General features: G+C 39.3%; 5 protein-coding genes and 2 long non-coding RNA genes across 9 annotated transcripts; 2 read left to right on the top strand and 5 right to left on the bottom strand.

Annotated features, from left to right (window-relative positions):
* Positions 1 to 1,604: 1,604 nt before the first annotated feature.
* Positions 1,605 to 14,312, bottom strand: LOC130181840 (bifunctional 3'-phosphoadenosine 5'-phosphosulfate synthase 2-like). Its single transcript, XM_056396296.1, has 12 exons — positions 13,797 to 14,312; positions 11,082 to 11,196; positions 10,699 to 10,934; positions 10,447 to 10,585; positions 10,149 to 10,267; positions 7,876 to 7,989; positions 6,785 to 6,896; positions 5,639 to 5,844; positions 5,326 to 5,461; positions 3,486 to 3,754; positions 3,147 to 3,376; positions 1,605 to 2,608 (listed from the first exon to the last, which is right to left on the bottom strand). The coding sequence occupies exons 1-12, from the start codon at positions 13,866 to 13,868 to the stop codon at positions 2,467 to 2,469; spliced, it is 1,890 nt and encodes a 629-aa protein (XP_056252271.1). The 5' UTR covers positions 13,869 to 14,312; the 3' UTR covers positions 1,605 to 2,466.
* Positions 14,313 to 15,713: 1,401 nt separating this feature from the next.
* LOC130181616 (multiple inositol polyphosphate phosphatase 1-like) lies at positions 15,714 to 20,692 on the bottom strand. Its single transcript, XM_056395949.1, has 5 exons — positions 20,017 to 20,692; positions 19,743 to 19,937; positions 18,642 to 18,739; positions 17,546 to 17,676; positions 15,714 to 16,466 (listed from the first exon to the last, which is right to left on the bottom strand). Exons 1-5 carry the CDS (start codon positions 20,603 to 20,605, stop codon positions 16,082 to 16,084), a joined length of 1,398 nt encoding a protein of 465 aa, XP_056251924.1. The 5' UTR covers positions 20,606 to 20,692; the 3' UTR covers positions 15,714 to 16,081.
* Positions 20,693 to 21,016: 324 nt separating this feature from the next.
* Positions 21,017 to 24,695, bottom strand: LOC130181617 (multiple inositol polyphosphate phosphatase 1-like). Its single transcript, XM_056395950.1, has 5 exons — positions 24,071 to 24,695; positions 23,797 to 23,991; positions 23,115 to 23,212; positions 22,005 to 22,135; positions 21,017 to 21,645 (listed from the first exon to the last, which is right to left on the bottom strand). The coding sequence occupies exons 1-5, from the start codon at positions 24,633 to 24,635 to the stop codon at positions 21,261 to 21,263; spliced, it is 1,374 nt and encodes a 457-aa protein (XP_056251925.1). The 5' UTR covers positions 24,636 to 24,695; the 3' UTR covers positions 21,017 to 21,260.
* A 2,621-nt stretch (positions 24,696 to 27,316) lies between these two features.
* sgms1a (sphingomyelin synthase 1a) lies at positions 27,317 to 47,659 on the top strand. 2 transcript variants are annotated; one of them, XM_056395787.1, is made up of 7 exons: positions 27,317 to 27,439; positions 38,613 to 38,734; positions 40,724 to 41,617; positions 41,737 to 41,854; positions 43,212 to 43,365; positions 44,080 to 44,246; positions 45,202 to 47,659. In XM_056395787.1, exons 3-7 carry the CDS (start codon positions 41,004 to 41,006, stop codon positions 45,376 to 45,378), a joined length of 1,230 nt encoding a protein of 409 aa, XP_056251762.1. In that variant the 5' UTR covers positions 27,317 to 27,439; positions 38,613 to 38,734; positions 40,724 to 41,003; the 3' UTR covers positions 45,379 to 47,659. The 2 variants fall into 2 exon arrangements, with proteins under 2 accessions (XP_056251762.1, XP_056251763.1); XM_056395788.1 differs by lacking the exon at positions 38,613 to 38,734 and having other exon boundaries at positions 27,344 to 27,439.
* A 17,799-nt stretch (positions 47,660 to 65,458) lies between these two features.
* Positions 65,459 to 142,846, top strand: LOC130181391 (cGMP-dependent protein kinase 1). 2 transcript variants are annotated; one of them, XM_056395587.1, is made up of 18 exons: positions 65,459 to 66,232; positions 74,677 to 74,843; positions 92,452 to 92,565; positions 111,291 to 111,396; positions 114,975 to 115,038; positions 121,077 to 121,154; positions 122,695 to 122,789; positions 130,191 to 130,256; positions 132,314 to 132,388; positions 136,772 to 136,868; positions 137,018 to 137,157; positions 137,976 to 138,065; positions 138,554 to 138,695; positions 139,177 to 139,340; positions 139,527 to 139,649; positions 139,736 to 139,798; positions 139,914 to 139,980; positions 140,121 to 142,846. In XM_056395587.1, exons 1-18 carry the CDS (start codon positions 65,976 to 65,978, stop codon positions 140,217 to 140,219), a joined length of 2,007 nt encoding a protein of 668 aa, XP_056251562.1. In that variant the 5' UTR covers positions 65,459 to 65,975; the 3' UTR covers positions 140,220 to 142,846. The 2 variants fall into 2 exon arrangements, with proteins under 2 accessions (XP_056251562.1, XP_056251560.1); XM_056395585.1 differs by lacking the exon at positions 65,459 to 66,232 and adding an exon at positions 69,114 to 69,743.
* Positions 73,245 to 74,750, bottom strand: LOC130181393 (uncharacterized). The gene is made up of 3 exons (XR_008829566.1): positions 74,666 to 74,750; positions 73,948 to 74,070; positions 73,245 to 73,661 (listed from the first exon to the last, which is right to left on the bottom strand). It is a non-coding gene; the product is annotated as an uncharacterized LOC130181393 (long non-coding RNA).
* LOC130181392 (uncharacterized) lies at positions 113,841 to 117,971 on the bottom strand. Its single transcript, XR_008829565.1, has 3 exons — positions 116,828 to 117,971; positions 116,547 to 116,694; positions 113,841 to 114,467 (listed from the first exon to the last, which is right to left on the bottom strand). It is a non-coding gene; the product is annotated as an uncharacterized LOC130181392 (long non-coding RNA).
* Positions 142,847 to 144,082: the final 1,236 nt, after the last annotated feature.

Below are 144,082 nucleotides of genomic sequence, written 5' to 3'. Positions count from 1 at the left end.
TGTTCCAAGTTTTACTTTCTCTGCCAAAATTTCACTGGTTCCAGCTGCTGAAATGTCAATATTTATTGGTTTTCTTATTTCTTTATGATAATAAAATGAAGCAAGCAATGTGAAGGTGTCACTTTGGATTGGAAGATCCTTATTTTCTGACATATTTGACATAATCAGTTAAGTGATTATTTGAGAAACAGAATGGCAAATTAATCAACAGCAAAAAAATAATTTAGTTTTTGGATGCAATTCCACCACACCAAAAGTCATTACATGTGACTATGTTCTGCCTTTCAGAAAATAGTCCTGGAGACCTATTATTGATATTACCTAACAGAACCAGCCACATAACGAGAAGGGCATCACATCCATGATCTTCACACCCATAATGCAAAATAACCGAGGACACAATCTCTCCTTATGATCTGTGTGGAAATATTGGCCTACATCTGGAACTAAGGAAGCCCAAATCATCCCACATCCATGTAACATGACTGCTGTGCAAACCACTCCAGATAAACTCCGATAACTAATTTACATTTTCATATTTAAATAAGCAGCCTTTCACATCAGCCTTCATGCCAGCAGAGATGTGACTTGTGTGCTTCTGTAAGTTGTACATCTCATTTTGGGGTGTAAAAATCAGGTTAGCCAATATTCAAGAATAATAGGCATGTAGAGCATAAGCGATTAACACCTGTGGCCGTCCTGGTCATTTCTGTGTGACATGACATATTGGATGTACAGTAGTTGGAGATTTTATAAAGCACTGAGGGTGCAGTTCAGCAGATTTAAATGGGGTTACCTGGAACATCGCAGATTAAATGATCTGATCACACGTAAGGCTAATTAGGAATCTGCTTCTTACAGGGGAGACTGGTTCTCCTCATAGAAGAACACTCATCTCATAGCAATGTAAGCCCTTAAAGCTTAATGACTGGCAAAATTAATCAGTCCTTCAAGTTCACTCGACCATCTCTTAAGTGTAATTTGAAAGCGTCTCAGGATCTCCTTAATCTGTTATAAAAGATCTAGTTGGCAAAGCCAGTCCAGAGCCAAACCATGTGTTTGTGCACAAGATTTTAGATAATTTTAAAGAACATCACCATTGTTGACTGCTGCTAGTCCAAGTTCACTCCATTAAACATGAAATCTGACTGTTTTTTGACAACAGTGAGAAACACAGGATTATCTTTGGGTCTGGTCTCAGTGAGTGAAGTTATCATGATTAGTGCAGTTATTAAGCCAACCTCCTGTCAGACACCAAAGTGACTGTGCACGTTCACACGCACTTACAGTAGTTTCTCCTGCAGTTATTCTTGTGTTTTCCTTTACCAGTTCTTGCCAGCAGAGAGCAGCATTGTACCATTGGCTTTGCAGCCCCAGAATACCACACCGCCCTATCCTTACAACTTTAACCTTAAACTGATAAGTGTGCACCTTGTTCTGACAGATGGAAATGTAAGGTATGTTGCACAACCAGTGGCACACAGACAACATCAGGACAGAGATATCACAGAAAAGAAAACCTTTAAATCCATTTCATTTAAAGGTATCTGGTTAAGGGTTACAGTACATAATGTCCATGTTAAGCACTCACCAATGACTCATAATAACAAATAATTTCCTTTTATTACTGCATTTTACATACTCACTTTCATCTTCCTAAAACTGCAGGCCTTTATTACACGAATGCACTTCCCCACTTTATAAAGTCACACAAATCTCAGATGCATTTCAGGCAAATGCCGACAAGATATTTAAACAATTTCTCTTTTTTATGAATGTTGACATTTGAGAGAAAGGCACTTTCACATTATAAAAAAAAAAAAATCTATGTTGTGGTTCACAATAATATGACACATTAACATGATGAATTAATTAACATCCATACATGTGAAACAACAGGCACTGTAGGTAGTGATAAAACTGCATGTAACTTTCATTGAGGTCATACAAGTAACTTGACAGACTGTGACAAAACTGCCTTAAAATGCTACGAAAAGTGAAATCTACATGTTTATGTCATGCATTCCTTTAGATATTACATGTAAATATCCAAAATCATTTCCCTGTCTTGGGACGTGCTCCTAAACTTAAAATATAAAATTTAAAAAAGAATCTCAAGTTACTTTTAATTTATTAAAATACATAGCTTAAGTTAATATGTATATAAACATACAATGGATTTATAAATCACATAGTTTTATAGGAATGTAAAAATGTAATGCTTAAACTGCTTAAGACAAGTCATTTTGATTTGGCGAAGACAAAACACCCACCCCTGCCAGAATTACTCATTATTTATAGCAATCTAAGTTCATCAATCTAAATACCATTTTTTGTATAAGATAAAAGAAGAATCTATCTAAAAACTCCTGGAGGGATGGATGTGATGTATATGTAACCCCCTTTAAGAACTAACTATATTATTTTATATTATACTGCTGACTGGTGATCTGAGCATTGTGTTGATTACTCGTCCTTTTGAAGAGACATGTAGTATTCGACCAACACCTTCCAGGCCTTGGGGGCCATGAAACCATCGGGAGGGTACTCTTTACTCCGAGCCAAGTTCCTCATCTTGGTTCCAGAGATGAACTCAAACTCAGTATGTCTAAGAAACAGGGCAGTATAGAGAAAGAGGGTCAGAGAGTGAGGATAGGTCATTACAAGTGTTATCTAGTCTTACAAAATTACAATATTTACAAATTATACAGTATGATGAGGCCATGATCACAACAGCAGAAAAATACCAAATGGTACTGAATCGAGGATGAGCCACATTGTCAGAATTTTGGGAGCTGTTTTAAGATTTATACTATAATCTGCTGGCAGTGTCAACAGGATAGGACACGGGGTCATTGATGGTTCACATTTTCATGAAAATCATGTTTTCGTTTAAAAGATTTGGGTGTACAAATGTGTGTAGGAGGATGTTATGTAATGCTACATCAGAATTTCACAGCAAGTCTAAAAATAATGTTATGACACATTCTAATTTAAGAACATTACACCTTAAGTAAAATAGCAGCACTTATAATCTACAGCACTTTGTCCCTTTCATTTGCTCTAGTTTTTGTTCTCACAAAGTGCATCAGTCCCAATACATTCAAGCTTCCACACTACCAATCTGCAAATCTTTCTCAACTCACCGCTCTGGGTCATAAAAGTCCATAGCCTTCTTAGTCTTGTTGTAGGCGGCTACCCTGAAGGGGATGATCTCCACAGAGGTGAGGCCCGGGGCCATGGTGAGGACCTTGCCTCCATGGGTGGGTTCATACAGGTCCTGCTTAGTCTCTGGGTGAGGCATGCCTGCTGGGTCTCGGCCAACAATGTAAAAATTTGCTCCAGCAATCATTCTGGCTCTACAATGCCACTGCACCTGTTGAGAAATTGGACGACATGCAGGTTAATATTCAATCATACACATATATAATAGGTTACTGATCATAACCGCCGACTTAATAAGTTACTGCAACACTGCTCCTCACCTCTGTGGGTCCAGCATACATCATAGGTGAGGGGAAGATGGCAACAATGGTGCTTGCTGGGTCGAGGATACCCTCCTCCAAGACAGCAGCATGCTGCTTCATCCGCCAGTCCAGAGGCACATCATCATCTTTAGTCCAGCCGCCAAGTGGGTGCAACAGGAGGACTGGATTCTTGTATCCTCGCTCTAGCAGACGGCGCTTGGTGTCCTGCATCAGCAGGGCGTGACCATTGTGGACTGGGTTACGCAGCTGGAATGCAAATACTGCGTCTAAGGAGGACAACATGGAAGAGCACAAAATAAAGTTCACTTAACAATAGTGTTTGCAGCAATAGCAGCAGAATTAAAGTATTTGAGTTGCTGAACTTCATGATTTGTGCAGTCCAAAATGTGAGGCTCATATTGTGCATTTTAACATCTGTCACAGCAAACATGCTCATCATGCCTTTTACAAAACTCAAATGGACTTTCTGTCATAAATTTGGCAATTCAATTTCCTTTCCTAATTTCCTTTAAAGGACAAATCTGTTGATAGTCTATATTTTTCTTACTGTCAACAAATCATATCGTCACCTTCCTAAAATAATGGCCTAAGTCATGTTTTGACAAAAATGTTTTTTTTGCCTAAATCACCCCCTCATGATGCTGGCCACCTCTGGTAAAATCGCCTGAATCCTCAGTTGAGGGGAACATGCAATTCTACCCCCGGTTGTATAATGGCCTATGTCAAAAGTGTGACTCTTTTGTTGAGTTTTTTGTGTTTCCTGAAAAACCTGAAAAAATGACTTAGGCCATTATTTTAAGAGGGTGTCGATATGATAAATCAAAAACCAACAATGAATTGATCTTACCAACAAGCATTGTCAGTTTAGCCAAAGCCCAACATAGATTATTTATCTGTGCCACTTAGCTCCATTGTATCCAAAAACTATTAAAAACTCATCAGCGTTGCACTGGGTGACACAACAACCACAAACATGAGCATTATTTTGTGTCAATCTCACATATACCATCATAAATACTCACAAGTATACCTGCAGCAGAAAACAATCCCCAACAAATGCACTTCCTTGTTTAAGTAATGTTAAACTACAGTCCCTACCTATTGTAGAAATTCAGCCTATTTATACAATGAACGTATGCATTTTTGAACCGTTTCAAAAGGTTTAATTCCTTAGTAAGTACAAATGCACTTGGGTCTGAGAGATAGGCTTGGGAAGTTGGAAAGTACAGAGGGATGGATATTGTTGGTTTTGGACTTTTCATAGGGTTTGTTAAGAATAGGAAAACATAGATTATTGTCAGCCTCATCTGTTCTGTGGACATCACAACATGCTTGCACTAGTACCAAAACTCAGACAAGCATCACGGAGCAGCAAAGAATAGAGAAAAACAAAAATGACCAAAATAAATACTGCATTTCGGTGCAGATAAATAAAGGACACAATCTTGAGCACAGCATTAATTTCAAAGTGAACGGGTGAGAGACAATTAAAATAAAAGGTGATCACATTTCATTGTTCATTACTTTTCAGACAGATACCGCCCTGTGTGTCTGCACTGAACACAAATCACAATCATTGCCATGCAGCTTTAAATTTACCATTTTATTTTTTCATCTGGTCCTTTGTCAAGTTTTTCTGAAAGACAAATGGTGCACTGCTAAATACATTGCTTTAATGTTTCATTTACTTTTTCCCTCACTGTGATGGATATATTATTTATAGAATGGTATTTTTAAGACACTTCTGAAATCACATCAGAAGCTACTTACAACAATTCATATTCCATTTTGTGTTCTCTAATTGTGACTTTTTTGTGAGCAACTCAAACCAACTAACCCGCTTTCATGTCTTTGAACCTCTGCTTGAGCTCCTGTGGAGTAAGGCGGTACTGGTCAAGTCCATCATTCCATTTGATTCGCTCCAGCACCTCCAGGTCGCCACCCACCAGCCAATCACCTCCCTCCATAACCATCTGCACAAGGTGATAATCAGAGAATACCAGTTAGGCTATGTTTTACTGACTCAAATGTTTACCTGTAGCTGCAATTAGTATTAATCTTCATTGCATTTTAACTGACATTAATAATATGATATTTTTCTGGGGTTTGATTTATGTTCTGTTTTATTCAATATATATAGGCCTTATTACCTTAATGTAAGGGTGCTGTGGACAAGTGGTGCCCCACTGTCTGGCACAGCGTTCCTCCTTGCGGTGTACATAGAACTCTGGGTTCCTGAGAATAGCCACTCGTGAACCCTGGTGCTCCAGAGCTACAGCCGCACAGCCATCCAGCTCCTGCTTGGCCTCATTGCTAACAGCCAGGACAATGGGAACAGACAAGTTGATGGCCCCACCTGAGACAGAGCAGGGTTCAGTGATTTCAACCGCTCAGCGAAGGCAAATATCATTTCAGATATGTTATTTACATTAAGGAAACAAATACAACGCATGTCAAACTTATTACAACAAATTATTAAAAGTGTTGATTTCCAAACAGGTGTATTTGTATTACAAGTACAGTTGCTGCCAGCAGGTATGTGGTAAAATTGTTGAGAGGCGCAATTAATTTGAAAAACTACAAAGTGTGATTTGGTTTAAAAATATCTTTACACATATTGAGTGACTGTAATAGCTGTATACCACATGTTGCATTGAAATTAGTCTTACATCAGTGATAAAATGAGTTATCAAAAATATATAAGTAATGAATAAACAGTTCAAATAGTTAATAAAGGTAAAGGTAATAGATGACAGTTGAAATGATTTGATAAAAGTAATGATCAAATAGTTGAAATAGATCAGTTTTATAGCACTTGGCTTCAGTGCTAACAGGCAGGACGATGGCAACAGACAACTTGATTCATTATCTCAATAATGTATAATTATAAGATAAATAGCTAAAAGTAATGGACAAATGGTTGAAATGTCATCATGTCCATCATCTGCTACTCCAACTGGTAGTTGTACAAATGCAAACCACACTAAATATTGACAGTTCCATTGTATTAAAAAATAGCCCATTTTATGTAATTAACATTGTTAAACACCACCAGTTTTATATCAAATGAACACATTTGGAAAATGACGGGTGATGTTGATGGGAACTAACTTAGAGGATATAGATCCATAAAAATATCTTGTTTTTTATTGTAATGAATATATAAATTCTGTAAAAAAAACCACGCATCTGAGTCCTCTAGAAGGGCTTTAAGTGCAGCATTTATGTGTTGGACTACACTGCTGGGGTGTAAGGGTTTAAAGCTTACAAGGAACGTGAGTGCAGTCATCTCTTACCATCCAGCAGGTTGCCAAAATGTAAGACCTGGAGGAACTCTCTCTCTCTCATGAAACCCTTAAGAGGGCTAGCCCAGCCCTCTGCCAAAACCTGCACCCACTGTAGATCCAACTGTGGACAAAGAATATTCACTCATTATCAACAGCCTGAAAGGAAGATGTTACTAAAGTTGAACAGCATTTAACATGCAGTATGTTTCAACCTCAGGAAAGCCACAGATTTAACTACGCTGATGGTATTCAGTGTATTGTAAATGTTGATACACTAATAAACAACTCTATGATTACTCTATGAATGAAAGACTCAATGCATTGTGGTAGTAAGAATGCTGGAGGGTTGGAAAACAGGCACAGCAAATCTGTGCTTTCTTTTAAACTCACATATTGGCTCTAACCTTTTGACCTCCAGTGCCAAACCTTATAAAGGCCTCATTGTGCTGTGTTTGATTGAGACGTTGCTGCTGCCTTATTTATGAACAGTATATTAATTTACTCACTAAACCATAGTGAGATGTTCTGAGATAACATGTTGTGCACACAGCTTTGGATGAGTAACAGACTGAAGACATATTTCACAAATGTTCAACATGATTATTACTGGTTTATTTTCTGGCCAAAAACAAATCAGATGACTTATACTGAAAGGAAGTTAGTGGCTTGCCATATTCAGGACATTGACTAGAAAGCAGTCATATGTAGCGTACTGACTTACAGTCATATTGTCATTATACATTAACTGCCATAAATTATTTTACTAGAGATATTAAGGTGGCATATTGCCCTAAATTCTGGAAAAAATAAAATGCTTATGGTGGTAAGCATCCATTCACCTCCAGAGAACTGACCTGAATGGTGATTTGATAAGACAATCCTATTAGTGTGCGTTTCAGTGCTTCTGCCCTATGCCTGGTAGGGTTTTATGTCTTTATTAGTACCCCGGGAAGTCAGAGTGGTCATTAGTACACAGGGTCCAAACAGAGGAAAATGTTTATGGGCTCATCATGAGCAGCTCTCCGCCATGCCCAGCATTGACCCCCTTGTCCATTTGCTGTGTGATAAAAAGAAACCTATATACTGGAGCGCCGGGTTACCTTGGTGATGCTGATGGTGGGAAGCGTGTTTGCGTCAGCCACAGCAAGAGTCAGCTTGTTCTCCGGAACAAAGAGTTCATTCACCTCCTCCATGATCTCGCCTGGTACAATATTCTACATACAAGCAGAAAAAGGGAATATGACGATTGATTTCTCGACTCATCAATTAATTGTTTGGTCTATAAAATGTCAGAAAAAGTGAAATATGCCCATCACAATTTCCCAGAGCGTAAAGTGATGTCATCAAATTGCTTGTTTTATCCGACCAGCAGTTCAGAATCTAAAGATATACGATTTAGTGTCATATGTGACAAAGAAAAGCAGCAAATCTTCACATTTGAGAAGCTAGAACCAGAAAATGTTTCACAATTTTTGCTTTAAAAAAACTGAAATTCTTAATCAATTATCAAAATGCTTGCTGATTCATTTTCTTTTGTCAACTAATCAATCTATTGACAAATTGTTGCAGCTCTATAGTAATGTATTAACTTACAGGGTGTGCCTGTGAGTTTGGTCTTTAATTGCAGATCTGACGGTTGTAGTTGTAAATATTTTTTATGCAATTTGTGTGGCTCTATTGTAAATAGTCAAATGTTCAATATAATTTTATGTATATTTTATGTATTGTGTTGTGTTAAAAGCAAGGGTGAAATAATTGTAAAACCTTCATGTCACACCTGTGTCGCTACATTAGTTTAGTTAGTTAATTTGTCCTTGTGGGTATTATTAGTTTCCTATACTAGCGAATAGTTTATTGCATAAACCAGTTGTCTCAGGTCACTATTAAAAGACGAGAATGAAAAAACAGCTTAGAGTTGTCTTAGAGGCCTCTGGAGAAAAGTACTGATAACTGCTGCCCTCCTTCCACAAATCGAACTTTTTTCTTTACTTGATACATTTTCAAAAACACAAAAATCCAGCACCTAGTTTATGTACAGGGAAGCATGAACAGTTAGGTTTAACATCTGTAACTTTCTGTGGTTGTTTTGATGTGTAATTGTGTATTGCATACGAGTTTGCATCCTAGCTCTGTGTTACCGAGAGAACATGAACGTGGCAACTCTTTGTTTCGCTCAAACCCTTTTCATACCAGTTCCCACTAAATTACTGGCACCGGATTTGAGCAGATGAAAAAGGTGCCATACTTTAGTAAATTTACACTGCTCTATTGTTTTTGGAAGTGCAGTTTCCAAATAATGAAAGGAATCAGTCACAACTTGAAATGTGGTAATGACCCAACTTCATGGAAGTGTATTGTGACGCAGACTGCTACAAAAATTGCCTCAAGACATTTAATATGCAATGCACGTACATGCGTGTAAATGCAACTACTTACTACATTTTATCTTCCATTCCTTCAGTGTGACTTGAGTGCTACAATCACAATCCTCAATTTCCTCTCTCAACAGCTGTTTTTAAATATAATTAATTTACTGTATTTATCAATTACAGGGAACACAGCATTGTTTAAATCAGCTGTACCTCAGAGACAGAGCTGGGAAAACCTTATGTGCTTAACTTTAAAAAAAATTTTTTACACAGCATGATCCTTGGCAGCAGATGTTCAAATGTATGTTCATTGCTTGCATCTAAGTCTATTAATAGTACTTTCATTTCATAAGACATGGGCTGGGTCACACTTGTCTTTCCAGTTTAACTTATAAAGTTAGGGTGTGACAGAAACTGGAAATTGTTATGTAAACTTTATATCTGTACGTCAGCTGACAAATCTGCAGCAATGATGTTATGTAATCATGTCAGCGTGGAACAGAACCTCAAAAGAGTGTTTCCAGCATTTTGTGGTATCCATGCCATGAAGAACTGAGGCGGTTTTGAGAGCAAAGGGAGGCCCTAACCAGCAATAAGTATGGTGTTCCTAATAAAGTGCTCGGTGAGTGTATGTGGTAGCTACTTTTTTTTCAACTGAATCATTATTCTTGCTGCAAAAACCTACCTTGTTGTTTGGTTTTAGCACAGCACATCATGGACTATAATGAAGTTTCTTTGTGACATAAGCTGCTTGTTTAAATGGGGATATATTATTCTCTGTCACTGACAATCTAATAGGTATTAGTATTTGACATTTACATCACTTACACAATGGTTCCTTAGCCCACAGCTGAAACCTGTGTGTGCATGTCGCTTGTACATTGTCATTGCTTTACAGATTATTTTCTTCCTGTTTGTAATGTTAATTGTTTTGTGAGAATATGTGCAGTACAGTGAGTCATTTGTTCAACTGTGAAACCAAAATTCTTGTCGGTCGCCCCCACCTGGTCTCTGAGCAGCTCCAGCACTTGGTGGAGGCATTCGTTCACTGAGAGTTCTCCCGTTTTCAGTACAAGCTCTGGCACCTCAGGACGCTCATAATCGGAATCAATCCCAGTGAAACCTGACGACAAATGTAAAACCATTAAAATAAATGTCATTGAAATCCTGTAGCCATTGAGAGTCCATTTTTAGATATATGTATAACCACACGCCCTGTGGTTGTAAAAAGGATTTGGTATTACTTGAATAACTCAAAGGGTGGTAGCGTGCTAAACAGGGAAAGTTCATTGTCTCACAGACCTTTAATCTCGCCAGCCCGAGCCTTCTTGTAAAGTCCTTTTACATCTCTGCTCTCACACACCTCAAGAGGAGCATGGATGAACACTTCGAAAAATGGTAGCCCGGCGCTCGCATGGATCTTCCTCGCCTCAACACGATCCTGTAAAGAAAAACGATAGATATATTTCATTTAAGCCTTCATCAGATAATGGTTTTCTAGCAACTTAAATGAACAGATATGCACCATCCCATGAAAACAGAATGTTTCCTGACCTTGGCGAAGGGGGAGATGAAACTGGTGATGCAAACCAGCCCAGCATCTGCAAACAGTTTGGCCACCTCAGCAACGCGACGGATGTTTTCCTCACGGTCTTCGGCGGAGAAGCCCAGATTCTTGTTCAGGCCATGGCGAATGTTGTCTCCGTCCAGTGAGTAGCAAGGGATGGCATGGGACACGAGATACTCTTCCAGGGCAAAACTGATGGTAGTCTTCCCAGCACCAGACAAACCTGGGACAATGTAGTAAGACGTGTAAACAGTGTGTTTAAAATAGTCCATATCAGTTTAATCCTTATGCAATGTATGCTTCCTGTATGGCTGAGGAATGAGCCACTTCATGACTAATAAGTGGATATCATACGAGTATAAAGATTTACCGGTGAGCCAGATGGTACAGCCTCTGAAGCCTCCTCTGGTACCCACGACCTGCCCTCTCTTGCTCCGGCTGACATGGTGGGCCTGGTACACCACATTGGTTGACCTGTTGAGGTCCTGAAATAGAAGAACACGGGTTCAGATAGAGGCAAACTGAAGTGATTCTGTGGGAGATACTAATGATACAGATAGCCTGATGTAGAAAAAAGGCAAACAGTAATTGAGTAGTTGCAATAAGCCATCTTACTGGGGTATATCTAAATGTGAACAGCTCAGATCATGTTAATGTTGTTATGTTATGTTGTTACACGTCACACCTCCTCTTTGTTTATTCTGATCAGTTTGTCAAGTCTGGTAACATATGTAAGCTAATGGTTAGCATGGCCTTCAGAAAAAAATGTAGACACAATGACTTCAGACCTGAACAGACTTGCTGTGTCGTGCCAATAACATGTCATGGAACTTTACAGAGAAATCAGAGCCAAGTTTAGCATAGTACCACTTGTTCTAGATGCCCTGCCCAAAGTGACTATGTGGACCAAGCTGTGGATAAATGGGGCTGTATTGACTTCTAGAGGGGAGGGGTAGAGGAGGGAGGCAGGGAAGGGATGGAGGGAGGGAGAGGACTGACACAATGTGTCCAGTGTGCTGCCTGCAGCCCAGCGATGATGTGGCAGTGCTCGTGCCCACACGTTTGCCCTCTGCACCCACTCTCCCTTCTTCCATACATCCACCCCACAGCTTCACTTTTTTTACCCCCCCCATCACTATTACCTTTTGCCTACAACCTGTCTTCCACATTTCAACCCAGTGTTACAGCAGTTTAACATGCTATTTGATCTGACAGGGTTTCATTTTAAAACCAACCATCTGCATTTAAAGAGCTCTTTCTCACACACACACACACACACGCACACATACACACACACACACACACACACACACACACAGCAGTGACTGTGAAAATTGGTGACCTCAACAAACAAAGGTGTGCTTCAGTCAAGAATGTGGGAAAAGCACAGCATAAAGTTTTTCTTTATGGCTGTCTTCCAAGTGGATGAGGTGCTGCAGTTTATAGATAATCAATCTTGCCAGTGCTGGTATTAAAAAATAGAAATCACACGAAATATGACTTATTACTTCTTGAATTTCTCCTAGGGGATCAATAAAGTATCTATCTATCTGTCTATCTATCTATCTGACCTTGATTTTAAGGGCGTTCATTACCTGGTACATAGCGCTGTATATACCGGGTATTATGTTGTTGAGCTAGACAAACAGCATTATTACAGTGTTATTATTAAACACAGGAGACACCTTCGCACCTTTCATCACACTCCCAATGTCAACACATTGCTCCTTATTCTCTCTCTCTTCCATTCAACAGTTGAGGAACCATTCAACAGTGGGAACATTATGTATTTTTTGGCACATCATAACTGTGAGTTTAGTTAAGGGAAAACTTGAAGACCAAAACCCAATTTTGAAGACATGCCTTTATCGTAAAAAACATTACTTCACTTCATATTATTATTCTTATTTCATTTTAATAATTTTTTCTTTGCATTTCAAATGCTTTTATGTTTAACCAGCATGCTGATAAGCACTTCCCAGCTGAATTCCTGTGTAAGAAACATAATATAAAGTATTGTTATTGTTCATTCAGAAGACCTTATGTAACTCCTTTCTCTTGCTCCCAGTTCAGCCTACATCCTCTTTCTAAGGAAATAGCAGCAGATGAGACGATGATAAGCGCTCTGAAATTTCTCAACGGAACGCATACATTTAATAATGAAGATAGTCAAGGTATTCTGTCAAAATTTGGGTGACTAAACAACTCAAACAACAGTATGCATTAAATTACACTTGATTTTTAGGGCTGCAACTAATGATTATTCCCATCAGATACTGTATAATAATAAATATCTATTGAAAAAAATAAGTTTAGGTTAGATATTTAAATTGATCCTTGTCAAAAAAAATCTGTTCATAACGCAAGGATATTCAAAATACTCTAATTTAAGAAGCTGGTTTCACCTTTCTGATTAAAAATAGCTGCTAATACTCAGCTCTGTAATTAATATGGTGGAATCAGTGTCACACACTGTGTGCAATGTTGAACACTATAAAATACAGGGTTTTTTGGACAAAATTCTCCTGGTCGTGTCTGATTTCTTGCTATTCTCATTTTTTTTAGGATAAATCCGCATACGCTCTCCAAGTTAGCAGTATTCCTGTACAGCATCAGCCTGCCATCTCACAGTGGCTTCTTTCTCCCCACCCTCACAAGACACTCTATGTTATGAATGGACCAAACAGACATGGATACGTTACTACAACAACCAGCCTATTCAGAGTCAAGGCATGTCTGTAACCATCACACCTGGTAGTGCAGTAAAGAGGCACAAAAGTGAACATGGCATTGAAGAAAACAAGCTTTAAAGCAACGATCCAGAGCTACTTTGAAGGAAAAAGTCATCTATTGTGTCAACTTTGTGCTGCCTTTTCTGTGTGAGCGCACCAGACCTCAGTGGAAAGAGTCTCGTCAACAACTTGAACGTATACGTTGAGTTGTGATATTCACACTATCATTGTTGTGTATTAATAAGACACCCACTTGACACATGTTCATGTTTAACCACATCTCAAGCGCTCACACACACTTTTTTGCACTTTTGACACTTCTTCCCCTCCCCGATATCTCCACATCTACTTACCGTTCTTAGCTTTTTCACTCCGGACATTTCGCAAGAGTCTAACACCGCCGACGGACCGGGCTTCACACACATACACACACACACACACACACACACACACACGGGCCTGGGTGGTGACAAGGTCTGCCGCTCGCTCGAGTCGTAACAAACTTTTGGCTACGGTAATCGAAGAAGACGACGGGCTTTTAAAAGGGACTACCGAGACACGTAGCATTCCGCTGGCCCAGCCTCAAGCCCTCCTCCTCCTCCAGAAATCTGCATAATTTGCCGGATAGCAGCCAATACTCAAGCATAACGACATGACGGGGCCGAGCACCGTTACCGGCAGGACTTGTCGGAGGCTGGGCGTGATATTCCTTTACAGCAGAACTAAATTAACCCTAATACTTTCAACTTACACCAGACAGTGCCAGTGTATCCTTTGGCGGTGACTAGACAATGTCACACCCAACTCAGATTCCAGTAAAAATCTTGAGTGCAGCTGTAGCGACTCAACTATAGACCGAACCGTTAAAACACATTCGCTAGCCTCTAAGTCACAGCTGTACGTCAGGAGGCAACAGTTAAGCGTAATTTAAAAGCGAGCACATATCAGTTAACGACGGTTGAGTTGTATCGAAGCAAAATGGCAGTAAGTTTTTGTTACTGTCTTCTGTCTGAATTTATTCACACTTAATTGATGTTATTCAGCCAAAGTTACTAAACCCTTGAAGAAACTGAGCACTATAGTGCACAAGTTAATATTTGGGTGGGAGAACATGCTAATAAAACCCACCAAAACTAATGAAGCGTTAGATACTCTGCGTTTGCAGTTTAAGGTTCTACGTGTATATTTTAACCTCCTGTTACAGTTGATTATCCATGATTGAAATGAGCTAATGCGTCTTGTGAAGTCATAATTAACTTTAGTAACGATGAGTTTTTGGGTCTCAAACACCGTCGTTTTGGGGAATATTTCACTGTCCTTTTACAGGTGGAAAAGTGTTCAAGTGCTAGTGATTATTTTGTTGGTCATCCAAACCTTGCAGTCAGAACAGATCCACACCAACATAATCTCTCTATGTAAATTATTGCCAAAAGAGTAATATTTATTAATAAGTTATTAGTATAGTTGTATAGTTAGGATAGAAAATCATTGGCTTTATGCAGTAGATGTAAGCCATTCATAAGAATAACTTTGAGATTGCCTGGTTTTGAAATAGTCCTTTAAAAAGTATTTATCTTTTCATAACCAGGCAGTTACACCTTACCAAATACACTTTACTCACTTCTAATAAGCCACCTGCAGTTATAAATGTGAGTAAGTCATCAATAAAGGGTTTTAATCTATCTGGTCTGCAGTTGTAAAGGTTTAATAAATGGATTCATTAATAAATTGATTTTGGACAACCTGGAAAAGTAAATGTTCTTATTGGCACAGACAATCAGAAACCTGGATGATGTTAAAATCATACAGGGCTATGAATATCCACTTTTGTTATATATACCGAATAAAACCGGGATAAGGGACATAGGGACATAAGGTACACAGCTGTGTACCCTTAAAGGTGTAAAGGTACTATGTGCGGTTGATGATGGTATGTTGCATGTTGCATGTTGCATGCATGTTGAATTAAACCAAAATGTCATGTGATTTCAGAGTAGTCACTGACTTGTTTGGCCCATGGCACCAGAAACAGCTGCCAAATTCAGTATATATATATAAAAAGGTTAAATGACTTGTGAGGCATGTATAATGTAATAAACACCACCAATTTTCTTGATATACATACTGACCACACAATATTCTATCTAGCAGCCACAAATGGCAGCGCACTTCAGTTCAGGAAATGCTTCAAGTGCTTCTTGAAAAACAGGAAAAGAGCAGAATGATGAATACAGATACATAAATTTCATACGCAGAACATATAAAATGTGTACACTGCAAAAATAAATTCTTTAATTTCTGCAAGTTATGCAACAATGGAAAGAATCCTTGTAAAATAAGCGATATAGCAGTAGCAATACTGTGATGGTACAGATAAACTTGAAATTCAATTCTAAGGCTGGGATTGTGGTGCGTTTCAGAGCCAACAAATCTGCCTTTTCTCAGGCCTAAGACAAAGGGAGTGAAAATGCTTCTTAGTTGATTCATTCAAGTCAAAAAGTAATATGTTCATGATTCACATAAGAGAAACATTCAGACTAAGCTGCGCCAATTAGCAACACAAGATTCACTCCATTTTGCAAAGAAAAGACAATACATCCATTATAATATGTTCTTTTCCAGAATCCACCCTGTCAGCTTAAACCTGAGCAGGATGCTTGAACAGCTCACACTCAGTCTCAAAGTCACAGCCCTGGAGCAGTTCTCTGTAGTGCTCTTTGACGTCTTGATAGAGCGGCATGGAGGCCTGCTGGCCAGTTAAACCAGAGAAAGCCACAGGCTTCTCGTTGAGCAGTGGCTGCAGTCTCAGGTCACTTCCCCCACAGTCGTACAGAACCAGGACTAAGTTAGCTGCATAGGGCAACATGTGGCTGGTGCGGAAGGAACGCTCGGTCTGTGTGGCGTAGTTGGTCGATGTCAGGGCTTCACTGTCCTTGAAGAAGCCCAGCAGGGTAAGCAGTGGCAGGAGGGTCTCTGCATGGCCGACCTGGACTGTCACAGCTTCAGTCACCTGCTGGCCTGACCTAACATATAGCATATGTCAGACAGTATTAAAAAATGTCCATTACATGGTCCCAGAGTTGAAGATGAGTCTTGTTTTGTCCAACCAACAATCAAAAACCCAAAGATATTCAATGTATAATGATATTAAACAGAGAAAAACACCACATCCTCACATTAAAGAAGCTGGAATCAGAGATTCAATGTTTTTTCTCAATAAATTACAAAAATACAATTACAAATGTTTATGTTGAGCAACTATTCATTTCAGCTCCACTTCTGAAAAATTGAGTAGAGCAAGACATGCAGTGCCTCAATCTTTTACTGTGTCTTACCGTGCAGTGATTTAAAGGATATAACTGGTGATATTGTATATTTTTCTTTTTGTCAACACATCTCATAAAAAGACAAAAAACAAGTGTTATACTAAGCTAGTGTTATACTTTCCTCATCTGCGAGTAGGCCTATGTGAGGGTCCGCTAGGGTCTCCGTGATGTAAATTTCGTTATCAGACAATGTATGCAAGGCTCTGCACAGATGTTTGTGTACCCACCAATTTCTTGTGTCCCCGCAGACTTGTCCCTGCCAGCCTGTGCAGCCACTATGCTACAAGGGCACCAACTGTGCATGCACTCCTCCAAGCTGACTAGAATAAAGTGTAAAAACAACAACTATGCGTCCGTGGTGTCTGCAGCTGTCACTGTGCACATCTGCAAGGAAGTGTAATTGAGGCCTTATTCCATAGACGTCCATTGTGAAAAGCTCATCAGTGCACCACATCGCTGCACTGGATTACATGTTCCTTCATTACAATGAACCTTTCCACTGTAGTTTATCTTATACTAGTACTGACTATCACACAAAATGTGTATTAATCCACAGCTGAAAATAATCCCCAACAAACACTCAGCAAGTTTTACATATTTTGTAGGAACGAATGGTCTTGGGGCTGAGAGACAAAGACAAGGTAAGGTTATTGAGAAATAATTAGAGACATGCTAATGCATTGTTGGTTTTGGTCTTTTCATGGGATTGACAAAAACAAAAACATCAAACGACAACACTCTTCACTTTTATGTGCTCAAAAACATGTTTTACTCACTTGTTCTCATCGGCTGCTTTGTCCAGTCGGCTGAACACATCATGGAAAAGAATGCAGCTTGACTTACTGTTGATATCATGACCATAGCTTCTTTTCCAGAATTGCTTCAGGTCATTTGCATACTCCATAACCTGATGAAGCAAATAGTACAAACAGTTGGTAGTTTGGATGTGAAGTGGGCTTTGTGTGAAGACTACAAAAGATACAAATCTGTCCTTATTCAAGGTAACATTTACCTGAGTGTTAGGTCAGGGAGTAACACAAGACACAAAACACTCTTTGTGACATGGATAATACCAAATAGTTTCTCAGGGAATGAATACTGGGGCAAGGCAGAGAATACCTGATACTACTTGTTTTTAAAACAAGTTGTAAATAAGGCAGAAGGCTCTCTCTAACTTAGTAATACAACAGATGAAATACTGTATAGGGCATATAGCTGAAGTTAATTTGTAGCCACCTGTCCGGCTTTGACTTTTAAATTCAGGTTTACAAAACTTCACAAACAAATAAATGGGACATATTCAACATTTTGCCCCATTAAGGTGTCTTTAGTGGCATGTTTCCTCACAATATTTGAGGGTCTAAGAATGATTGTCCCAGGTACTTCAGACAGAATTAGATAGGTCTGTTAGTTTGCTCTATTGTTTTTGAACCCTCCTTAAATCTTGTTACTTTTCCTTTCTGTTCCTATCTAGGTTTTCTATTACTTGCAGATGTGCTACTGATAAATTTAAGGAAAGTTTTAGGAAATCATTGTACACATTTTGATTTAAAAAAAAAAACCTGTGAAAAAATCAACTTGACACATTAACAACCAAAAACAACAAAACACAAATTCACTGACATTTTTGCATTCTGAAATTCAGGGCAGTTTTGGCAAAGTCTCTGCTTGTGTAGCAGAGCATCTTATTTGTCCATGTTGTGATAAATGATTAACAATGAATGAATTAACTGAAAACAAGCAGTTCAGGTTATTGACCCACAAACATCTCCTTTAATTCTTGTGATGGAATCTTAGCTGAAGATGAATTAACAGGTATTTGATGAGACTCCAACATTAAATACACAAACATTAAATAGCTGAGGCACATACCTGTGCATCGACCTCATCAAAGAGCCGACACCAGGGGGAATTCACGGTCTTGATGGCAAACTCATAAGCACATAAATAAAAAGCAGCTTCAGCCATATCTGTAAGAGGAAGGTTGCAATAAAACGTTAATGAGTAGTGAAATCAGACAGGACATGCTGCCTTTAAAACAAACACAAAGGGGAGCACTAGGAAATCACCCATTTTATCCTAAAACCGAAACACCATGATGTACTGCACTGAGTGAACACTTGACTAAAGTTCAATAAATTACTAACTTGGGTGTAGGAGCTTGGATATTTTCAGAGTAGAAAACAGCTCCACCTACTGTGTACATAATCACTGTGAAATATTGTATGACCAATGAGATGTTCTGCAGACTGTTGACCCTTCATTTTCTATCATTTCCTTGAAAGGAACTGACATGTGACCGTAAATTCACTGGGAGGATCTGGAGAGGATGATATAATTTTGTATTAATACTGGGAAACTGTAGACAGCATTCAATTGGTACATTTTCAATTAATTATGTTCAGTTAAGTGTGAGTGTAACCTTGGGATTTTTTTAGCAAGTGCAAATCAGATCAGCTGCATATGCAAAAATTTGATATTTTCTTAGAGGCAAGCATGAAGATAAAGTTTGCAATAATCAATGAATAAAGAATAGATTTAAATGGGGAAGTTTCTAAGGAAATATCTATAAACTCAACACATCTAACTATATATTCAATAAGCTTTTCTCTACTGCCACAAACTAAGTAGTACTTTTACCATTACCATTTTACACTTTCTGCTTCCACTCCATCCCACTTATTCAACAGTTGCAGTTACCTGTAGTTGTGCTCACGTAAAGTTGTGTTCATGTGTTTCAAACTGAAACATGCAGAAAACCTGTGGTCAGGTAACATACCAGTGTAGGAGTTTTGCTGGGGCTCTGTGCAAACTATAATGAAGCTCCGATCTATAGTATGCTGTGCTTTGTCCAGTGTACTTGATTGGAGCTTGAAGGAAACTGGGCGCAACAGTAAATGTTTACCCAGAGCCCCCAATGCATGTGCGTGCATTTATTTAAATAAAAGATCTGAGGATTCCTCTGCAACTGACCATCTGTGATGGTATTGTATTGTACTTTAAGACGATCCGCGATCTTCTCCTGGACCCTCCTCATCTCTGGCCCCTCCTTGAACTTGTCCACCTCTGTCAAAGCTGAGGGGTTTTTGTCAATTTCCTGCACAAACCTGGTGCATTTGTCAAAAAACCTCATCAGAGCATCGTTCACTGCATGGTCAAACTCCTTATCTGGGTGGAGAAATGGGAACAGGTTATTGCAAATGCATCTAAGTGGTGGACAGTGATAGTATAATCATCATGGCCATACCTTTAATAGCCCACAGCTCAGTCAGTCCTGCTTTAAAGGACAGTGTGCTGTTCACACACCTGTGCTTTGAGCTGGTTATGAATTTGATGAGTCCACCTCGAAGCTTCTCCTCTGAAATCAGTGAGGGGAACAGCTTCGACAGCCTGACGGCCAGATGCTTTTGATCATTCACTCCTTTCTGGACGAGTCGGCCGTCCATGTCCTCAGTGTACCACATCGTCCACTGCGTCTGGAGTTCACGCAGCCACTTCTCTTCGGCAGAGGCATTGCTCTTGACGAGGTCGTAAAGTTTCCGCATCTTCTTGATGTTTTTGGTCGTCGGGTATCTTGTGCCGTGTCTTATTATGGCAGTCAGATGAATTTCGCGACATTGTGCTGACGGGGGCTGTAAAATAGATCTGTTAACAGCAAGTATGTCCTCTATGAGATACGGGTTCACTTCCTCATACCTCCCTTTCGTGCTGAAATATTTGGCGATCGCTGGTATAACTGGATTGTCCTCAAGACTCACGTCATTACGAAAACAACAGGAAAAGCCAATTGTGGTGGTGAGATGAACAACAATGATTTTCCATAAAATGATCGGCATGATTCAGCCAAATAGCTTGTTATGTATGGCCGTGTGTACCTCCACCTACCAGACCCAAAACGGAGTGACGTCGTCCACGTGGGACTGTCCAGCCAACCCGTTACACAGAGCCTGTGTAACGGTTACACAGAGCCTGTGTTACAGAGTGACACAGGCTATAATGGACTTTGAACATTGACCAAGGCTGGATTACCAAAGTGGGCAACTGCCCAGCCTCAGATTTACTCCATATCCCTTTGCTCAACAAATCTCATTAATCCAATGGCCCTGGTCTTAAAACCTGGCAAAAATGAATAATGTTTTCAACTAGTATTTTGACTAAAAGAAAAGAATATATATATTCTTATCTATATGTATATATATATGTGTGTGTATGTGTGTGTGTGAGAAATATGAAACTGGCCAAACTAATAAGTGATTAAAGGAGCTTTATATAATATAGTTTTTTCAACACATTTGTCATAACTATGAAAACAAAAACAATTTAGTCATATCTTAATTTTAAAATGTTGATTGAATTAAAGCAACAAAGATTCAATGTATAAAAAACAGAGCACTTTAGAAGAAACTTCTTCAACCGGTGACATTTTCAGGATAGGAGCATAATGTTTATTCCATTTTACAAATAAAAGAGAATAAAATGCACCCCATTTACCTAAACCTCAGCAGGATGCTTGAACAGCTGACACTCAGTCTCAAAGTCACAGCCGTGGAGCAGTTCTCTGTAGTGCTCTTTGACGTCTTGATAGAGCGGCATGGAGGCCTGCTGGCCAGTTAAACCAGAGAAAGTCACAGGCTTCTCGTTGAGCAGTGGCTGCAGTCTCAGGTCACTTCCCCCACAGTCGTACAGAACCAGGACTAAGTTAGCTGCATAGGGCAACATGTGGCTGGTGCGGAAGGAACGCTTGGTCTGTGTGGCGTAGTTGGTCGATGTCAGGGCTTCACTGTCCTTGAAGAAGCCCAGCAGGGTAAGCAGTGGCAGGATGGTGTCTGCATGGCCGACCTGGACTGTCACAGCTTCAGTCACCTGCTGGCCTGACCTAACATATACAGGAAAAATGGGGTTCAGAATTAAACATAGCTTCTGCTGTAACATTGAAAGAGCTTTATTTCATAAGTTTTACTAATACAAATCAGAACATGCGATGTGTACCAAGTAATATCTGGGTAATTAGATCCAAGTGTTTATACCAGTTATTTTTCAGTCAGTATATGTGTACATTTTAAACCTCCATACTTCTAACTTAGGGATAGGACACAAACTAAGATGGAGGGACAAACAGATAAAACCAAAGATACCACTAATTATTTAATCTATTCCACTGAAGGTTTTCATCAAGGTCTTCAGTTAGTATAACCCCACATTTGTATGGACTGCAGTCCTTCAAACATGACTTACTTTATCTCATTGGCTGCCTTGTCCAGTCGGCTAAACAGATCATGAAAGAGAATGCAGCTCGATTTGCTGTTGATATCATGGCCGTAGCCTCTTTTCCAGAATTCCCTCAGGTCACTTGCATACTCCATAACCTGTTGGTGCAGAGAGTTCAATGGTAGCCTGTATGTTGTTTATAGCAATCTGCTAGTTTTGCATTATATGAGGTTACATTTCAGGCTGTCTGAGTTTTAGGTCAGCCTGTAACACAAGACACAAAACACTCTTTCTTGTGTGACTAATGCGTCCTTCCCTCCTTAGAGACAAGCAATGGCATATCTAGATGACTTAGTGCTATTTGTTAGCTTTGTCCTGTTTGTATTAGATTCAGCAGTTGGTTTAGTTCCTGTACTTTCTGTACTTTGTGTCCCTGGTCGACCTAAATGCCCATCTGATCAGCTGAAGTGTGTCTCTGGGTAACTCAAGTGCCACTTTGTTGTGACCGTAGGGCAAAATAACCCAAACCTAAATATAACCCTTACACTAACACTGTGGCCGATAGAGGTGCTGCCTCTGTAAAGTCCTCACATGCGATAAATTGGAACAATATTTGCTTATGTAAAGAAACATCCTGTTCTCTATGAATAAATGAACTTGTGACAGTGGAATAGAACATAAATTTGCTGCCAAAGCTGCAGAGTACGAGCATTTTTGTATTTTGAAATTTAGGGCTGTTTCAGAAATGGCTAATACAGGTGTAAATAACAAATGAACTGTGGCTGAATTCCATTTAGCTGCTTCAGTTTCAAGGTCCTGGTATTGTTCATGCTGTCTGTCTGTCACACTGTCATGGCTTACTGGGACACTTGAATAGAACAGAGTCACCATTAATTTTATTTGTAATACCTGTACTTTTTCTGCTATGACAAGAATATGTGAAAAAGTATGGCTTTTTTCTCTGTGATAAAAAACCCAATATAATAAACAAACTTGAAAAAGGCAGCTCACCTTTTCCACAAATATTTCCTAACTAAATGTAATAAGACTTATGAACTCCATAGCTGAATTAAGCGAAGCATTTGATGCTACTGCCACATTAACTGTACATACTGTTGAACACTGAAGCTCCTTTACCTTTGCGTCATCCTCATCAAAGAGCTGACACCACGGGGAGTTCACTGCGTTGATGGCAAATTCATAAGCACATGCGTAAAATGCAGCTTCAGTCATGTCTGCAGGAGATAAAATGTTGAGTGGTGAAGTTACAGGAAAGCTGAAATGCCAGAAAAGTGACATCCTCTCGAAATAAACTGGAAAGCACTTAGAGAGTGCATACTCCCACTTCAAGCACCAAAAACTATTTTACTATCTAGTAGCATTACAGTTGCTCAGAGAGTAGTTTATCTTGATTTTAAAACTGAATCCTCTATGTAGGCATTGCTTGCTTAAGCAAACTGGTGCAGAGGCCTCACTACATCCACATCTGAAACAGCTCCACCTAGTGTCAGATATGATCACTGGGTTGTTCTGCATGTTATCCTCCTCAACTCTTGACTACTTTACAATTCCTACATTTAATCTGATGTATACTGGCTTATATATACGTATATATAAATATAATCAATATGCACTGACTCTATGGTCTGTTTCAGACTGTTTGTTTACTATGCTTGGATTAAACTTTAATCCAGGAAAACACACTCACCACTGAAAGCATGGATTCTTAAAAGTTTGGATTAAGGTAAATCTTGCATACATGAGTACATGTTAATAACACACTAAAGAGCCAAAAAGGTAGTCTTAGTGCAGATAAAACCGTGTGTGATGAGACAGTACGGGACCCTAAGATGATCTGCGATCTTCTCCTGGACCCTCCTCATCTCTGGTCCCTGCTTGAACTTGTCCACCTCTACCACAGCTGAGGGGTTGTTGTCAACTTCCTGCACAAACCTGGTGCATTTGTCAAAAAACCTCATCAGAGCATCGTTCACTGCATGGTCAAACTCCTTATCTGGGTGGAGAAATGGGAACAGGTTATTACAAATGCATCCAAGTGGTGGACAGTGATAGTATAATCATCATGGCCATACCTTTAATAGCCCACAGCTCAGTCAGTCCTGCTTGAAAGGACAGTGTGCTGTTCACACACCTGTGCTTTGAGCTGGTTATGAATTTGATGAGTCCACCTCGAAGCTTCTCCTCGGAAATCAGTGAGGGGAACAGCTTCGACAGCCTGACGGCCAGATGCTTAAGGTCGTTCACACCTTTTTGGACGAGTCGGCCGTCCATGTCCTCAGTGTACCACATCGTCCACTGGGTCTGGAGTTCACGCAGCCAGTTCTGTTCACCAGAGGCATTGTGCAGGACAATGTTGTAGAGCTGCTGAATCTCCTTGATGTTTTTGGTCGTTGGGTATCTTGTGCCGTGTCTTATTATGGCAGTCAGATGAATTTCGTGACATTGTGCAGATGGAGGCTGTAAAATAGATCTGTTAACAGCAAGTATGTCCTCTATGAGATACGGGTTCACTTCCTCATACCTCCCTTTTGTGTTGAAATATTTGGCAATCGCTGGTATATCTGAGTCATCCTCAAGCTTCACAGGAAGTAAACAGAATGAGATGATAATAGTGAATTTCCAAAAAGAAGCCAGCATGATGCATCCAAGGGGAGGCTTAAAAATCAACTGTCTGCATAACTTTTCCAAACCTCAAACATCAGTGTGAGAGCATCAAAAATTGGACTGGGCAGAGTCCAGTCCTGTTTGTTTACCCCAATTTCATCACAGCATATGCTTACTTCAAAAGTAAACCAGATATTTCAAGCTACTGTCACCCAACTCCTTCCTGTATTATTTTGATTCAATGTTTGCAATGAAGAAAAAAAAGAGTTACAAAGTTCCACTTTAACAAAAAACAAGTCGTTACTGATGTTTTAATATCTTACAATGGCACAGTGAAGTTGTTTTATATGAAGACTGTGTTATTGAAAAGCCATTTGTTTAATCTACTCTATCGCTTTGACCACACATTTCTGGTTTGACAGCACTGTTGCAGATGTACAAATTCTCATTATCACAGCTCCAGTAGTTCCACTTCAACAGCTTTCAGATTAAAGTGGAAATAACAAAACATTCACCACAGAAATGGAAGTTACACAGGTTCATGTACCTCTTGTTTGTGATTTATTTCCCCATCCACTCTACATTAGTCACTATTGCACCTATTTTATCTTCTTGTCTCCCAGTTATATTTTAGTTCACTAGATGCTGTTTGGTAAAAAATTCAGTCTTACAGGATTTTACTGCATTTGGCCTTACACTTCATACTGAACTCACAGTACTCCATTAGTAAAAAGTCAAAAGTATTCACATGATTTTCATACTTAGACCCTATCATGAGGCACTTGTATATCAACATGCATTTAGGTGTTACTACTGTAAACATCAAGATGACATGAAACATATGCAAACTCCACAAATGCGAGACCCATCTTGACATCATGTAGGCCTATAACAAAATTCCTAATAATAAATTCCCAATAATATAATAATTGTAATTGTTGGCTAGAAATAAAATACATCCAGGCTTACAGTATGTCATAAACTGCTAGGCCTATTCCACATTGCATACATAGTTATTAACAGGTCTAAATCACAGGAATTAAGATATTTCAATTTCAGGTTTATTTTCCTAATTTTACTGTTAACATTTTTTAGATAACATCTGTGTGCAGACTCTACTGGGCTTTACAGGAATTCTCATCCAGGGACCAGTCAATTCAAAACTTTTACAAACACCACAAACTCAAAAGTATATTCAAAAGTGAAGGTAAAAGGAAGCAAGTACTGGGGTGATGTCGTCTGTTTTCCAGGAGCCAATCAAAAACAGTCTGCACAAGCTGCAGCTGAGAAAGGGAGGTGACGATTTTAAGAGAATTGTAATCCAGCCTTATTTACACTTGTAATTTTAAGTGTCTCATATCCAGTTTAAATATACATTTTAAATACTTTTGTTTACACTACATCGCATATATACATCCCTGCAGCCAGCATTTACACCTTTTCATAATCTGGCCGTGTCTCTTATTATTATCAATCTCTAATGCTTCTTGGTTGCATTACACTTAAATTACTTTTATGACTTGTCAGGGTCTGGAACAAGGATTAGTGTTTTATCATGTTAGAGGATAATCTGTGCTGTGCAGATCTTTGTGTCATTACGTGTTTTACATTGAAAAGAAGCTATTTCAAATTAAACTGAGAGACACCCTAAGAGATGAGTAAAATGGATCCATTGTTGATCCTTGAAGGAGTCACATATCAGTTAAGGCTGGTTACCTACAGAGACAGTGAATGCTCTGTCAAACTAAACAGAAGAAAATGTACTCAGTGGGTATTCAAGATATGCCAACCCAGTTATCTTATCTGATCAAGGAGTATAAGCTGATCAGTGGTACCAAAGGCAGCATGACTGAAAAGCAGAATTATTGCAAGTGTGCATTAAAATGTCAAATGTAGTTTTAGTGGAGTTATATTGTAGAGGTCAGACTGCAATTTCAACTCAGTTTATTGTACTGCATCCAGTCCTTTTTTAAGACTATGACTATGAATGTTCAGCTTACTACCCTACTGCAGTCAAAAATAATCAGCATTACCAGCAGTGGAACTCTATCATGATGATTTGATCATGTGTGTGTGTGTGTGTGTTTAAGAACCAGTTGTCTAAATTAATGTTTGTAATTTGATGTAATTTCTTTTCTTTATTGCAAAAACTATTTTTTATGAATATTGCAATACTGATACCACATTGCTGCCCTACCCACTAGATTACCTATTACTTCTCCTGAACTTTCTGATACAATGATCTAATTAGCTAAATAATCAGTACATTGAGACTTTATTTTGCTGTAATATATCCTTGTATTATTTTTGTGCAATTAGGGCTATATTTTCAAAGCATAGTTTACTTTCAAATAATATTTGGCGTGCTCAAACCTTCACCAACAGATGGCTTCAGAAAAGTGAGTTGGGTTTGGCTTTTGCTGCTCCAACGCTGGATTTTCTGCGTAGCTGTCACTGATGCTGCATTCAAGTGCTCCTCCGGTGCTCCAAATGGAGCGGTTCAATGGTGAAAACGTGTGTTGTTGAGTATTGTTTTGCTAAATACTTCATTAAATCAATTGTAATTGTTGGTTTGTTTGGAAATTGACTGTGCTGCTGCGACATGTCACACCTTACTCCATCGTTTAATCGCGTGTGCACTGTAAGTGTGGGTATCTTGACCGACATTTATGATGGTACCTGAAGGCATCATAGGTGACGGTATTAAGGGAACTCCCGCTTCTCCAGTCACAAATGCCTACCCACGATAACGCCGGACAGACCCATGGAGCGATCCGTACCACATTGCGGTGATAACCACTATTAGAGGAGAAGTCCTTCAACATTTCGACAGCAAGGTAATCACACCTTTACTACTGTTTTGTCGAAAGCAGACCTAGCCATCCGCGAAGCCCCTTAAGCCCTGTGTGTGATCGGTTAGTTAACACTGTGACTCCAAGTCATGGCAAGACATCTGTTAGTTAATGTGTTACACAAACTCAGATAAACAGCTGTATCGTACCACACGTTAAGCTATGTTACTCTGCTATGCACTATATTTGACGAACCACTCCTGAACGTTATATTTACTGCCAAACGTCCGCTAACTAACGCTGCTCATTGGCCTTGTGTTGAAACATTTTATCAGTTGACGACAAAACATCTACCGTTATCGTTAATCCCGATTCAACGTGATGGGCGGAGAAGCTACACTCTGGAAGCTACAATCCGCGTTGTGTTCAAGTCGACCTAGAGCAGGTTAATATCTTATTTAATAAAAACAAATAAACATTTTGTAGCATTGAAATCCACAGTCATGTAGCTAACCGTTATGCCAAATCTCGCTACGACTACCAGAGCCCAGGGTGGGCTGTTGTAGCTAGTGAGCTAGCTAGCTAAATACTGAAGACGCTAGCTTGCTCATCTATTTTTAGGTTTTCAGACTATAAGCTCTTAAGCCACAGTATACAGAGGCTGCCGAGGTCTTAATGTGAATGAAAGCAGTGTTTTTAGCACGTATAGCCAACTGTGTCAGTCATGGTTTTGACGTAACGTTGTCTCACAGGTGTGTCTACTAACGTTACAGTGGCAGTGAATGTGGCCGAAAATATTCTCAGCTGATTTTCTCAGTAAATATTAACCCAGAGTTTTAACAGCAATCTTGTGTCTGTTCTCTAGTCTCGGCCGGGTCACATTAGGGATCTGTTTTGCCTTGGTTTATTCACCTAAGAACGGGTGACCTGATTTAGCACTGTTTTCCATAAAGTCTTACAGACACGTCCCTTCCTCTTGTGGGGAAAGAGGGGGTAAACTCGATCACAGATGTGTTTGAACAGTTGTGTCGTCGGAAAAACACACGCCCGCCCTGTTAGCAAGACATGCTGTGTGTGGCAGCTAACCCGAGATCCACTAAGGCCACAGAAAGGGACAAATAGTTGAGCCAACAGAGACGGTGATCGAAATAAACAGGGAGACGTCTGTGTAAAGGAACTGGTGAGAAAGCAGCTTTTCACAGACATAAACAGTGTGAATGCAGTCTGTGTGAAGGCTGCATAATGTTTAAGTAAGTCAATGGGATGTATTGTTGTCACTGCATCCAGCCCAGTTGCAGAGAAAACCTCATTGCCAAAGCAAAGCATGTCAGACTATCAACAAGCAAACGGGTACATTTGACAAGCAAGGCACTGGAAACAATGAGTTTTCTGTAGGCACAGCAGCTATGATTCAGCCTTGGAAAACTGTCTGAGCTGACAACAAAACTTACTGACTTAACAATATCCTGTATCACCGACTTCCTCTGAACTGGAAAAAGCACTTTCTTGCCACTGTTTTGTTTAGAGAGTAGGCAAACTCTTTTGTGAGTGATATTTATACAATTTTCTTTATTCAACTAAAAAAAATGTGTATTTATAACTCTGGAAAGCACATAGACTCCTGCCTCTCTATTGAAGCTATTGGTTATTTCCATAGGCTGCAGTTAATTCAATGACATTAGAGCAAGATGTAAATGCTATGAATGAAATCATCATACCTCTACTGGATATCACTGATTACCTAGGCAGAGCATCAGATGTTAGTGATGTTTGCACTTATCTGTAATCCATGTTATTGTCAGGTGCTGCAAATATCTGACCTTTTTGAAGAAAAGATGAAAACAGAGCACTTGGAAATTAGGAAAGATATACAAGGCACAGATGATAATAGGATAGGATGAGGGAGACAGAGGAGACTGATACAGAAAATCAGAGATCAGGGGAGAGAGAGAGAGTGAGAGACAGCAACAGATGAGAGCAGTTGCAGACACACGACGTGGGAAAGGTTAATACACACACTACAGATCTTTAGTTAAATGTGGCCTGTCTATCTAAAGACCTACTGAGTGTTAACAGTGCATATTTGTGGTGTTTAAAAAGGAGAGTAAAAGTCTTATGGTGTTTTGATGAAGTGATCATTCCCATAAACCCCCCAAATACCTGAGTAATCACTTCTCTGCTTGAGCAGAACAGACTTAAGCGATATACTCTTACACCTAACAATTAACAAAGGTTTGTTAAGAAAGTATTACAACTATTATAACCATCAGCTTATAATTCAGTTTACAAAAAGACCGAACACTATCTTTAAAATTATCTTATCAAAGACCCCATTCTATAAAGCTAGGTAAAAATGTGCCAAAACTGAGTCCCCCTCCATCCAGTTGAGACACATAGACTTATATAAAGGTATATACATTCAATGGCCACTTCATTAAGTACATCTGTACAATCTAATGTAATCCAATAAAACAGCAGTGCCATAACATCCATCTTTATTAAGTTTATAATGGTGACTTTTGTTGGAAATTGAAGTTGAATTTAGCCAACAGTATACATGTCACTGCCAGTACAAACGTTGCATTACCTGCCAATTTTTGTTTGCCTGACAAAGCCTGAATAAGATATAGGTGAAATCAAACCATTGCTCCTTTACATTTGGTGGTGCTGTTGATACAGTGTGCAGATCCCTGGTAATTGGCCCAACAATTATTTTGTTGTATTGCTTATCATTTCATCAAAACTGCCTCAGAAGGCTAATGGAAAAATACAGTTTGAGTCTTAATACATTCTAACATTGATATACATTAGACAATGCTTTTTGGACCTTTCTAAAATGATTACACATTTGCAAATGCATGTATCTGCTGCTCTCCAGTGTATTTGAGCCTCAATACTCAAACCACAGCTTAGCTATAATGCTATTACCTGATGGCCTTGGCCTGTTTGTTGTTCTAGCATATGGCACTACAATATTAGTGCCAGCCAAAAGCCATTGATCATTTGATTTCAATCATAGACTTGTCTCCAGAGAAACAATATGTAATGGCTTTAATCTTGTTTCTGCCATAATTAGAAACACATGAAGTTTAACTGCCACTCACATGATGTCCCAGTTTCCTGTGGCCTCCAATTGCTTTTTGGAAATCTAGGCTAGTAGCACTAGCATTTTTATGTCGCCTATTTCGTGTATTTCAGAGAAGAAATTATGTCACAATATGAAATGAAATTTTAATAATCCTCGTGGGACAGAAGGGCAGTGTTTAAGTAGTCTAATGTCATCTCATTTTACTGGTCTTTGTTTGAGTAAATGAAGGAGCCACACAGCTTTAGTGAGTTTGGCACAATTTGAGAAGAAATAATGTGCATGTGGGGTTTTATATTAGACTAGAAGATGCAAGTACATGACAAATGTAATGGCAAATGCATGTGGACAAGGGTGAGGAGCCAGAGAATTGGTCAGGAATTTTAAGTAGTGCAAGCTGCCTGTGTGAAAGCCAGTTTCTTTTCTTCTTTGTGCTATTGTCTAGCCTGCTTACACCTGAGCTGGGTATCCCCCTGTCCTGACTTGTTTCGAGTAACTGACTTCCTCCTGCATTCTACACATATGTTTATGAAGTTTCTCTGGGTGTTTGGTTTACAAACAATCAAAATGACAGTATTTTCATTTTAAGGTATGCTGGTGTGATCATTTTAAACAGTAAACCAGACACCCAAGTAGCCCAACTTCTGTATACCTGCTCCTGCCCTAATTTTTTTGCACATTTTGGCCTTTTCTTTTTTTTTTTTAATGCAACATGATGCTATGCTGAGGGTAGATTGTGTAACTTTTGGCAGTGGCAGGCCAGTTTGCAGCTGTCTTTGAAGGAAAACTCCACATTAATAAACACAGAATTATGTAGGTACAAACTGTGAATGTGAAAAAAAGTCTTGTGAGAGATGGTTTCTTTACTATCCTTTAGTTGCTGGCTCTACAGCAACTTGAAACTCCACCATCTCAGTGTATTTTAATGGTATAGTGTGCATCTTTTGTGCAGAAAAGCTTCTCTGCATTCATCTGTAGTTATAGTAAGTATCTTGTTTCTTCTTTTTTCTCTTGTAATCATTTTTAAAACAGTTGTCATTAGGGAGACACCTAGAATAATTTACTATAAATGCATGTAAGTAGCTGCGTCTGTAAAACCTCTTTTTTGGAAATTGCAGAATTCCAGGCTATATGCTTTCCTGTACATGATAATGTACAGTATGGATAACTTTCTTTGTGGTTATGGGTGTTGCCACTTGACTAACCCTTGACTTAAGCCCAGTTTAAAGTTCATGTGTAAGAATGCAACAGTGTGTACATAATTCGGATATGACTGAGAGAAAACGAAAATTGTAATTGTGTGAATGTAACTACATCCAGGAGCAGATGAACTTCTAGCTGAGTGTTTTTTCCTTTACCTGATAGTGAATGTGCTTTTTCCTTCAATACTAGAGAGTTTTAAAATCATCGGACATGATCATTAAATGGGTATAATGGATGACATCTTCATATGTAAATTGCGTAATACAATATAGCAGCCTCCAAAGTTCCCACAGAGCTTTGTTCAGGCCAGTAGGGAGTTATCAGGTTGTGTTATGTGTCTTAAATTGAAGGCTTACATTCATTTTGAGTTTAAGTCCAAGAAAATCACAAATGTATTAATATGCCACCATGAGTGTATTTAATTTAGTCCATGTTACAGGGTTTCCGTGATCATTCAAGAGTGCTGTTGATAAGAAACATGATTTTTCAGTTTGATAAACTGAATAAAACAGTGTTGCATGTTTCTGCCAAAACATGCAAAGTTATTGCAGGTCTGTTTAACTGTCTCTTGTCATTTGACACAGACCTTTTGAAGTTCAGGTAGTTGATGTTTGAAAAGATGCGCTAAATGCTGTGCTGAACACTAATTACTCCCTGTTGAAAACAAGTCCCCTGTGAGCTATTCTAGTTTTTATTTCTGATGTGTCTGCACCACATATAATTGAACAAAGTCTAGGCAAGTTGTGTGTTGGTCCTCTGGGGCTGTGAGGGCCTGACATCCTAATCAGTGACTCATAAAGCCGCATGTGATTTTCTCATTAGCAGATAGCACCTACCAGTACAGTAGTTGTTGTGCCGTTCAGCTCAGCTCCTCCGAGACTTCTGCAAGAGCCATCCATGTTTCACGGTCTGTCTCATCTCTACCCTTGGCCAAACACCTTGCTCTGTTAATTAACAGACTGGTTGGACATAATAATTGTTCTATGAGAGCAGGGTTGCCAAGGTCTGCGTGAAGAGGCACATTTTGAAGCAGACTTATTTGGCATTATAGACTTTATCCTATCTCTGTGTTTTCTTGATATTAATATCATGTAATGACAGATCAGTATAGTCGATTTGTAACAGGTTAGTAAAGGAAAATGTTGCCCCTGCCATTAACATTTTATCAACATTATTTTAAATGATTTGGAGATAAGGTGATCAAGGTATTTAGTCGCAGGGAAAGGGTGTGGGAATAGAAATTGCTAATTTTAAGGAAAATTATTATATATTATGGAAATTTTGTATGTCAGAACAGCACAAAAATTGATTCAAAACTTTCTGAATGTAGTTTAGTTTAGCAACGCAGATGCAGTCAATCATGGAGATATGACCAGCGCTCGGTAACACTATAAAGTGACCACAGTGGAAAAAATTAAATGGAAAAGTTTTTTTGTTTTACCTCTTATGAAGAATGGATGATGAATAGACATTTTGAAGCTTCTGTTGTCAGCTGTTATAGATCCATTGACCTTTTTTCCAAGACTGTTTGTACATTTCTTGTAAATAGGATGATTTTTTATCTAATACAGGTCTACATACAGTGCTATCCAAAGAAGGTTGGTATTGTCTGGAGGAAGTGTTCTCCTGGAAGTGATTTATGCGTTTATGCATGTTTATCAACATTCCAGATATATTGATCAATTGCTATGAGTCATTGTTTCCTCCTGAGGTGATGAGTAATCTGTTGCTCTGTTGCTATTTCTTGACAATAGAAAACTAAAACTGCAAGCAATATTTTAAGTGTAAGTGTGGTTAAAAAAAAAAAAAAAGATTGCGCAAGCAAAATTGATGCTAGTGCTGATAAGGCCATCTTTTACTCTAACACCCATTTGCATGGTTTTAATACTGATTTGGTATTGCTGACAGCTTGAATTACATAATCTACAGTTGCATTGACCCTGATTGTTCAATATACAAGAATGCAAGAAGAGCATAATCATACAGCCAATCCTTGGCACACAACACTGGAACTATTTGCAGGGATCGTAAGTGGTAACATGTTTGTTATGTGAGCTGACCTTTTAATGTCTAAGACACTGCATATTCCAAGCATTTTGTTATCCTATGTGTTCACTTTTGGCAAACACTGTATGCACATCATTTAGTCTGTTCCTCCCAAATAGATCAATTAAGATGGGCTATGTACTGCTGGTCGCTAAGCATCTTAGAAGTTCACAGTGCATTATCAAAGTTTTCTTTTTAAGGTGTATGAGTAATTTTTCCAAGGGTTTTATGCCTCCCCCCAGGTGACAGCCATATTGCGTGGAGGGAATTTTATCAAATTTGGCACAAACACTCACTTGGACCCAAGGGTGAACTGATGAGATTTTGATGGTCAAAGGTTGCTGTGACCTCACAAATGCATGGTTTTGGTCCTGTGTGTGCAATATCTCAGGAATGCCTTAAGGAAATCCCTTCAAATTTGACTCAGATGTCCACTTGTACTAAAGGATGGAATGATTTAGATTTTGGTGGTCAAAGGTCAACTCACAAATTCATTTGCTAATTATGATGCAATTTGACACAAAAGTGAAAATGCAGTAGGCTAATGACATTTTTTATCCAAATAGTCAAATGTCAACTTCACTTTGACAACATAATGTTCTGCAATAACTTGCTACTATTCAACGATGTAACACAAGAAGGGGAGATTGTGACCGTAATTTCCTTCAACTTGCTTAGTTGGCAGAGGCATACAACCGCAAGGCGGTAATTCTAGTTCTTATTATGAATGTTTTCTGGTCAGTGACTTACAGATAATGCTTGGTGTAAGTATACTAACTCATTCTAATTATAAAGCTGAACTAGGGTGTAATCCATAACATACACAGTTAATTTTTAACCGTCATATCTTTCACTGTAACCAAGCTGGGCCAGTTGTGTAAATATTGGTCTTGCATTGTCTACCTGTTGGGGGTTTGTATTCCAGGTGTAAAGGGATACAGGTGAGAGCCTGTTGTTTCCCCCATTGTTAGTTTGTCTCACAAGATGAAAAACCTGTAAAGGGATGATACTCTTTAAAAAACTTAACAAAGAAAAGGACACCCTTAGGACACAAATTAGGGATATGGCTAACAAAGCATTTAAAGACATGCTTTGTTTGCCATATCCCTAATTTGTGTAATCATGGTGTTGTTGTTTTCTTTGTAAAGAAAATATATATTCCCTCTTTTTTGAGGGGGAATACTATCTTTGTTTGGCTTTTATGTGACTTACATTGTTGGCAGGTTGTGTCATGTTGTGCCTGTTGTAACTGTCCAAAGATTTGACCATTTTGTGCAAATGTATCACACCTGAGATAACCTGGTTAAATGCAACATGAGCTGTAAAAGATGAGAACTATCAGTGAAATCATATACAGTACTGGTTTCTCAGGCTCAGCCCTTATGAATAAAGCAATTTTGATTTCAGATTCGCCCACCACAGGAGTAGGTGCTGTTGCTGGACAGAGGCCCTAGCAGAATGTTTTATGCATTGGCCAACATTTGTCAGTTTAAAAGTTTACCTAATTAGACTTGGATTAACAAACACAGCTTAACAACAATGAAGAATCATGTACTTCATTATTTTCTCAATTAATTGATTAATTTAAGAAATATCAAAAAATGTAGAATAAAAAAATTCTCCAGGCCCCCAGTTTCTTGTTTTGATTGACCCTCCAAAACGCAGTTTACTATCATATATGACAAGGAAAGGCAGAAAAGCCTCACATTTGAGAAGCTGAGAATTTAGCTTGTGAAGTTAATGAAACTTTATTTGCTTGTATACTATTGTAACTTGAGTAAAACCTGTGGTTATTGGTACTTTCATATCCTGTCAAACATAGTTGCTAAAAACAAATATTGAGTGACTCATTGTGCCATCTGCAGTTTTTTTGTTCTGTTGTAGTCACTGTTTTTTATTTGTAATTTTTTGATTTGCTACATCTTTCTAGTTTAGGCTTGTGTACCTTTATATCTTTGCAAATTTGTAGTTGCCTATAAATGAGCTTAGTTTTAAATGATGATGGCACTGTCCTGCATTTGTCATGGATTCCATGGTGGAAACACTGCAATGGTTGCATAGTTGGTTCAGCAACCAGCTCAGGCACAGGCATGCTGTTGAAAAGCCCGTATTATGATAACTTCCTGACCTGAGTGTTCAGTGATTGTTACTGTTACCTAGGAGACAAACTGCATTTGTCAGAAGTTGGCTACATATTCCAGTTGAGGTTGTAATATTGGTAAGACCAATGGTAAAATAGTACTGGAAAATTTTACTCAAGTAAAAGTTCTGTTACTTAATTTTTCTCGAGTAAAAGTAAAATTACTCAAGTAAAAATGTAAGTTAAATGTACTATCAGTTAATAAATACTAATGTAAGAGTTGCTGATTTGAAAAAAAAAAAACAAAAAGTACAAGTTACAAATTCGTTACAGTAATGAGAGTAAAAGTAATTGGTTCCTTACACACTTGTATGCATACATATCTTGTGTGTTGAACCTCTTTACTATATATCTGTGCTTGCATCCAAGAAATATTCATGTATCTGTACTTTTGCCAATTTGACAAAGACCTTTCTTTTCACCAGGAGAAGTTGTAACTGTTTATTTTTTTGAAGGCCAAAAAAAGACATCAAAATGAAATGAACAGCAGGAAAAAATGTGCAGCAATAGAGATAGAGTGGGAGAAAGTACAATCAATAGGCGCTGGTTCCTGATCATGCAGGCAGGGAGGAGGATGAAGGAAGAGGTGGAAACTAAAAGACAGAGAGTGGCGACAGGTCAGAGGAACAAATTTCCTCCCCACTGAGGTCAGTCCTGTTGGAGAGGAGGGAACTTATGACATAGCACAGGTGCCCTTTTATTATGAAGCTCAAATTCACTCAGTCATTTTTAAAAGCTCAAAACTGGAAATTAAATAGGTTACTATTGAGAAAAAAACCACAGAGTTGCTTAGAAATCTCAGAGTACATCTGGTCTGCTTGTCTACATTAAACTTGTAGCCGTTCAAAGCCATTGTGAATGAGTCATTTGGTTCCACTTTGGCTGCCTAAAGATGAGCTATGGATGGTGTGTTTATGTTTGTGTCAGCTTGACATATTGTTGCTCTTGGGTGGGATCTTTTTCTGGTGATGTCACATGCATTGCCTTGTGCTAAACAACCAGCCCCTCCCATCTCCTCCCCCAGTCCCATTACCTTTAAGGGGGGAAAGATTTTCCACATGAAGGAGAAGTTGTGGTACGTCTTGAGCACAGCAAATTTAGCTGTATTGCTACCATTACTGTTGTCATTTTTAGTTTGTTAGAGTGATACTCGGGATCTATGTTAGTTTTTATATCTGTGGTGGCTGTTCCGCTTGATTAAGGTGTACACAGCAAAGACAGATCTGAAAAGTAGAGGAAGCGATTACACGAAACGCATACAAATTAAAACCACCGCCCGTGATGTTTTTACTAGGTTGCATTTATAGCTGCTTAATAAAACATTATCCACTTTTGAATGGAAGAAGCAAGCATTATTATTACTTGGGAATAAGAAATGTCAAATAAAGTGAAAAAATCACAATCCCAACATCACAGAGCTCAAGTTGACATCTTTAAATGTCTTGTTTTGTTTGATCAGAAGTCCAAAACCCAAAGGTAATCAGTATTAGTAGTATTGTTTTATAGAGAAGTTGGAACCTGAGAATGTATTGCATTTTGTCACTATTTTTGCTTGAAATATGACAATTACTTTTCTGTCTAATTGATTAATGGACTAATCATTTCAGCTCTAGAGCAACGGGCAATCGGCTTTGTACTAAAGCAGGCAGGCTCATCGAGCACCACTGTGATGTCCCTGGGGAACCCCATAAAGTTATACCCCACCCAAAACCCTGTTGCTCAACTTCCTCTGTGAAAAACAGAGAAATGTGACTACCTAGTGAACAGGGAGTTGTTGAAAAAGGGATATACTCAGTAAACCTATACTAGGTAAATAATGACTTTACGCAAAACTAGGTGCTGTTAAAATGATATATGTAAACCAATTGGTTAAGTTTATACAGTCCATGGCCCCTAATGCTAAAAATGCAATTGACATTAGTAATTAATTTACACACACAATAGGCATACACAGAGTCAGGGCTTGTTTTTAGCGAAAGCACACATCTGTACTGCACCGAAAGTCATTCAAGTAAAAATGTCATTATTTAAAGCAAGGAAAAATTAGCTTTACATGTGTGAGAAGCATTGGAGAATAAAATAAAAGTAAACCTTGTCAAATCTAGCTCTTAGTGTATGGTCTCTGCATCAAGTCAGTTTCCTTTTGTCTATTGATTTGTGGGGACACCTGGTTGCTTGATTTATCTCTTCACTAAGTGTGAACTCTGTGCTGGCTTATGAGCAGCGTGAATATTAAAAGTTTCGTTTACATAATTCTAAAAACCTTCAAAGATCCCAGTTCTATTATCTTCTGTGTTTGTGTGTGTGTGCTGTGTCTCTTAGTTACAAAAGAAGAAAAAAAAAGGCACTTCCCCTAACACCTTAAACATCCGCAGCTCAATGAACAATGTCAGTGGAGCCTACAATAAGTAAACATATCACAATAGAACTCCCTGCCCAGTAAATATACACCTCAATGCTCAAAATAAAAGTTTTCTGTGCTTCAACAATGTGGCAAGTAACAATCCTGTCCTCTTATGTTGTCATATTCAAATAAGTGCTGGAGGGAAACTGAAGTCTTTCAATTGTGTGTTTAGGGAAGAGCTACACTGTTTTTTTTCCATCTTTATCTCGTATCAAAACTCACAACATCATAAGACTGAAGCATTTCCAGACCTTCCTCTGTTTCTGTAGTTCTCTGCTCTCAAACAATATTGTCCTGAAGTCACGTTTAATCAGATTTCCACTTGTTTTTCTTCTGGCAGAAATATTTTATCAAAGGTGTTGGTTAACCTCTGCACACAAGGATTTGCTTGGGAGAAATGTGAATTTTCCACAACCTCGGGATCTATATGTTCCTGCAGGATCAAGTTACAGCCAGTGAAAAGTAAGTCACTAAATACGTGTGTACTCCAGGTAGACATGTATGCATTGTGTATTCTTTCCATGCTTGAGTAACATAACAGAAATTGATATGCATATTCTCATGCAATTCTAACTTACAAGTCACAAAACACAGCTACAGTAATTTTGAAGTTGATAGCAACCCATATTCAGTATTCCTGAAATCCCTGTATTCCCTGGGTAAATAATGGTTAGTTTATTGGTTTCAGGATTAGTTTGTTTTTCTCACTGCCAGTTCAGTTCAGTGAGATTATTTCTTCACCGAGCACGCTGTAAGCTGATTCACAGACCAAAGGTCCTCAGCACACAGCTGACTCAGTGACAGCTAATCTTTGATCCGTCTCAACTGCACACTGTTAACAGATTGATGTAAGTGCTCTTTGTCTCTATTAACCTTTATCTCCACTAAATCCCATTCTCCTTTGCACTCTTCACACCATGTGAAGACACAGCTGGGTTGTCACATAGGAATGAGGAGTCTCATGCTGTGCCATTTGCATGCTATCATATGCTTATTTTTACACTTCCTCTTTCGTGTTTGTATGTTACATTAGAATCCTGGGGTTATTGGGTCAGATTGTTCTCGGGGCCTCAGCAGGAATAAATATGATGCCAGGTGTTGTTGTAGATGACCCATCTTACAGCCCATTTTATTTGGCCCTGTTTTTCTGGCCTAAATGAGCAGGCCTCTGAGCAGAGCTGAGGTGAGATGAGTTACTGATGTGCAGTGTGTTGTCCTGCCAACTGGCCGGCCTGCCAGTGTATTTAGCTGCTATTGGCCTGTGCTGAGCTGGCTGTGCTGGGGCCTGGCCGCTGGCTGATTGCCTCATTCCAGGGGTGGGGCTGCCTCAATGCTCAGCACTGACCTTCACTCTGATTTATGAGTTCCTCCTTGCAGTCTGTTTCCTTGCCATCCTCCTCCTTTCCCTCCTGTTCATGCTGTAGATTAGAACTTGGTTCCAGCTGTAGCTCATACTCCCCCAAACATAAGCAGGGCCACCCTGTGTCTACCACCGACATCGCAGTCTATAAACAAATGCATGATATGCAGCAGATGTGTGAGTTCATCTGCTTGTTATTGCTAAGCTTTGGCGGTTGCCTGAAGCCTGGATGAGAAACATGCACTATGGAAAAGTTAAATTGGATCAACAGATAATCAATTGGCAGCTTTTTGATGATTTGAATAAATGTAGAGATTTTATTTTTTTAAACCAAAAATGGTAAAAAGTATAGTATATAATATAGTTGGTATATATCTGCTATATTTACAGCGTAGAAGCACCTAAACTTTCATCGTTTTTTTTTTAGTTTGTTTGTTTGTCTTGAGTAATAAATTGGTTAAGTAACCTAAATTACATGGTCAGTCTTGGCAGTCTACGCCTTCAAATTGTGGAAATGTAGATTTATCTGTGTCTGACCCTGTCTGTTCTGCTTATCAAATTTCCTTCAGTTCACCTTGGATCTATTTACACACCGTTGTCAATAATAGTGGTTTTGAACCAGGAACCAGTTCATGTTGGCAGTTGAAAAGTGATAAACACTAGTTATGTTTGCTGACTCTCTTCTCATTGGAAAAGAGGGTTATGTATAAAGGCTAATCGGATGTTGCCACTGATGTACGAAAGGTTCCCCTGCAGTGAGGATCAAAGAGGGGAAACCTGCTGATCGATCAAATCCTTGTACTGTTGTTATTACTGTTGGAAATGCTTTAGAATGATGTGAATTATTCATTTAATGTTTAATGTCTGTAAAACGGAGCTGTGATTTCCATTAATTTAGAGTTGTCCAAACAACTGCTGCTACCTTATTCAGTCACAGTGGGTTTCCTGGTCTGGCCTGGTATCCAGTCCAGGACTACCCCCAACTAGAGTTTGGTAGTCATCAGTGGGATTTTGAATCATGTTCTTGTTTAATGGGAGTGGATAGTTGTCACTACATTCTGATTCACAGCGTTTTATTTCTCCTTTAACAGGGGCGCAGTGTGTGGTGGGAAAAAAGCTGATGAGGTGAAGAAAGTTGAAAGAGGCCACTGGGTTCACCTGCTATCTATTGGACTTAATCCTGAGTGACCCTGCTGCCTACTTTCTCTACATCATTTCTAGAGGAGGCTGGGGGCCCTCTGGGTGCAAGAAACACCATGTGCCAAAACTGGAGAGGACTTCCCACTGCCCCATAAGACTGCCAAACCTCTTGCAAACCTTCCTCTCTAGTCCGAGGAACCTCCTAATCCTCTAAATTGCCCGCTGGCAAAGATGAAGAAGGTGGCAGCATGGTCAGCAGAGGACGTCTCTGACTGGCTGAGCAAAGAGGGGATGCCAGAGTATATAGAGGCCCTCCGTCAGATGGATGGTCACGCCATGCTCAGGCTCACCAAGGCAGATTTCCAGAATCCTCCCCTCTCGTTGGTGTCATCAGATGGCGGGGAGCAGATGATGGAGCGACTGGAGACACTGAGGCTAGAGAACCATATGGAGGCTCACAAAAACGGTCATGCAAACGGGCATGCCGGTGGGCTACCTAATGGGACAAGCAAGCCCCAGAGGAATGGCACACTGGGGAGGAAGGACTTAAGGATGGAGATGGTCCACATCCCCATTCCTACTATGGAAGCTATGCGCTCCTCGTTCCCTGCCGAGTGGAGGAAGACAGGCATAGCGTTCTTCTATGCGGTGGTATGCTTTGTTACCACCACTGTTGTCATTTCAGTGGTCCATGAGAGAGTACCGCCAAAAGAACATACCCCACCACTGCCCGATAAGTTCTTTGACCTCTTTAACAGGGTGGAGTGGGCCTTCTCCATCTGTGAGATTAATGGCATGTTGTTGGTTGGACTGTGGCTTATACAATGGATTCTACTCAAGCACAGGTACACGCAGAAAGCTCTTAGTAAATGACATATAAAACATCACATTCTAATGAGTTCTAATCTGAATTCAAACTAAATTAAAATGTCACATTGTTCATTTTCTTTGTCTTTTTTTCCAGGTCGATTATTGGGAGGCGATTCTTTTTCATTGTGGGCACACTCTATATGTACCGGTGTATTACAATGTACATTACCACTCTGCCTGTTCCTGGGATGCACTTTAAGTGCTCTCCAAAGGTATAATACATACATTTATTTCTCTCAGCACTATGAAGGGTTCCGTCTTACTTAACTGCTTTTGGAAAATATGTGCTGAATGGGCAAATTCAGCAAAATGAAACCTCTTCTGTTCTCGCCACTGACCGCTGATTGCAAGATGTGTGATTCATGAAGATTCAAATTTTTTTTTTTGTTTTTTTTTTTTTTTTTTAAAAGGAAGAGGCCCTTCAAGTGATTGTTTAACTTTTTGTAGTTCCTGTTAAATAGTGCAAATGCTATGAAAGCATCACTATTTTCTTTCATACTGACTTACTGACTGGTCAGAATTTTGAAAATAGATGAAGCACAATCACTGTTAAAAACCTTCATCTGGTAAAGTTAAAAAATTGCATTCACCAAAGAAAAAAAAAAAAGAGAAAAAATTGAGTTTGGGCAACTAAAACTGTTGAAGTTGTTATGGAGGGGGAAGTTGTCATGTTTAAAACAAACCAAATCTTAAGTGTAGGAGAAAGGTAATAGGATGGAACATGAAGCATGTTTTACACTTATTTTACACCGCCTTACTACTTCCTGTGTAAGGATGCGGCACTGCTTCATTATGTGTTATCAAATGCAGACACTAACACGGGTTGTTTAGGTTATGGTTTTTCTGAGGAAGTCAAAGTAAAAAAAGAATACTACTGAATTTACTGTAAATACAGTTGAGATATTTCTACTTGATTTTTTCCCCACTTTGTGTTATGTTTTATTTCAACATTACTACTAATGTTTTAGAGGAAATAGTAGCGGGAAATCATCTTTTTACTCCACCAAATGTGTCTGATGGTTTATTTAAATAATAATGACTTTATTTGCAAATGTAGGATAAGCTCATGTGATACCATCCATTGTTGTATATTTGATTACCCAAATTAGTATTTCCACTTTTGATACTTCAACTACATTTTGCTGATAATACATTTGTTTAAACTGTTTTAACTAAAAACCTTTGAGTGTGGGAGTTTAGCTTGTAACCATGTATTTTACACTGTATTACTATCATTTCTAAGGTGAAGCATCGGGATTCCTTTGATCTCTGTAACTGCTCCTCAAATTATATCACTGTGCAACATTTGTAGCAAAATGAGACAATTTGATGAGTGAGAAGAAAAAAAGTTGTACTTAAATATAGAAGGTGAAAAAAATGCACATGCAATGTAAGATTATCTCAGAAGCAATGGAGAAGTCTTAGAGGTGGCATTACAGGTGATTCAAGACTCAATTTGAAAACTTGATGGTGGCTGTCCTCACCTATGAAGAAAGGCTAGTAGAAGTAGTTCCTTATTATACCTGTTAATAATCCAAAATTGATGTAATGTATGACTGTTTCTTTTAGCTTCTCGGGAACTGGGAGGCACAGATGAGGAGAATAATGAAGATGATTGCTGGTGGGGGCCTATCTATCACAGGTTCCCACACCATGTGTGGAGATTATTTGTACAGTGGCCACACTGTTATGTTAACACTAACATACCTCTTCATCAGGGAGTGTAAGTGATCTCCAAATTTTTATCTTTTTTTTTTTTTTTTAATTGACATTTAGTTGTACTTACAACAACATATACTCAGTTTCATAACTGAAGTTTTAGGTTCACATGCTACAATTTTCCTGTCATCTGTATCTCACTGATAACATTCAGCTCTTTTTGATTTTCACACTTCTCTGCTCTGTCAGGAAATGTGAAAATGTTATGTTACACTATTCACTTACACATCTGCTAACATGTTATTGTGTTAAAATATTGCTCCGTCACAGAACCACATTTTCTGTTCCTCAGCAGACATTTCCATTACCTAACTTTTGGTTTACACACCCAGTTGGTTGAAGACAAAGTCCAAGGGTTGGAAGTTGTCGCATTTTAACTGCTATGTCAAGTTGTAGAAATCATTACATTACTCATGCAAGCTTTGAGTAAAGAGTTGTGTCTTCTGCTACATCACATGGTCCTGCAATGCTTTTCCAACACGTTTGTGTTGACAGACCTGATTGATGCAGCAGCGACATCTAGTGGGGAAAAGGAGAACAGTTACTTCTGCAAAAGAGCCACAATGTCTCTTCTCAACCTTTGAGGCCAGTGTTTTTCCACCAGCTAGATCACATTTACTGCCCCCGATGGCCCATTTAGCTGTGAAAGAATGCAGCCTCTTCTCTAAGGTCAATACTGTTTAGTCTTTGGTATAACTTTTTTTTGTTTGATTGGCAGATTCTCCCAAGCGGTTCTGGTGGTACCACTGGTTTTGCTGGATCTTAAGTGCTGTGGGAATTTTCTGCATCCTTCTGGCCCATGACCACTACACTGTGGATGTAGTGGTGGCATACTTTATCACTACACGTCTCTTCTGGTGGTACCACACTATGGCCAACCAGCAGGTAATCATGTTACCTTGGATTTTGAATTGAAGTAAAAGTGAAATGAGTGAAGTCAATTGGTACACAGGTTTATTCAGTGCATTTGTCCTCTAGTCCTTATTGTTTTTATCTGGTAATAAACAAACTCGTACATTTATTTTAGTACCTAAGAAGTTACATCGAGTTTATACACAGAGAATGGTCAAGGTGGGAAATGTACAGTCAGATTGTTATTCCATATACACTTGTTTTTGTTAAGTGGAACACAAGTTGGAAAGCTGATGCACTTTCCTTGGGCACTAAAGAATATAATGCATCTTGTATACATGGTTGGGCCACATGACAATAGATAATGTGATATCAACTGTCACAGATTTGTACTGTATATTTTACAGAGGCAGCTATAGTTATACGTAGCTTCCTTTTTAAAGGAATAGTTTGATGTTTTGGGAAATATACTTATTCACTTTGTAGCGATAGCTTAAAGACTGGAAATAGTTTGATAAATAACACCCATGTCATTTTTACACGGTGGCTTTTTTTTATGGATTAAATGATTGAAATATGATGTGTTAATTATTGAGCTTTGGAGGTGCTGGTAGGTAGATTTTTGGGCAGAGGAAGGGTAGCTGTCCCAGTTTGTTGGTAATGTAGTATTTTGGTATTAATCTGATGAAGTATCTTGAATTTTAATTCACTGAATTGGCCAAATAAATATATTCTCGTCTGGTTATTTTAGCTATAAATTGTTTCTCAAGTACACCATAGTATCTGATTTCCCTCCTGCCTTTTATCTGTGTGTAAAAGATTACATGTGAAAGACTTTAAGAACAGAAAGTACAGCTGACACAATGTGAAATGACAGTAGTCCCTGAATAATTTGAAGTAATTCGTTCAAAACATAAACTGGTAAGGAAATGTGTATTAGATATTCAATGACCGCACTAATAGCACTTGTGTCTTTGATTTTTTTCAGTCGCTGAAGGAGACATCACAAAGTAACCCGTTCTCGCGGGTGTGGTGGTACAGACCGTTCCAGTACTTTGAAGAGAATGTCAACGGTATGGTCCCTCGTAACTATCAGCTGCCGTTTTCATGGCGAGCGCTGCAGTGGAATCGTGGTCTAAAGTACAGCAGACTGGACATCCAGTGACTCCTCTCATGTCACAGCAGGCAAGGACCGTGAATTCCATAAGTGCTGTTTTTTACCCATGGAAGATGGAACTGTTTAATGTAGCGCTGTCCTTTCACATCTAGTAACAGACACATCATGTCCAAATGGGTAAATGGGAGGCACTGTGACCCACCAAGTATTTTTTTTTTTTTTTTTTTTCCTTGTGTGTATCTATATGTATATTTCTTTTGTTGTTTTTCTCTTCTGGTAGTATTTGTCCATACATAGCACTAATTTATATTTGTTTCATGTCTTTTCCTCTTCACGGGCCACATAAGTTTCTGCTTTTGTAGCAGATCTATGAAGCATTTCAACAAACAAACTCAAACGTTTTTGGCCATAAGGACTCAAATACTTTTTCTTCCTCTCAGCACAAAACCATAGTTCATGTCTTCATGTTCTTATAAGATTTTTAGTGCAGATAGTGTCAATCAAATGCTTATTTGATAACCAAAATGCCATAATGCCATTTTTCGTTTTGATAGCAAATTACTTTTTGTAAACTGTCCTTGCTAAAATGAGTCAAAGGTGCAAAAAATAATTTTTCTAAGTATGTCAAACTTTATTTTTCAAAAAACAAATGATGTCCAACAAAAGATTTTTAGATTTTTACCTTTTTCAAGATGGATAACTGAGAGCATAAGAATCTAATGTGGTATAACATTACTCCAGTGCCTTTCTTAGCTTGATTGTAAAACAGTTCAAGTTCTATTGTGTCTTGTATCTCGCTGCCGCGGGTGTGATCACGCCACGGTACAAGGTGGTACTTAGTTAACAGTCTCGTTCCCATGAATGTAAAAACAACTACGCCAGCCTTACCAAAAGATTGGTCTTCCCAAATTTAAGTGCAGTGAGTGAAATGTCCCGTTTATTTATGATGTCAGTTTGTGCTTAGTTGGTTAATGCTGTTCTAACAGAAAATATGACTGTTAATTGTATTTTTATGTCTGTAACATTTCATTTTTCACCAACCAGTCTTTAACCAGCAATCAATGACACCATCATGTCTGCTAATTTTGTTTTCCACCCCAACTTTATCTGCTAAACATCACTGCCTAATTGGAAATTATATCAGAAAACTCTCCATGGTGCAAGTTGTTATGGACCTGGACATGTCTTGTGCATCATTGCTGCAACTTGCTCGGGAGATAATGAGCCCCAATCTTGTTCCCCACATTGAGTCCCATTTTGAAGAATTATCCTCATTACTGTCTTCTCTTGTAACCTTTTTAGTGATGAGATGTGGAAGAAAATATTCAATGTGACCCTTGTGCTGAGTTTAGGGAATGTCAAAGTTGTAAAAACAGAAACTTCAGGCAAAGTTTCTGAGCATGTCTGTAATGAATCTGTATGTGCTTTGTATAGTTTGTCTTGTACTAAATCAAGCTGCTACCTTTCAGTTTAAAGACTGTATCTTTTACGCCAAAACAAACTTTTTCCTAGAAGTAGCAAACAGTTAACGTGGAACTTAAATGTGGGGAACAAACTGAAGCATGATGCGCAGAGATGGTAATATAATTGGCCATATGTGTGCAAACATTGATTTCCATGAATGTGAAAATGCGTCCTTATTGATGATCCTAATCATGTACATGTTGACTTGTTCAGTTTTCTTTGTGTAACTATGAATGAACTGTAAAGACTGGCTATTACACAAGTTCATCTATAAGCAAAAGATTTAACTCATTATGTGAAACTTTAATTTCAAATCAAACTGATGAGCTTTGTTGAAAGAAAAACTGCACTAAGCTTTAGATTATACAAATTCCAAATAAATAATGGTCACGCGATTATTTCAACATTGTCAAAGGGAGCTGAGAATACACCATTGTTTTCATTGTGACATCATGAAGCCAATAAGAGAAATAATGTTTGAGACTAGTTTGACCCCCTCCTTTCTGTAGCATTGTCAAATCATTTCACTTTTACAGAGAAAAGTTTCTTAGTTTTTAAGAGAACAGTAGATTCATCACGTATGGCCATGTTTTGGTTTCAGATAATATTTGTAGTATTGGTTGAAACATGGCTCTCTAGTGATGTTTGAGTGCTTTGATAAGGATGAAGAGTGGAGTTAATGTTTGTCCTCTAGTTTGCCAATCAAGTTGAAATATTTTTTGTCTCCAAGAAATAAGTTGTTTATTCTGTATGTTTCTCTGTAAACTTCTCACCCACTTTGTTTTTGTGCGTATACCACATGTTTGTAAGATATGATAAAGGATTCCTTGGGACGCTTTTGAATAAATAATTTTACTATAATGTATTTGATTTACTATTACGCTCTTTCTTTATCAGTTTATCACAAGTTGCAGATTGTTGCAGCTCATTGTGCCAGAAGATGACATCATGGCAGATCCATGAACAGCCAGCAGATGGACACATTGAGTTACATAAATAAGATCAGCACACTGAGGGGTGGTCTTTGCTTCCAAAATGTGTTTTTGCTTCCAGTATGTACTTGTGCACTCCACCTACAAGAAGTATGTTGGACATAGTTATTTCCTGCATTCGTTCTGCTCTCTCTAGGCCTCTTATTAACCCTTCAAATGTCCTTTTCTCACGTTTCAAACTTTAGTCATCTTGTAACCTCTCTCATCCACCCAGTTGTTAAAGTCAGTCAGTAAATAGAGAGACACCATGTACTCACCCTTAAACTTACACCTATATAGCCTCCATGACAATCTTTTTAATACACACTATAATAATAATTGATACTTTTATAACAATATAATAAACAACAATGTGAAAAGGGGTTCTGGTAGTGAGGAACTTACAGAATTCTCACCTGAATCTGCAGTTCCCTTGTCTTTACAGAGTTTTAAAGTGAGTTTTAACTTGTTTAGCTGGAACTTTACTGTTTTGGTTCACTCTCACTCCTCTCATAGTGTTTTCCAGTCACAGTAGATTTCAACCAAAAAGCTCTATAAGTCCATGTCCACTACCTGCTCAACACCAAACAGAAAACAGTCACACCTAGTGACTAGCTGGTGAACATAGTGGAGCATTTAGCAGCTAAAGAGAGATATTTCCCTCAGGAGACCAAAAACAAAGCTAAAAAAAAACTGGACTTGCTGTATATTCAACAGATGGTCACAAACACAACTTCATATGAACGATAATGTTGCTCCGTAACTGCTGGATGTGTAAATAAGCAACTGCTTCTCTCTCGTGAAACAAAATCTATCTGTCCAAACTTTATCAGAAAAGTTATTGTGTTAGTGTTCATGTTCGACTGCGTCATTCACAGTAATATGTCCGCTACCAATTTTCAACCAATTTCACACGAGAAATGAAGTTGTGAACGTTCTCTTTGAAGTCTGAATAAACATCTCCATATTTTATCTTGAAAATCATCAAGGGACTGCTCTGGCGCCAATCACTGTGGATTCTTGCCACAGCTTCTAAAGATATGAGAGGTACAAATAAAACTAATTAGATCACGACCTAAATTGCTGATCACGATCTGCGATCACTCTATGTAAAGTAACATGGTCCTGTTGGGGGGTGCTGCTACTGCTCGACTCTGGCAGCCTGTCAGAGTTGGCCTTCAAGGAATGCGGTTCTGTTTTGAGCAAGTTCTTCCCAGTTAGAGCTGTTGATGTGGAAATTTTTTAGGTTTATCCTGATGTCCTTGAGACACTTCATCTGACCTCCCAGTGCTTGTTGGCGAGCAGTTAATTCTGAGTAGAGGACCTGTTTTGGGCGGTGTGTCAGGCATTCGAATTACATGGCCTAAGCTGGTGTTTTAATAATGGTGGTGGTAATGCTATCGATGTGTACTTCCTCGAGAACATTGAAGTCGATCGGATTCTCTTTCCAGTTGATATGCAAGATTTATCTCAGGCATCTCTGGTGGTAGCACTCCAATACCCTTACATGCCTGTTGTAGGTAGTCAGGTATTTGCAGGTATTTGGGCAAGGGAACTACCTTGTAGACCAGGAGCATGGTCTTTGCAAGCAGGTCAGAGTTTTCCAAAACTCTTCTGCAGTGTTTTTTATGTTCATAGACGAACCAAAAAGTGTGTACACCCTGGCAAAAACATCAATGTTATATATATATATATATATATATATTTATTTACTAATGATATTATATTAGATTATTTTTATATATATATATATGTACTAATGATATTTTTGTGTGTGGGTGATGATGTTGCAACCTTGATCTCATCATCCATTTTCAGCATTGTTTGTCTGTCCTTAGAGCAGAAGAGGTTGGATCCTTAGCAGCTGGGACCATAAACAGCTTTAGTGGCATTAAAGAAACACCTTGTGTTACCTGTTTCTACAAGATTTTGAATTTCATAGGCTTTCTCTACCCACCATTTGTTTTTGAGTTCCCTTCCCTGGTGCTGGACAAAGGACTTGGTTCTGGAATAAGCTTCCCTCTTAGCTTGTTAAGTGATGTCCACAAAAGGTCTGTCTTTTTTTTGGGGGGCACCATTGCTTTTTCCTTGGTCTTCATGCGGGCATTAGTCTGAAGGCCATAATTACAAGAATAAGACGATGGTTGGTCCAGCATCCATCTGTACTAGTCATTGCCCTTGTTAGATGCACTTTGCGCCTGTCTCCGGCCTGGACAATGCTATAATCAATTAGATTATGTTGCTAGGGGGTTTGGGTACACCCCTGGAGTTTTCTGCAGTTGCTTGCTAAAAGAGCAAGAGGTCCTCACAATTCCTTGGCTGAAAACGGACATATATTTATTTCAAGCTGGCTCTTCAGCTCGCTAGAGAATTTGCTGGCACCCTGGAGAGACAGTGCTGGCCAGCCAAGCAAAACTCCCACACACTACTACTGTACACAGTCAAATGAGGGAGAGGGAGGAGTGAGTGTGTGTGTGCTCTAAACATCTACTAGTTTCAGCTGACTTCATTAAATAGGCCAGAGTGATGCTCTCAAGATAGTTCACAGTGTAATTTGTCTGAAAATATTTTAATTATGCAGGTGTACAGGCTGTATTGTGTACAGGAAACATGCTGTTCTTAATTACTGTCACTTGATGTGACATTTGATTTGAGTTTTTGCTGTGGTAAAATGTTTTATGTTGAAGTGTTTTTCCACTCAGGTAGTTTCAGTAATTACGTATTTTTTGTATAGTGTGATAGCCAGTGAAAACACAGCCTCTGCTCTATCACTGTCCAATCCAGTCACTCTCTCTGCTCTGTGTTCCATCATCAATCATTTCTCTAAAGAACATTTCTACTGACTATTCCTCAATATATGAAAATGCAAACTTTTACAGTTACATGACTGCCTCAAAACACACCGTCTGTGGCTATAGACTAACCTACCCGCTCTCAAGGCTTTGAAGCCAAGAGAAACAACGCCCTGATTCATGGGTTCACAAGCAAATTCTATTCTATTCTCAGCAGTGCTGCAGTGTTTCACCATAATACCATACTTAGTCTGTGAAGATAATGTTGTTGGAGTGCAAATGGAGTTTTTTCTATTAATGGATGGCTTGGAAAGGGGGTGGTATGAGAAAGAAACATTTGGGTCATAAAACTGCCACGGTGTATACAATCATGTTCTAGACTGTAGTTGTCACTCCCTCCTGTGATTACACTGCTGATAGTTAATGGATATAAAAATACACATGCATTTACATGCATTAAGTGCATTTATTATTAGATGTCTTATAATGATTAATAAGTTATCAGCTTGAACATGAAATCATCCACACATCTGTGTATTTTCATTTGTATTGCTGGAGTGTTTTTGTGGTGCATGTAAAAGAATAAGAATGCATATCTTCCTCTGATTGATTATATAAGGTATAAAAAGGTTATGTTGCTTGCCTGTGTATTCTTCACCCTGCAACAACTGATTTTTTGGCCACTTGGGGGCAGCATAAACTTGTGAGCATAATATTGACATGATCACCATCTAAGTTGATATGTTGAACTTGTTAAGCAAACAGTTGCTTATTTACTCATCCACCAGGTACGGAGCAACATTTTCATTGATTCAGATTTATGTACATGTAAATACAATATTCTCTTTTTCTTTTAGCTCTGTTTTTGGTCTCTCTAAACTTCTAGGGGAAATATCTGGCTCTTTAGCTGCTAAATCCTCCAATATGTTCACCAGCTCGTTGTTAACTGTGTCCGTGTGTCTTTTGTTTCATGCTGAGCAGGTAGTTTACACAGTTTTTTGAGTATTTGCACTGAAAACAGCTGCCTGCAACGTTCTGACTAAACAAAACAAAGCTAAACAATGAGCTCTGTAAAACTAAAGGGAACTGTAGATTCAGATGACAATTTGCTTCACTACCGGAGACCTCTTTCACATTGTCACACTGTTTTCACATTACCATTTGATATATTGTTATTATACAAATATCAGATTTTGCCAAGTAGTAAGTATACAGCAGCTTTTTTTGGTCTACTTTGCTGCAAGCATGGATCTGAAGGACTGCAAAAAGGATAAATGGCGGCATTCAAAAACATTCAAATAAGTTTTTATATCTCTTTTATTGCTAACTACTTTTGAGGTACTGCGAGGTCAGGAGAGAAACAACACTACACAGTTGGACGGCTCTTACACAGGGAGAATTTTCCTCTCAAGAGACTAGATATCAACGAAGCACTTCAGGCCCAGAACGAATGTGGCTGCTGCTGCTGACAGTTCTAATGATTTCATCACACACACCATTATCAGTGTTGGTGAGATGTAATGTCCCCCCCCGCCCTCCACCATCAGGACTCCACACACATCTCAAGAACCATGAAATGACCAGAGCTTAAATATGCGGCTGTGTCATCCCCTCCCTGCAAACCGAGTTTATTCTCGCTTCAGAGCTCGCTCATCTCGCCATGCTCTGTCAGTTGGGCCAACACTCCCTACAGCCTCTGACCACTTGAAATTGTGTTGCAGTTTCAGCCCATCTACCCCTGGAGAGGTGACCCAGTAACTGGCAGTCATAACAGCCAAAATGACAAGGTGGTGATATTCAGTAGTGCAGGTCACCACCAGGCCATGTCGTGCTCTTAGAAGCTCTGAGGCTGTAAGTCAAATTCCACCTCTATCCTGTTAAGTTGGGACACGCTTTGTGACTCTGCTTCCTCTACCTTCTATGATCTTGGATGGTGTCCCAGGCCAAGCTGGAATCATCTCAGAGAATGTCACACTCTGTGATGTAACAAGTCAAACGTCAATTCACAGCAACTGAGGGGATACTGTCATGACTGATGGAAACTGTTTCAGCCATCTGTCGACAGTGTTCACCACCATTGCTGGCACAGCAGACTGAACAAACACAAACATCCTCGGTCATCTCACCGCTCTACCTGGAAGGCCGATTTCGATGCATCATCCTTGAACAGACACTTTTATCTCTGGCTGCTGAGTAGTTTATTTTTGTTGAGAGATTTTGGAAATAGGCCATGATGCCAACATGTTCGGGTGAGCAGATGGCATGCTGATTCCCGTAAGATCATGGTTGTCAAAGTGTCATTGGATGAGACCACACTGCTGAACTGTGGCATCTACTGATCACAGTAATATGGATATAGTTTGTCTGCGTATTTCAGTGACTTACTTTGAACCTGCTTTAAATTATTTTGTTTGGCCTTTTGGGGGCAGTGAAACAGGCTGTAAACACAACACTGACATGTTATCACCTTACAAAGTTAATATTCTGAATGTGTGAGCAAACAGTTACCTAGTAACACATCCAGCAGACACGGAGCAACATTATCATTCATTCAATTCAATTCTCTGTTTTGCTCTTCATTAGCTCCTGATGGAAATATCAGGCTCTTTAGCTGCTAAATACTGTACTATGTTCACCAGCTAGTTTCTAAATTTGTCATTTGGTGCTTGACAGGCAGTGTACTGTGGCTTTTTTCCAGCTGAAAACAGCTGTCTGTTGTGGCCAACAACAACATGCTACGACAGCAGTGAAAGTGAACCAAATGAAAAAAGTCAGGGTGCCCCCCCCCAAGTGACCCCTTTCACATTACGCATAGTTATTTGACCAGTTGTTGATCTAACATTTTTAATTAGGGCAGCTTTAATATAGTAGATCTTTCAGGATCTTAAAAAATACATTGCGGATATTGCTGGCTATTAGTTGGCACAAGGCCACATCTCTTGATGTTATAATCCAGAGCGTCCTGGACTTCAGGCTGGGAGAGATGACAGGTAGTGGCATCACCTACGTGCGTTGCTCTGGGCAACCCAACCACGGCAGCAGTGTGTCCTGCTGTGGGGTTGTGTCCTGTCACCTGTCCTCACACAGGAAGTTAAAATTTGCTGAATGACCTCGTCCCTACAACACACGGCTCTCAAGGCATTATGGGAAACGGAGCATGCCCTTTTTCATGCAGCAAGCTAAGCATTACTTGCTGGTCATTAGAGAAAGTCCTGTAAAAGCCCACAGTGAAAAGTTAATGTGTCTAAATTCCGATAAAGTTCCTTTTTTCCATCAGTATTGAGCCAGAATCCAGACCTGAAGGGGCTTTGAAAGGCCCATCAGCAGGAAGGCAATCAATACAGAATAATTTTGAAATGTAGCAGCCAACTGCAATGTCGACTGAAAGAGGGCCTCCCTCCCCCTTCCTACTATTTTCTGCTCCTCTGATGATTCTCAGTGGGATGGTGAGCAGCACTGATGATGATTCTTGGCAATTGCTGTATTTTCATGCTTTGTATTAAACCCTGCTGTCTGACTGACGACTACACATGGCTCATTTTTCAGACACCAAAAGCACCCCCTCTCAGAAAAAAAAGCCACAGACAGAGATGCCTTTGATCCAAGATGACATTGTGACTTTTTAGCTTTGGGATGGCATTTGGACGCGATGAAAGAAGAACAAAAAATTTGGTCAGCAGACGGGGAAACAGGGAAATGTCAATGATAAGTACAGACTCTAAAAAGTCTTATGTAACGCTGTATGTGACTGTCATGTTAGTTCACTTCTTGAAGAAATTACCCGACACAAAATAATGACCATATATAGAGAGTGTGAAAGCAAGAAAGTATTCACCCTGCACAAAGTGTTCTTTAGCAAAATACTGGAGCACTTCCAGGTTCACAGGATGCTCCTCTGTAGTTCAGTGGAGCACCAAAGCACATGGTTATTTTGAATGTCTTCGTCTGAATCTGTAATCTGATATTTGGAGGGGAGACTGTGTTCAGATGCTCTGTAGCTGCTCGATTCAGGGATTTCAAAAACTCAAAGCAGAGCCTGTAAAAGCTTGTTCAGTCACTGTTTCATCTTTATTGTATTTTTTTTAAAGGCAGATTTATGTACCTGATCCTCCCAAGTCCACTGTGTTGGGCAATCGCGCTGTTTTGGCTGTGGGTACGTTAACTTTTACTCAGAAAAAGAAAAGGGGTTCATGAGCAAATAGGGGAGATCTGAAAAAAATAAACATATGTTTGCTCATCACTGCTTTATAAGCCATGTCAAAGACAGACTGCAGCTGAAATTTAAATCTACATGGGATGATGAGCACGTCAACAGAGTGATGCTGTTTGTCTTGATGGGTATGTACAAAGTTAAAGGGTTGCTATAATGGAGACCTGTATGGCTGATTTACTGCAGCACACGCAAATGAAGAGTGATCACGCCTGGAACATGAAGACGTGGAGTGTTTCCCAGCAGCCAAGCCTGACTTTGAACCAGATTTCTCAAAGTGCTCCTTCAGGCTGAGTCATCCACCAGTTTTCTGTTTTTTTTCTTTTCTCGCAGGGGTGAACAGTGATATGCTCTCATCCAGAAAATATGGTCAGATTTTTACTGCATTTGCAAAGTCAGAAGAGTCCCTCATGACTAAATGCAGGATGAAGATACTGAATGCTGTTATGTAATATAGGCACAGATTCATCCAAGCGTCTATGAAGAATGTCTCTGTTTCTGTTAATATCTCTCACACTAACACTCTGCTGTGATAGCCATGAAAGGGATGGCCACTCAGCTCGTACATATTACATTAGTGAGCAGTTGCCTCTGGAGGCCTGTCCAGTTATTCTGGGTGAGCTCTTCTGGCGCCATGTGATGTCGATTGGAAATGAAGAGGGCGTCGCTGGCTACTAGGCAACTGCAACGCAGCGCAAATCAGCAACAAGCCAACAGGAGCCGCAGATAAGATCTCAATCTCACCTAATATCAATCAGTCTCGTCTTTGTTATGCAAATATGGAAATTGTATTTGCAAGTAATAAGCAGTGAGCCCACTCCTTCTTGCTGAAGGATGGTTTCTTGAATCAGACATCAAAGCAGATTGGTGCATTCAGCTGCCAAAGAAAATTAATGTTGCTTCTTTTATCAGTCACTCAATCTTTTCAACAGGATTACTTTGGAAAACACTCAAAATCCTAATGGCCACACATTGACTCACACCAATCTGAGCGAGACAACGATGACAACAACACAAAGCGATGGAGAAAAACAAAAGAGCGGTTTTATCAAGGTGGTGGGTGGGGTATTTCAGCATGAGGATGTGACTGAGAGGCAGAGTGTGGGCATTTTTCTCACATTTTCCCACCACAGGCTCAGAAGTGACAGCTGAGACAAGAAACGGTGTCTCTCCTTCCCCCACTGCGAGCATGCACAGCCATGGGCAAATGTCAGTCAAAGACATCAGCCTTTTGTTTTCAGCTTTAACTGTATCATCTATATCCTCAGCATCTCTCTTTTGTCTTTTGTCTCTTAATCAGTATAATCTCTTCTCTGCTCCTTGTGTATTGCTGTATATCAAGTTATCATTAAATTTTCTTTTTTTTTTTTTCCCAATTACTCCTCTTTTTGCCTCTGCTGTTTCTATTCTTCACTTATAACTTGACAGCATTCACTAACAAGACCTGTAAGTACTTTTCAGACTCTTTTTCAGATTTTTACAGCACCCTGCAGTTAGGGTGATGGTAAATGGTTTCACAGAGAGAGGGGGATTGTTATCCCTGTGTAGTTTGTTGACATGCTGCAGGTGGTGGCCTGTTGCATGTCCAGCTGAGCCGGGAATGTGGAGGCCCTTTGGGCGCAAAGCAGCCAGATTCAACTGTGAGGGCAGGAGAGGGGAGAGGGTTCTCCTAAATAGCTAATACTAGGAGTATTAGTATATTAAAAGTATGACAAATCTTTAAAGCATTTAAGGCATTAAAGCACCGTAAGAGATTTCAGAGCATCCAACTGCAAAGCAAAACGGTATACAGCCATGTCTTTAGGTCACAGTACACGTGATGGGGGGAGGTTAGTTCAGTGACAGGCGGAAGATAAGCAAAATGGCAGCAAGCTAAGCTACACCATCTGAGGACCCTTTCTCGTCACACCCTGGGGGTCTCCTCTAGTGATTTACTGCAGTCCCTCTGACTGCCTGTGTCTATCTTTAGCGGCGCTGACTTTTATGAGCATGCTGAAGTGAAGACGTGCTCCAGACACTTGGACCGACTTTACATTATGTCCCTCCTCAGGTTGTGTAAAGCTTGTTTAGTGTGCTGGGAACCCTGCAGAGATAGGCATGTGCCAGAGGAATTCAGGGGTGCAATAGTTGTTTTTTTAGACTTCTGCAGCTCACAACTGCAAGTGTGCTACTGTCTATTAGCTATCCATACATAACTAAGTACATTTACTTAATTGTTGTACTTAAATTCCAATTTGAGGGACTTATACTTTGAGTCACACCTTATTCCTCTACTCAGCTATAAATCAAAGTGAAATATTATATATATCAATACGTTTTACCTCTACATTTGTTTGATAGTAAGTGTAGTTTTACAGGTTAACATTTTACATACAAAACAATGATGAGCATATGAAATATGATGCATTATTATATATCAAACTACATATGAGCATATAAAATGAGTGCTGAAATGATTAGATTAGTTTAAAGTAACTATATTGGTAAGTGATTTATCGTTTGTTTTTTTTAATGCAAAAATGCCTAAAAATATCATGGTCCACAAATTGAGGTTTTAATTTGCTGGTTTATGATTGACTGATGTGAACAACAATCAGACGATTAATGGATAATAGAAAAGTTAGTTGCAACCCTACACAAAACAATTAAAAGTCAGCTCCACCTTAGCTACAGCAGTAAATGCTGCTTACACTTCAGTAGGAATAATCTAATGATAGGGGGCATTGAGTACTTTTATTTTGATACTTTTTTCTAATAATACATAATTTTACTTAGTTGCATTTGACTAATAATGACTTCTGCTTGTAATATAGTATTTTTTCAGTGCTATATTGCTTTTTCTTCCACCACTGCAGTTACCGCTTTACTACACATGCTAATCTGAACATAATGCAGGGAGTTATTAACAGCTAATGATGCAATACACTCAGAGAGCTTTGAAGTGAATCAGGAGCATCTTCAGAGCAGGGTGGAGCTATAAGAGCAGATAAAACCTTTTATCTCACTGAGGAGGCATGATGTTATTTCTCAGATGCTGCCATTGGTCACAATGTCTGCACTCCTCCCATTCATTCATAACACACACAGTGTGATGGAGGACAATTTAACCCATGAGTGTTCAATTGTGATTTACCTATAGTACTTGAAAAATCCCTGTTTCAAAGCTGTTTTTAAAGCTACATTTTTTAATAATGCTGCACTGCAGTCCTCTCCAGCTGACATACAGTGCCTCTGTCTACATGTATGAGGTGATATTATCATTAATCAATGTGGAAATGGTTTGAGACTTTGACCATTTAGTATTATTCTTGACCTTTTTTGGCAATCCTTCATAGGGCTATTGTGATGAAGTTCTCTTACCGCCTTTGGTCTGATGATTCACAAACTCTAGAAGAACCTCCCAGAAGATATTCAAACAGCAGATTCAAAGACTTAAACACTAAAAACTAATGTATTAATAATCTGACATTTCCTGTGTGATCAGTTGTTTTAAGATCTGTTCTCATTTATGTCATTATGATCTTTTTATTATTCCAAATTCGTTTTGTTTTTATGTGCTTTCAGTGTTTATTTCTAGTCTCTGAATCCCTGAAACTTTAAATTTAAACTAAGTTTACAATGTCTATTATTCATTTGGTTGAGTGAGAAACTGGATGAGATTAACTATAAACCTCTTGACATTCAGCTTTTAGAGAACATTTGTCCTGCCTCGGCTTCTTGCAGCTATTCTCTCCTCTGCTTAAGAAACCTCCTTAGTTACATAAAACTTTAATCTAAGGTACATATATCATCTCTCCCATCTCATGACAGTTATTCACCTGAAGCAAAGTAAGGAGTAAGGTGCCTTGTAAAAACTTTACAAGAATCTCATTTTTAAGAGGACCTTCTAACCCAGAAAAAAAAAACTGGAAAATAATTGTTCAGAATTTCTCAGGTTTTTGTGCACTAATAAATAAATAACTTAATTTTTGTTTTTCATCTTAGCACAGTTTATTAATTATATACCTCTGCCAAACTATAGAGATGTCCTTGTTCACTAAAAGCAGAATAAACATTGCATATACAACATAAACATAAACAATTTAAATATATAAAATAATAATACTGATTTTAAAAAAAAAGCATATTATCTGTAGTTCAGCTCTTGTAGAACCAGATCAGACTCAAGCTCAATTGTTTATCTGAGCGATGGATCCGCTTTATGTGGTTTTCTACAAGCAATTGCTGACTTATCCTCTTTAATTGTATTTCCTATACTTCAATATATATACTTCTATCTAATACATCCTTTGTGGATGAGTTGCAACCAATGATTAACTAATTTTATAAGCATCACCCTGTTTTTATCTAATTAGTGACTGTGTTTTCAATGAAACGTCTAAGAAAAAAAAAAGAGTAGATAATCAGCAAATATCCAGTGAAATAATGTGAGATTTATCATACTGTCATCAGACTTTTGAGGTTTTAATTTATATCATTCTGTTCAGTAAGCCCTGTAAAACTTTACTAAATCAAAAATATATCATTAATCATGAAAAATATACAATCAATCTACCTACTACAAACAGGCCACAAGCTAAGAATGATTTTGCTTCCTGGAACAAAGGTTTCATTTTGGAAACTGCTGTGCTTTTTTTGGCCTAAAATATTTCATCTGAGTGAAGTGCAACAGATTTTTCAGCACGAAATGTGCTTGAAATGCTTGAAATGTGCTTGACCTAAAGGTTGAGAAGAACATTAAATAGCTAAGAAAACATCCTAAATCTAAGGCTTTTACCAGGATAATCAACTCACTGTATGTGAAAGATTTCTCTCCTGACCCCTGCAGAAGAAAATGGCCTAAAGCCTGACATATAGACTCCATATGGTATGGTTTACACTGGGGGAGGAACGTGCTCTCTCCAACTAGCTTCCATTAAATGCATTCCTTGCAAACAGCCCAATGACGGCATGCTACTGGGTCCCAGCTCTCCAGTTATGTGACTCATTACTCAGGTGTGTTTATAAGTTATTACACAAGAAGAAGAGGATTCTCTGGAGACACTTTGAGACGCTTTGTAACACATTTGGAGCTCCAAGAAAAAGTCACAGCAACTCATCCTCTAAGGCAATTATTCACCTCTAATGTGTCGCAGGTGATGACCTTTTCAAACACATGCACTTACGTTTACACAAACACATAGGAAGAGAGGCAGAGATGGAGAGAGTGAGACAGTGATCATGTATGTATGAGGCCCTGAGGCTTGAGGTAAGCTAGAGTTGTCAACAGGGTCATTTCACTTCACACAGAACCATCAATTACATCCCACCTCTCTACCACTGTATTAGTTTGTTCCTTTAGTGCAGTAGCTGCACGGCCAGCTGGGGAGGAAAAATGGCTATTTGTTGTCTTACAGCCTGAAAGATGAGAGGGATTCTCTGCAGCTTATGTAACATGTCTCTTTTCATTGAATACAGTAAGGGCTTTGTCCATCAGTCTAGATGCCTATCAATAATTTGATGAGTGTAAAATGTTTCTTTTTTTTTTTTGTATAGATGTGGCACCAGATTTGATCCAAAATAAGAACTAGATCAACAAGATCTGATGACCCAGAGCGCCTGAATTAATGATTAAATACCTAAGTATACACTACAAATTAGAGAGGGTAAACAAAGCCAGATCACCACCCTACTTTATTTATTGTTGAGGTTAAATCCTCACATTAACACAACCTGCGTATCTGACCTCTAAACCATCACATGCCACAGTGCAGTTAAAATAAACACACGCAGGAAACAGAAAAGTAAGCAGTCGATTTCTCTGCGATGACAACATCACAGCCGTTTTGTCGTGGCTCCTTGTTGGTATAGTGTCAGACAGCTTGGGACAGGCTTGAAAAGAGACACCTCTGTTACGCCTAAGAATTATTGCAGAAACTAATGCTGTTTCGACTGAATGAGCACAGGGTAGCACAGCCCCCCCAATTTCTCCAGAAAAATGAGCTCATATCCGTCTCATGTCTTTTCCTGTTACCACACATCTCCTCGATGCAAACACTTTCAGAGTTATTTACTTATAATGGCTAAAAAAGATAAACAGACTAAAACAAGTGTTTCTTTTCAACATTTTCTCATGCCACTTCATTTTACATCACCAAAAACACAGGCCATTTATGAGTCATTTGCTTGTTTAAATAGATATGAAATTCCTATTCTGTGTGTGAGAAATTAATATTTCATTTTCCAAATTGTTATTCTCAACTGTTATTCTCTCCTGTCACAAGGTTACTGACCCAATCAGTGGCCCTGGCAGTTCAACACACACAACTAAAAGAAAAACACAGTCAAATAGACAAAACACAAGCAAATAAAGAACATATCTTCTTCAGTTTCACATATATGCAGCATAATGAAATGCCCTGCAAATATAATAAAGAAAAAAACAAAACAAATAGTGAAACATGCAATGAGTACAAATATAAGAAAACAACAGCATAAATAAGCTGAATAAAAGATACAGGCTAGCTCACACTCATAGATGACGGACTGAACGGGCCTACTGGGCGCAGGCACAGAGGTCAGACCCCAAGGGGTCAGGGGTCCCCAGGGCCAGAACCTCTGTTTAAGGCTATATCCACACAATATGTTTTAATTTTAAAATGTTTTTTTAAAACAAAAATGATCTCCGTCCAGATTAGGTAGATTGGAAATCATCACAAAGCAAATACAGCAACATATTAGAGCAGATCATCTTATTTAAAAGTGTTGAATGCAAATATCTGCAATAATATCTGATTCATGCTATGAGTAAACAAAAATAAACTTAAAATATTCATTTTATGAATTTTTTCTAAATGCCACTTATTGTATTGTCAAATTGGGCATCATGTTTTCTTCCTTTTCTTGTGTTGTGGCAGTGGTGTGAGCTCTCAGGGCTGCCGGACATGTTACTGTCATTAAAAACATTACTAACCCAGCACACCTGGAAGAATACAGGAATGTGGACTTCCAGCCAGTGACCCCTGACCTTATGTTCACCTTACAGACACATTTCTTCTCGCTATAAAACCAGACCCAGCACCTTTTCTCACACTCCACACTCCACATTAGTTTGGTCTCTTTTAATTAGACTTTACTACTAAAGCAGTGTTTCAAGACAACAATCAATACAATATTTTATTAATCAACTGATAGTTTAAGTCATTTATCAAGCAAAAAAAACATTTGCTCATTTCAGCTTCTCAAATCTTAAGATAAAATATTAGGGTCTTGGACTGTTGGTCATACAAAACAAGCAATTTAAAGATGTCAACTTGAATGTCGACTTGAATTTTATAGACTTAAATAAATTAAATGATTCAACAACTCATTTAAAACTGGAGGCACTGGGTCAAAGCTAACTGGATTTAAATAAAAAATAATTTTTTTTTTCCACATAGGTCTGTGGAGACAACCTGTAAACGCAATAGACATGAAGAATTATTTCCTTTTAAGTTGACTGTTCAGCAAGAGATTGCCTCATTACAGATTCAACAGATGCGGAACAACATTATAATTTGTATTTGTAGTATGTTTGTGTTCACCTGATGAATCTAAATCCAATATTCACTCCTCCTTTTAGCTCTATTTTTGGTCTCCCCCTTCTCCTGAGGGAAATGTCTGGCTCTTTAGCTGCCAAATGCTCCACTATGTTCACCGACTAATTGCTCACTTTCTTTGCCTGCCATTTGTTGCGGGGCAGGTAGTGCGCTGAAAACTGCCTGGTGTGGCTGGAGACAACGCTGATGAGAGTCACGAGAATGAACCAAAACAGTAAAGTTGTGGCTCGTAAAACCCAAACAACGAGTTAAAAGCTAAAACGCTGAGTGTAAGCACAGAGTCAGTGACAGTTCTCTGTGGGTTTGCGGGCGTCCACCTTCGCATACAAGTAGTCATACTTCTACTGTCGTCGTTTTAAAGATGATTACTCTCTTATTAAAGAACCTACCACAAGTCCAGCTGCCTTTGCCTGAGAATATTCACAGATTAATTGATGTATTAATCAATAGTGCAAATAATCGTCAGTTGGAGCACGAGCTATGTTACAAAAAAAGGTGCAATACACTTTATCCTCACCTATCTGATTTTGACAGTGCTAATGCAGGATGGCAGGAAGGAAGTATCATTATTGCGTTTGCTAAGTCAATTTCCTGAGCTCTGGTTCTATCCATCGCCAGTGTGAGTCGAGTGATCAATCTGCAGCTCTGGACGTGATATCATGTTACAATGTGAGACTACATCGATGAGATATGAAGTCGGCGTATGATACTGCTGCTTAAGTGCAGGATTTGCTGTTTTTTTTATAGGACTGGAGAGGCACGGAAATAGATTGCTCCAGGCTAAGGCATCTCTCCTGTCCTTCTCCTATGATGATGTCTCTCTCTCCTTCTTTCACCTTCTCCCAGCGCTCGTCTCACCTCTCCTGGGACCACAGGCCCAGGCAGGCGGCCAGCTGGTGGTGTCTCACTGGGACTGGCAGCAGAGACACCGAGAGCACAGTCAGATGTAGTATCAAAGACGGTCGGTGCTTAAGGGAGACGATTCTCTTGAGACATAGCAACATACCCTTCCTACCATTGCACTTACAGTAATCCCCTCTTAGGTTTCCATACAGGCTGCTGGCATGACCATGTTTGTGTGTCTGCAGGGATTTTAGCTTTGTGGATGGTTACATAAATCTTTGTATGCGAGAGTGTGCGTGGGTGATAATGATGTGCAAGCATATGTCTGGGTATACCCAAGATACCTCTCTCTATTTCTTGTGTGCGCACGCGCGTGTGTGTGTGTGAGTGTATTACAGGAAAACAGTGACTAATGTCTGCCCTCTTCTCTTCGGTAAGCCGATCTGTCCCTGAGGCGAACGAGAGGGCACCGGCTTTTCTGTGCCCAGAGACTTTTTAAAAACACTGCAAAAGCTGCACATGAAGCCTTTATTACAGCACAGCCAGACTCAGCAATCACAAACTCAGTGATGCCCATGAACAGCCAGTCTTGTGTGCAGTCAGAGCATCTATCTCTAGGTGCCCGGAAGGTTAACTTGCTGTCCATTACCTAACCCACAACATCCAGGGGAGGTGACCCATGTAGCGCTCAGACAACACAAGCTCAAACTGGTAGTGCAGCATAACTCACTCTGTGTAAACATGGAAATAGTGAAGTGTGGAGGAAAAAAACACGTTTTGAGCCAATGATGGTGCCATGGTGATAACGTAATAGTGTGTATAGGTACAGGCACTGACAGCCAATATTGATTTTTGTAACAACATAAGATCAAAGAGACCTGATTGATGATATTCTGCTTCTTTTTGTCCAAATGCATGAATGGTCTTTTCTTGAATGGGATATCTGTAGTGCTTTTCCACTGCAACCATATTCTCTGTGGATATGGATAGGGTCACAGAAGGTGACACTTAATTGACCACTGTCATAATGGGCACAGTGTCTGCTGCATACATAATTAATCAGTCACTGTTTTCCACACTGATAACAGCACAACCCGAGACCTCACCTTGTCTTTGAATGCTGGTTGCATTCACTTTGCTGCGCACAATAACTGTGAAACATGTAACACACTCGTGGAGAGGAGCAGCAGTAAAGAGGCAGATCATATGTGTGAACCATGACGAGAACCACTGCAATCTACACCTGATAGCGTTCAGTGCAATTATCAAGCCAGGTGAACGTTCAGGTGGGTTATCACAAGCACACATGGGAGACGAAGGTTTAAGACCAGTTATAATGGTAATATTCTCCTCCAAGATGCTTTTGGAGAGCTGCAGATTTAAAAAGGAAAGGAAACAATGTGGAATTAAACTCTGCAAATAGATACATATGGCCACGGTTTCCAGCATTCATCTCTCGCCCAACAAGAGGGGAGGTTGGATAATAAGAATTAAGACGAGCATTAGACAAGGGTGAGATATGTTGAACTACACTAGCAAGGGGAAGATCTGTTCTCTCTATTTTTAACCCAGAATGTTAATGAAACATCCCCCTAGCGCCCATGAGCTCCCCTTTTTTCCTCAATGAATTGAGTTGAAATAGATTTAGGCAGCAGAATGAAAAATGACTGGCTGAGTTTGGAGATTAATATTGCAGTGAGAGCAGTGATGATGTATTACTGAAAGACTCTTCAGGCCACACAGCGCACTGAAGATGAAAGTAATGAGCAATGTTGCCAGTGTAAGTAATTACTGATTACTCTAATCAGTAAGATAACACAGTCTGAATCTGTTGTGTAATTGACTTTAATTTTACTTTAATGTTGGATGCATGTTGGTTTATCCCCTGAAACTGGTTGATCTACTTTGTTGTTCACTTTAGACTAGTTTCTGAGTAGATTTTATAATTTCATTGTATGCACCATTTTGTTTGTCAAACAATGTGCCTCAATTTGATACCTCAAATCCATATCCTTTGTTTATTCATTTATTTTTTGTAAACACTTTTTTTATTGTTTAAGATCATATAAGATGAGATCAGATTTGAATAAATCACCATTACAATAGTTTTAACCACCGACCGATAAGCTTCAAGCTGATATAAGGACCATTTGCCTTATAGGGAGATTACATTCACTTCACTGATGTGTGCTTACTCCATATAACGTGACCATTGCAAACACGCTATAGCTCTGTCTTGTTCTATCAAGCGAGTAAGGGTGCGGGAAAATTGATTTTGGCCATAGGCTGGGGGGGGGGTCTGGGTGTTTAACACTGCACTTTTGTCGCTCCAAGAGGGCTGCGCAGATAGACGGTAAACAAATATTTGACAGCAGCAGGACTGGGTTTCCTCTGTGGCGTGTTTGCAGGGTGAGAGGCGGTGAACTACAGGAGTTGTCTCGGCTCTTTAGTGCCCAGTTTGACGGCTTGCCTGCGTCCTCGGAGAGGAAGAGCTGCTGTAATTGGTTTCTCAATGAAGGATCATCAGCAGCTCCCCGGAGGCTTGGTGGACTGTAGTGTAGCGCAGCTCCATCAATCGTCTGCTCCCCGGCTTTAAACACCGCTTTGCTCTTTTCTTCTGAAATAAACAAGTGGGCAGTGAAGGGGGTTATCGGAGCATCATTATTCTGCGCGTATTTAAGGGGTTATTTGTGACCGTTTTCACAACCTGTGCAAGTACTGTTGGGAGTTACTAATCGCTTTGTCCACATCGCGGGGAATCGCGGCAAAGTTTAACGCAGATTTCGACATGAGTGACCTGGAGGACGACTTTGCCAAGATCCTTCTGCTAAAGGAGGAGCGGATACGGGACTTAGAGAGGCGACTGGCGGACAGGGAAGACGAGATTCAAGAACTGAAGAGAAAATTGCACAAATGTCAGTCTGTTCTGCCCAGCGCTCAACTTATTGGACCGAGGACCCGCAGGGCGCAGGGCATCTCCGCGGAGCCTCAGACGCACCAGGACCTGTCAAGGCAGCCGTTTCGGAAATATGCCAAGTCCGACTGGTAAGACTGTTTGAGCAGGCGGTGTTGCTTTACTGTGGCAGCTTTGTGTCCCATCTTAAAATCCCTTTGAGTGTTTTTCTTTACGCTACCTGAATCCAAATGTTTGCCATGAAAGATTTGAATCGATATTGTTCCTACTGTAGGAAGCAAAACTCTTTTTTTTTTTTTTTTTTAAACAGAAATATGGCTGAAAATGAATGTGCAAGTGCTGACCGCCTACCATCTCTACTTTCAAACACACTTCTTGTGGTAGTTTTTTTGTCCTAAGTCTCCACACAGCTTTTTTCTGTCTGTTTTCTACCTTTGGAGATGTTTGCCATGAATGGACGAGCACTTTCATTCTTGGGGGCCGATGACGCAGCTCAAAGGCGAGCTTCATAAAGAGCTCCTAATTGATCAGATCCATCACGGCAGTCCCTGAGGACACAGACAGGAGGAAGTGCGATGCATTATTGGCTTTTAGTAGCTGGACGCTGAGGACCCGAAGTGCATGTCTGAGGATATTTAATACTCCATTAGAAAACGCTTTGTTTGACCATATGCTTCCTTCATCACCTTTAGGTACTCGTTTTAGCTTCACAGTAGCCTATAGCTGAACTGATTTCGAGGGTTTCATGTGAGGCCTGTACTTGAATGGTCATCAGGTAGTATCTTATACTTTCACTTTGTTTCAGTTTACTCAGCTAGATTTATCTATAAGCAAAAAAAATTCTTCTTCATCTTTTAATTTATTTTCTTCTGTTTCTATTATCAGAATCCCATCAGCATAAATTACTTGTTATATTGATATCTCTCTCTCTCTCTCTCTCACACACACACACACACACACACACACACACACACACACACACTTCAATCTTCATTTGCATTAATAAATTGCAGACAGGACAGGTCCTTATTTGCACTAATTAACTGATGCTCGATTGTGCCTTCAAACAAACACTGAAGTCCAGTCGTGAGCCAAGAAGAAAGAAATGAAAATACTTGAAGAGAATGAGGTATAGAGGTCACGAATGACCTATGTTCACAGAGAATAAATGACTAACAAGATATACCAATCATCTATTGTCGACCTTTCTGTGGGACCAGGGTTCATTCTGAAAATAGTCAAATTATGCGCAGCATATATTCTCAGCTGATGAGGCACAAAAAGTGCTTGAATAGTCCTTCAGTGGACACATTGGCTGATTGCATGTGGTCATACACTGCAAAGTGAAACGGAAGTAAATCTGTTTGCGTTTGCAAAAAAAGCAACGGTGGGATGACACGGTTTCTCCTGGTACCAACGGTGTCTGGAGGAGACCTGCGCCCCGCGGGGTCGGAGACACTGTGACCCCCCATTAGAGTCAGGACGTGGCACCAGCCGGCGGCCCGCCCCGCTCATCGGATTACCGCAGCATGGAGCAACGGATCCGGTTTCTATTGATCTGCATAGGAAAAGGGCTGAACTGGATGGTTGGAGAGGTGAAATTTAAAGCGCAGAGGTGCTTTGAAGGGCAGTGGGAGGACCTTTTGATGATGGGAGGATGCGGGGATGCAACACTGGACTGGAGAGAGTCTGAAATCTCCAGGCACCTGCAGTTTCCTGCTGTGAAGTAAACTTTGATACTGCTCAAGCTCTGTGCCCTTCACCCTTCCCTTTTAAGAAAATGATGGTTTTCAGTTAGCAGGAGAAATGCTACCGTGGCTTCGTTTGGAGTTTGAATTTAGAGGAGCACAAGAAAACTTTATTTTAATGGCTTGCTAGACTTATTTATAGTCTCAGTCTTGCTGAAAACAGTTTGGCACTGTTTGTGCTGAGCTGCTGTAGCTTACATGTCAGTCCTTTCAATCTATTTACTTAACACACTGCATAGATATTACACAGCAGTATGGGATGTGTTGGACATGTTTTGACTGAAGCAGAGACATGCCACCGTATCGTTATTTGCCTGAGTTGATCCTACAACCCACCACAAGAGGGCAGCTGTGATCTTTTATTGGGCCAACTGTCTCAGTCTGGGATTATTCACATAGGCTGTGAGGGAAAAGATGCTTTTTTTTTACCAGCACACCAAAAACACCTATCATCACAGGCTACGAAATCTGCCTCCCTCCGTCATCCAGCCTGTGATACACTGCCCCCCCCCAACACAGTACTTGCTGTTTTAGCCTCAGTAACTCCTCAACCTATTTGATTGGCAGTTTATCCCCCTCTGAATTTGCCCAGAGCTCATGAGGCCAAGTTCTGCTCACTGAGCTTCAGATGACTCAATAATGTGGCCAGACACCAACATTAGATGAGGAATGTGGAGCTGCTGTGGAGACTCGTAAGCCTCAGGAGCTTTGGCATTTTCCTCTCTGCTGCTTCTGTTTGACAATCTATAAGATTATCCTTTATTTCCCTTTAGCACCTTTCCTTGCTCCACTTTTTTTAATCTGTCACTAAATAAATAGATGCTGAACAGAGATTCCCAAAGTACCATTAGGGTTCAAATACAGGCTAGCCTTGGAATCCACTAATATTTGCACTTCTGTCCATATTGACAAAATACACTTGAGTAGTCCAACACAGTACAAGCAGCAGAGCGTCCCTTCCCATTAGATTAAAAAACCCGCGTTTGTTTATTTTTACATCGAGGTTCATTAAGTTTCCGTCACCTTCAACTTCCATTAAGGCTCCGGTGCTCATCTATTTGTAACTCAGCAGCCTCAGGGCGAGTTACAGAGGAATGATGACATGGTTCTCCGCGCAGTGGCTTTCTCATTGAGTCCCATTATTCATGTGAGACGAGCGCAGCTCTCTCTAGAGTGGCAGACTGCACTGTGCCACAGATTCCTGTAGGCGCCCTTCTCGCCATGCGCTCTCGCCGGGTCGCAGCCTGACGCACTCGGGGAGGACGGTCCTCCGCTGTCACACCGCCGAGGGAGGGAGCGAGAGGGAGGAGGAGAGAGGGCAAACTTTGCGTGACTGTGGCCGTGACGCTTCGTGGGCTCACCTTGGCAATCGCGGCAACCTCCGAACATACCTTCGCTTAAATTCCAAACATCCGTTTGCGAAGGACAGCGGCGAGGAATCCCCCTCAGGAGAGATAGGGGCTGCATCCTCTGAAGCTGTTCATGCCGGATAAAGTTTATGAGCAGCGTGGTAGAGGAGAGAGGACAAAGACTCGACTGCATACCTTTCGATAAACTTATTGGGAAGTCGCTCGTCGCCGCAAACTGAAATGGGCACCTTGCGCGACCTCCAGTACGCGCTACAGGAGAAGATTGAGGAGCTGCGACAGAGGGACGCGCTCATCGACGAGCTGGAACTGGAGCTCGACCAAAAAGACGAGCTTATACAAAGACTGCAAAACGAACTGGACAAATACCGCTCCGTTATCAAACCTGCGACCCAGCAGGTCCACAAGCAAAATGAGCTGAACGAGCAGCAGCGGACGAAGAGGCAGGCAATTTCAGCCGAACCCACTGCCTTCGACATCCACGATCTCAGCCATGTCACCCTACCTTTCTACCCCAAAAGCCCACAGTAGGTGTCCAAATGATGACTGAATAATATTCACTTTTTAATAATGATAATATGTTTTACATTGGCTGTCGCTCTCCAGTATGAGTTCATTCACCTTTTGTCACCTTTCTGATAACTCTGCGTAATTTTTCGTGTGGCGCAGCAGGTATGGCACCTGTAGCACATATGGATGAGGTGGTGCTCTCTCTAACACACACACACACGCACGCACACACACACACACACACACACACACACACTGGATGTAAGGAAAATGTGCCTTCAACTAGAGAAGGCTGAATATCAATAAGCCTGATCATCACAGACTGACATGAGAGAGAAATCTAAATTCATCCAGTGAAGAGGAATTATAGATTTAGAGAGCTGGTGGTGGCAGCTCTGTGTAATGTACCAGTGCCTGTTTAATACAAGCTGCGATTCTGCGACAGGCAGTCTTACAGGCTCTCTCTCTGTGCATGTTTACCTTATGATTTGTCAAGAGCTACTCTTTCTCTCTCCCTCTTTCTCTCTCTTCCAAGTCTCAAACAAACACCTTTCTCATGCTCAACTTGGTCTGCAACACGAGGTCTGATTCTCAATATGAAAGTGGCACTAAACTAGTTCTCCTTTGTGAAATTATCCATCTGTCTGTTGAGTTTGAACTTTGAGGTTGTTATGAATCAATACACTTACCCCCCTGGTGGACAGGAAGAATATATCTACCCTTCATTTAATCAATACATTTTCAAAACTAAATCCAGCTTTGAAATGAATAGTGGGCCAGTCAACAGTAACACAAGCAGAATTGGACTGTTCAACTTTAAACTGATGATTTTTTTTAAATCTACTTTTAAATCCATTTTAGTATTAAAATTGGATTTTTTTCATGGCTGTGTTTAATGCTCAAGAGGAAAAAAAAAACACCCATCAGACTTTGCAGATGAATCAGATGTGTCAGATATGAATGTCACTATCCTGCTGACATGCAAACAAACAAAGCTCCAAGGATTTCATCAAAGAAGATTCAAAAATCAAGGGGTTATTTATCTTAGCAAGAACAGGTCATTAGTCTTTGTTTTGCCAGTCAGATCTGTGAACACAGAAAGCAGACTCTTGTGTGCTTTTTGGTTTTCTGTGGTAAATAAATGTGAGATCCTGGACGCTGGTTTGGAATTGCAGATGAGGAAAACACAACAGAGCGACCATTTCATTATGATAATCATCCTCATTCTAAACCTTTCGCTGTATGTGTTCATTTCCATTAAGAGATTTCCCGAAGAGGCTTTTACCTTGACAGGAAAATATCAACTCTTTAAAAAACTGGTGGGTTGTTCTGCATTTTGTCCTGTAGTCTAACATTTTTTTCCACCTGAGAATCTGATGTATCTGCCACTAAAGAGTTTCGATGCAATATTTAATCAGTCATGAAAGGAAATAGGTAGTTTTGAATGATTGCATGATTTCTGGCGATAAGCCTCACACGGAAAATTGAAAGGAAAAAATTATGGAACTAAAAATGACTTTTTCTTACAAAGAGGTAATTTAAACTTTAGACTAAAGCCTTTCAACTACAGCTGTATTTTTCTGCAGAGCGTCTGCCACACCGGTTCACACTCTCCATCTGAGAGAGAATGACATTTTGTTCTGTGTCTCTATTTTAATGAGCTTATGTGCATAAAACATTATGATGGAAAAGCAGACAGACATTTGAATGCAAATGAATTAAGCGTGTTTGGACACCGTTCTCTTTTTAGTTCAACATTATTACCATTATTCAATTTGTTTAGACAAATTTGCTATAGAAAAAGCTCATGCTTTTCTCTCGATATGGATCAATCAATTTCTTTTGTTTTTGTGCGACTCTTCTAACTCAGTATTTGTTATTTGTTGCTCACTAGAGAATAGAAAGGTTTTCTTTTTTATAAGACATACAAGTGCTCTCATAGGATAAAAACAGATCCATTACATTATCATTTTATTTGGTTACTGAAGTGTAGAAATAATACCTCTTTGGTTTGGCTAAATGTTTATATTTTGCTTTCATTCTCCCCCACTTTATCTTCTTTACAAGGCCCATACTGCGTTCCTTACTCATTCTCTATCCATCCGTCTCCCTCTGGCTGCCTCGTTTTTTCTCTTAGCCTCTCCCACTTTTCTGCCACCCCTTTCTTTTTTCCTCCTAAACGAGCATATTTTCTCCTTTTAAGGAAGACTGGACTTGCTCAGCCCCAAACATCACTGGTGGATGAAGGCAAATATATCATCCTCACAAAGGGGAGGAAGGCAGATGTTTTTATAAGGGTCTGGTTGGAAGAGGTTGCTCAATGTTGCCATCTGAGGCTTGAGTCGGGGGGTCCCGGTGAGGGTTGAAAAGGCCAGAAATCTCCCGGGTGTAAATGTAACAGAAACAGGGTCAATGAGGCACATTTCCACAGTACTGGAGGTCAGCTCTGGGAAAATAATGGATTTCCAGTTTGTTCCTGTCAGTTCACGACAGACGTTTATTTACATCATGTTCATTTACAACAGAAAACCAAAAAACACACAAGAAAGTAGTCTGCTTGCTCTGCATTACATTAAGCCTATTTTGAAATATAACAAACTTAGTAATGATCATAAAGATCATCACAATCCAAAAAAACCCAAAACAAAACAGGACTTTACACCTTTATTATGGTTTACTCCCTAAAACCTAATTAGAGCTGTTAAGATGAAATCCAAATGATCTTCTCCTGCTGAAAGGGGGAGGAGGGTTTGGGAAGCACAGCGCAAATCTAAACACAGATTAAGGGGTGGGAATTTAAAAATAGGTGCAACACCTCAATCTTCCCCTTTTCAAATCACAGCAGTAGCTTGTTCTGACTTGCAAGGCCAGAACATCTAAAATCTTCTGGATCATCCTGGTTGCTCTGTTCTAGGTTCAAATCAATTAAAGTCCTGTGAATTTGAATGCTTGTTACCTGTCTTGTTCATGTTTTCTTATATCTGTAAATGGTCAAACAAAGGAGAAGTAAGATTCATAAAAAGACAAGTCCGCAAATGAGGGGGGTCTGGGAAAATGATCCACCCTCAGGAAATCAATCTGAGAGGGCTTATACTTGGCCTTTCAAGGCAGAAAATGCAATATAGTAGGATTTCTGACATGAGAGTCGTATATCAATGTACGTGAATAACTGACACAATACAATACTTAAGTAATCAGTGTTTTCGAATAGATAGTGTTATGTACCTAATGTTGGTCTTGAGTAATTTAGTTTCTCATTTTTATCCACCAGTATCACTGTTGTCAGAAATTCACAGGCCGTGAGCCCTAATTGAAAATTCGTCAGACTGTTGAATGCAAAACACACATTATAAGAACCACATTATTGAGATCTTAACATGCTATTTGAGACTCAAGCCAAAACTAATCATTCAGCTGATGGTGTAAAATTGACACACTTGAAATCTGTAGATGCTGGCCAGGGTTGAAATTTGTATTTATGTGACAGTGATAGCTGCTTTTCAGCAGAGATTGGCATCTCTCATGGTTTTGGTAGTTTTTATTCTGAAGTTTTTTACCAAATTAATTGACAAAGTGTGTCAATATTTAATGGAGAGGCATTCATGCAGATAGCAGTAAGCCCTTGAACAGAATTAAGACACTGACTATAGAAAATAACCTCACATACACATGAATGTTCAGAGGAGTTTGTAGTACTAGACATGTGCAGGGTGCTCAGTACATAAATAAACAAAAAAAGTGGTCACTGCTGATATTGAATCATGGCAGACATTGAAGTTTTGTTTGTGTAGGACTTTTCTGCAGGTTGAGAGCAGGACAGAGAAGCCTGTGGGTAGTGGGAGCACTGGTTCATAAAATGCCTCTGCGGTTATTTGCTCTTTTAGCTTTAAGCTCCTCAGGTGATCAGCGTCAACAATGCTCCTTGAAATCAGTTTCTGAAAAGGGCACCAAGCAAAACAAGGCAAGAAGCAGTTTACCAGTGCCTTTGAATCCTCCTACCAGGGGACAGAGAGTGAGTTATTTCTGCCTTTATATGAATTGGAGTATAAAAGCTTCCCTTCTCAGTAGGAGGGGACTCCTTGTTGGATTAACCCTGATACATATTATTAACCTCATTCATCCAGCTGACACTCTGTCTCAAAATGAGCCACACAGCACTCAGACAAGCAACTCAAGACTCTGGTGACGACATGCTTCAATGAATGAGTGATCTTGACTCACCGTTCAGGATCTGGCCCGCCTCAGATTTCTCTCCCGTCTCTTGGTGCTCTGTCGTATCGGAGTAGATCAGACCGACGCTTGCTTTGACGGTTTCAAACATCACTGCATCTGGCCTGCATTCACCTGTTGTCAACACATGGACACCTTTTATGAACAAATGTCTCTCTTTCGTCTGTGGTACATCAACATCTTCAAACGTGTACTCTTTGATTTAATGTCAACTTTCATAATGTTTTCTGATTTTCTAATAATAATTACATTCTCTCCCAGGCTTACATAATCATTGCAGGAAATACTTACCTGTGGAATGTCCAAATGACTCAGCACTCTGAAAGCCAGTTCGGCTTTCAGAGGTGCATCATTGAATGGAAAAATCCTGCTTCCCTTAGACACAGACTTTGCCATTTATTGACTTGTTCAACATTTGGAGGGAAAAAAAGGCTTCACCTTGATATCTTTGAAATTAGGATAGATATTTTTTTTGAAAAGCTACTGTGCAGTTTGAATGAGACTTTTATTGCCTTAGAAATAAACATCCCTGCTTGGTGAACTGGTTCACATCCTTCACTGGATTTTAAATTTTGTGTGATCCATTTAGGCTTTTGTAATAATGTCTCTCTCTTACTCCCCCTCATTATGTTTTTCTACAATAAAAAAACACCAATTGCATATGAGTTTGTGTTTCTACAGGTAAAACAATGGTCTCATTTTGTTTCACCTTGTCTCCAGGTCCAAGGATCTGATCAAGGAAGCCATCTTGGACAATGACTTCATGAAGAACCTGGAGCTGTCACAGATCCAAGAGATTGTTGACTGCATGTACCCTGTGGAGTATGGAAAGGACAGTTGTATCATTAAGGAGGGCGATGTGGGCTCACTGGTTTACGTCATGGAAGGTAAAATCACACATGCACAGTGGTAATATGTTTATCCTGCAGAAGCCCAAATCAATTCAAATGAAAACCTTGGGCAGAAAGAGTCGAATAAGTCTAAAAAGAAGTAAATAATGACTCTTTTTAAAAGTTTTAACTGGATCTGCAGAACAGTGTCTAGAGACCTTTAAAACCTTGTCACGACAATGATGAAAAAAGTGCATTACTAATTGATTTCTGCAGGGGCAATGAAATAAAACTCAAAACTAAAACACTTTGTGATGCTGTAAGATTTACCCACTGATTTTGTTTGGTCTGATGCTGTGTCCTTCATGTTTCATTGTTTTTAGCAGTATTGTTCCAGCATGTGTGTGAGAGCATACAGAGTGTGACAGCTCTGATGACAGTAGTATCAGCACAACATCCACTCTGGTGCTGATAGGATTTGTGAAAAGGAATATTTACTACATGATTTGTGACAAGTGATACTGGGTGAAATGTTCAGTGAGCAATTGTCCCTGACACATCGACACATAGATCTGACTTAGAGAAAAATGGTCCCAGTCAGTGCCTGCACAATATAATTGATCATTATATAGAGATGGATTTGACCATTCACAGACAAAATACAGATTAATTACTATAATGGTTAGGTTTTTATTTATATTCTTTAAATCTGTTGGTTGCTATATAGACAGTGGCATTTAAAGGTTAATATTTTACAAGGAAGAATGCTGATAATGATTGTTGGTCCTATTGTTTCATGTTGACCGCCTACTTTGATTATTGGCAAGACATTTCCTGGATGCCCCATTCAGCCAAATATTTTTTAAAAACAGATCTGTAGCAGAGTACATTTAAAATAATGAAGCAGAAATTTTATCAAACTAATAGAGACTTTTTTAGTTTAATTCTGTCACAAATCTCTACTGTACTTGGCTTTCTTAAAGCAGAGACAGGTAGGATTTATCATATTTAAAAGGACTCCAGAGACAGGCAGTGTATACCATTTGGATGCCAACAAAAATATTATGGCCGCTTTCTGTCTTCATCTGGGCTTTAGTGAGTCATCGGGTCTGAAATCAAAAACATTTTGTAGCCTGTCTAAAAACCGTGACTTTAAAGGTTATTGTATTACGGACATGACTCAGTCTCAGTCAGACGAGTATAATTATATAAAGTATAATATAAACAAAAGTATAGATACATTCCTAGATCAATAAATATGTTGTTAGACTGATCTTTTGAGTCATGCTTGATACATGGCTCCAGGGATGGCAATGCCAGTCGGTCCACCACTTTGGTCCAGATATCTCAACAATTGTGCATAGACATGCATGGTACCCAGAAGATGATTCCTTCCAACTTTATGACCAAATACCTGCAAAACTAATTGCCATTCCCATCGGCCTCAGTTTTACTAATTACTAAAGGTGAGCATACTAACATGCTAAGCCGAAATGGTGCATGGCTGTAGACCCTTACGTTCTGTCCAAATACCCACACTTATTTCAGTGATCCAACAGTAAAATGCTACTCTCTGTTATATAATAATATAAGTGTCAGAGGGCCGTTTTCCTGCAGATGTAAGTAGATTTTGCTGGTAATATCTTTGTACCTTTTTTACCTAAGTAGGATTTAAATGCAGAACTTTCACTTACAATGGATTATTTTTATATTGTGGTATTGCTGCTTTTACTTAAGTAAAGGATCTCAGTACTTCTTCCACCACTATTCACATGCCTATTGCAAGAAGGACGTCACTTGTCATCCTTATCTGCAGAGTGCAGAGAGAAGTCAGATATGTAAAGAGGCTTACATGTAACTGGCATAATGCAAATGAAATGCAAAATACAGCTGTGGACGGTACAACAGTGACCTGAGGTGAAATTTGGAAATTTGGGGAGGTGGTGGACGCTGTGACAAAATCAAGGATTGTATTTGTAATTCACTAAGAACCATACCAGACATTAGAAACCATATCCTTGATTATTGCACCACTGTGTCCTGTTAGAGCTCAAGACTTATGGCTGAAAAAAGGAAAAAGAAACATGAACCTCCAGATGCTGAGCTGATGGTCTAAAAATCTTTGGTCTTTTACTGTACACTCGTCACCCGAATGTTAGGTAGCGAGTAGATTTTAACATCCCCGTCACAAAGGCTGTGAGAAGATGATTGTCCCAGAGGTGACTCGTCACGCTAGGTCACAAATGACCAAGCATCACACTGACATGATTAATAGGGTTCTCTTGACTGCCACAAAAGAAGGGAAACGAAAGATACAAATCTGTAAGAGAAATAATTGTTGAGGGGCTTTGTGATTTCCTCTCTGACTGTGACAGAGGAAAGAATTGCAGTGTAACTGGAAAAGGGGCTTTAATTTAACAGTGGTCATATGCCACTAATATCAAATGTTTGGTTAATTATTCTCCATTTTCAAATCCTTAGGGTAGGCTTAATATATTTATCTTCAATGAACATCATCTAACTCTTTTCTATTCCACGCTCAGTTTGTCTTTTGTCTCTCTCCAATGCCCTAGTGTGTTCCTTGCATGCAGTTTTCACCCTAACTGTCCCTGGCCTTGACTTGTTTTGCATAAAAAACAAATTTTGAAAGCCTTAGTCCAAGGGGCAGTGACTTTGTGCCAAGGTCTGTGGAAGCCCATCACAGTTCACTTTTTAATCCACACTGACAGGATGTCTGACCGTGCTGTGTTATGTCGAACACACAGCTTCGTTAGCTCAACATTGTACATCATTTTCCTAGCAAATGACATGTTCACAGCTCAGGCAGTGTTTTTTTTTTATTTTTTATTGATGCACTGCAGGTGAATCATTAACATGTTGCCATGGGGCTGACATTGTTTATCATGCAACATGTAGGCATGTAAAACACAAGTAAACTACACCAATAATATTAATAAAAATAATAATGATAATAATGATAATAATAATAATAGTAATAATAGTAACATAACGGCACGTTACATCATTGCTCTCACTTCAAACGTTTTTTTTTTTTGCTTTGTTTTTTTTTTTAAAGAGAGCATAGACTTATCAGAGAATATCACAGCCTCCCTTTTTAAACAACCTCAGAGTAGTTAGCCTTTGTTGCTGATGCACCTGATAATTAAAGATCAGACAAAACAGGAGCAGTAGACACAGAGTGGATCCTGGCACCGGCTTGCTGCTCTGATGAGGCCGCCTGCTTGGCCGTGGCTGCTGCAATGAATGTTTGTTGTGTGTTGGTCGCACTAGGCTGTAACTAACATTGGGTCTCTTTAAAATATTGATTGCAGCTGAGACAAAAGCTCACGTTTCCATGGAGATGAGATAGGCTTTTGATTGGCTGCGTCGTCCGCAAGACCCGTACAGGTGGCTAATGATGATAATAGCTTGTGTAATTACATCCAATTGCTATGAAATATTTCACAAACAGTAAAACAAACCCCACAATGTCTTTCATAGTCATCATTCAACTTAATCTAATGAAACTGTGTATGCTAGTATAAACAGGTAGCTCTGGTTCTACCTGTCCTTTAGAAACATGTTGGATTAAAAGCGTTAACGATGGTAAGAGTAAGCTGGTTAAAGGTGTCACACACACACATTCTCTAAACCTTTGCTTTGAGAATAGAGATTTGATGATAAGTCTGGATGGCATAAACACACTGAATACTGGGCCTAGGCCTGTGAAGAACGCATCATCGGTTTAGTTCAATTTTGCAATGAAAATGGCGATTATTGCACCTGTCACCTGGGGAATTTTAAAAATTACTCATGGTAAATGGTTTTGTGTTGTTAACCAGAGTTAACTCATATTTGAAGTTTTTTTTTAATTACTCGAATGATTGAGTATCAAATTTGTTGCAGTTGATTTTTCTATTGATTGACTAATTGTTTATTTGACTAATTCTTTCAGCTATAGTTATGTTATATAAACCTTAAGATGATTAAGTTTAATGGTTTGGTGTTTGGTAAAAGTTATGCTTCTCTTTCTGCACCTAACTACAGTTTGGATAAAAAAAAGGTTTCTTCTGTTTGACCACTTTATCGTGGTGACAGGATGTATTAAGTCTCTCCTGCTTCCAACTTTGCATTTATATTTGATATTATATTCACTTAGATTTCTACTTTGTCTTGTACCTTTCACCTGTATGAGAAAGAAATGTATTCAAAGAAAAGAACAAAAAAAAAAAAACGAAGCCTAGCAATGAGGATGCAGGAATATGTGACACTGATTTTGAAATATGTATTGTTTTTCTATTTGTTATATTTTAGGGACATTTAGCTGTCTGGCCTCACTTTATATTTTATTAGTTGTGCTGTCCTCCCTGTACGAGTGCACAAGTGTTCTTTATGTCCTCCCTGTATAGGTGCCCAGGTAGGACATAAAGCGAAACAAAGAAAGTAAGGAGACACTGGCAATGTTACAGTAGAGTAGGAGTTACAGTACAACCTCAGAACGTGTGCTCACGCAACATTGATGGTTTCTTTGACAGTCTACCATACTCAATGGAACCACTGATGCATTGTAGCCCATTTTTTTCAGGTGGAAATATTCAGGGGATTTGAGAATTCACACAGGATTTGACATCTTCTCAACACAAATTGGACAGAGTCCCAATTATTTTATCTGACCTGCTGTAAAGGAACGGCAAATATAATATTCTGACAGATTTTTCACCACGAAGACTTGAGTTTAAGTTTGGCTTAAATGGTATCCTTCGATGTCTGAATATAACAGAAACAAACAATCCGCTGTTTTGAGGCTTACGCTGAACCACTCCTGACAGTCATTCTTCTTTTGTTGCTGCTTCTACTGAGCTATACCTCTGAATAACAATGAATAACAATGTGTACCCACTGTGGCTCTACACTAGCTTCTCTCTGTAAGGGCAGAATTTGACAGTTTTTGACTCCTTATGATATGACACTCAAGATGCTTGCTAGATATGATTGCACATGTAAGAATCAAACACTGATCTGTTTACATGTATCTCAAATCGAATATAAACAGAATTGGGAAATGAGAGGCACAGGTGTCTGTTTACATTTCATTTCACTGAATATTTTATCTTGCGATAATCCCCTTAAATCTCTACTAGCATCTTATCACCACTCTGTCACATTGTACTCCACCTTACAGCCCGAGTTATTAAAACCTGACATGAAAACAGATCTTGAGAGCTACTCTGTATTCTCTGTTTAATACTTTTTGGGGAACTGTCAGCCGTAGTATAAAATGTATCATATTCTTCAACCTAACAACCACCTTAACTAACACTAGCCACCAGCCAAGTGGCTTATTCATGTCAGGTTTTAATAATTTAGACTACCGGCTGACCATGTATTGAGCTGGCCAGTTTCCTAAATTATCTCTAAGAGACAAAATGAACAAATATCTCTGTCTGAGATTCTGACAGCTGTTACGGTTTAAAGGACTCATCCTCTCACTGTGGTATAGGCTGGATTCTTCAGGGAGCTGCTCTCTGTGCTCACTGGCCAATGAGGCAGAGTAAGGGGAGATGGGCTCCTCTCTCATCTTGAGCAGAGCTTAGAGATGGAATCAACAGGGGCAACTGAGTGTGACTCAGTGTCGTATAGACGGGTGACAAATTAAAGGAAAAACCTGAATGAGTGGAGAAACAGGAGGATAGTGCTCCCATCTATAGGGCACAAGGGGTCACTCAATGGTTTGACAAGTATGAAAATGATGTGAATCATATGCTATGGTCTTCACAGTCACCAACCTGTTAGATAGAGCTCTCCTCCACCATCCTCAAAACACCCAGTGAGGGAATTTGTTCATATCTGTTCATCCCACCAATAGAGTTCAGAGACTTATACAATCAATGTCAAGGTGCAGTGAAGCTGTTCTGGCCGCATGTGGTGCCCCAACACCTTCCTAAGACACTTGATGTTGGTTTTTCCTTTAATTTGTCACCTGTTTGTCTGTAGGTGTGAAAGGACACAATGTGTAAAGGAAATTAGAAGTACTGTCTTGTATTACCATTGCTCCTTCGACTAATACATCTTGCTAGTTATCACTACAACTACTGCAGCTACAGCTATTGACAAACTATCGAGTGATCTTTGTAATTATTGTGATATATTTGCATATTAATAAGGTTATATGAAAAAAGAGAATGCATTGGGTTATGGAAATGTGAGTGCACAAACCCATTGGACTGCATTGTTGCCTGGCAACTTAACTAATGCAGACCATAAGCTGTTGCTGCTGCTGTCAAAGTAGCATCTTGGGGAAAAAGGCTCAACAAAGTAAAATGTTGAGACTCCGAAATTTTGGTTTGATTGGCCCTGGAGAATACAGCATGTAGCCAACATTTGATACAATAACTACTGCTCATTATATGCCGCTGTAGCAGCCTGGTGTAGGTTAATAATGAGCCCTAAACCACTCACCTTGTTGGCTGAAAAGACATCTCTGAGAACTCAATTTCAACTATTTGGGACTCTAGTCGAATTTAAGCTCAACTCTGTGTGTGAGTGTGTGTGTGTGTAGTCACTTTTGTAACATGGCATGCAATACCATTATTACTACAAGACTGACTCCCATATAGCTGGCCCTCTTCAAGGCTACTGGCTCCCATGATAACTCTAATGAGGCTCTCAGTGGAGGTTTATTAAGGTGTCATCTGTGGAAAAGGTGAGGGCTGTGTAATTGGAATGACATTTAAATATTCTCCGTAGTTATCTCACACATACACGTCAAAAGGATGTGTCAGGCTCAGGTGGTAGCCTTGTATCTGTCCACTTACATGTGGTAATCACCGACCACAAGTGTAGAGAAACTAGACTGACAAAGTTGCAGCTTATTGAATGAAATATGTGTATAATAAAATTTTTCTTTGCTGAAAGGTCACAGAGAGATGTATATCAATTTACTTTAACCTTTGGAAATCTATATAGCTATGTGTATGTGTAATTCTTTTTATTCACTTGACTGACGACATTGTTGATGTGATATTCAGGCATTAAAAATCAATTATTGTGAAAGAGCCTGCAGAAAATATTTTTATTTCCTGGCGTCTTGCAATTAGATTTTTAATTTAAAGATGAGATTGTAAACGCAAACTAAAAGATGCAAAGCCTCTATAGATGACCACTACATCAGGAATGAATGAAAAGAGAAGCAGTGAAAAGAGAGGGAAAGGTGGGCAAAGAAGTCAAAACAGGAAATAGTTTTCTAGACACTATAGGTGGCCTATTGATTTTCAAGATGGTGGGTAAACATTCACCTGCATTTGCTAAGATACAATAGCCTAATAATCTGAAATACCTCTATCAAGAAGAATATAACTTTAGATAATGTGCTATTTATGTGCAAATGGTTTGTATGCGTGTGTTGCAGACTAATAATCTCACCTACACTGAGCAGTGCACCATCTGCCCTGAACACCAATTGAAAACACTCTTTCTCTGGCAAGTGTCTTTTCTCATTTGCCCTTGCTAACTCTACGGTGTTTCCTTTGTCACTTTCTCTCTCTTTCATTTTCTCACTTTCACTCACAAGCACACACTGGTACAAGTTATCATTTCAAAATGCCCAAAATATGAGACCAGAGCCATATGCGTTTCCCCCTACCACTCCTCACGTTTTCTGACTTTAACCCCAATCTCTCCTCTTGTCACCATCTATCTCCACTTGCCCATCACTTTGTCTCTCTCTCCGTCTTGTTCCTTACTCTTGAGCTATCTTACCCCATTTTCATTGTTTTCTCTTTCTTGCCTTTCACTGTCTTTTCCTTCTCCACGATAAGTCTAAGATGGCCCTTTGTTTTTTTTTCACTGAAACCTAGAATAAGAACTGATCCCCATTTTCACTCCAGAGGCCGATGTATACACCTCAGAGTAGGAATTAATGAGTGAATGATCCCTGAGCCTTAATCTCCTTTGTGGCTAACGCAGCTTTTGAGAGTTCCTCATCTGGAAAGCAGTGTGTGTGCGCATGCGCGTGTGTGTGTGTGTGTCTATATATCGAGGGGGGTGGGCGGATTGGGGGTGGCAGAAACATACAAAAAGCGCTCACATGCATCATATAAGATGAATATTATGCAGATGTTTGAAACTCCATTCTTTGCTTGGACTTCCGTATAAAATGTACTGTAATGTATCCTTGCTGTGCATTTGTCTATTTTTATGTGTGTGTGTGTGTGCGTGCGTGCGTGGAGGGGTGGGGGGTGTGGTCATAGACTTGGAGTAATGCTGAGAGAGTCTGCTGTGACTGGATAAGCTCTGTGTTTGCTGAGGTTCAGACTGAGGATACAAGATAGGGCATGGGTAATCTGCTCTGCCACAGTAACAAACAAATCTCTCTCTTCACCCCTCGGCAAAGCACGCACTCACGCATGCGCACGCGTGCACACAGTACATATACACGTGGAATAGCTGTAACTGAATAGCATCGTTATCTGAGGACAGTGTGACGATGTCCAGCTTAGAATCTTGACCATTGTTCTTGGCTTTTACTGTTAACTTACAAACTTGAACAAACCTGAATACAGTGAGCTTGGAAAGGTCAGCGTCATCAGTCGGTGTCACTAGAGTCAAGGTTTACAGGGCTTTGAGGTAAGGGGTTTCTTTTAAATTTCTGTTCTCTCACTGAAGACTTTTTTCATTGACTCTCCTGAGTTGAAATTCATCTCTTTGATCTCTTTTTGGACTGATTGCCTCCGCCAAATATTCTCAACCCCAGCATGGGAATTCTCATATTTCTTTTGTTCAAAGTACAAATCACAAAGCACTATTATAAGATGACTTTGTGTGTGTATGTATGTGTGTGTGTATAGTTTTGATGTATGCACACACACACACACACACACACACACACACACACACACACACACACACACACACACACACACACACACACACACACACACATATATATATGTATATATATTCATACAAAAGGAACAGATCAGTGTTGTATCTTTATTATCTCAACTCTTCTGAGATGGAGAAAAACTGCCTTGTTTTAAGCTTGATAAAGCTTTTCTTGACATTATCTAACGGATCTTTAAAAGGGTTTCATGAGGCAAGGATGTTAAACAACTCGCAGCCCATCAAGCAGCATGTAATCCTTAAACAATCTGAGAGAATAGAAAGTTAGAAATACAAAGTCTTCATCCCACAATGACAGTACAGAAAATGGCTCTGTGTATGGCAATGTGAGTCTGTCAATCCACTGCTTTGGTCCAGATGGATATATCTCAACACCTATTGGCCATATTGCCATGAAATGCAGGACAGATCTCCCTGGTACCCAGAGGATGAACCATAATGTGATCCCCTAACTTTCCCTCTAGTGTCACAAGCAGGTCTCTCAGTTAGATGGCGCAGAATTTTGGATAGATATTCATAGTTCCCAGAGGATGGAACCTAATGACTTCGGTGTTCCCCTGACTTTTCCTGGATGGATTGCCATTAAATTTGGTACTGACAATCATGACCCCATCAGAATGAATGGTTACAACTTTGGTGACATCAGCATGCAAGCAATTAGCTCACAACTGTGCCTTAGTGTAGCCTCATAGAGCTGCTAACATGACTGTAGACTCTGTTGTGTACATGTGTACTTCTATGCATGTAAATATTTTATGTGTATGGTTGTGTAGTTATTCCTGTCCCCAACACTCTGAGGACAGCAAATCCAAATTTCCCTGTATAGGCCTTCTCCTGTCTGTGGTGATAGAGCGGGCTACTGAAATGAGAGTAGGCTGTGGAAATGAGAAAGGCCCATTATTGTAGTACTTAAGATGCCATATTAATCTGTATTCTGATGTTGAAGCTCTCTAATTAAGTCTGGCCAGCGTAAAAGAAAAGCTACAGTATGTGCACATGACATGGATGTTAGCTGCTAATTACGACAGAGCGATTTGTTCTGTGAATACAAAATGATAATTTTCACTGCCCCCTGCTCAGGCTATCGATCACCTTGTCAACACAGGAGCCATAATCAGAGTTTGATGACTAGGAGAGTAGCAGAGATGAAAGTCCTATTATAATGTTTTAATGAAAACATAGATAGGAGAGGGGCTCTAGAGAAAGGGATTTAACTGACCTGTCTCACCTCACATGTCCTTTTACTCCCACTGAATGAAAGTAGCCTCCACTGTGTGTATGTCTCCAAGGTAAAATGATGTAAAAAGGATGAAACCAGCTCCTTTCCCATTGACAACACACTGTTTAGTGTCTTTAGGTCACACAAGCCACTTGCAACTGCAGTTTAATTTTCCACTCTGCCAATGGTAGGAAGCTCTGTGTAAGTTAAGGGGGCCTCAGTTAAACTGAAAAAGATTTGAAGTACTCTCATCTCAAATGATATGATGTTCTGAAGGGTCTGCCTATAGCATCAGGTGTCCTTCCTTGACTTCCTGCATCTTTCTCCCCTGCTCTCCCTCTGCTTCTCTTGTCGTCTCTTCACCTCTGCCTTCTAACATTTTTTTACTCTACTTCAGTTTCCTTCTCCCTTAATATTTCTTTTCCCTGTGTTTTCCCAGTAATAAAAATGGCATACGTTTAAGAAGACTGTTTGACGTCAGCTACTTTGCACTCAGATTCAACCCGCACAGCAGTGCATATATACAAAACTGTCGGCTCTTGTCAATTTCAAAGGAATGATGACAGCAGTGTTTCTGACAAGACAAAAAAAACATTTAAGTGAACTGAGTGCACTCATAATGAAATTTGTGCTACAAGTTGGTCAGCAGATTTCTGACTAGCTTTTATGAATCTTGAATCTATTCCTGTGCACTACTTTCACAATTTGAAGGAAGTTTTGAGAGAAATAACTTGACATGGCCCTGAATACCAATGTGATTTCCAAAGTGTTCTGTATCAGATGTTGAAGTGTTTTGGTACGACTTCTTACAACATCAGCATTAGTGGATTTCAGCTCCACAATACATGAACTGCACTCTCCCTATTCCATCTTCAACTGGTAAGATTCCTGAAGCTGCAGAAGGCGACATAGACTGCTCCATAAGTTTGTTGACAGAAAGCTGATAACAGTCAACAAGAACAGTTTTTGGAGATGATGTGACGCTCTGTGGAGCAGGGATAGAGAACTAAGGGCAGGCATCAAACTGTCTTTATGTTTGCCCTACTATATTCCTCTGAAGAGGAGATCAATAGATAGTAACCTGTACTATAACCAAAAGTACTTTCAGACAGCCAGTAGTGGCTGGTTGATATCAATTATATTATATTAATAATATTAATAAGCAGTTTTATTTAATTGAGGTTATGTTCAGCTGGATAAAAGGGACCTCTGATATGTATTGACACTTATTTCAACCTAGTCTCTAGTCAAAAACAAATTATTTCAAGTTTTGCACGAAGGTTTATCTCTCAACTTTGTCTTGGGATAAAATATCTAATTTCGTTTTAATTTTTCCGTCCTGATAACAAGCTTCAAATGGTTTATGTCCCATTCAATACAATACCTCAGACGACACCCTAATACCCTTCTCTGATGATGAAAATAATATAAACCAGAGCACGAGAGCACATATCATTCACCTACAGCAATGATTACACACTATATGTGGGCACAGACAAAATGATGTAGACACTTCATGAAAAAGGACAAACTTTGATCTCCATCATGGTTTGTCAGAAGTGTCATCAAAGGGGATGTTTTCACAATGTCCATCATTCATAAACAAAAAGTCTCATAGCACCACAAAGATGCTGTTAGTGCTGTACAGTGGTGCTTTGAGCTAAATGCTGATGTCAGCATCCAGTATGTAACATGCAATCATTTGTTAATTAATACTTAAAGTAATGAGTACAACAGGCACTGATTGGAATGTCATTAGATTGCAGGTATTTGGTAACAAACCAAAGTATTGGCCAACTTAAAATTTTGACCTGAGGATGACACTAGAGTCAGGAGATCACCAACATCACTGAGATTCATCCTCTTGGGATCATGAATGTCTGTACCAAATTTTGTCCAAATCCCTCCACTAGGTGTTGATTTATTTCTTAAGATAAGTGAAAACTGTGGCAAGCTGGCAGCACTCAGGAAAAGGTCAGGGAGTCACTAGAGCTGATTATGTTTGGACTATTTTGAATTTTCCTCTGTAGCTCACAATCCCACCTATCATAACAATGCAGAATCTTATTTTAGTGATATTTAAGTTTCCTGCACTTCAAGCAGCGATCAAATATATAAAGCAAATCCTATTAATACTATATTACTTGTGTTACACTTTTAGCTGTCAGCTGTTACAGAAGGGATGCACCCTGCTGCTGCCCATTCAAAATTCAGAGGACCAACACTGCTGAGTGGCAGGCACAGCAGTAACCACTCACTGTCTGAAAATGTATTAAAATTTGTATTCCACAAGTCAAACACATCTTTCAATCAACCTCTATTGCAGACACTCTCTGTCCCTGTTTTGGCAGTTACCAGCCATGTTCACCCTGCTGCTTGTATTCTTCCAGCCAGCAGTTAGAATACAGGGATTCCCTGAAACAACAACAGTGTTTGTTATTTGCCAGGGTGCCAGTGAACTTAACACAAGTCTTTTCTGAGCCATCCTCCCTGATTAATAACATAACAGTGCTTTTACTCTCTCTCTCTCTCTTTGCCTCTCTTTGTTTGTTCTTGCTGCTGGCTTCAGCTCACATCCTTATTTTCTTAAACTCTGAGGCTTATTTTGTTTTTAACTGGAGAGAAAAATAATGTATGACTTGCGCTTGTACACTGCTGCAGAACAACCAGTCCTCATTATTGAACGTGGTCACAGTTCTGTGATCAGGAGGAATTACCATTTTTTTTTAAACTTTGATTATTTTAATGAGGTCCACTATTAATTAGCCTCAAACCCAAACATAAAAGTTTTGGCTTCTCTGCCTTTTTGAATTTCTTGTCACTGAATGTGAAGTAGAGTGCAGCATTCATCTTGAGATCAATTGGTCTTATTTTTCATTTTCTGATGTCTGCTCACTGTGTTAATGCATGTGTATCATTTTTCATAACTGGGCAGCTATGAATATTTTTTCCTTTGAAAGTGTCTAGGTTTTTTGAGATTCACATTGTATTCTTTCGAAAACAAGGTGAAAACACTGCTCAGAGCTGATGTATCATCAAAGGCTAGCATTTACAGCCAATTTCAGTCAAACTTTTGAATGAATGACAATTGAAGATATCTTTTAAACCACATCTTTAAAATTTAAAAATAAAGAGCAGGTGGTGATTTTTAAACCCTGGAATTTTCTGAACCCATTTTAGGCCCTGTTGAATAGATGCCTCGCTCAAAAGAGCTCTCAATGTCAGTCATGTTTCTCCTTTGGCTTTTTCTTCAAATAACCATTCAAACTATCACACATAACATGACTGTTTTTTTTCTCAGAAGTATCATTGCTGACCTGAAGTCTTGTAACAGCTGAAACCTTCAGTGACAATGACCCCATTTTTTGGCCAGTGGGAGCAGGATGAAACAACGTCCTTAATCTACTATCAATGTTCTTACATTGCTCTAGTGGATACGGACAGCATTGGGTAATCTGACCCCTGAGCAGTGGTGGAAGAACAAGGCCCATCAGGATGGGATATTTGGTTGGTTGTTATCCTCTATGGGACTGGAACTCCCCCACATCCTGTTTCTTGATGTGCACTCTGCTCCTTGAAAAACATAAAAACTATCAATGGAAGAGGAGGGGGAAGAATTAAACACTATCCTGTGCCTGAACCCTGAAACTCAACTTTATTTATAGACACAGTCTAATGACTTCAGTGTGAAAGACTTCACGTGGAAGTTAACAGATGTCCTTGTAATAGAGAACCTTGTCACATGCTGTTTGCAGAAGCACAAACAGGACATTTCAAAAATTGATTTATCTGTGATCCAGTTAATCGTAACCATCCGTTTTAGTCTAAAAGACAGATTTCTTAACAGAATACTTGATAATCCTTGTAGATCACAGAGGAAAATTTAAATCACTCATAAGAGAGGGGTAGTAGGTGCACATTCTACTACTTATTATTACTATTTATCTGTGAAGTCTACAGCACCAGTGGGAGATAAAATCAAACCAAAAGAAAAGCTTTATGATTTGGAATGCAGCCAGAATCACATCTGATCTTGAGTCAGAGAGAAGTCTGCTCAGAGGTCTGTCCTGATGCCCTGCTATGTGGAGCGCACAACCGTGTGCATTCAAATGATCAGCCATTAACACAGCTACACCGCCTCCGGGGAAGAAGACATGCTGTGATACATCGACAGTGAAAACCCTAATGGCAGTTAACATTATGCATGCACTATTTTAGGCATTTTGAATTTTTCAGTTCTTCTTCTTATCACATTTTTAATTTTCCTTTAGACAACACAGTATACAGCTGTTGTTATGGCCCAGTCAGATGTAAATGTGCTGCACTCGGATATCAGATCGGCTAGGCAATGAGAGAGCATGTATGTGCCTGTTGTGTTGTTATTTGAATAAGATTTGAATAGCACTTACATATGAGAGGTGAATTTCAAGTGAAATTAGAGCTACTGTAATAAAGCAGTGTGTTACAACAGGACACAAAAACAGGAAATGAGCTGGACCATGTGTTGGTGTGTGTGGATGTATGGATGTGAACTGCTGATTAAGTTTCTCAAAAAAAGTGGAATCCTAATAACTGAATGATTGGATTACTTAATTGTCGCTGTCTATGTCCTTACATGAACTTGAGACACTGCGGTTATTAAATCACCTAGGGTGCATCCTTTTAAATAAGGCAGCAATTATCTGTATAGACACAGACATACAGTACCAGTCAAAAGTTTTCCATCCAGGGAAAGTGCGTCCAGACTTTTGACTAGTAGCCTACTGTAGATGAATTTATATCTATACATCCCTTGCACTCCACCACATAGTCTCTTCCTCCTGAAACTATGGATCAAAGTCTGTAAACAACAGTCAAACTTTGTCTTTGCTTACTATTTTCAAACTGGAAAACAAACATAACTGCTGTTGTGAAACCACTGGCAGTTTTGTTCTAAACTAGCCATTATTCATTCTGTATCTGTGACACCCAGGTGTAATAGCTCGTAATAAGGACTCAGGAGTTCTGAGAGGTTGCAAGTCACATCATCATCTCAACAACCCTCACAGTTTACCGATTAGTCTGGCACATATTCTTTGGCCTCAATCGATTCTCAATGGCAGTTATCGAGCCTTAAATCTTATAGTGAATTGAGCTCACTAATTATAGTCTTTATATATAGACACTGTGAGGCAGGGCTGGCACTGCAAAAATTATTTCAGCTGTACTCAGCAAATGAAATATTTTACAGTTGCTCTTGAATCATGAGGAGTCCCCTCTTTCCTGGGAAAAATCCTGAGGTGTACAGCAACAGAGCTATTTTATGCTTTTAAGATCAACAAACATCATTTTATTTAAAAAGAGTATAAAATAGAAGGAGTAATTTAAGAAACTGCAACTTACAATGAGTGTTTGTATGTTTTTTTTGTTACCAGTACCAAAACCGTGCTGCCATAATCAAGACAAGACTTGTGGTCATTTTTACTTCAACTGAACGTTTTAATATCTTTTCAAAAGAATGTTATCTTCACAACATTGCTTTATGTTTTAAGTTTAAATAAGCATCCATTCGATCAGGCAGTTATCTATACATAAAGCATCGTACCTGTTACTAGATTTGAAAGAAACATCTGGAAGAGAGATTTAGCAGAAATGTATTGTGCTTTAGTTTACAATCAATCGAATAAACGTCTTATGAATACTTAAGATGATGATAATTAAAGAAGCACAGCCACATCAAAGCACTTCTCAAAAATCTAAATGCCACTTTTGGTGCCAAGACATTTAAGTTAGTTTTTTGATCTCCAGCTGTTTCTTCAGAAACAGGAAAGCTCTAGCATGAAAGAAAGGATATTAAACACGAGAAATGAAAACAGCAGAGAAGAAGATTGCAAGATGGTGGCATACTTTAAGAGCTGAGAATTTTGTTTCTGTGTACAGCCTCATGCTGGCTGTTAATGGATAATTTGTTGTTTACCATGGTTGAAGAAGGTGCACCATAATTACTGAAAGGTGCAAAAACTATGAAGTGAAGTCCTGAAACATGACGAGTTCTTGTGAGGCTTTTTGTCAAAGGGGTTTACAGCCCTCTCTAACAAGATATCGTGTCGAACTGTTTCCTCTGTGGATGACTCGCCTGCTCTTATCATCGTGCCATATTTCATCAGTTGCCTAGAGCTGACTATAACTGTTTTCTTGGGGTCTTTGCTCTCTGTGAATCATAGTTATGCTCTCGCTGGATAGCTGAGATTCCAGGAAAGCATACATCCTATACGAGGCTTGTCTGAACACAGCGGCAGTGGTAAACGACCCCCACAGTGGTAAAGAGCCTCATACACAATTAAAAAATAATAATATGGAGTAACTTGCTTTAAAATGGGATTATGCTTCTCAGGGCTGCACATAAACAAATATATACACAGGTGCTGTACAAACACATTCATGTATGTGTTTCTTCACATCTACATCAAGTGACAGCCATACTAGGAAGCAGGTTTCTGTTTAACAAACCAAAACATGAAGAGATTATAGAATAAATCAGAAAACAAACAATTTAATCTCAGCGACAGTGTAAATAAACTACTATATCTGTGAAACTAATGGGAAAGCAATATGGATTTATCAGTGTGGCAGAAATGTGAAGTGCCTTTGAGAGGAATTTAGTTTCCTGTGCTCTGCTAGAAGATCACAGTACTTTGATGAAATGTGCGCTCAAGCTTCGAAAGAAAAAATTGAGAAAACTTCCCGACAGGATGTGAGATCAACCAGTCTGTTTGCTTAAATAACAGGTCGGCACTATGAGCTGTTGAGATTTGGAATTTGTGCGCGGTGGCTCCTAAAGTTACCAATAATCCCTTCTCTGCATAGGTTCATACAGATGTTTCCGTTTATCTCTGCAGCAGCATAATCCACTTTTAATGGGGAATTTAGTTTTTTTGGCCTCTTGTTTTGTTTGGCAAAAGCCCACTGTTATTGGATTATATTAGCTTAATGAGGTGAAAAGAAGTTAGTTATTCCTTAATTATTATTCTTCTTATTCCAGAAATGGTAAGTAATGCCTTTTCAAAGCAGAATTCTGTTTACTTTAGAAACATATCTGGCCATACATCCTGTAATAATAATACTTCAGAACATTCTTTGTGAATGCCTCAGTCCTGGTAACGTTCACACTTTTTCAAATGCAGTATATTGATTTAACGGTCCTTATCTTAAGGCAAACCATACAATGTCTGTGAGTTACGGAGTGATAAGCTTTAAGTAGATTTTTCTCATGTTGGTGCTGCTGCATTGCCTTGGTAGGAGGCCAGTAGCCCTTGGAAAATCCACATTGCAAAATAATCTTATTTTTTTCTGGCCCAGTGAGTCAAGAGAAGTCTTGCTGGGTACCTCCAAAAATGAAGCATGAGCCCTCAGATACCTATCATCAACTCCATTCCATCACTGAAACTTTGTTTGCTGCACATATTGAATGTAGACTCACACTTGAGTGATCAGGTAGAGAAATAAATGTGCAATTTGTATAGCATGATGCCTAATAGTGCACCTGTGTTTCTGTGCATGTTTCAGATGGGAAGGTGGAGGTGACGAAGGAGAGCCTGAAGCTCTGCACCATGGGGCCAGGAAAGGTGTTTGGAGAGCTGGCTATTCTCTACAACTGCACCAGGACTGCCACTGTCAAGAGTGAGTCTCTACAGACACCTGGAAAAACATCCAAAGTGCTCGCATGAGCCTGTGTTGAATGTCCACGTTCCCGAGGTGACAGATGTCACCTGTTCTCACACACATGCACACACACACACACACACCTCTTTCCTTAGTATACAGAATTGGGGGTCTTTCTGCCTCCAAATTATCATTCCTATGTTGACACAGAGGGATCACACCATCACTGTATGAATGGATGTGTGGAACACAGCGATAGCATTGTTACTCAGTCATTACGAAACACTACCCATCATCAGTCCACACTCCAGTTAAGTGTGTTGCGAGACCCCCACTGAGCTAAATGTCAAGGTTTACTGCCTCTGCCTTCTCATATGACAAAGCTCCAGCAATGAAGGATGCACAGTGAGTGAGTAAGTGGTCTATCAGACTGGCAATCTGAATAGTCAGCCTAATAGACTAAGGAGAAGAGACTGAGGAAGGACAGGACAGATGGTCGTCCACGCACATTTGAGAACTATTGTGTTGTAAGAGTGTGTCAGGATGAAAAATGTGTGTTTATGTCAGGCAGGAAATGGGAAATGGCTAGAAATGTGTGTTTGGGTGGAATAATAAATAGACAAAAGGTGAGATGAGATGAGATAAGGTCTGGTGTCTAAAAGTGTCCACATAAATGCAGTTCAAGTTAATATAAATGAATGTAGGTCAGTGTCTAAGTGCGTGCTCCAGCTGGCACTAAAGAATACACTATCATAATTCAGTAAAATCACTACTGACCTGGTAAATAATTCCATACTGCGAGCTTCCTGATCTTTTGCTGTTTGTGGTGAAAATCTGTGTGGCCCAGGTTATGAATGAATGCATGAAAGGCAGGGGGTCTGTTGGGCCTGTAGTTGAGGGCAAGGAGGTGTGAGTTTGGGAAACAGGGTTGACTATGGTGGCGGTGAGGTTGCACGCCCCTTGCTGACCCCTTTCATGTCCCATGATACCCTACCACTGAACAGCCAACCTGACAGAACTCCCAGCTCCCGTTGCTATGGCAACAAGTGCTCACAGGGAGATGAGCCAACTCTTTTCCCCTTCCCACTGGCGACAGAGTGTCTGTCTTTTTCTTTTGTATATTCTTTTGCCTGCCACCAGCCCACCGGCCCATACTTCCCGCCAGTCTTTATTAGTATACGTCAGTGCTTTGCTTTGCTGGTGATGTGGCTGCTCAATAAAATCTCTGCATGGAACAAATGATGTAATTGTCTACATGGGCAGAGGTATGTTTGCACTCTAACAGGGTCACTGGCACTATCTTTGAGGCTGGTTGTCTTTGTTTTAATGTGTGTCTCTACACAGGAATGTACCAGGAAATTCAGCTGCCACATTGGCTCCAATGGAAATCATGCAACTGCCTGATGAGTGTGCATGAGCCTTCAGCTTCAAATTAACCAGTTTAATTTGATGTGTGTGTGGAACCTTTCTCCTCAGTGTAATTTCAATTTACATTGCATGGTCTCCTAAGTTATATGCATGAGTAATTACATCGTGGCAGAATTTAGATGATGAACCTACTAATGTGGACTCATCCGTAAAACTGTGTACAAAATCCCCCACCATCTGCAAAGCTAACTCAGAATATAATGACATTATTGCAAACTGTGAAAATGAAGATCTTACTGGAGTCTGTCTCCTATTAAGAAAACTCACAGAAACAATTAAGAGCCATTATGTGCAACTACTTTTAGAGAAAATGTGTGCAGTTATGATTATAATGATTAAGAACACAGTCAAACTAATCAAGAACAACTCAAGGCTTTGTGTTTAGGTAGATAATACCAGTGTTTCTTTAGCTTCAAGAACTGTGAAGCAGCATGCAATGTTTTGTTTTGCGCAATGAAACATGAGGAATGTTTAAAATTTAACTTTTCAAGTCAGCGTGAAAAAACAAGATTGAATTATTCCTAGTGAGGGTAAAATGAACTTGAGATGTTGAAGTTAAGCAGATTTTAGCCTTAAAGCACTGCAACAGTGATATTTGTGAATATGTTTTAGTCCATTTACTTATCACATTGACTTTAAATCATTTTTACTTTAAATTGGTGCCAACCATTTCCAGTGCACACCACAAAGTTTTAGATTTTTCATTGTGTCTTTCCTTTCTTTCAGGCAGCATTTAGTTTCTATTCATGTCAGAACATTATGAAAATCACAGACTTGAAACTGGCTAGATTTTGGTAATTCATCACAGTGAGCTTTGTGTCTATTGGCTTTCCAAATCTGTCTTACAACAAAAGGAAAACATCGCACCGCAGCAACAATGAAAGCAGACGTAATGTTCACTATGATAGATTATCTCACACACACACACACACACACACACACACACACACACACACACACACACACACACACACACACACACACACACACACACACACACACACAAGTTGTTTGTCAAACTGCACTGGAAACTATGAATGGAAACCAATGGCTGCCTGGAAAGAAGGAAAATCACAATTTGGATCACTGCTATAGTTCAATAAACATGACAATTCACCAACAGAGAGCTCAGTAAAGCAAATGAATAAAACACTAACTCAATGATACAGGTTTCATTCCTAATCATTTATAGAAAAAAGTCAACTATATTGGATCATTTCATGCAGAAAAGTGTTTTGATTGGGAAAATTTACAGGGGTTTGTCCAATTATACAATCTTATGTGGATGTATTGCAGGGATTAGACAAAATTTCAAGCTCTCCCAAATAATGCAAGGATTAGTTGAAATTTGTATTAATTCTTGTATTTGCATAATTACAAATTCCTGGAGGAACTGACAAGGTTATTCATTTTCCATTATCCCCCCTCCTTTTCATTCTTTATGTGATTGCATGTGTTAGCACTTGCTTGCACTCTCCCAACAGCAAAGGATCCTTCTGAAGTGCCGGCTCTATTGCCCTAACTTGAGCTTTTCCAGTAGCACTTACTCCCAGGCTGTGTAGAGCCCACAACAAGCTCCACCACTCAAGATGCTATATTAAGTTTCAGGATACAGACACTTAAGTGTAGAGTTATTGCTGCAATTAGGGTTTGGTTCTGCCAGTCTTGCCAAATGAGGTGTGATTTTGCATGCAACCTGAGAGAAAAATCTTGCCCAAGACTCAGTTTCCAAAAAAGTCCCTTTGCAATCAAATCCATATCACATCATTTTCACATGATAACAATCGGAAAGATGCTGGCTAAAGAAAAGAGAGGAAGAAAAGGGTAGAAGTGAGAGACAAAAGGGAGAGGTGATAAATACAGGACAGCAGTGGCAGCAAAATGAGGGAACCACCTCATGGGAAGCAAGACAAAAATTGGTATTTTCTTTTGTCTGCAGACAAACAAGAGAGAGAGAAGGCTAAAAATATGCAGCTGTGCAGCAATCCATAGAAGTAAGCATCACTGCACCGTATGAGAACAGCAGGAAAGAGATCATTTAAAATAATACTGTTGTTATGGCTCGGCCTATTTCTTGAAAATCCCTACTAACTATGGAATCCCAGCATATAGATGCAAACTTCAAAATTGTTGTAAGAGGGGGCTGCAAAAAACAATTACTTTCATGATTAATTAATTTAATCATTTGGTATATAAATGTTGGAAAATAACAAACCAATAATCTAAATCTCAAAGATAATCAGTTTACAACAATATAAAACAGAGAAAACAGAAGAGTTGACTAGGCACTGTCTGGTATTTTTGCTTGAAAAATGACTTAAGCAATTAATTGATTATAAAAATAGTTACCAATTAATTTGCTAGTAGGCAGTTCTTAACCTATCAGCTCTAAATATTGGCCAATCACAATCAGACGCTGTTTGCGGTCCTTGAAATATTCTACAATGGAAATATAGACCCCTCTTGAAAAAATCTTAGATCCACCTCTTAGCTTTTGTACACAGCTTTTAATAATATTTCTGGAAAAAAAGACCACAAGATGTGAAAAAGGAGTGTTTTGTTTTTGTCAAATTAGTGTTTCCATGTTCAGGAATGAACTTTCGCATTCAAATATAGACCTTTTATGTTATTAGCAAATGAAATTAAACATTTGAAAACAAAGTTATAGCTCTGACAAATATGATACAACAATGTGGCGCATGCACGCACGCACACACACACACACACACACACACACACACACACACACACACACACACACACACAAAAGCATAATGTCAGTCGTAGCGGCACTAAACAAGCATCGGGAATCCTGACATTGTTTTGGACCAATCATCGTATTTGTGAGGTCACTGTCAGTCACTACTAACATAATCAGTGGGACTGATTATCTGTGTGCTCCATCTTAATGATAGTGGTTGGAAAAAGCAGTCTCAGACGTCATTGCAGAAACTCAGCTGTGCTCTCAGTTGGGCTCATATCTAATGCGCATGAATGCTTTGGCATATGACTAGATTATAATACTTTTCAAATAATAGCAATGTCATAAATCATTTTGAGAAGTACCAGGCCACACAGAGCATTTATAGAAAGCTCCAGGAGAGGAGTGGGGCAGTGTGCATTTGAAAGGAAATCCTATTTAGTTATAGCAATCAAACATACTGTTGGGTATTGGCCAGCAGCAAGCACTCAGGCATGCACAAACACACACACATTTCAGTCTCTGTAACCCACTCTCTCACATAAATACAGAGAGATTCTTGTATTGACAGGCATTTGTTTTCATTAAGATCAATGTCCAACATGGGATGGCCATTTTTTTTTTCACACTGACACATCTTCCCTTTTACCCTCCTATGCACATTTGAGAATTAGGGTTCAGCTGTTTAATGAGCGTGGGTGTATAAGTATTGGGAACAACAAACATGGCTAAGAAAATGGTGGTATTAAATTGAGTGGAAACTAAATGACTGGGGATTAAAAACTAAGAGCCGTTGCCTGAAAAGTGAAAGAAGAATTGGTTTTAAAAACCTTGTGGACGATCACAGGGACGTGCACTGGGCGGAGCTAAAAGCTTAATTTAACGTTCTCATCCTGTAGGTCATTCAAGTGCACAAATGGGTGCAGGTGACACATAAGAATTGTAATTAACTCATCACTGGAATTTTTTAAAGGGCAATACAAGAATATGCACTTGTTTAGAAAATGTAGTGCAGTTATACCCACCCAGACGTATGTGTATCCCAGCAGGTACTTCTGAAGTTGCCAGTGGGCACTTGGAAAGATTATGGAGCAGACCAGTTAATTTGTAATAATGATATATATCCACATATGTGTATTCAGAAGGAAAATAAACACTAATAGGATCACAAATTGATGAGCAACAGTAACCAATAAACACCAGCTATGATTGGCAGTGTCAGTTGTTAACCTTGATACCACAAGATGCAAATGAGAATACAAGAAAACTAGTTACTAAGTGTGCAGAGAAGTCAAAAATAAATATTTATACAAGAAATAGGGTAGAAGGTTGAAACACTCCAAGTGGTAGTAGTACAAATTCAGACTTTAGCAAAGCTACAGAAAAAGAGACCTTGCCTGAACATCAACAACAATTACAAAAAGTAACAAAATCAACATGTCCGTAGTCTTAAGTAACATCATGTTTAAAATAGAACACATTTGACATGTGGTGTCGATGAAGGAGGATTTAAATGTAACTGGGCTGTGGGGCCGGAAACCATTTGACCAGAAACATGGGACCACTGATGTTCTGTATCCATCTTATGCATAAATGTATTACATGCATATTGATGCCAATCAGTCTATACATATACATTATATACTGTGCATCAGATATCCATCTCTAAGTGACATTTCCTTTGCCCTAATGATTCCCATTATTTGATATTTATACTTAATCTCTCTCATCAAAACAGGGACTTGAGATACAAAGGAGAGCGCACGTTTTAATTAATTTGATGGAGGGTTTCCATTTCCTGCAGATGGCAGCCATCCAAGCAATGTCTGAACCTGTACTTTCAGATTATTGGTGTTGGGGTGCCCCGATAGTGGAGTGGTTAGGGCACATAACACAGGAACGTAAATGTCCTGAGCGGCTAGTGACCGGTTTGATTCCTGGCTGGACCATTTGGTGCATGTCATTCCCCTATTCTCTTTCCCCAATTTTCCTGTCTGATTTCACTTTCCCTACCAAATACAGGCATAAAAAACATTTCAAAAATAGATTACATAGTGCTGAATTCAGTCCTACAACTTTAAAATACTGAATGGACCCTGTGAGAGCCCTTTTAAAACCCATATTAACAACACAGACTTTCACAACTATGTACATTTTGATGCATATGCTCTAGCCTGCATTTTGACAGGTGCAATTTTAGAGAAACTGTCTTTCACTTCAGCATGCTCCATGGATGAAACGTGACAATATTTAGTAGTGCATGGGCAGTATTCACACTCTCGCACTCACACACACACACACACACACCATGGTATCACATAAAGAAAATTAAGCCACAGCAGCAAAATTGTTCTGGAGACTTCTAAGAATGGCCCTTGTAACAGAGTGATAGCTCAGCTGTATAATAACCCTTCCTTCCGCGGGGAGTGAACAAACAGTCATCTTTCTAATCAGTCTGAGAGAGGAAAATGTGCATGTGATTGTGTGTAAATGTGTGAGTGTGAGTGTGTAGTACACTACATCTGCTCAGTGTCAGGAGTCACCCTATTCACAGTGAGTGAATCTTGTTTTGGCAGAAAGAGATAAGTTACAGGTTTAGCTCTTTGGAGAACCAGGTACCAAGTTAAACATTACGACCAGTGCGGAAGGCAGAGAATTGTGGCTTTAGGTTGTGTTTAAATAATAAAACATGTTGCTTGTAAGACTGTCAGTGTGCCCTCTAAGTCTCTTACTCTTGGGTCCACTTTGCGTGTGTGTGTGTGTGTGTGTGTTGTGTGTGTGTGTGTGTGTGGTGTGTGTGTGTGTGTGTGTGCGTGTGTGAGTAAATGTCTCAGATCTCTTGCATAATTACCTCCCTGACTGTTGCTCTTGTGTCTGTGATATATCTGCTTCATCTATGCATCACAAAGAAAAGCAGCCTACCTACAAAACATTCCTGCTGCCTTTTAACATTTTTCACATATGACATTTATGATAAAGAACTGTGAGATCACCTCTAGCTCTTCTTTGACCCGGCAGTGTGATTCCATGACATCGTCTTGGCCTCCTCTCACGCTTGTGTACTGCTCTTATGTTGGATCTGGTGCAGAATACCAAGCATCAGCTATTTGCCCTGCAAGCAGAGAAAAACAGCAACATGTTATACAATAAGCTGAATGCAGACTGCACCCTATCAAAAGTCATTATTAGTGCACTTTTTTAAAGCCAAAGTGAGTATATTCAGTCTGCACTTTAAATATGGCAATTTCCTATATATTCAGCTGAGCACAGACACACAGGTATGCACCCTCCACAATATTTTGCATGCTAACGTAGGAAATATGTTGGACTGAGTGAGTAACTAGTACAGTAAGCAGCTACATTAGCCATATTGAGCAAACAAGCAAACAGCATCATCTTGCTGATGATATAATACAAGCATAAGCATTAGTCTGCAGAGACATTTAGCAGCTGTTAGCGCCTCTCCTGTTCCTGTTCCCGAAGATGATTTATAAGCTGGATATAAGCGCTACTCTGTTCTCTTTAATCAGCTAAACAGGTTTTCTAGTAGAACGAGCCATAAATGCAGCCACATATGGAGGAAAAAAAGGTTGCTATTCTCTCTGCTGCCTGGGGGACAGGGCCATTCTAACTACCTGTATCTACCCCCTTCCCACATTTGGGAAGTAAGAGAAGAGCCTCATTTGTTGATAAAGTGTTGAGTGAATGGAGATATGACTTCAGAGATGTATATGTAAGTATATTTAGAGTATTAGAAATAGATAATGTATGTCATGGAGATTTAAAAATACTGCATCTTTTATAAGAAACAATTTATTTGATACACTGTTGTGAACTACGGGTGGTGTCATGTGGACCTCAGCACCACCATTAGGCAGCTCTGTGAAGAGCTGGAGATAAGGGCTCTTAGAATCAGGAAAGGTAGTGAATACACACTTAACAAGGAAAACATAGGCACTATCTAACATACTGCTGTGTTTTTACCATTCTTAGGATACCCACACTAATTGTGATGCAACCAAGAGGGGAAATGAAAACGTGATGAGGCACACATACAAATGCATCAAAGGATAAATGTAAAAATGAGAGAAATGGTAAATGGACTATACAGTTTATGTGGGTATGCCACATTGGAATGCAGTCCAACAATTAGACAAGCAATGAAACTGAAATAACACAAATATCTGAAATTCCACTTTGCACAAAATTGCACATTACATATGATGCTTACAAAAACAGATCTCACAAATTGGCTTCTCATTTGTTGTGACTGACAGCAGCTGAGATGCAAATGAGACACTGTTATGGACATGAATTTGCATGTCCATAATGATGTCCAGATATTTTGTTTATTTTTTTTATCAATCTCCTTTAAACACATCGTGCTGGTGTGAGCAGAGGTTTATCCCTGGGATAAAGGATTTCATTGGATAACTGAAGAAAATACAGACACAGAGAGACAGAAAGAAGAAGACAGAAAGACTTGCTTTGGCAGACAGAATTCCAGTGGGACTGAGTGGGGGGGGAATCTTCTCTGTTTCCATGGCTGCCATGGTAACACTGTTGCCAGAGTGCAGCAAGAAATGTGGTGGTAAAATGGTGATGGTGGCAGGGTAGCCCTCTCCCAGCTGTTTTCAGTCACAGTTGTTGTGCTGGTCACTGTGTGTATTGCCTGTGTCTTTAACTTGACAGTGTGGCTTATTTTAGTTGGATGAAGGCATTTGACTTATTATGGGATGTGTGTGTGTATGTGCATTTGTCAATAGTTATCCCAGTGTGTGTGTGCGTTTGTACTGAGGGCCCCTGCTGCTGTTGTTGTCCTGATTCTCAGTTGGAGCGCAGGTGTGAGCCTGGAGCAAAAGGCTCTTCTGGGGCTCTATACGGCTTGAAAGGTTAAAACACCCAGAGAGGCAAACTTAGTCAGCAGCAATATACAGTCAGCCAAGGAAAACAGCCCCGCAGGTGCATCTTTTAACAACTACTTTTCTAGGACATTTCTTTACACTAGTAGTCTGTATGAACATAACTGTGGCCAGCTCTGCACAGAAGGATTATATTGGTATCTGTCTACCTATTTTGCATTATTAAGAAGAGATTTGCATTGCTTGCCTTCTGTGATACAATTCCGGGGACACATTTGCTTTACAAAAAAGTAATTTGCTTGTTGTACATGAGTATCAGTGGGAGGAAAATGGCTCAGGAAACTTTGGAGGAGCTGCAGAAATTTCTTATACCACTTTTAAACTTAGTCAGTTCATGCAGCTGGGGCAGATTGAATGAATGATCTGATCTTCAAAAAAAAAGGTAATGAAAAAATGCATGCATGCGTATTCAGGATAGATTAAAATTCACTTGCTCAAACGCCCTCCCAATACGCATTCTAGTCACATGTTGAGTTGGTCTAAATACATCCATTTGTCCAAGTGTAACTCGGTCAGTAATCACTCTGTTGTAGCCTCTGCAAGGTCTTTGCCTGTAATAATGACAGTTAAATCAACACTGAAATTGAACTTGGAAGGTGCACTGAAATGTCTAATGTGCTGTTGTAGCAGTGAGTGCAAGGTGGTTAACCAAAAATAGAAGAGGACAATACATTTTATGTAAAAAAAAAAAAAAAAAAAAAAAAAGATCATTTTTAATTTGTGTAATACTAATATTTGCGGACCGCTTGCTCTAGCAGCTTATACTTCCAATATTGCCCAAAATATTCTTGGTGCGCCTACTTTCTTAAATATTGTCCTGCCAAATGCTATTGACCATAGAGGCAGTGAAGGGGCCCTGATGTATGGTACCACAGAAATACAATTTAAGCAGCTGACTGAGAAGCAGTGACATTTCTATTAAATTTCTCTCTCATGACTTTTACCCTTAAAAAACCAGGCTTAATTTCATACCCCATTAGAGGTGGAAGATAGTGAATAAACTATGATATTTTCTGTCATTTATGCACTGGAATGTCTCTGCCCTCATTATGTGTATACTGTAGGTGAAGAGAGGGGAGAGCCTTTGAAGTTTTTAAGATTAGATTTCTTAACCTCCTAGGACCTGGCGTCCACATATGTGGACCTCACATTTTGGGTTCTCTAGACCACAATACTAACTTTTTCTCAACAAGGGCCTGGTGACCACATATGAGGATATTATACTGCCACTCAGTAATCAAAATTTAAAACTAATGTCCTCATATGTGGACATCATTTTTCTCAGGTCCCAATCAGAATAAAGATCAAAGAGAAATTAAAAATGCACGCCATGCAAGAGTTCGGGTCTTAGGAGGATAAACTAGTTAGTTTCTTATACCCCATTTACACTCATTATACACTAGAGTTAGATTAAAGTACACTCACAAAAGTATAGACTGTCTAATTCGTTCTAATTCATTCCTCATGCCAGGAGGACCCTCATCTCCTAGAAATTACATTAACATACTACCAATTTGTTTTAGCCAGCATATGTCAGGAAGAAATGTATTTGCTGCCTGGATTATGTTGTTTGTAAAACTTGTGGAAGTGAAATACATTTAATCTCAGGGCAGCTCACTGGTTTGATTAATGTTTGTGTGGTTATACATCAATTCCTCCTATAATGAACAGTTTCTCCAAGGCTTTCACAGAAAGTGAGCTGAATGTAGGTCTCCTGCAGAGTGAGAGAGGCCTCTTGTCAGAATAATGGTTGTTTCTTTAAGGAACGAGAAAAAAAAACAGTGGCATAAACACATATGCAGCGATGATTATATGACTATGACTACTGTATGTCTGGCATGCAGTCACTCACACACAGACACAGAAACAGGTATTCTTCACATTCTGGCAAAGCAGAGAGGGGAATTATCACTCTGGCTTCGTATTTTTGGGTGCAGAGATGTGATGTTTTTCTCTCAGCAGGCTGCAAAACATCAGCATTGACTGACAGAGGGACTTATGAAATTCAACAATGACACAGCAAGTAATTTCCTCTTGTTGTCAGAGTGGAAAACAGAAAAGACTGTTGTTGGTAGTAATTCATTCAGTAGGATATCATCTTAAGATATTAAATGACAAAAACTGTCTGACAATGTGTGACACATGGTTTTACATTGTTCTCAGGATATTCAGTGACCTGCCACATCAGTAATTTGACAGATTTCAGTGTGGGGTTTGAGAAGTCCACATAACCATCTACATAGTAAAATGTGATACCTGATACAACCTGGACCAAGGCCTAAAAATAACCCACTTGCTGATGAACAGCAAACACACCTCATTTCCTTCATTTGATTTTCTACAGCCAGGCAGACTGAAATTTATCAGGTTATTCAAACTGATTTCCTCTGTGGCAAATAGTTTCTGGTTGATTGTTCATAATAATAAGGACAACAAACAATTAAAATGTATCTTACAAAGCAATGAGAAAGCCATTTATGCTGAAAAGGTAATTTTTTATTGGTGTTCAGATGCAGCACGCACTGAACGGCAAAGATGTTTTCCTTATTCCCCTACCACAGAAGCAGTTATCCTTACCATTGACGTCATCACCTCAGGTAGCAGCACTTGCATCATGACACCATGAAATGAAATCTGTGTAGAGAAGAAGAGATGAGTTCCTTTTAATGAAAAATTTTCTGAACAAAGGCCTGTTAAAATTGATTGTGATGATTAAAGGCTTTAAAAAGAACAATAAGGCAACAGAGTTTGCTCTTTTCTTGTTCCATTCATTAACTCCTTCTCAGAGAGATATTTAGCTTTGTTTTGCTGTCTCAGTTGAAACATCTATCATTAGAGACAACATTTTATGAAGGCTTTAGTGTTGAATTTTCTTTTTAATTATAATCCATCATTGTGAATCTGACTGGAGTTATTGTAGCGGCAGCGTACCCTTTCAACTATATGTGCCTACATCAGGACTATGAAGGCTAATAGAGACATGAAATAAAAATATGAAGATACATGGTATTTCACAATATAGCTATTACCATTTTAATTGCCATTTTATTAATTTATCCCCATAATTAAAATACCATCCTATAAATATATAGTGTTTTCTGTTTTTCCCATCCACTGGAGCATTATGATTACTGGATGTCTGTTCACCCTGCTCCACGCTTAACACATACAACATACAGTATGTGCTTCAGTACTACTCAACTCCATAAATTTGGTACAGATTTTTCTGGTCCCCCCGAAGATTAATTTTATTGACAGTAGTGATCGCCTGACTTTCCCCATAGTGTCAAAGGTTTCACTTATCCTGTGAAAATTTTCAACATGCTGCTGAACATCGATATGCTAGCATCATTGAGAGAATGTTACCATGCTGATGTGAGCATTTAACTCAAGTACAGCCTCAGAGGACTGCTAGCATAGCTGGGGGCTATTAGTCTTGATTTATTCAAACTTTTAGTCCGAAACAGTGAACTTCAAGTTTTTAAAATAGCTTCTAGTAATAGTAAATTATATTTGTTGTGACAATGTTAGCTATCATGAAAGAGAAGAAGCTATTACTTAAATGATGGAAGATGTAGATGCCATCAGAAAGTATGATGAGATCCACTGAATTTGACTTTTAAATAGTAATGATTTAGTATCCATAAAATTACAGGGTCATGCTCAAAGTTTGAAAGTCTTCAAGCTGGAAATGTTTACCACTTTGCTTGAGGTAGAATAACAGAACCATCTCTGCAATCACAGAGCTAACTTTAGATGAGCCACTCTCCTTCAGGATAATGGAATACTTATTTAAAGCAACCAAACTCCAGTCCTCTAAATGCATGCGTGGTTATGATGAACTTCCAAACAAGACCAGCTGTAATTGTTGAATAAAGGTTGGGAGTGAGGTTTGTAAATGTTACATACAGAGATGAGTTGTAAATTGTGTTTTTATCTTGGGAATCTGAGACTGAGAAAGCTAAAAGCATGCTTTTAGAAATGTTCTTATTCAATCAGCCTCTGAGAAGTTTCTGACCTAATTGTAACAAGAGTATCCAGTCTGTGCGTTAAGATTTATGCATTTAAATATTATGACTCCCACATGTCTGGGTGTCTTTTTATATGATAGACATAGATGGTTTTCAAATTAAATTAAAATTTTTCACCATCATCAAAATGGAATCACCTAATAACAGCAATTAAATATGTTATTCTCTAAATATGAGTTTTTATGGGTTAGTGTGGGTGAGCATGGTGGGTGGATGGCAGGTGGGATGACATTCAGTTCAATATTTCCATGGACGCATGTCTCCTATATGGTACAACTATTGGCAGAACTGGCATGTGGAGATTGCATCTGATTAAGTCAGCTAGTGTTGTTATGGGACTCAGTGAAATGTGAAAGCTGTCATAAGAGCACATAACATCACTAACTACAGATATGCAATGCTCCACTTCACAATCATTCATGTAAATCAATAGTTTTTGTTATTTGGCATTTGACAGGTTGTTACACATTTCACTGCCAATCATGGTCCAGCAAATCTGTTTTCCTACACTGTAATGTTCCTTTAAGCCTCAATAATAATAATAATAATAATAATTAGATACATCATTTTAAAGAGAATTCTAATGTTTTCCTTTTTCTTTAGGCTCTGTGACACTGTCTGGTGTAAATGACCTGTCCTGGTTTCTCACGCTCTAAAGAGCTCATCCAGACGTAATCAGACTTGGCTGATATTATTAATGACTTAGGGGGAAAGGAGATTACACTCTTCCACCCCGCAGCCCTAACAGCATCGCTCTTTTAACGCTTTCCAAAACAAGAGATGTAGGAAGCCTCAAAGGACTAGAGTTTACGTGATTATGTGATTTTAAGTGTGTGTATGTGGCTGTGTGTGTCTGGGAGTCAGTGAGAATAGAATGGTTGATTTTCTAATTTTCTTACAACATAACAGGGAAGGAAGGAGTTGAGCTGAAAATGTTAATGACGCAAATTAAGTTGCAGGAGTAGGCAAGTCAGAGTTTTGGCAGTGGGAAAATTTTTGTAACAATGAAAACCAATTCAAATGCCCTCAAACCCAAACATCCAAACATTACAACAATATTTCACAGAGAAAATTCTTGTGGTGGGTGCTCTGACTAATTAGTTTGGAGTTGCCACTCCCTTTCTCAGAGCTGTATAACCTCAGGTTAATCATCTACAAGTGCTAAAATGATAATTCAAAGTAGAGCACCTCCTAATAACCAACATAGCACCAAACACGCGTTGATTTGATCAATATTTCCAAGGTTTTCTGACACATTTTCTTTGCTGTTTGATAATGATTTGATTACCGGCATGGTAACACAGCAGTGGGAAAGGGAGACTTTGCTGTGAATAATGCACAGCATTGTGTCAGAATACATATCATCTGTCATGATCTTATTATGACAGTTTTTTCCTCCTGGAGAGAATGTACCTACTGGCACTGCAGTAGGAGGATAATAAATGCAGATCCCCCTGCATCTTTACACAGATGAATATGGAGAGAGAGACTGGGACAGCTTATTTTAGAACTTATTTTCTGTCAAACACTATATATCCTGGGATGTCACTGAGCAGTAGGTTACACTGTGTTAATACTATGTTACTAACAAAATATATTTCTTGTCATCAGAGTGTACACATTTCCTTGCACATTTCACCGCTCAGGACTCTGGTGTAATCTTTATTTAAGTACCACTTTCATGTGGCCCAGTGGTGCTTTTGGAAAGGAATGTGGATTTTCCGCAGTGCAAATGGCAGATGCTTTGTACTTCAGCTGAATTATCATGGGCCATACAGACTGTTCTGAGTCGTTTTAAATCCCATTAAAACTTGTGGCACTCATGACAGAAATCAAGATTACAGTCACACTAACGCACAAAGTTTTGATGTTTGCAAATCCCACACTCATTGGATGTAAACCGTCATGACCAGAGTACAGAGAAAAATGTTTCTGATCTCATCATAAATTTATATAATTTAATGAGCAAACATTAGATTACAAGAACAAACACACATGGAGCATTTGCATAATGCCCCAGGCTGAAATTCAGTTACAGTGAATTATGAGTGAGCCAAATGAATGAGTGATTCCTTCCACCGCTTATGTGCTGTACCCTGCATCTTGTTGGCGACACCCATATAACACAGACCCTCTCTTTTGGGGTCTGGCATACTAAGGCAGCTAGTTGTCCAGTTTTGCCAGTATTGACAATCAACACTATTGATCTGTTGTTGCAAATAACTGGGATAAATTGAAGGGTGAGGGATTACAATCACTGCATCAAGGAGAGGGAAGGAAAGGAGCATCTCGAGCAAATGATGATAACATGCTCGGCTGTGGGCAGCATGGCTATGAATAGCCATCCTTTATTCTGAGGTGGGATTACATTCAATTTAAATATTTAAAAAGGTTTCAGGGCCAAAGAAAAAAAAATACAGTATGTTAAACAGTAGTCAGCAGGGTGCATATTGACGTTAGCATGATTTTTATTTGAAGAGTAAAAATGAAAATACAAATTGTCAGTCAAGGTACTTTACATGCACATAAACCAGCGATTGTGAAATTTAAAGGAACTATCATAATGTGTTACTTGAGAATTTGTAATGAACAGTACAGTGCATCATTTTCTTTTTACACCCACTTAGTCAATTTTTGTAACATTCACAAAAGCAGCAGTTTTATCACATTTGCTCCCACGATGATCACATCCTGTCCTGTGTACCTTGACTAAATCCTCTCTCTGTATTAAGGTATGTGTGCTAATGCTAACTACCTATGTGTGTTGCACTGAAGCCAATCTTCAATCTTTTTTAACCTTTTTGATAGAGAATGGATGCATATTTTTTAAACTTTTCACCACTGTATCTCCAGTAAAACTAAAACAGATACGACTGAAATCTGACAAATGCTAATGATCATGTTCACAGACTGTTGCTAAAAGTAACACTGAACTTATCCAGTGCTTTTGTCATGTACTGCCTATGATGTGCATTACATGAAGTGGGCAAGATAGCAGCTCTTACAATATAACGCAACAATACAATGCAGTCTGAATCAACTGGCCTTCACTAAGCTCAATACCAATTTTCCCAGAGGTAGTACTTATTGTTGGGCCTGTGTTGGATTGCATTTCATTCCACGAGAGTTCCGTTCTTTTTTCTACCTCCTGTATATATAGTATACATGTTTCATGTTGCATGCATTCACAGTGCAGTGGGGCTTGTTAAAGCCCCAATGAAGATGTCACTGTAACAACAAACTGCCCAATCCCTCAAAACCTCTCACAGACATCATCCTCGAGCACTGCCTGAGGTGTTACATGCATCCAGAAAGCTGTGAAGCTCATGGTTGGCAACCCATGAGCATTAAGACATTAATCAGCGCCCTCACTACAGGATAACTAGCTCCCTGGGTCTCACTGCAATTTAGTCAAGCCTCCGAATAATACGTTTACCTACTGCAGTGTGCTGCAGGCTCCTTACATATCTTATTTCCCAGTGCCCCATACTCCCACTTTCTGCCAAAACACTCCATTGCACATTGCGCAGTGGGCAATGACGTCTAACCTCCCACTCTTGGTGCCTCCGGGTCAAATTAGAGGGCTACTCTAATAATTTCTCTATAGACCCATCTTCATATACAAGTTGTCGGTTGGAGATGTGTAATTTTGTGCAACCTGTGTGTTTTGACTCTGTGCCAACATTATTTCAGTGTATAGTTTTCCATCTTTACTTAGGTGTCAGATGACTGATTAATGTTTATCTGTGTGTATGTGCACACAGCAGGAAATGTGTGTTTAAATCTAAGAAGACTTGTGTGTATGTATATATATGTGCAACCAGTACCCATATCTCTGTGTATATCTGATATTTGTGCATGTTTGTACAGAATGTGTGCATATCTGTGAATCCAGATGTCTATGTACATTCTTATGTCATGCTGTGTGTTTTGGGGTCCCTGCTCCAACAAAGTGTCTATTCGTAAAAACAGTGTCAGGCTGTGTAATGAGGGCATTTCCCCTGTGGTTTGGCCCTATTTTAAAGTGCTGCCAAACTCTTGGTCTGCGCAAAGAAAGATTTGTGGTGTCTATGGGAGTGTCTTCACTCACTCACGTGTGTGTATATGCAACTATAGTATGTATGTGTATATATATATATGTACATATGAGTACATGATTTTCTCTGTCTTCTCTTTTTACTCCTAGTCTACTGTACATCTGCACAATTGAAGCACTGTAGATAATGATACTGGCAGTTGGGAAAAACTGCCACGGATATTATAAAAGTAATTATCATAAAATGCTATTACCAAAGTGAAGCACTGAAATCTGAGTCATTGTATGATGTGGCTCAACTAGTTGAAATATGTAGTTTTGGTGTGTTTTGTTAAAAAGTAAAAAGTTTCTGTGAATTGGGTTTGAATGGGAAAATAGAATGACATTCAGGGGGTGGGTTATAGGCCCATTGCTCTGATGAAAATCCACATGGTCAGACTTCCAACAGAGTCTGCTCTTCACAACAAAAGTGACTACCGAGGACCTCAGAGAAAGCGCTGTTGAGGCTGTTGAGAATGACAAGAAAAGGAATTTTGAAAGACCCAGGCCTCCATCAATCAACACTCAGGCATAAAAGTGAAAAAAAAAAAAGAAAGAAAGGTTTTGCACTGTTTCTCCTCTTTGAAGGGTCGGGTATTCTGCAAAAACTGCTGCAAGAGAATTGTACATTATTCAGTGAGCTGTCAAGGAAGTGTAGTGTCAGAGCAATGCATACTGGTTATCTCTTTCACTCACTTATCAGTGCACAGTAAGAAAACCACCAAAAATGAGTTTGCCTACAGAAAGATACTACAGAGGACACTCTGTTGTACACTGTTGTTCTCCAAAGACAAAGTATGGCCTGCCTAATGCCTGTCTAAGAACACCTGGATGCTTTGTGGAACAATACTTTGTGGGTAAACAAGACAAAATGCTATATTCAAATCAAATTAACTCCATACCAATGTTTTAACCTCCATCTACTCCATGTGTATTATGGTTTGGAGTTGGTGCCTCAGGGACAGCACATATTGCAATCATTGGAGGAGCAAATAATTCCAAATTGTTCTGAGAAATTATAGAGAAAAATATCAGGGTAGTGGTTTTTGATGTAAAATTTTACATAATTTTCGTTGATAATTGCTCTTAACACAAAGCAATCACTAACTCAGGGGCTTTAAGTAATAAAAGGACTTTGGCATAGTCAAGTCAGACTACTGACCTTAAACCAATTAAAATGCAGTAGCATGACTTGAAGCAAGCCATCCATGCACTGCCGAGTAAAAAGTAATTGTCCAAAATACCTCCTCCCTCCTTGGCCTGATCAGCAGCTAAAGAAAACATTTGGATGACAGTTATTGACACTAAAAGAGTAACCGAACCTAAAGGTTCACAGATTTCTCTATGCCACTCTATAAACAGAGATTTCAGTGCAGTATTAAGTAACATCACACATGCCACGACTATGATTCTTCTCACATTTTAAAGCCGAATATCAAATGCTTACAGTGCACAATATTCACTATATTCATATTGTGCACGCACAAAGCATAAAGCTGTTGGGCGACATGTATTATTCATACATGTGCTGTGTTATTAATTAGACTGTCTTTCATGATGATGCTTATGTTTATTCTTCTTTCTAGCTCTGACAAATGTAAAGCTGTGGGCCATCGACCGACAATGTTTTCAGACGATCATGATGAGGACGGGTCTAATCAAGCACACGGAGTACATGGAATTTCTGAAAAGGTGAGGAACCTCGGTAAAGTGTCCCACAATGATAGACAAATGACCTGAATAGAGCTTTGTTCTGAAATGCAATGAATGAATTAGCAAAATGAATTCAGGAGAATGTGGCTGAGCTGTTTCTCAGAAGATTCCTCACTCCTAATTTTTGCCAATAAATTACATAACTCAATATTAATTTCTGATGCCTCACTTAAAGTGTTATTCATCCTACTGGAAACTATCTTGTACCTTTATCATCTTTCTTCAGCATCCCTATCTGTATCAGAAAGCCCTTAGGCCTTAACTTCTTCCCTATAAAGAAACCATTATCACTTAAAAGGCCTGCAGACGCTTTTTGGGCCTGTATGGAGTATAGGATAAGAGATAGACTCATCAAAAGACATGGAGAACACAGATGCAATTACAGTACAAATTTCTTCTCCCCCCCATCTCTGTTCAACTTTCCTCTTTTTCTTTTTCATACATTTTGGTCTGCATCAAGCTAATTATGAAATTATTTATCATATTTTATTATATATATATATTACAGCTGCAGTCAAAGTCAAAATAATCTCCTTTCCTAACCACTTTCCCTTGACCTTGATAGAAAATGTAATGAGGACATTGTCATTTTGATCATTTCTTATAATTTATCATGGCTGCCATATTGATACTTCCAGGTCATTTCACTCAGTTAGGAACCTTCCTAAGCAAAAAGGACTTTTCAACCACAGCCCTCAAGTGCCACTCCATTATAACAACTTTGGTTCAGGGGAGATATAATAGGAGGGGCTTCTATCTTTGCACTTCCCTTCACACATGTACTCCAATGTATATATGTGTGTTTAAATTTGCCAAATCACAAAAGCACACTCTGCCTAGGTTCATTTCTCCTGAAAAAAATTTCAGGAATCAATGTGATCATGATCAGGCTCTGTGACTATTTGACAGAGCTGTTTTAAGGTAGTTGAATGGATAAAGTTCACAGGAAACCAGCTTTTCACTTGACATTTCCAACAAAAGTTCATATAAAATAGGTCAAATGTCAGTAACTTCCAAAACAACCCATTTGACCCAAAAATGAGTGCTTCCCTGATGTGCAACGTATACAGTGGTTTTTCTCAACCAAAATGGTTGAGAAAAACCAACGTTTACTATGTATCTTTACTATCTGTAGTCCAGCCAGTTGCTTTCACCATTCCCTTAGATTAAAAAAAATATTGCAGCAGTATAACAATTTCATACTACTACTTCCTTTGTGACTGAGAGAGGACAATTATTTCACAGTCACAAAATACTGCTAGTCAGAAAAACATACAAGGTGTAATGTGTAAGATCTGGCCATATTGTAGTTAAAATGTTCAAAAAATGAACACTTTCAATAGTATGTGAAGGAGCCACGGTGATGATGTCATAACCAAGACCTCCATCTATGGTATTCTATAGATATCTACTGAAATGAGAATGCTAACCAACTAGCTGTGTCCCGGGCCGTGTTGTAATACCACTTTATGACACTAGATGCTGTGAGTCAGTGTAGCGTCTAGTCTGCCCTCATTCCCACGAAGAATAAGAGCTTCCTCCAGAGCTTGAAGTTACGCTACAGCTCCCGACAAAAAAAAAAAAAAAAAAAGGCCCCTGACTTGCACCACAGAAACGCAGGGATGGCTGAAGCATCCAGAAAGCGATTTTTATCTCCATACAGAAAGATCGCCCCGACAAGAAACCACATTCAACATCAAAGAAAAGAAGAAAACACATGTACAGAGGTGAAATGCTGCCCCCCATGGAGGTGGAGCAACTACCATGATCTTACACATTACACCTTTAAGTGTTTCAACACAATAAAAAATGCTGTTGTTTTACTGGTGAAATATATTTTTGGTACCCTGAATAGTATAGCAGTCTGACATTTACAGTTCAGTCACAATACAGCCACTTTATATCTTGCTGTATCTACCCTTTCACCAGATGGTAAGACATACGGTACCAAAAATACATTTCAGGACAGATAAAAACACCATTAATCTGACTTTCCTGACTGAAGCTATTTTAGTGACGGCTATGACTAAAAAAAGACTTGTTATCTCTTTCCTGAGTGTATGAGAATATACTGTATGGCTGCTCTTGCCTCTCAGCAGCTCTTGCATAACAGTCCAACAGATAAGTAAATATTTAATAGCTGTACGTTTGGGCTCACTGTGTGTTTGGTTTATCAAGGGGTATCTAGTAAGGGAATCAGAGATTCATAACATTTGTTAATTCACAGTATGTAGATAATTATATTGCTGGTTTGTTTCCCAGAAGCAGATCTAATAAAAGAGCTGTAGTTTAAGTGTAAGAACAAACACATATTGATCCCTGTCAGTCTTCAACCCACTCTTTAACTGCTGTGAAATTATATATTTGTTCTTAAAAGTTGTGGAGGAGGAAAACTGATGAAAAACTGACAAGAGAAATCCCACATGAGAATGTTGGGAGAATTTTTATTATCTCCTCCTCGCATTTATTTTAAATTACTCAAACACAATGGTCCATGAAGAGTAAATTCAAGGGCAGTGTATAATGAATTCACAAAGATCACAAAATGCATATTGCTGTGTATTGCTATTTGTAAAACTGGTGGGCTATTACTAAAGCCTGAGCCCCCTTACACTTTATATCAAAGACTAACTATAGGATACAGAATAAAAACAGTAGTCATTTTAACTTGTTTTTTTTTTTTTAGGTGTTTGCAAGACCACCATAGAAACTGTTATGTTATCTCATGCTTCTCACAGTCACACAGTGCAATGACTGAAATGATGTTAGAATTATTAAAATGATTAGTGGAACTGCACTTCCCCATTGGCCTCATATAATTAATACATTTTCTGTAACACAATCAAGCTGTTGCATTGGAAATTTACTACAACAGGGGCTTTTTATTTATGTTTCACTGCTCGAGGGTTGCAACTCCATATGTTTCATTTGGAGTAGGGTCATCCGTTGACTGTGTAGGTGGTTAGCTAGTGCCTCTTGAGAAAGCCACACAAGGATCAGCACAGTAGCTAGAGCCTGGGTTGGGGGCTGAGGCAAGGGAGATGGAGAAACTGAGAGAGAGAGAGATGATAGGGGGAGATAAGCCCTTTGTTCGCCAACACAGGTTATTTTCTCTCCTCCTTGATAAACACTGGGCCATTTTTATTTAGTAAGCTTGATAACATGCAGATAGCGTTCATTGAAGCTGCTGGGAAGCAACCAGAACAAACAGAGCCTCATACTGGTGTATTCAACCTCAGGATCTGATGCCCTGCTGTGTAACCAGACACGTTGCCTGCTGCAACATTTATATACACATACTGTAAAACAGTAGTCCCATAACATAATATTGATTTTATGTGTTCCTGTTGCCTGCATTTATGTTGTTCACTTCAGATCACAGCTCTGCTTAGATTCTGGTCAACTGTTTCAAAGCCACTACATATACTAAGCTGCTGGCTACAATGCTTTCTACTTTTTGTCTGGCAAATACACAAGATTAAATCAGTAATATATTTAATATGTATGAACCTATGTATCTATTTATCAAAAAGCCCTTTCTTTTCTTTCTCCTGCAGCGTCCCCACATTCCATGGCCTGCAGGAAGATATTTTAAGCAAGCTTGCCGATGTCCTTGAGGAGGTAAGTGCCTTATTCCAAAGCCTGTGACATCTGCAGGCTACTCCACACGTGTTAATAGACTACCATTCTTTACAATCACTTTCTTTTACTGAAAGAAGGTAAGAGGAGGGAGCCAGAAAGGCATATTCAATGGGATTTAAGGCATATTCCAGACATTGTGCACTGACTGTAGGCAGTTGTAGTGTGCACAGCTGGGATTTCAGAGCAATTGTTGCCCTTTAGTTTGTGCTCAGTGAGGTGATATTGAATGAAATGGTCCACCAAGTAAGAGCAGTTAATTTTATGAACCTGTTCAAGAATTCAGTGTACTGTTTCCAGGAGCCATTTCAGCTTTCAATTTATTTGATGTTGTGGGGTGACATCAATTTTGACTTAAATGTCAGTATAGTAACCTACTTTCCGCAGTCTTTTTTTTTTTTTTTTTACAACAAGTTTTCATTTTTGTGAGTTTTTCCTACTATTTTTCTTTGTGGCATACATAGTTTTCCATTTGTTTTGTGCAGATATGGAAACTTACTAAAAATAACCTGTGTTATCCATCAAAATTAAGTTATTTTCAAATTCTATTATCATAATGTGGAAATGCAGTTCAAGTGTAGATTGATTTTAAAAGTCTGCACTGCATTACCTCATAATAATAATAATATAATTTTAACAAATGTAAGTGCAGTTTAATATGATGGATTACAAAATTCAACTTTCAAGAGTTTTCTAATTGATCTTCATTCCATATGTAAACAAATGGAAAACCAACAGCTGCCTGGAAAGCAGAAAAATACGTTCACAACCCTGAAACCATAGAAAGCACTGCAAAATGGACAGCCGTTGTGATATGGAATTTGTCATAAATGGACTAATACATGCCAAATCTATGGGATGTTCTTTTAACTGCAGTTCTGCAGAATGTTTTCCTCATGCTGCTGACAGTCTGCATTTTGAGATGTGTCTCAACGTCACATTTTCTACCCATCTGCACAACACTTCGTTTGATGTTTTCTCTGGCATAATTTAGTTATGCAAACATATTCTCATTTACACTTTTGATGTTTGGTCTTAACATTGAGGCTTTCAATATGTTGATCTGCTTTCTAATATGGCCCTTGACTACTTTTTTTCAGTGTGATTCATAGGTGTAGTAATTTATGTATCTATAAGCAAGAAGTCGCTTTACTTAAAAGAATAGGTTTTAGAAAGCCATTAAATATGGAAAACTCGAAAATTATTATTATTTTTTTTAATCTTTAAGATTTAAGGAATTAATTGGCTGTGTATGTTTATGCTCCTTTTGTGTAGGAGTCATAATTTCAAATAAAGCAAAAAAGATTTGCTTTATCTAGTCGTTGTATTGTGTGAGAATTTCTATTTCTGAGTACAATATATGGATTTAGCCAACTTGTTACCATATCATCATTGATTATAAAATGGAAAAGCTGTCCTAAACTTTCTATGGCCCTTCTCTGTCCTGTGAGGAACAGTAAAAACACAGAATCAAGGTAAGACTTACATACCAGCAGTGTCCGGCATCTTAGCAAAGCAGGTCCTCCATATGCATAATGACGTTAATGAGTGGCTGCAGGCCTCGGGCTGAGTCGTCAATTTACACATCTCTGGTGTGGGAAACGGATTTTTCATGGTAGAAGTCAAGTTGGACATCACCTACATAAACAAACAAATCAATTACAGGTTCATAATATTCAACCTGCCTTGCTTTGCTTGCGCCTTCTTGTAAACGTAGGAATGAGCCTATGCAAACTTGTTTAAACTTTCTTTGCGTCAAAATAAAGATTACCTCAATTACAGCGCTCCTCTCCAAAAGAATATCTTCACAATACAGAAAAGCCGGAAATATCCATTGTTGGTTTGTGTCTATATTCGACTAACATTTTAACTGTTTTAGCTTGTAGCTACTTTGGTTTTAAGCTAACGTGTTTTTTAGCTAGCCTGCATCGTTTTTGCAACAGTTGGCTAACAATGCCCACTGAATATTTTGGTGATAATACTTGTTAAACAATGTTCGTGTAAGTTTTGAGTTGGTACAAGCTCACATGCTCATGCTAACGGACCATTCATGTTGTCGATGATAGTGTTAGCTAAATTGAGGTTTACTGAGCTACAACGGTCGCTTTAAGTGCACAGGTGAACCCTCGCGTGTGTGATTGTTGAGTTCTCGGCCAGTAGGATTTCTCAATTTCTCCACACCAGTCAGCCATAAGCGCAGCCCATAAGCAAAAACACGTCTGAAGTAATTTTAAGTAAATCTAGATTAACATCGTATGTGTTCTTTAGATATTTTGATTCTGTGTGACTTTACAGGACATTTTAATTGTGGTGTAAGTCAGTCATTCTGTGTCTGTATTACAATAGCTACAGTCCTGGTCAAAAAATTGCCCCTGAATTTCAAGTATATTTCAGAATATGAAAAAATAAATGGAAATAAACTGAAATGTCCAAGGTTATTGAATAAAAGAAAAAAAAAAAGACAACAACTTGCATAATAGGCCAGTGAAAGAAAGTGAAACACAAAATGTACCCTGGACACAATTGTAGCCCTTTTGATGTATTAAAATTAGTTCTTCAAACAAAATAAAATTTACCTAAATGAACCAATGAATGATGGTTTTACTGCATAAAAAGGCTGATTTTTTAAAAACTTTTTCACAGTGCCAAAGACTAAAGTATTAGATATGCTGTTATTAAAAAAATAGTTTGTAATGTTATCAAGAAGTTTCACAGTCAAAACTGTTCAGACGCCTCCAGGATGTGGCAGTTAGAAGAAACTCAAGAAATCTGTGAAGGTCGGTGCTGATTGTGGAAAAAACATTTTAAGAGCTTTAGGTTGACCTCGAGCAATCTGGAGTGTTGGTTTCAGCCTGTACCATATGCTGCACACTGTACCAAGAAGGACTCCATGGATGAAGGCCAAAAAGGACACCACTATTAAAAGAGAGGCACAAAAGTAAAACTACACTAATGTTTGCAAAAACTTTTATAGATAAGCCACAGCCTGAAACCAAAGTAGAGCTATTTGGTAATGCAGTGCATCAGTTTGTTTATTGGCAATGAAATGAAGGCCATAACGAAAAGAACACCGTGCCTACAGTAAAACCTCTAAGGGCTCTATCATGCTGTGGGGCTGCTTTGTTGCCTCTGGTACTGGAAACACTGAATGTATCAAAGGATTGATAAAATCAGAAGATTACCAAGGCATTCAGAGCTAAATGTGTTACCCAGTGTCAAAAAACTAGGTCTGAGGCAAAGGTCTTGGGTCTTTCAGCAGGACAACGACCCAAAGCACACATCCAGCAGCACTAAAGAATGGTTGAAAAGGAAAAGATGGACTGTTTCAAACTGGTTAGCAATGAGTCCTGACCTAAGTCACATTGAAAACTTGACAAAAAGCCTCCTGCAAACTTGAAAGAGCTCGAACGCGTAGCAGTAGAAGAATGACAGAAACTACCCAGCAGACGGATGAAAGAAGCTTTGACATGGGTACAAGAAATGTTGTTGCCAAAGGTTCTGCAAACAAATTTTGGTGAAAGGTGCCTTTCTGAAGATATTCTTAATTCGGAACTTGAAATCAGTAAAACAGGGATGCCAATAATTTTGACCAGGACTGTATATCATAATTAGAAAAATCAATACTAGTGATTACAAAGATAAATGTAACCTTCTCCATCTTGTTACAGTAATGCCCTTATAGCCTCATACTGTGTTGATTATTGAGAAAATTAATCTAACTGCTTCACTTGCAGACATTACAGAAAGGGAAATCAATGTATCATGTGAAAAATATTATATTTCAAAGTTCTATAGCCCAAATTCATATGCATAAACTTAAAAACAAAGGCAAACAGACATTGAGGATATACAAATATTGTTCCCAGGTGTTATTATAAATAGTTTACCTGGTACAGCAACCTCATTAACATACACATAGTTGTCATGTAACACACCTGTACTTGCATATCAGTATAGTGCTTGGTTAGACTGTTACACTGCTATGTCACATGTTTTTTACATGGCAGTATATAATTGTCAGTGCCATAGCACAGTGTTTGTGACTTGGACCATAGCCAGTACAATGGCCAACACCATAATGTATTTTTTATAGCATGGTCAATAACTTGTAATATAATTTGGACTGTACATGGTGAAACTAAAAACATCATCACAGTATTGAACTTTTATGTAAGATGGTAAAGGTAATACTGACAATGATTAATCAACTGAAGCCGTTCAATGCAGCAGGCTGAATCAGCTGAGATATTGAAGGGCAAGAGAGCCAAGAAAAGGAAATCTATGGACTTACATTTAACAGCCTTTATGGCGGTGGACAACTCCGTCAAGGAGAAGAGATGTTTGTGGGAGACTACAACACAGTCTCAGAGGCTGAATTGGTAAGTGGAAGGGGGAAACACGATTAAGGGAACGGAAGGGAACAGAAGTAGACAAAAAGGAGTTTCACAAATTTTGGTAGGTTAGATTCCGCTCATTCCTTCAGGCCAGGTTGAACTATTCTGCAATATTTTATCAAGGATTTAAAAACAAGCCTGTGTAAAGATAGATGATACACCTGCGGTGTTCTATCAAAAAACCTTCATGTAGCTGTGATCAAATCTTCTTTAACCACAGGGCAGGTTAAGCTGCAAACTATCTTGCCAGTAATTAAACTGATGAGAGATAAACATTTAGGTCAGGTTGAGGGACAACATGTAAGAATGAGCTGAGATGAGGCACGCAGCTAATAGTAATGTTAACCCAGTGAAAATTAGATGTTTTGCATGACTTTCTGAACATGCTTATAAATGTAGCCTGATGTGTTTGCATTGTTGGCTGAGGGAGATGTTAGTGTTTGGATGCTGATTTGCCATTGCTGTTGCCATTTGCAATCATCTTGCACAATAAGTTTCATAGAGAAAGGAAATGCCAAGCTTGAAAGTAGTGCTAAAATAATCGAAATCTATTAAAAATTGCTTTAATTCATCCCTTTGCTGTCACCCTCATAAACTACCAGTCACTGATGTGTGGTATTTGACTTTGCCTGTCCAAAGTACATAAGGGTTAATTCCATCACGCTGTCCTAAGTCTCGTCCTCCACAATAATAGATCATTTTGGTCTGTGATTGATTTTGATTACTTAGATCTAGCTAGTTTTGAGTGACACCCAGCAGCCATGAATCATGAACACGCTGCTCAGTGTGAAGTAAGATGTAAGCCGCCTTTCCATGGTGAAATGGTGCGACAATAAATACCTGGCAAATGTCAGCTGCGGAATTGAATCTGCTTATGATCCAATGGGAGATACTGAGCCCTGTCTTATGTCTAGACTTGTGGTCCAAGGTGCAACATATTGTGTATGAAAATCGCACCAGAATTTGTAACATGAAAAACAAAAACTGATACATGTCAACCTGAGGTCCTTTTCAAGGTTTGTCAGTGACTGCTTGTTCTTCCTGTGCTATGGTTCTGTAGAACCTAATGCAACTTATCCTTATCCATCCATCACTGAAGGTCATTTTCACCACAAGATGTGAATATGAGTGTGAAAGGGATTTTCAATCTATGTCTGTTAGCCCTGTGTTAGACTTGCGACCAGTCCAGAGCTTGGCCTATTCATTGCATGCTGGGATAGGTTCCAGCACCCACAACCCAGAACAGGATTACTGGGTACAGTAAGTGGATTGATGGATGGATATCCAGTATTAATTTTACTCTTGGAAAGGAGCTACAGCAGTAGCATTCATTTTCTTTACCTGCTTATTCATATTCAAGGTCGCAGAGCATATCCAAGCAAGAAGTGGGTGGAAGGCAGAGAAACACCTTGAACAGCTTGCCAGTCTGTGGTATTAACGAGAAGAAAAATCTAATTGTGATTTATCTCACTGCACTAAATTCAGCCTTGCTTCATCTGAAGAGTGCAAAGTGTCTCTCTCCCAATGTGAGAATGGTATGTCAGAATAATTTCTCTTCTCTTCTCTTCTCTTCTCTTCTCTTCTCTTCTCTTCTCTTCTCTTCTCTTCTCTTCTCTTCTCTGACAGACACATTATGAGGATGGAGAGTACATCATCAGACAGGGGGCCAGAGGAGACACCTTCTTCATCATCAGTAAGGGAAAGGTGAGAACAGTGCCTCTAGCCTACCACTAAAATAATCATCACTGACATCACAACGCAGGGCATCATGCGACACACACGGCAAAAGACACCTATCTTTTAAGCGAAGTTGTAGTATTTTTGGGTGGACGTGGGCTGTCATCAATCATCCCGAGAGACATAAGTGCCGCCTCTTTCATCATCTCTTGCAGCAGGAATGGGAGCATCTGGAAAGGAGAATGGAGTCACTTTCATTTCACCTTCCTGTCATCAGCACTGTTGGAGGGCTTACATGTGCTTGTATTGTTAACATGTTCTGATGCCTAGATTCCCGCCACTCTTCCTTTTCATCTTCTCTCCGCTCGACGTGTTCATCATATGAATCAGTTTCCTGTTTCTCCTTTCACATTCCCCTCTGGCACATTTTACACTTTTTCTTTCACTTCCTCTCTCACCTTCAGTTGTTAATGTTTTTCCTCTGGTCTCCACTACTGCACCTCCTCATGATCGTTACATACATTTATCAACAATATACTGTAATGCTCAACAGTTAAGATTTAAGCATGGCTTATTAAGATGTTCAAGGCAGATTAAATGGCATAACAAGAGACTTTTGTCTTTTGAAATTTGAGTGAAACAAATTCACAGCATTTTCCATTAGTACACACATCCAGGATGTAAGTGTCATTGTAAAGTATGAAGATACACCCTGTTCACACACTCCTCTTGAGCCCAAATGGACCCAAGTGGATGACCAAATCACATACAAATCCGATGGACGCAGACATTCCTGACCTTATCAGTGCTCTGCGCTTGGTTATTTCCACATCTCAAACTTCGTTTCTGTCTAGACGGCAGACAGTGAACTTTGTCTAGACGACTTTCCACCAAATCTGGGCGTCTCATACACACACACACACACACACACACACAATTTTACCTTTTCTAAGTCCCTCTTCTTCCTCTCTTTGCCTTTTTTTCCTGCTCCCACATGACCATATCAGTGTTACACTGTCACTTAGTTGTAGACAGCATTACAGTGTGCAGGTGCTGAATACGCTGACACACCTGTGCAGAACTGGCTAATGGATGAAGGGAAGATCCTTTAATTAGGCGAAACAGCCGTCTGCATTCACTTCCTCTAAAATCTACTCAAGCGCCATCGCTGTGACTTGTGAAGCCTCGCGGCACAGCACAGTGCCATCACTCACATGTCATCTGGCTAATGAAGTGGTCAGCGGCGCCTCGCAGATCACTGCACAGAGATGGCAGTCACCTGGTTGTAACAGACTGCCCATGCATGAGATGTCTGTCACACCAGCACTTCTCCCCTGCTTGTAATAGTGAACCTGTCATCTTGAATGAGCATTTACATGTCAAATTGTTAACGTTTTATTTCAGAATGACGTCTAAATGAAATGTTATCGCTCTCAAAAATCCTCCCCCCTCTACGTGCCACAAATCTTCATACTGTTAAACATCACCTCTTCTTTCTTCACTTCTGTTCCATCCTCCTTCCTGTCACACTCCTCTTTCCTTTTAAACTTTTCCATTCTGTCGCCAGGTTAATGTGACCAGAGAAGATCCGCCCAATGGAGAGCCCGTCTATCTGCGCAGCCTCGGAAAAGGTGACTGGTTTGGAGAGAAAGCACTGCAAGGGTAAGGTTGTTCCTAATAACACTGCCTCTTCCAATTTAAATCTTCTGTTCTCCCACTGGTTCTATCTCCTTCACCGTCACCTGCTTTCCCTCTCATATTCACTCACAACCTGTCCTTCCTCTTACACTAAACATGCATCTTTTCTGTCTAATTTGCCATCCATCAGCCCCTAGCTCTCATCTGTCTCCATTTCTTTCCACCACTCACTCTTCTCGACAGGCGCTAAATGTTTTTGAAATGTTTAAAGCTGGGCACAAATTACACAACTTCAACTTACTGTAGCTGATCAGACACATTTTTGTGATCTGACATGAAACTCTCTGAAAAAAAAAGCTTGTTAAGTTTGAGCTGATCAGAAAGAATGAGTTAAAACTGTCATAGAAATCCAAATGTTTTTTTTTTCTTTTATCAGCTTTGATTTTTTTTCCCTGTAACTCAAAATATGTTAAGACAAGTTTTGAGCAGAGAAAAGTTTTAAATGATTGGTTATGTAATGGTATTCCTAGCTGATACTATACAAACAGCACAAGTATCGCTTGTAAGCTATGTCACACAGACAAGAAACTACAGCAAGGAGAAGTCATTTATTGTGACTGGACTTTTGTGTTTGAGAGTCCTGCAGTGTGCTCCCAGCTGAAGACTCATTTCATTTAGATAATGTTATCAGCCCGATTTTTGAATTCTTTCGTCTTTTCTTTTGGTTTCTGTCATGGTTGTCGGACTATAATGATATCAAGGACATCTCCATGCTGTCATTGACTTAAATAATGACTTTTCACTCAAGTTTTTTTTTTTTTTGGTAACATTTGTGTGAAATATATGAGCATAGTTGCTGTTACTAACACAGCAGCTCATGGCGATAAACCTGTAATAAGCAGATCTAAACCAAGCGTGCACAGTCCCCAGCATTACAAACATTTATACTATGCAGACTTGTGCCAGGAACACGTTTTCTGGCTGTGATGATGTACTGATGCAACTTTGAAGTAACCAGCCTGTACATACTGTAGAGATTAAGTGATTCACAGCAATTGCTACTGCAAATACTTTCAGTGAAAGAACACTTGAGTGTAATAAAAATATTTTATTTGGTTTCTACCGTCAAACACCATTGCCCTGATGTGATATTTTTACCCTGCTGTTTGTGCTGTCTTGTCATGACTGTGCGCTTCCACAGACAGTGTATTATTAAAGCTGAGAGAGGGTTGAGATGGAAAATAATTGGAAGTGTGTTATGTCTGTGAGTGGTCAGGTAGAAATAGATAACATACTGTGTGCACTCATGCACATACATTTGGGGGTATGCATGTGCATAGCCAATAGTGTCAACATGAAAAAAAATGGAGACGTCGCCATCTTGTGGTCGCTAATTGTTAAACCACCTCAACTCAGTTCGCAAGCTCTTAACAGTCACACCTCAAGAGCATATTATAAACACATCAAAACACAAAGAAAGCTAACTTGAACCAAAGCAGTATTCTGAAAAAATGTCAGCGAATGTGTTGTCAAAACACACTATAAATCATTAGTTTTATCTGCACAAGTATCACTCCAGATATTAAAAAAAAGGGGGGTATTCAGGCGACAGCTGGAATTGCACAGATGGTTGGGCTCTCCCCATATGTTGAAACTAATGACAAGAGGATATAAAAGACGACAGAGCATTAAAATGCATGCGGAACATGTGAAGCACAGGAAGCTTGATCTCTTGGCAGTAGGTTTTTTCAGATAGAAATTTGATCTTTTTACATTAATGAGATGTAAAAAAAAAAAACTATCTGTTTGACGAATGAGAGTGCGACTCAAACTACTAATTTATAATGGATTGAACAGCTGTGCTTCCTTTGTGTTGAACTGTTTGAATTTTCTAGGAATTCACTGATTTCTTGGAAACTGCAAAAATGTTGATGTATCACGCTGACACATATATTTAAACCTCTTCATAAAAACATGATGTATCACATATATCCTTAAATGCATAGTGGATATATGCAATAAATATGTACTGTTGCTTGAATCAGATTTCAAGTAGTGTGCAGTTTTGAAAAGCTCTTCAAAGCACCTTCGACAGCATCTCATGCTTTGTTTAATCAAGAAAACCATGTCTTTTGTAGACCCCGCTCTGACAAAGTGCTCTCCCCACCTCAGCGTCTGTTTGGCATTGTTGTTATCTGTTGTCAGGAACACCTTTTGTCTTGGAGTGTCTTGAGCGAGAGAAGCCTGTTCAGCTACACCTTTGATGGTCAAGCATGTCTCGCAAATTTAAATGATTGAGATGCTGGCCATCTTGAAACCAGGCTTTTGATCAGAGCGCCCTTCTGCAGGGCCTTCTTTCTAATTAGAAGTTAACTGTGTGTGTCCTTGCTCATGAAACTCAATAGCCCCTACTCAAAGGCTACTCAGTCCATCTGAAGACGTTGCCTTTGATCTGTGAGAACAACATATTTATAAATCAAAGTCTGTTCTCCTGCCAGCCATAATGGTTTGTTAGAGCTCGTCTGAGTGCTGGTCTGTGATGTGTGTGTGTGTGTGTGTGTGTGTGTGTGTGTGTGTGTGTGTGTGTGTGTGTGTGTGTGTGTGTGTGTGTGTGTGTGTGTGTGTGTGTGTGTGTATGTGCGTGTGTGTGTGTGTACATTAATGCAGCCAAAAAAATATCAGATTACATGTTTTCCCTAAAGGCTTTGTGTATGTATAGCCCTGAACGGACGCTTCAGTATATATGTATCTCATCCCAATAGGTGGATGATCCAGTTTGAAACTCTTGTTTGGACGTAGCCAACAGCATATCTGATGTGACATTCTTCCTGTCACGATGAAGTATGAACTACCCTGACCTCCGCTCTTTAGTGTACTTTGTGTGTGTGTATGTGTGTTTCTCTGTGTGTGTGTTCCATCAGAAGGAGTTGAAGGATTGTTCGAAAAAAAGTGATGTCACTGACAGAAATATGATTGGCGTCAGTGTCAGACCAACAATAGACCTGTGATAAATCACTATGAGAGGCTATGTTCGTGTGGGCGTGTTAACACAGGTACCAGTGAGAAAATGAAAGGAAGGGCAGGTTTCGCAGACATCAGGACTACACAGCAGTTTTTCCTTATTTGTAGCAGGGTTTATGACTCTGGAAAATTAACCCAGAGAGAGATTGCTGTAAGATTTTGTACACACACTGATGGCCCCCAGTCGACATACTATTACTGTTTTGGTGACTCCCTGATGTGTTTTTCTAAGGCCGCCATCCAACTATTGGATGGATTTCCAAGAAATTTGCACACATCAATTACACAATTTCCCCCCTGGAACGAATTATAATCACTTGTGGTGATTCCTTAATTTTTCCTTTGGCGTCATTATCAGATCAGTGTTTTAATTTGTCCAGTAATTAAGTATTATTATGACTTGCAAAACACTTGCAAAATGACATAGCATGACCGTACCTGTACTTTTTACCAGGTCTCTGCACATTGTATTGGCCAGTGTAACACATTGCTGGTTGAAATTGCACTGTGCTGCAGCAAAAGTTGAGCTACAATCAACACCTTTGCCGAAGTTTGCTATGATGGCACCCCTGCTACACCAACACACTGATATCATTGAAATAAATGCTGCATTTTTAATTCTGAGCTTGTTGTTTTGAACACGGCCTTATAGAATCAGCACTTTTGCTTTACTCCAAACCATAACTTCAATCTTTTAATAGCTCATCCTCCATGAGTCACAGCTTTAACTTCTGCCATTTACTTATTAAATATAAGTCTGTATGTTTTACATTGCTGCTGTATATTCTGGTCTTGAATCCTCTGTATATTTTACATTCCTCTAAAGCATGGCATTGGTTTTTAGACTGCTGGAGACTTTATGCAGCTACTGCTCTCTTTTCTCACCATCACAACAAGAAACTAAACTACCAAAGGTTTGAAGCTTTTTAGAAGATGCTTGAGAAGCATTTTGTAAAAGTGAATCCCATGCTGCCTTTTTTTTTATTTTGGAAACACTCCACAATTGTGTTGTTGTGAAAAGAGACTGCTCCTTCAGAGTTTCCCACAGGCCAAAAATGTATTTTAGGTGTTGGAAGTCAATCAGGAGGGGTGGGGGGTGGGGGGTGGGTGGTTGAGGGATGAGGCATGAGGGGAACTGAAAACAGCATTAAGTATTGAGAGTCAGCTGTAGCTAGAGCCCTGAATTCACAAAATAACCGACAATTTCACAAGTATGTACCCTTCTGGCAGACTGATCTGTCAGCTGCATGTTCAAGCAGAGATTTGTGAGAAACACAAGCACTACCACAAAAGGTTTTGTTTTTGGGCAGGCCATTAAAATAATTTACTCAGTGTGTTCAAGTGCTTGTGGCAAGCTCTGATGTCTGAGATTTGAGAGTAACCTCTCCCCATTATCTTTTTCAAACTGCCCATGTTTGGTTATTAACAGCATAGCTTGTAATTAGAATAATGTTCAGCAGCTAACACTTAAATATTGAACGCTGGGGCTTGAAAAATTTGAAGCAATCTTCGATTTCATAAACTAAGCCAGTGGCTGCCTGGAATAGTATGAATGTAAAAATGTATGGTATGCCTTGCAAAGTGGTCATACTCTGCTGTTATCAAGAAAACACCCAATTTGTTTTAAATGGGGGGAAAAGCTGCTCAAATTTTGCTGCAGTCATTTACTTAAGCACTTTAATACCAAAGCGCAAATCATTGTGTTTCCCACAGCCACCTCTTGTTCTTGCCCCAGTCCTGACCCCAGCTTCACTTCCCTCACTGCAGGCCGTAGCTACTGCCCCACTCTCAGCCTCCTAGCAAGTGCGTTATTTTCATAACCCCCTTCCTGGGACATCAGATCACTGTCCAATTACCAGGTTCATTTCAACCATCTACTGGAAATCAACACCACAGGCTTCCTCCTGTGTAAGTCCAAAGGACATTCCAGACACAGCATGCAGCTGCTTTTAGTGTGTCTGTGCTTGTGCATGTGTCCGTTTTCCAGTGCATTTGTTGTTGCGCTGCAATTAACAAGTGCAGAGCCATCTCTGGCTTAGTGGATGACTTAGGCTCAGCAGTGTGCAAATGAATCATTCTGACGGATATTGTTCAGCGATTGTGTTTCACATGGAACATCGCTTGTATCAACAGGCAATGGCACACTAAGTTGTTTTCCTCAGCTACAGTCGAGCAGTGGGGGACAGGTGTAACAAGCTGCTCTCTAATATGAAACCCTGGAGGTCTCTTAAGGATGATTCACACTTACGTAACCACTATTTCAGTATAGCCCAAAGTGTTGTGTTGTTGTGTTGTATCACCATGGTTAGTAAATGTCATAAACACTGTACACTTCCTTTTATGAGACAAATTAAGTCATGTAACAGATTGTGGGTGTTGCTGTAGCCGGAGCTCATTATCACTGATGAGAAAAACTGATGGGTGTGTATGTGCTTGTACTAGAAAATATAGCCTATAATTTGTTAAAATGTTGTGTTAAAGTTAGTACAAAAGTTATTTAAAACCAACAACGTTGCTTAAATTCTTTGCATGCTTGAATAATCGACTAATAAAGCACCTTTGTTGTGTCTTTGGAAACATATATGACATGAATTGAATGAATTTCAAGTTACTTAGGCAGGTAAATTTGTAGAAGTGGGAGTGATAGCTTTTGTAAAGTGACTACAGCTGGCGGATTGTCACTGGCAAATTCACAGCTGGCATACAATAAGCATTTGTGCCTCAACAGCCATTAACAGTGCAAGATGACTCCCTATTCAGCTCCTGAATATTTGAATAATCATCAGCTTAAAGCTATGTTATAATCACACTGAACCACCTATTTAGTAGCTTAAAAATGAACAAAAGTGTATAACCTTCTCTTCTCTTTTCTTTTCTTTTCTTTTCTTTTCTTTTCTTTTTTCTCTTTCTAATTTGCAATGAATTAAATCAGTCCCCCTGTTATGAGAACATTTGCCTCAAGCTAAGTTCATACAATGTAACAGACGTGTGTGATGAACCATTGAGAACTAATTCCCACTGAGTGTCACTCATCAAGACTCTAGTTCCCCAAACTAATTATCACACAATCACTATTAACAACCATGGTGTAACACATTGTCTTCATCTAAACTGGGACATTTGTTGTTCTTTCACCCATTAACCTGGTTATTAATACTGTAAGTGTTCTTATGTAAATGCTATCGAATGCTGTTATGGGCAAGCAGAAGAGCAGGTGGAGCAGCGTTAGCCAGAGTATTGTGTTAAGAGCATTGATGCAGGTTACAGGAGCTTATCAGAGGTGAATGAAACACTCCATGTTATGCTAGCCAGCGGGCCCCAAGAGTCATCTGTTAATATATCCTATGCCCCTGACACTAACACTGCCTTCCTCTCCACTGCTGTCTTCTGCTCTGTAGCCCTCACCTTTCAAAATTTGTTGTTCCTCCACCAGCTGTGGCCTTTACTCAAAGGGGTCAGCAGAGAGACTGAGGCAGAGTGTGTATGTGTGTATGTGTTTGAGTTTGTGCATGATGAGGAAGGGGGTGGTGGTGGTGGTGGTGGTGGGTGGTGGTGGTGGTGGGTGGGGTGGGGTGGGGTGGGGGGGCATGTGCGTGTGTGTGTTTGGAAGAAGGAAAGCAGAGGGGGTTGACATAGCATGAGGAGGATTTGTCACCTCAGCTCATTGAAATAGGTTGCCATATGACTGAGTTCAGGTCAGACACAGAGTGATTGTCAGCAGAATTGAATCAACTCTTTTCACATCGAGAGTGGAGCCTGTTTAGCTTTTGATTTGCTCCAGAGTATGATCTTTTTTTTGCTTTTTCGAAAAGATGGGGCATGAAATAATCTGCTTATGGGGGATCCCTCGAAGAGTCTCCTGTGTTCTTGTAATATTTTAGTCTGTGTTAGAGTGGATAACACTGCACTTGGATTGGAGCTGGAACGTACCACAGACGTACCACAGGCTTATCTTTTGTTGGAGGGCTGCCCTGGGCAGTGTGCTGGTTTACAGTTAGAGCTTATTGCCGTGGGAGAATTTTTCAAAGTGAAGAATGGATTCTTGGGACACAGACTCAGAGGATTCATGCGATTGGGGCGACTCCTCTGAAGAAGCATCATCATCAGAGGAAGATGAACTTGATGTCAAATATGATAAAGAGTAATGCCAATCATGCAGCGCTGTGTGTTGCCTGTTGAGAGTGATGTTTTCATTGCGTGACGGTGCCCCTTATGAAGTGAATGGATTTGAATAGGACGTTACTGACTACATTGCTGTGCAAGTGTTTAGTTTTGGCTGGTGCCATTTTCTAAAATCTGATAAAAAAAAATTTAATTGAATAATGATGCGAGTTAATGACGGCCGCACAGTTTACAAATCAAATGTGCCTATTTTGCTAACGTGTGTGTGATCTTTTTCTCCAGGGAGGACATCAGGACGGCTAACGTCATTGCAGCAGAGGCAGTCACCTGTTTAGTCATCGATAGAGAGTGAGTATCAATAAAGTTAATCCCCACTTCTTTCTTTCTTTAGCATTAAAAAGAAATGCTTGTGGTACAAGAGCTCAATGAATGAATGCTTGTTCTCCTTGTTCTACTGTGATGATACATTTTACCGTTTATCATTAACACATAATTGTCATTTATGGCTACAGCGGTCATTTATCAGCAAAAGTTACGTAGTGTTGCTTTAAATAACAGCTCATATAGTTTAGGAGTTATAAAAAAACAACAACAAAGCAATCACCTGTAGTCTACCGATTGATCTGGCGTCTATGTTCAGGACTCGACTGATTCTCATCTAAATATTTTCCAGACACGGACAGAAATAAAAAACGTATTAGGTTTGGACATGCTTTTTTAAGTGATGCCAAGAAGGCAGGTGTAAAATGTGTCCTAACCTCAACTTAAGTAAAGAATTTATATTTATACCAGATTTGTGCAGGAATGATCTCATGGGCTGTTTTTTCACTTGTGTTTTTCAGGACATTATCAAGAACCACATTTCTCAGCTTCACATTGCCCTTTATACTTTCTCAGCTTAAACATTTACTAGTTTTCTTTGATTGCAATAACATGACTTTTAATTTCATTGCAAAGTTTATCGTATTTTTATGGTGAGATCATCACTTTTAGAAAAATAATGTAGATCCAAAGTCGTGATATGAGGTCACTATCTGAAGAAGAGTTCAGTCTTTGAGCATCTTTGTCTGTTGCATTAATTTGTGTGGTGAGCACAGAGACTGATGGGTTGGGTGTGGGGACGAGATGGTATCAGCTTACCCAGGACCTCCCACTGGCCTCAGGGAACACAGCATGAATGGCCATCCTCATTGCTAGCAGAGGGAATAGTGAGTGAGTCATCCAGCACAGGTGATTAGCGCTGCCATTCACTCTGCCTGTCAAAGCAGCAAGCAGCTATTGCTGTCAGAGCCCACAAAACTGGCTCATTTCGTGCGTGTTTGCCACCCAGCCAATTACGGTTTGTTGTCTGTGCGCATTTTCATGTGTTTTCTGAATGCCCATGCATGTGTAATGCGTTCAAAGGAAACATTACCGCTCAAGAGGCAAGGTAAGGTAAGGTAGGGTAATTGCAGGAGATGTGCTAGAGAAAAAGGAGGAGATAGAAACTGTGGGGAAGAGACATAGAATAAAAACAAGCGGCAGGGAGTCACAGACTCAGTGCAATAGAAACGGTAAGAAGCCAAACATTTAAAGAAAAGCTCTGCTCGGAAACAGTCCCAGCTCACAGGCATTATGGTCTCAACAGGAGGAAACACCAGATGTACTGCATCTTCCGCTGACAGCTTGATGAGCCTTGAATGAGAACTATCTCAGTTTGTTGTTCTTCCAGGCTGGTTGGAGTCTTTTATATAGGCAGCCATATCAGAGAAATGAGCCAAAGCTAAGTTGTTATTTTTCATGTACCAGATCTCTCCACCAGTGCAACTTTGGAAGATTTTATTTCAGTGGGTTAGTGTACTGTGTAGGTTATTATTCTGCAGTTGACATCTCATCATCATCTTTCTTCATCATCTTTCTTTCACTTTAACTAAGTGAATTTTGTTTAAGATATTTGTTTTCATAAAATGTAATTTATCAACTCAATGTAATTGAATTCATCATTCACTGAAATAATCTAAACATTTAATACACTTAACACTTTATATGACTTTAGTCTTCATTACATATATGAGTCTGGATGGACATGGATGTAAACAGCAACTTGACTGGGTTTTGGAGGCATACAACCACGAGGCGGAAGTTCTAGTTGGAGGCTTCTCGCTAAAAGCAGATTGATGAATATTTAATTGTAACTGGCAGTGGTTTTTATGACATGATCATAGATTGTACCAGTTTCTTAGACAGATCGCCTGCATTTTACAAACTGCTTTATTCCCTCAAACCATAAGCTATTCATTCATTTACTGAAATTCAAGAACATGTAAATTACTTTAGGCTGGATAGATTGTAGATTCTTGAACCAACTAAATGCTTCAAAACATTTCGATTGTGGGCTGTTTTAACATTTACTGTCTGTGTTGCAGTTCATTCAAGCACCTGATTGGAGGTTTGGAAGATGTGTCCAGTAAAGGCCATGAAGATGCTGATGCCAAAGCCAAGTAAGACAATTAGAATTTATGATTATGCGTGAATTCATTAAAATACTCACTATATTACAATGTATTACAAAATTTTCGAATATATCTTATAGCTGTGTGCTTCAGACTTGATTTCATGTTTTAATCAATTAACTTCACAAATTAATTTTCACTTTCAATAATTAAATTTAAAACATTGGTATCATATTTGTGATTGCATGCCAGCATAAATGTTTTATAAAGAAACGTGCTCCAGGCCAGCGGTTAATGCATTGTGCCTTTAGCTCTGTTACATAACCACACGATACCCGGCTGACAGGCCAGAAATCAGAGGCTATGACCTCTGCCTCTATTTCTGGAGGAATTAATATGCACTCTGTTTATTGTCGCTATGGAAACAAGAGAATAGCACTATAGAAGGCACAGGACACCTTGGCAAAGAGGTGGTCATCTTTGGGTTCAGACAGCCACGTATTGGCATAATCTGATACTTCACTCGCTTAGTGCTATGTTGTGAGTCAAGGTGAGGAGAAACAAGAACTTTGTAATGACAGATTACAGAGAGCGAGAGAGCAAGAACGGCTTATCACCACAAACAGGGAGAGAGAGAGATGCAGATAGATGGAAGGGTTGAAGAGAGGCAGGGAGTGAACAAGGCGGGTGACAAAGCACACCAGATTTCTATCCAATGCTTCGGATTTCTAGCTGACTGCTGAGTGTCAGTCATGTTTGCAAGTCAGTGGCATTTAGTGGGCAAAGAGCAGAACATAACACCGGTTAATGTGTTGTATAGAGGCACTGAGGAAACAGAAGATGGGTATAATTGGGGGAGGAGGGGTGGAGGGCTCAGTGGCTTGTGCCTGGCATTCAGTCCTGGCCAGGTGCCCCTTATGGCTCACTACCACTGATGAGTGCCCTGCCAGTAGATGTGTGTGGTAAAAAGAGACCTGCAGTGTGCATTCACTACACTATTCTTCCCACGTCTAGGTCTAAAGGAGAGCTAATCTAAGATCTAAGATTGATTTTCTGCAAATAAACAACAAATAATTATTTTCGTGCAACTATCATTTGTAACCTTCCACATCCATCCTGTTCTCTTCTACTTAAAATAGAGCCGCTCTCTCCCTCTGCTCCCTTAAATCTGTCACATCAAAGCCACTTTCACCCTGATTAAGGTAGCTTCTTCTTGCTGTATGCTAAATCTGTGTGTGTGTGTATGTGTGTGTGTGTGTGTCGTCTCTTGCTGGCCCTCCCTGCCCAGCAGAGCACATTTGCGTCTTGGTGAGGAAAACCTGAGTCAAGGTCCCAAAGTGATGGAAACTATCTCTAATTGGTCACAGTGGAGAAGCTCTGTGCAGCAGCACTGTTGCTATATCGCAAACTACAGCTGCTCTCTGTGAGGTTGACAGGTCTTTTCTTCAAAGACTACCTCCCTGCTATGTGCTATATGTGCACATTGTTTTTGATTAAGCCGCCGCTTCTCTCTGCAGGAGGAAACTCACACAACACAAACTAGAGTGAATACATCTATCTCTGCTGTAATGTTTCATTTGTATTTCTATGCACATAAAACATTGGTCTGGCCTTTGAGTTACAGTTCCAGCCTAGAAAAGCAACGTCCCCGGTTTGCATCCAGATCTCTGTCTCCCCTCATGTCCTGTCATCTCGACTGTTGACTCTCTTATAAAGGCATGAAATAGCCCTAAAAATAATTTTTAAAAGCTGCTGTTTCCTGGTGATTTTGTGGAGTAATTTAAACTGTCCTCTCATAGGCTAGCAGCTGATTTTATCGTCTTTACTTTTGTGGTGAAACAGGTTTATTTTTTCAATTAACTGTTATTAAAATGCCTCAAATCCAAGTTTATGAAACTTGCAGATACCCTGCATTGAGTATAAATAGACTACTTTACATTTCCACTTACATTTCCTGCTAAACATGGCACTTCCAGCAAGAAAACTTTATGTGATTGAAGATTGATGAGATAATATGAGCCAGTATGACCCAGCATTTCTGTCTGTTGAGCAAGTGTAGTTCAATAAGCAGGAATTGCTGGTAAATAAAAGTGTCATTTAACGAGAGTCAGCTTCAAGGTCGGATATGCTTTCTTCTCCTCCCTCCTCTCCCTTGAGTCAGGCGAGACCAAGAAAAACCGGAGCAAAGGAAATGAGGATAATAGCACTCAAACACTCTCGCTGACACACACACACACACACACACACACACACACACACACACACACACACACACACACACACAGTAAGACACATGGGGATTGCATCATTTTATATGATCTCATCCGTTTACTGATACACCCTATCACCCACTGGGGTACTACTTGACCCACAGTGGAGCACTTTGTATTGCAGTGCTAGTAATGGATTTGCCATGTAACAGTAATAAGTAATATTTTATTTCAGCTTCATATAAGTGCCCTCAAAATACGTGCACTATATAACTAACCTGGGTTACCTTACAGTGGATGGATGCAGCTGAGCTCTGTGTGTGTTTTCATTCAAGGTCAGGGTTTAGACATCTATTTAAGGTGGATGTATGGCTTCAGTCCCACTGGGTCTGCTCACCAGTTTCATATTCCAATTTCCAACATCTAGTGTTTCAGCAAAGGACATAGACAAGTGCTGCATTTTTGTAGAGCATCAGAGCTATCAGAGCATTTCTGTTGCAGCTGCATTAAGAATCTAACTAATGATTGACTTCCCAGAGTTTACTGTATGTGTCCTCAGTTAAGACACAATGCGATGGCAAGACTTTTTCCTGAAACAAAACTATTCATTACAGTCCACTAACAACTTCTCCAGCTGGTTTCAAGGTTGTCTTCTTTTATTCTCTTAAGAGGGGTCCATCTTTTGCTCAGAATAGAACATAAGAGTCATTTTGTTTTTCATTTTCTAATTAATACAATAGCTTAATTTTGTGGTTCAACATTGAATGGCATGCTCATCAGCTTACCTACCTTGATCCATATAATGGGGCAACACTGCCATCTGCTGGGAAATTACTACTGTTACTATTAAACCTTTTTGAGGACCTTCACAATGTAAAATGATCCCCTGATCCCTTTAAATCTTGACAGAATTTGCAAGACCTCCTTCATTAAGAGGACCCAAACACATGCCCACACATCACAGACCCTGTGTGTGTTTTTCTCTGCGTATGTGCACTCATAAATCCATGTAATGTGGATGTGGCGGTCACCTTGACCTTATTAATAATCCTGTCTTAAACACAGTAAATCACGTCCTCTCAATTACTTCTCTTCGTCCTTTTCTTAAGCAGAGAGTGTTTTCTGGGCTGGCTTCCAGATGATGGGAGGGGAGAAAAAGATGAAAGGATCACCTGGGAGTCTCACATGCCTATATACACAGACAAATAAACAGTGACTGTCCTGGTAACCTCATGTGTTTCTGAGAAACACAAGCTCAGTAACCTGCCACCACGTGCAACTGCAATGCCCACTGACATTCAGCTTGGGGAAAAGGCTTTATTGTTCTGGCTTGCAGTGTAATTGTTGTACCTGGTGGATCTTATAGAGTGAAAGTCCCTTTCTTAGCATGAGCTTAGCATGAAGTATTACGTCTCATTTGCCATTTTATTTATCAAATTCAAATCCAGAACATTCCTCATAAAATGAGTCAATGTTTAACTTACTTTCATGTAAATAAGCTTAACCTCTGCTGCTCCATGAAGGAAGAAACTAGAGGTATTTTTGATAAATGTCTGTTATTGGCAGCCGTGCCTGTTTTTGTGAGAGAGAGAGAGAGAGAGAGAAAGAGGAAAGGCCTGACGATGATAGTGAGTTCCGAGTGACCCAGAAAAACCTGTCCGGGCTCAGATCTGTCCTAAGCCCACTGATCCAGAGACTGAGCTGATGAAACTCTGTCTGGATCAAACAATAACCAGAGAAGACATGGGGCATCTGAGGATAAGGGACGGACACGTGGAAACAGTCTCCCCTGCCAGCGTGTGCAGGTCAGCAATGGCATGCTGGGGTGGTCAGTGGCAGAGCCAAGGCATGTCTTCAGAGCCAGCTGAGCACTGAGCAGTTCATGCACCGGACACCCCGTCTTTGTTCTTTCCTATCAAGAATGGGGACAGGCTGGGGACAGTTAGTCTGTGTTCAAACGGAGGTCAAAGTGGTTTGCCAGAGTATGAAATACAAACACATCCTGTTCACGTGTTCATATTTATACACTCCACATCCTCTGCAACATCCTTGATAGATTACTATGAGTTAAATCCTCTAAGATTTGCAAACAAATGAGCTCTAGGAGAGACGGATACTTTGTCTCAGGTTGTTGAAAGTGGATTATCTCTTCTTTCACCCTTCCTCTCATCTCTAATCCTGTCCCCATTCTGTCTTTTCCCTGCTTTTCTCGGTACAACAGGTATGAAGCAGAGAATGCCTTTTTCTTCAATCTCAACCTAGCTGACTTCAATATCATCGACACTCTGGGAGTTGGTGGCTTTGGACGTGTTGAGTTGGTAGGAGGCACTGCACTGTGACAGTAACATGAATGATTTCTTTTTTCTTTTTTCTTTTTCCACATCTGTGTAATTGCTCAACAGGCTGTTCAGGTGAATGTGCAGGCTGATCTTTGTGTTTGAATTCCTTCCTTTCCATCTCACTGCAGGTTCAGCTCAAGAGCGATGAGAACAAAACCTTCGCCATGAAGATCCTGAAGAAACGGCACATTGTGGACACAAGACAACAGGAGCACATTCGTTCAGAGAAGCTCATCATGCAGGAGGCCCACTCTGACTTCATTGTTAGGTACACCCCCTGAACAGCTACACTGAAGGGAAATATAAATAATCTAGTGTATATACTTTACATTTCATAAGGATCAGTACAGCCAGAAGTAGCTGGGCTTGATTTTCTTTGTGGAGCTTGCAGGTTCTCTGTCATGTTAATAAAGGTTTCCTCCCACATGTACGTCAAGTATATTGCTTAGTACTATAAATGCAGAATGAATGTGAGTAGGAGTGCTTTGTGTGAACCTGTTTTTTCTGCTTTCTTTTCTCCATTGTGCTGGAAAATGCTCCAGCATCTTGTGACCCTGAAAGAGAAAAAGGAGCCACAAAGAATTACATTTTTTTTTGCATTCATTCAATACTATATAAACCATTATGCGACACTATATAGAACACTATTTAAAAGTTCAGCTGCCCTTTCAAATCCACTAGTTGTTGCTGCCTCAAGCTTGAAATATATCTAACTTTTCTTACAATCATTTGGCTATAGTAACAAAAATCAAGTAAACAAAAGATGGTCATGTTTCTGACCATACACAGTGTTAAATAGATAAATTAGTCATTTTGATCTAAAATTGCCTCCTATACAACTAGTGGTAGCATTTGTATTAATTAAATAATTACACTCCAAAGCTTGCATAAATATATGGTTTTAATTTACATCGACTCCTAAATTGGTGTCAACAGTCATTTTGCAAGATTAGGCATCTTCTTTTAATTTTGGAATATTCATTTTGGACTCTCCACATTGATTCGTTGCACTTGTCCAGCGAGACATTCAACAGATATTTTTGCATTTGACAGCTGTTTAAGATAACATCCACTTTGTGTTTTCAGACTTTATAGAACCTTCAAGGACAGCAAGTATCTCTACATGTTGATGGAAGCGTGTTTAGGAGGAGAGCTGTGGACCATTCTTCGAGACCGGTAAGCTGTGTTTCTCCAGGCCAGATACAATTGAACTGTGTCATATTTCTATTTCTGCTACTGACACCAAGAGTGAGTATTACAATGAGTAGAGTGTTGAAATTTCAGTAATAGAGCCAAAACCTCAAGTATTTCAGTCCTGCTCATTCGCAAGATTGCCAGTGCTTTTCCCTTCAGCTTTATTCATACATTCCACATTTTGCTCAACATGAATTACAAGTTTAGACATGTGTGGTTCAAATGTGTTAAAACATGTGGTGATTCGATTGTTTTCCTGGCAGATCTTAATTTGTTTTTAACACCCAAGACAAAATCTTCATTGGAAATCAGTTGTGGGAACCATGAAGCGACTGAACCTTCTAGTTGGTCTAAGAAACAACTTCATTATTGGACTACTGCAGACTATCTGTCAGGAAGCAGCCAGGACCTGTCTGCATCGTCACTTACTTTATTCACAGTTCAGCTCTGTTGCCTCTCTGTGTTTCCAGGGGTTCATTTGAAGACTCAACCACCAGATTTTACACAGCTTGTGTGGTAGAGGCCTTCGCCTACCTGCATTCCAAAGGAATCATCTACAGAGACCTCAAACCAGAGAACCTTATATTGGACCACAGGGGCTATGCCAAACTGGTAAGAGATCAACATGGAACCATCACTCACAAAACCTCTGAATCTCATTGTCTGTACTTTTTGAGAAGAGTATGGTGCAAACATACAGTACTACACACATAAAGAGAAACCTCATCTTTCTATGATGCAATGATGGTGAAGGATGAAATTAAATTTGAACACTTTCCTCATCTTGATGGTGAAGAAAGTATAATTATAGTATAAAAAAAGTTATAATTGAGGTTACGGTCCTTATGGAGAACCTGTTTGTAGCTTTTGGCCGAGCAGCAACCAGCTGCTCGATTCCATCTATCCATCCTGCCAAAACATCAAATGAAAAAGTGACATATTGAGACAATTATACTCTATCTCCAGCGTCACAATCATTCTACATAAAAATTTATACGATCTGATAAAAATAAGGACCAATTTGATATGTAATTAATTCTAATTCTTATTCAACTTGACAGAACTGACAGAACAAAATCTTTCTTTACTTCAGGTGGACTTTGGTTTTGCCAAGAAGATCGGGTTCGGGAAGAAGACGTGGACCTTCTGTGGGACGCCGGAGTATGTAGCACCAGAGATCATTCTGAACAAGGGCCACGACATCTCAGCTGACTACTGGTCTCTAGGAATCCTTATGTTTGAGCTCTTAACTGGCAGGTACACACAAGCCTGGGCATGTACATGAAAACTCATTTATAAAATATTTCCTGTCACTGGCATATACTGTATGTCCCGATGCACAGCAAATCAAACAGTTTAACGACAATTGAGTAAATTCTTGTTAGAAGAAAATCATCAATGCATTTTTTACACAAAACTACTATGTTTGCCTCGGTTATGTAGCCCTCCATTCTCTGGCCCCGATCCTATGAAAACCTACAACATCATCCTGAGAGGCATTGACATGATCGAATTTCCAAAGAAAATTACCAAAAATGCTGCCAACCTAATCAAAAAGCTATGCAGGTGAGTGTTGCCTCCAGCAGTTTCACTCAGTGTAATTCATTTAAGTGGTCCATATGCTGAGTAATCTTGTTGTTATTCGACTACAGGGATAATCCTTCTGAAAGACTGGGAAACTTGAAAAATGGTGTCAAAGACATCCAAAAGCACAAGTAAGAATGCTTTTAAATGAATATGATCTTCTCATTAATTCATTTCTTTTTATAATATAATTGTGCAGTAAAACATAATTATCAACCGAAGTATTAATGCTGCTTTTCCCTTTAGATGGTTTGAGGGCTTTAACTGGGAGGGCTTGAAGAAGGGGACACTGACGCCTCCTATTATCCCTAATGTAAGTGCGCACTGCTGATAGCCTCACACGTTATTCATTTTCTTTCTAATTGCTCTGTTGCAGTGAATCTCTTACTCAAAACTCACTTGTTGTCTAATTGTTTAGTCTTTATGTGAATTATTTTTCTGTCTTTCTACCAGGTCACATCAGCAGTCGACACGAGTAACTTCGACAGCTTCCCAGAAGACAACGAGGACCCACCTCCTGATGACAACTCCGGCTGGGATGTTGATTTTTGAAGTCCTCCTCTCCCCTTAAAACCAAAAGGAACTCATCTTTTGTTGGCTTGGAGGCCATCTTGACGACATGGCTGTGTTGTAAAAAAAAAAAAAAAAAAAAACTGCATTAAAAATGAAAGAGAAGATATGGAGAAGAAGATAAACACATGGATGGCAAACCCTCTGGGTCACCGATATGCCTTTATTTCACTGTGGCTCTGGATCAAGCATTTATAATGGGACTGCTGTAGCACTTCTTCAGTGTTGTCTTACACTCAGCTCTAAAGGCGCAGGCAAAGAAAGTGCAGGGATACACACACACACACACATACACATAAACACAATCCAACAGAGGCTGATAATGGAGCCAGGTTTTTCCCAGGTTAACAGAGAAAGATGTTTCGTGGGTGAATGAATGATCGATAGTCAAGTTTTGGTTATAGGATAAATAAAAGTACGAAAAGTGTGATGATTGACTGCTCAAAAAGAGAAGAAGCTGATGATTTTTTTTTTCTCCGTTTGTTTCTCCGCAATATTTGGTGAAATACTTGGTGGACTTCGGGAGGTTACAACATGATACTGCAGTTGTTCCCTGGTTTTTGACATGCAGCTGCTTGCTGCGAGTTTGGATCCTTTTCAGAGATCTAAACACTACAGTCTGCAAGTAAACCTGGCATCAAGTGCTCAAGACTAACCTGAATGTCACTGGTTTTCTTCTCGTTTAACATCCATACGGCATACAGTTTGTACGGTACATAGTATTTGAATTTACAAGTTACATTCTCACAAATGAACACAACCGGGCTGAAATCAAATACTTAGTACACTTTACATAAAATAAACCTACCTTGAAAAGCACAAACACTGTGCATCGAGTCAAAAGAGACGTGACTCTTCAAGTGCCCTACTTAAATTTTAATGAATCACACACACCGACACACATGAAATGTCAGCTAGAGTTTCCATGAAGCAATCTGTCATTATGCACTTAAGACCATTAACTGAGAAAATCAGCAGTTCTAGGTAATTTTAAGCTTCAGTAGATGAAGTCACACTCTTTGTTTGTTCTTTAATACGCTTTTAAACACGCATATGAACGCTTCTCTACCTACATACTTCTTAAATTTGTTTTTTAAATCACCCAAATGCCTCTTCCCCATTCAACCAAACGGGACATCCTCTGTTTGCTCCTGTATAGTTCTGATATAACTGTGAACATGGTTTTAATGTCTTTGGTGCTGTTAAATTGCTGATAAATTATGATAAGCGATGGTGAGATGACAGTACTGGTTATTGTTTTTGTATAGTAATTTTTTTTGTGCTTGGTTTCTTGTAACGTACTTGACTTCTTTTTCAAAAATTGGAGACTTGTGTCAATTTGTAAACTTGAGTGAAGTTTTGTTTGATATCACTTGACACCATGTTACATTGTGCTAAGTGGTATTTTCAAGGTGTTTTAATAGGTTTAACCATGTTAAGTTCATTCATATAAATTAACCATCCTCATCTTTGGAGGCAAAATTTACCACGTCCACATTATCTTAAGACTTCCAACACGTAAACATCGTCTTATAGAAATTTAAAAGTGTCTCCTTCAGACAGACGGCAAAATTAAAAAAAAAAAAAGGCAGATTATATTTTGTGAAGCTCACAGCTTTGACCACTAACTCCATGATCTCTCACCCAGCTGATCACCTAAAAAGCATAACAACATAAAATCAGAAGAAATATAAGTGCCTTAAATCAATGGCATACAAAATTAACATCGCAAGACCTTTTCGATGCTGCATGAACACATATACACCTCAAAAACGTATGTGTCCTCTTAGATGGCTGCTTCTCATCCTTTGTTATATCTAATAAATACATTAATCACCTTGGAAAGAGAATTTCTAGTCTTTTGATGGCGGACAAAAGTGTGTATGAAATAAATGTCCTGCTTCACCCCTTTGATTTCTCTCACAGAAACATTTATTAACAGTAAGATTATAAAAATCTATCATACCTATCATGGCTGCAATGACATGCTTTTCTCTACATATCTAACGTGATCTTATGAAATCAACCACAGCTGGTCTGATATGAAGTGAACAGTAAATGAAAGCTCAGAGGGACCTTCTGTTTCAGCCGACAAAAGTCCATGTGATCTGAGTATTTAGAGATGGCAAGAATGATTTGCAGTTTTTCATTAATTTGAAAACAATACTCTTGTTTGCCACTGTTGACAATCTTTACTGTATGATAACCTCGATCATAATGCATCATCATCCAGATTTTCATTTTATGGTTTGGGTTAAATAAAGCCGAACAGCACAACTCATATTTCATCCCAGAAAGCCAAACAGACATCTTTACATTTAAATGGTATAAATCAATGATGTTGATGGAGAGCTACAAATGAGAAGAAATCTTAGCTCTGTAGGCATACCATAAGTATTTTACTGTATTAAGGACAGGTTATGTTTATCACAAAGCCTTATGTACATCATGACTTTACAAACCACTGGTTTTGAGTCTCTTATTGACCGCCTTCTGCAATGTTACCTGATATCTGCCTTGTGTTATGTTGTTTATTCTGCTGTACATTAGTTTTGCAGAGTGCCACGTGTAAGATTTTTAAAATTATAGAGTAAAAACAATACTTTTGAGTGGTGTTTGTCTTAGTTATTTTAAACAACTCAGCATGATTGATTGAAAGCTTGTGTAATGGAGATTTTGTACAGTTTGCTGCAACTGCCACACGAGGGAGCTCCAGGTAAAACAGATCTCGCTCAACAAAACTGTCTCAGCCTGATGTGAACTGGCTCAGGTCGCCTGAGATCTAATAATCAGTCCCACAGTTAATGTCCTCCACTTAGTCGTAAGTGCAGATGATTCAGCTTCTCTGGTCTCAGTGTTATTCACACAACAAATCTGTTTGGGGGACAGGGAAATGGCTTCAGCCATAACAACAGGGTGACACTTCTGGGAGATCAAAGGGGATCAAAGTGCATCAAAGGAGCTCACCTTGCCAGCACTGACATTTAGTAAAGTGGAGATAAAAGCGCTACTTCAAAAGATATACAGCAATTCAAACACGCAAAGTGCTACAGTGTGTTTGTCAGGTGTCTACGGCGCATCTCTCTCTCATAAGCACACATCCATCCTCACACTCAAACATGGGCTATAGATGACCAGCAGATGACGTCCAAGTGCCAGGATATTTTAACAGCGAAACTAAAGGGCTCGTTTCCATCGTGCACATCAGCACCTGTGAGCTTTTACTCAGCACACTGACTGGACTTTGTCAAATGCTGCAAAATTGGACAAGTAAAGTAATTAAGCCTCAGTGTCCTGACCCGAAAAAAAAGAGTGATCTTTCCCGCAAAATACTGTTTCACTTATTTTAATGATTCTAAGGGAACGTCTTGCTAAGAGATAGATTAGATCACAGGGGAAAAAAACGTTGAAATAAGTCTGTGGAGGAAGAGGTGACATGATCTGGCTTGGTTGGCAGATTTAGGTCACAATCCCACTTTTCAGGTTTAAATTTGAACACTTCAAGATAAATCTCTCCTTAATGGGGCCATTTCTTGCAGTGGACGATCCCATAGGGTCAGGGAGCAGGACGGTTCACAGTTGACTTTAATCTCAAAGTGCCAGTCAACCCTGAAAGGTCTCGCCACGGAAGTCCATTAATTCGGTAAACTTTTCACACCCCTTAATGGTCTGCATATCCTACACATTGATGTCCGCCACTGGTGTAATCAAGCACACTTTGGAGGATAATTGCCCCCTTTGCAATCAGAAGGATCAAATGAAGTGGTTAATCGACACAAGTAACTTCAATCACTGTCATCACACAGCCAAAGGGCAGTTAGGCTACTTGAATGTCAAAGAAACTG

The sequence above is a fragment of the Seriola aureovittata genome, chromosome 14 (assembly GCF_021018895.1).
Source record: "Seriola aureovittata isolate HTS-2021-v1 ecotype China chromosome 14, ASM2101889v1, whole genome shotgun sequence".
Classification (NCBI taxonomy): Eukaryota; Metazoa; Chordata; class Actinopteri; order Carangiformes; family Carangidae; genus Seriola; species Seriola aureovittata.
Note: the sequence above shows the minus strand (reverse complement) of the source record. Positions and strands in the feature narration are given on the sequence as shown.

Coding starts and splice junctions, on each gene's coding strand:
- LOC130181840 (XM_056396296.1), bottom strand. CDS start 13,868: ATGTGTGTGAAGCCCGGTCCGTCGGCGGTGTTAGACTCTTGCGAAATG. Junction 5,845..6,784: donor TTTTGGCAACCTGCTGGATG/GTAAGAGATGAC, acceptor GCTCTGTCTCAG/GTGGGGCCATCAACTTGTCT. Junction 3,755..5,325: donor GTTCAAAGACATGAAAGCGG/GTTAGTTGGTTT, acceptor TGTCCTCCTTAG/ACGCAGTATTTGCATTCCAG.
- LOC130181616 (XM_056395949.1), bottom strand. CDS start 20,605: ATGCCGATCATTTTATGGAAAATCATTGTTGTTCATCTCACCACCACA. Junction 17,677..18,641: donor TTGATGAGGTCGATGCACAG/GTATGTGCCTCA, acceptor TTGCTTCATCAG/GTTATGGAGTATGCAAATGA. Junction 16,467..17,545: donor AAAGCAGCCGATGAGAACAA/GTGAGTAAAACA, acceptor GCTATATGTTAG/GTCAGGCCAGCAGGTGACTG.
- LOC130181617 (XM_056395950.1), bottom strand. CDS start 24,635: ATGCTGGCTTCTTTTTGGAAATTCACTATTATCATCTCATTCTGTTTA. Junction 23,992..24,070: donor TGAGCTGTGGGCTATTAAAG/GTATGGCCATGA, acceptor TTCTCCACCCAG/ATAAGGAGTTTGACCATGCA. Junction 22,136..23,114: donor TTGATGAGGATGACGCAAAG/GTAAAGGAGCTT, acceptor CTGCACCAACAG/GTTATGGAGTATGCAAGTGA.
- sgms1a (XM_056395787.1), top strand. CDS start 41,004: ATGAAGAAGGTGGCAGCATGGTCAGCAGAGGACGTCTCTGACTGGCTG. Junction 41,618..41,736: donor TGGATTCTACTCAAGCACAG/GTACACGCAGAA, acceptor CTTTTTTTCCAG/GTCGATTATTGGGAGGCGAT. Junction 43,366..44,079: donor ATACCTCTTCATCAGGGAGT/GTAAGTGATCTC, acceptor TTTGATTGGCAG/ATTCTCCCAAGCGGTTCTGG.
- LOC130181391 (XM_056395585.1), top strand. CDS start 69,439: ATGGGCACCTTGCGCGACCTCCAGTACGCGCTACAGGAGAAGATTGAG. Junction 115,039..121,076: donor TTGCCGATGTCCTTGAGGAG/GTAAGTGCCTTA, acceptor CTTCTCTGACAG/ACACATTATGAGGATGGAGA. Junction 136,869..137,017: donor GCTTTGGACGTGTTGAGTTG/GTAGGAGGCACT, acceptor ATCTCACTGCAG/GTTCAGCTCAAGAGCGATGA.